Source organism: Parus major, chromosome 1A (genome assembly GCF_001522545.3).
Source record: "Parus major isolate Abel chromosome 1A, Parus_major1.1, whole genome shotgun sequence".
Lineage (NCBI taxonomy): Eukaryota > Metazoa > Chordata > Aves > Passeriformes > Paridae > Parus > Parus major.
In genome coordinates this window covers 18,416,687-18,560,865 of record NC_031773.1, presented here as the reverse complement: position 1 = coordinate 18,560,865, position 144,179 = coordinate 18,416,687, and the positions used below count along the sequence as shown (strand labels likewise).

The following is a 144,179-nucleotide window of genomic DNA, read 5'->3' as shown; positions in this document are numbered from 1 at the left end:
TGAAAGAAAGAGAGAAAAACTTATGAAAGCAAAAGCAGCATTAGTTTCCCAAAGAGCAAATGACCATTATGAAGACACCCTATTTAAAGAGAAAGACCATGTTTTCCTATTTTGACAGGTAGAACAAAGAGAATGTATTTTACAGTGTTTTGGTACACCTTTAAAAAACTTCCCAGAATGAGACCCATAGGAGGAGGCATGCTCTCTTGACTTGAGAATCACTCAAGAACATCAAGAACATCAAGAACACTCTGGCTCTGAATGTAGTCTACAATTCAGATCAATACCAGCTCCCTGGAAGAGTGTGGTTGCACTGTTCTCTTTATAATAAAAATGAAAAAAAATAAAATCATATTGATAACAATAAATAGAATATTAAAAATTAACAGACAAGCAACTCCCACTAATCTATCTGGCTTAACAAATGACTCCTTACTTGACCAGTTACTTTTCACATGTGAGCAAATCAAAAGTCAGTTTTTTGGTGTGGAGGTATAAATCTCTTCTGTGACCTAGAGAGAATTAATACTACCAACTTAAACAGAGTTTACAGAATAAATGCTGCTACTCAAAGCAGCATGTAAAGTGAGTATGCCCTGCAAATTCTTTAATATCGCTTTTGAAGACTATTTTATAATTATCTAACTTCAGTCTCAGAGGATAGCTTAAAGCACTTCCATTTAGACTATTTTTGTGTACTTACAGACATATGTAACAAGGAAAATGCTGCTTGACTCCCTTGGTTTCGTAATTACATGGCCTCCCAACCCTACCCATGAAGGGATGCATACAAAAAATTTAATCTCCTCCAATCAAAGACTTATTGTAGAATTCCCCAGGAGACCAAACAGATTCCTGTGTAAAAATGTTCCCATGGAGTAAAAAAAAGGCAAAGCAGAATGCTATGTTTCTCATAAGCAGAATTCAATACTAATCCTGTCATTAAAGTTGGCAATGACATATAGCTGGATCTTAACATGCAGATGTGATGAGGACAGCAGAGGAACAAGTTCTCACACATATAACTCACTCAGCTGTGAGACCCCTGCTTAATGCAGTTTCAAGAAGACAGCAGATTTTTTTTTCCTGTTTTTTAATGCTCTCCTGAGAGGTAAGTAGCACGAAAAAAAGGTTGCAATGATGTTAAAAATCAAAGCTCCGATGTTGGATTGTGCCATATAAAAAAATGTATTTGCTTTTAACTTTATATTCATAAATATACAAAGTTTCTACTGACACTCTTCTTTCACCCTGGAAATTCTTAAGCATAATTCTTCTGTATGAAGGTCCTTTTTCATTCCAGCCACCATGAAATACAGCTTTTTCCTGAGATGTCACAGTTTAATTGCGTATGGCAATGAAGTAAAGTGCTATAAAGAAAATTTTTTAACAGGTTTGGGAGCATTGTTATGGCTGAATGGATTTGTCATCCTCTCATGCTGTCTAGTCTAGAGTCCATAAAAATAATCTGTCTCTGCTCCTTGAAAGATATATTCCTAATAATTACTACATTGAAAAAAACCAACCTCTTTGATGGTAATATATGATGGTTTTCTATACCAACTTAAGCCTAAACATGCATGCTAAGAAGCTTTGTTTCCCTTTTTTTCAGTATGTCAGATGTTTTCAATAAATACATTTTATTTTATTTATACATTTTATCCTGCTCACTATGCACCTAAGTAGCTTTTAGAAATCTGCAGAACTATCCTCTAGGATAAGGTATGAGAGAGATCTCACTGCATTTTTCAGACGTGCAATCAAGATGAAATAAACAACACAGAATTACTTTGTTGTGTAATATAACTGACTGTGTTATGCCACCTGAAAAATAAAAATCCCTTGGCAGCTAAGTTTTTTCACATGCTCCACTGTGCAACATCTCACCCCATCCCATCATTTTAAGTATTACTTAAGTGGAGAGAAGTGACTTGTAGGAGATACTCTGGTGCAGAAGTCATACCCCAGGGGAATAAAAGGGCATGGCTGCAGAAGACACTCAAGGTAGGGAGAAGAATAAAGGGAAGGGGCTGTGCTCAAAAAAATTATTTAGAAAAGATTCAAACAGACAGTATGGAAAGAAGTGAAGTCAAAATATTGAAGCTAGGAGCTGCCAAGTCTGCTGCTTTTAGAAAAGGCTTGGAGAAATGCTTGTGGGCTTCCTGCAGGCACACGCTCCCACTCCTACTGTTCCCAATCCAAGGTCAGCCACCTCCTCCCAGTGGTTCCCCAACCTCAGTATACTTCAGTACACATTCAACTGTCCTCTTTGAGAGGCCCTGAATTAAACACCATTTTCCAGGCTGCAAGTACTAGGCATGAAAATATGTTAGTAAAATAAATCTCCTGCTAAATTTGAAACTGGAGTTATAATACAATATAAAGGTTCTGGATTCCTCAGGAAAGGGGTGGGAATACCGAGGTTTGGGGCTGGAACCCTTAAAAAACTTCCCCCTACAGAAATGAATCTCAGATGTGGAAATGGAGTTACCAGTGGAAAAATCTGATGATTCCTGTTCCTAGACCATTTCCTGAAATTATACTCCAATGCAGAATTGCAGAAATGCTGAGTCCCACATCCCACTCAAAGCAGCTGATTTCAGACCAGCTTGATTAGGGTTTTGTCAGTCTCAAAACCTCCAAAACTAGAGGCTATTCAACCTGCCTGTGCATCCTGCTCAGGCAGGGACAATCTCCTCAATTGATTGTCCTCAAAATGCATTTTCATCTTCTTTAGGTCAGTCATGTCCAGCAAGAATGGCTGATTCATGCAGCAGCAATTTTTTTAATTTTTGAGAAATGGCCATTTAAAAAAATGAATGCAATGGCCAGTAGCATTAAGAACACATCCAGTAAAATACAGCCAGAAGGCTATCCCAGACATACAGGTGGCTAGAGCTCAGGCCTCAGTATTTCATCTCAGTCAAAGGAAGAGATGCCAGCAGCACAGCTCAGGGAAGTCGTGTTGAGGGGGTGAGTGTGTGTGCATACATGTGTGCATTTGCCCATCTAGAACAAGAAACACTTTGCAAGAAACGTGGTTTATGGCACACTAAAATGACACTGTCAAGAAGATATGGTGAAATTGTACATACACATCACTCCCCACTGTCTATTAAGAGTTAAGACTTTACAAGTCTTCTTGGGAAAGCGAGTGAATTGCATCTAACACACTCACCACTTAAAAATAGAGGTAACAGTGACAATCTCTTAACATTCAGTGCTGTAAAAAGTCAGGCTTGCTCCTGAAAAGACTTAAGCAACTGCATGCTTAAGCAATAGGACATTTCCCTTAAGGTGATGTTATTACTCACAGTGTATAAAATCTGGCCCGTGCATTTCTCTTTGAAGAACTGATGCTGTAGTTTTAAAACTTCTAAAATACTATTACAAGCAGAAGTTATTTAACTGAATGTGGACAACACATTTAGAGTGCTTTGGTAGGCATTACAAAAAAAGAAAATATTAATAATAAACAGTATATGCTCCTACGTAACAGGCCAAATGAATTTTCATACCTACTGCATTCCCAGCAGAATAAAGTATTTTTGCCAAAATATAAACCATGATATCAAATGGTATATGCCTCCTGTGACCTCCAGCTTTTAGAATTTATTCTAGAAAAAGAAATCACACCTCATTAATCTTCCCACTGAAATGCATTATTCAGCATTCCAGTGCAGTAATTGAATAAAGCAGAAGAAACAGTAAAATTTTCCAACAGCAGACAGAAAAAACAAAACGGTTTTGAGAAAATAGAATACAAAAACCTAAAAAAAGATGGAAATTCTTGGGCTTGCTACACCAAGGCAAAGGTAAGTATGGCTCTTGTGTGAAGATTTCTTCAAGGATCTAGTAAACATTCAGTGTGACTGCACAGGGTATAGGCAGCAGAACTGGTGATTAGGTGCTGCTGAATAGCCTGGATCTCCCATCCTCTGGACAAGTGCCTAAACACTCTTGCTGGAGACCCAAGCTAAGTATCAGGTAAGTACACTGATAACTGTACTTACTGAGTTAAATACACTACAGACTCACCCTAGCCTAGTGCTTCCTAGCAAATGGCATCCTGCCCTCTTGAAGAGAGCTGCTAAATCATCCTCATACCTGTGCCCAATCTGCCTGTGAAGATAAATTGCCAATCCAGTCAAGATCTCTGAAGCACTCCTTGTGCAGTCCTCTCCATTTGTCTCCAAGGAGAAATATAAGATTTAGGTAGAATCTCTGTGCCCATCACTTCCTGGTACACACATTTCTAACAGACAAAATACATTAGAAACTGCCTCACTCATCTTGGGTACTAAAAGGATTGCACAAGAAAGCAGGTAGCAAACTATTTATTTTTAGAAACAGAAATTATTTATTTAGTACTTTTTCAGCAATTTTGAAATGCAAAAGAAGAAATGTCCTGGATCCTCTTCTCTCTGGAAAAAATGAATAAAGAACACTTATGTTACCAAGGTTGAAAATGTACTCTAAGAAAGTCAAATATTATCTAAACAGTATATGTATCTTCCATCCCAGTCACACAGTCCACAAGGAATATGTAACTCTGCTCTGAACCACTGTACCAAATGCTAGCTAATACCCAAATTAACTGTCAGCAAAAGGATAAATTCACTTAATTTAACTAATTTATTTCAACTTTATTTAAAAGATATTTAAAGGTTAGAAATTAGTACAGTGTAAGGACAGATCCCTGAAATTAATTTTGTGTGTCATGCAGTCCTATATCACTCACTGAGTACTCATATGAAAGAGAAAACATCCATCAAAATAAGCCTTAACTTGGCAAGTCAATTATTAAGAGTTACTAGTTTTACTGAAATAAAAAGCCAATACCTTTACCTTTCTTAGGGGATATTCTTTCCAATCTGAATACAGATTCCATACCCATGAAGTCTTCCTAAGTTACAAATTTCTCCATGATCAGCAAGGTAAGGTAAGCCTTTTTTGCCCAATCTCTGAAACCACTTGTCCTGTTTAAGAAAAAAATCTTGAAAAGAAAGTCCCTAAAAAAATGAGATAGGAAACCACTGCTGCTATTAGGTTTTACTGGCACATACTCTGTAAGGATTAGCCATAATGAGTGAGATGTAGATAAGCAATTTCAAAGATTGACAGGTCACCCACAAGGGTAACTACAGTTGCAAGGGAAGCAGCAGGTCTCCCTGTATTTCCAATTTGGGTCTTTTTGCCTTGCAGTACTTCTGCTTGAACTACATATATTTTGGATCCATAGAAGTAATGAATTAACAATGCACTTCTCTAGAGCATATATAAATTTACAGAACCATATTCCCTGTATGTAATAGACACTGGCTCTTCTAAAAGTAGCTGGTGTCCTCACCCTTACTGGTAATCTCAGGCTTTGTATGCATGCCCAGGTTAGTCAGGAGGAAAAGACACCTACTCCTGCTCACCTGGTATGTTGGAAACAGCAACTGTGATGAGGAGGGTGCAGAAACACTTAAATGAATCCCTTAGGCTGCTCCTATAGAGGAATATGTCCTCAATAATAAGCTGCCATCTACCATGTGATGGCCATGCAGCAAGGTGGTAAAGTCACTGAAAAGAGAGCTTATTTATAGTGACTGGACTATTGATGCCAAGATTTAAGGGAGGGTTAGATCTGAATTTAAAGGAATGTATTAATCTAAATTTAATTAATGAAATTCAGCCATGCAGTCAGTCCTACAAAAGAAATCTGAATAACATTTATTTCTAAATTTAGTGCTTACATGAGGAGGTGAGTGGAAGTTCAGTGATGTACAGATCTGCACAGAAGTAGTGAGGTGTGAAAAGAATATTTTAACGTTTTGCAGAGGTCAGAAACTGCCCACTAGAGATGGAACCCCAAAGCAACTACATGGACTCAGACAGTATGATAGTGTGGACTGCAATAATACCTGAAGGAAACTGCAAGAATAAATGCTGAAATGAAATGAATCATGAAAATCCAGTGAAACCCATGATAAATGAACAATGGTGGCTTCTTAAATCAAGGGTCAAGTACAAAATACAACCACAGGAAGCAACAGGAAACAGCAGGTTCATTCTATTGCATTATTATTTCTTAATGAATAGAAATTAAAAAGATGGCTTGTATTAAGTACCTCTTGGCATAAACACAGCACCCGGCAAAGTTCATATTGAAGAAGAAGAAAATAACCAACAGTTAGCTCATTAGGTAATAATATTATTTTAATAACATAGTATTTAGAGAGCAGAGATGAGTGGTCTACTGCTTTTGGAAACCTGGTTCCTCCATGTATAGAAAAATTGGGTTTTGTGAAGCATCATAATTATTTTGAATCATCACAGAAGAGACAGAAGAATCCGCCACCTGAGGCTCCCAAGGGCTCTGTCAGTTCCAGTGTAGAGGTCTCCTGACCTCCTGAAGAAAACAAGGATCTCACAGAAGAGAAGGTACCCAACCTCAAAATGTGAAATAATTATTTCATCATAAAAATAAAATGCTTCAGAAATAGTCACTGAGCTCTGAGCTGCAAAAACCACACCACACATCTCAGCACCTGGCTGCAGCACTGCTCCATGAACTTTGAGTCTGCATGACAGGATTGGTGCCACTAAAGAAAAGCAAACAAATCCCCAAAGCTTGCTATCATAGTGAACAGCTGCACTTCCCCATTCAAATGCAAGCATTTAATACATGCCTGGGACAAAATCCCCAAAGATGTAAATATGTGCCCTGATTTCAATGATTTTCTCAGAAGAAATCCTGTATCATGTGAAAAGGAATCTACAAGAATAATGCCAGTCTACTGTGAAATTATTCAGCTTTTGTAATTAGACATATACACGTACTGAGGGTGTCCACTGCAGCTATTTTTAATTCTGAGAGAACCCAAGGAACTCAGTGATGATGCAGATTCTTCCTGAAGACTTTTATAGCTGTAAGAAAACACACAAGCTGAAATTTCCTCTACATCATGAATGCATGATTTCTATCTAGTTTAGAGACAACAAAGAGCCTCAAATATTTCAGGGTAGCTTTAAAAAACAGTCTCTATTACTCTTTATTTATCCACAAGGTTTCCTTTTGACAAAGGTAAATAAATTAAGTAGCTCTCAAACAAAAATATTTTTGACCATCTGTTCAAATCTGTTGGTTATCTGAAAGCATGCAGCAGGGCTAAAATTTATCCATACTTTGAACCTCTTCCCACATATAACACTTGAAAAACTGAAGGGGTTAATAATGCAAGCAGGTCATTAAAGACATAAAAAATGATGATGTATATGTGTTGATGAAGTCTGAAAAATGAAATTTGACAGGAAAAATATCTGCACTCACTAGGAACTGCAGTGGAGTAATGTATAGCTTCCATTTCCTCAAGAGTACCTTTCTATTCACAATTCAGCTGTGAAACTGCAAATCTTTAAATGCTCAAAACTCAGAGTCCTAGCTAGTGTATCTTGTGCACACTGCGAGTTTGTATGTGTGTAAAGGGCCCTTATCCTTTGGGAAAAATTCCATCAGCTATGTGAACAGCCAGCAGCCAAACTGCAGCCAGCCTGTGGGTGCTTGTATCATTTTAGCTCTTTTTGAAAATATGTGCTAAGAAAGCACTAAAGTGGTACTGTGACACTCCTCAAATTCTCTCTTCTCTGCTAATATCACCTCAGAAACAATTTCTGCGCTGGTGTCATCAGTTTGTCATACACTAAATAATCTGGCTCTGTACTCTTGGCACTAACAAAGTCAGTTAGGAAAATGCCATTTTCACTTTCTTTAAGTGCAGTGGGAGAGCAAAAATGGAAAGGAGGATCAAAAGCTATCTATTAGGTAAGTCACCTAAGTAAGCATATGTAATTATCCTGACACAATTCAAAACAGGAATACAAATTAGAAAAGTTGACAAGAAATACAAAATAGAACTCCATCTCATAATATAGAAATCTGACATATACTGTTTTGAACATACTGTAGGGAGAAAAGTGAAAAAGACATTGAACTCACACATACACTGTATTACACAGTATTGTAAGCATTGCTTATGCAAATGATTACAAATCAGAAAATAAAACATAAAACCTTGAACTGACACTTCAGTCATTAAACACTGTTTCCTTCCATTGCTTTCTTATGAAAATTTTCTAGCAGAAGGATAGTAGAAGGCTGAACTATACAACTGCTTAGAGACATAGAAATACAGCATTTTAGAGCAACCTCTTCTGTATTTTATAGGCACCGTTTTAAAAACCTACCATGAAAACCATTGTCAAAGCTTGGCTTTTGACTAAAGTATAAAAATCAACTGGATGAATGCTTTGCTTTATTTTAATAAAGTACCGGCAGTTAACAGCTTGGGTGGGAAAAGCAAAAATGACTGCAATAGGGAAAGAATAATTCACTGTGAATTGAAAGCATGAGCACTGCACAAGAGGGATATGAGTTAGCAATACCTTGACAACATCAGTTCGGAAACCAAAATATTTCAATATTTTGAAGATAACAATATATAACATCAACATATTCCTTTGGAACCCACCACTCTCTGGACCCTTACAGACAAAACTTCCCACAGACATTATTGATGGGGTTGATTCTCAACCCAGCACAGGTACCTTAAATCTTTTATCTTCTAAAGTTTAATCAAGTTCGATGTTTTACCATTTCTTTCATTAAAGGGTTGACTTAGGTTAACAAAGAAACACTTCCAATGATAAAGAATCCCAAAACCTTTATCATAGGAAAGGGAACAATCCAGAAGGCCTCAATGCAGCTAAAATGGGAAGACAAAAGTGACAACCTATACTAACAGGCATAAAATCTGCTTTACCACCAGGCAGTACCTGGTATAGTCACATCTTCATGCCCTGGGACAGCACAGTGCTATAAAATCTGAACTCTCTGTTCATATCGATTGTATTTTACTTCTGATTTGCACAGGAATAACTAACTGCTAGGAAATAAAAAGCTAGGTATGAGAAATCAAACCTCCAGAGAGTCAAACACAAGCATGAACCTCTGTAAAGCACTGCATACACATCAGCATGAGTGCTCCAGAAGATGCCTAAGACTGTATAGGGTGTGATGGGGGTTACGTCACTTTTCTTACTGTATTTCAAACACATTTGCTCTCATATTTAAATTTAAAAAATAGTTGTTACCTTTAAAGCAGATGTCTTTTAAGCTCTTTTGTTTTTCAAACGGAAACAGAGCAAACCAAAGTTCCCTTGGCACCACCCACTGTTACCTCGACAAGGACACTTCTGTTGGGGAGGTTTCCTTTAGCCTATGCTGCCTTCTGAGAGCCCTGTAACTCCAGGGAACTCATAGTTAAATACTGATTACATCCACTAAGTGAGAGAAAAGTGCCTCAAAAACTTTCTTTATTATTCTCAAGGTCATCATACATTGGCCTCTAAATAGAGTATATGCCAGTTTTATACAAAGTCCATTCATGGGTGAGTTTGGAAAGGGCAATAATTTTCATTCTTTTGTGAGTGCTCATGTGGGCTTTCTTTGTGTTGGGTAGCTGAATATTGCTCCTAAATGACTTTATGATAATCTTATGCTCAGTAGAAATAGGGCTCATGGATTTATTTTAATTAACTTTCTAGGGGTGTCCTTTCTGGAATCACACTGGTTTGCTTGAAAAACAAAGGAGAATTAGGAGACTCAGAAATGACACTGTAGGAGGTTAGCTATGTGACTTTCTTTCCTCCTGTGAAAAAAATTTCAGGAAGTGGGGGCCAGTGCAAGAATCGTATCTTACTTCAGCCATCAGAGTGAACTTTTGTGCCCATTGAAATCAATGCTCTTACTGCCTCCTTTGCAGCCTGACTTTAACTTTCAGGAGTGCATCCTAGTAGTGTGTCTGCCCTTTGCCATTCTCCTGCAGAGAGCTCAATTTCACCCCAAATACAAGGCCATCTATTAGTGAAGTATGGAAACAAAACCTTATCTCCCAATATATTTTAGCTACATTACAGATTCATTTTTAGAGCAAAAGAACACTGAGAATGACAGCCCCTCTTTTCACCTTGAGTCAGACTGAAAGGACACCAAGCACCCAGGGCTGCACAACGTGGAGCATGGCCAACAGGTCGAGAGCTCTCTACTCTGTTCTCATGGGACTCCACATGCAGTACTGCACCCAGCTCTGGAATCCTTTGCACAGGAAAGATCTGCCTGAGATCATGAAAATGATCAGACAGAAGGAGAACTTCTATGACTGGCTGAGAGAAGTGGGGTTGTTCAGCCTGGAAAAGAGAAGATTCCAAGAAGACCTTTCAGTACTTTAAGGAGGCTTTTGAGAATGATGGGGACACACTTTTAGCAGGGCCTGTATCTCAAGGGTAGCTTTAGATTGAACACAAGGAAGAAATTCTTTACTGTGAGGGTGGTGAGGCACTGGAACAGATTGTCCAGAGAAGTTGTGGATGTCCCATCTCTTCAATGAACTGTTCAAGGCCAGGCTGGACAGGGCTTTGAGCAGTTTGATCTAATGAAAGGCATCCATGTCCATAGCAGGGAGTTGGACTATATGATCTCTAAAGTACCTTCCAACCCAAACCATTTTACGACTTTATGATACATGGAATAGAAGAAAAGCACAATATCTAATTTAAAGTCTTTTGTAACGCATTAAGTTCAGAAGAATTCTGATTTTTTTCACAATATCAGCATAGTATCTGCTAAACAATTAGTTCTTGCCTCTTATGCTACTAAAACAGTAATTTGTAATTTAATATCTCAAAAGAGATGTAAAGCTCAGAACACTCTAATTCAAGGGCAAACAAATCACTGACATGAACAGCACATGCATTTACCTAAACAAAGAATTTGCCCATAGCATTAAAACAACATAATTGACTAACTTTATCTTCAGACACAGGAAAAATAGAGTATACAATATATTATACTACAGACATAATGATTTTTAAGGTTGTCAATTACAATCTTTTAAATAAACACCCTGCTCCTTCTTTGTCCTCTGTTGTAGGACTGAACTTTACTTTCATATGTGCTTCCTTGAAGCCTCTGGCCCCAGAAGACTTACAGCTGTCTGGAGACTCCCAGGCTTCCCATGATGATGGGGTGACTTCTGCACACCCCCAGGGCAGGACACCCACCCTGCCTGACCAATTCTTACTAGACTTGTCGGACAGACTGTACAGTTGGTCTTGACTTTAAACTACACTTTGCACACACATAAACTAGATTAGAGGCTCTGATCTCCTCTACCCACTGATCATGAGGGTTCTTCCAATCCTCAGCAAAAAAAGTTTTGTGAAAAACCACTGCTTTCAGACAATTGCATTTTTATGTCTTCAGTGCACACACCCTTGTTCCAAAAGCTTTACCAATACTGATTAAGTAAGATGATACATACCCCAGAAAAGGGGGTTGTTTTCAGTTTAGTGGCATGATCTTCACATGGCTTGCACTGGATATCATTAACAGAATGAGGAATAATGGCAAGTATCAGATAAGCACACAGATAAGGGCCCAAAGCAAAGTGTGGGAAGCTACTGTGATATTCACAACCAAAGTGCAGTAGGTACCTTACTCAATTTCATCAGCAAAGTTTGCACTTACATAGTTACTATTTAAATTGCACATAAGGAGCAGTATCCAAAGCAAAGTTAGATTTTTTCCAAGATCAGTGACAGTGTATGGGTGAAACAACAGAAACTGTAGAATCAGTAATAAGCCTGAATCCAGCTGAACTATTGTTATCAGAGTCAGTATCTCTGGAAAGAATAACTTAGTAAAGAATTCTGAGTAAATACTGTTTCATTAGAAGAGCAACATCTGATTAAGACCACAGTAAAATTAATGTAAGTTTTGCTCTTGAACTCTGTGGAAGCAGAATTGAATTCACTAACCTAGAACCCTTCAACTCAAGCCTAAAAAATTGTCTACTTAGTTTTATTAGATACTTAGAATTTTTCTATTACATTCTCTTGCATAATTTCTTCCTTTTCTCATATTATTTTTCTAATTGCAGACCATCTGAACAAAGATGACATCCTATGACAGAAGAACATTACCACACATTTTCCCAGAGACACAAGGATGTTTTCTGTGTTACTTTTTAAAGTTTTGTCCTGGCAGGACACAATAGGCTATTATTTCTGTCTTACAGGGTCAAATCAGCATACACAGCCCAGAAGTCATAAGTAGACATAAGCAACATTGTTTTTAGTCCTTCTAAAAAACAAATCTGGAACACAACTGTGGGCCTAGATAATAGTCTAATAATAATTATAATAATAACAATAATTAGATAGTAATTATCTAATTATCTAATTATAGATAACAGCACAAAATAAACTCAATAGCAGAAATACAGGCAGATGCAAGCAAATTCAATAGGCTCTCTGTCTTCCATATGTCTGTGGACTACAGTTTAGCCTTGCAGAGGGATGTCCACTGTATAAATCTGAGTCTCAGACTTGATACTTCCTCCATGATCTACAGCCTCAGATGACTTCTTCATGTGGAGCAAGCAACTGCTGTCTGACCAAGCAGTGAGCATCAAAGGGTTCTGCTAGCAATTTTGCACTATGTCAAGGAACACACATGAAGGGGGCATGACCTTGCCTGCATCCAAGGCTGTCTTTAGGCCTACTGAGGCTCAAATCTGTACATCTCAAACAGTATGAAGGCATATACATAAGCACGCACTTACGAGATGCCGCAGGATTGCCTTTTTATTAGTTTAGGTCTCTACAGAGGAAGCGATCATAAAACTTTTGCATTCCACAGATGATCCTCAAAGGTGACCTTGAAACCTATCTTTCAGTTGCTATGAAGAGCCAGTTTTCATGTACCCTGTAAACATGGTTTCTCTATGATACCTCCAGAAGACCATACAAAAGATGAGGCTCTTATTAACTGTGGCTAGAGATCTTGAGCTATATAACTATTTTTAAAAAATACTGAGGTAGACTGAAAAAGTTTTAACTATAATTAAGAAAAATATCAATATTCCATTTACAAGAGTTATACTTGTAGGTGATTTAAGTTTACCTCATAATGAAAACGAGTATTAAAGACTGGAAGTCAATCCCAAAGCAGCATACAAAGCAAGACCCTTATTCTGGTATGTTTAAACTGGTTAAACACAGCCAATTCTCACCAACCTCACAAGCTGCCAGGTTAGTCCTGTATATTTAAAGCACTAATAATATCCTACAGATTTTCAGTATGGAGCTTCAAGGGACATTAAAAGCAGTCATGCACTGGCAGCTACACTCATCAAGCCTACAATCCACACAGCAAAACAATGTTTACATATGCACTAGCAGCCCAAAAGGTGTCGTAACAGTTTACTGGATCAGTAATTTTCAAGGCTCACCAAAACTTGACCTTCTGAGACTGGTGGTGATGGGTACTCAAATTAAGCTTTTTAAACTGTTACCAGTTTATGCAAGATGTTGGCCCTCAGAAGAAACAGATACCAGTGATTTCCACTGTCACAATACGGCAAAGCACACTGCTTGGTGCTCCATATATAGTATCAATCTCCATGAAAGCATCAGCCTCTCCCTGGTAGGCCAGTTAACACTCATGCTGTAGACACCAGAAGTAATATCACAATAATGCTTGACATCAGCCAGGGTCCAGCTCAGGACCTGTCCAGGATCCACCTCAAGCATTAACCTGCTCTGTCACCTACGCCAGCTCTCACCTGCTGGGCAACGGACACCTCCCCACGCTACTGCTGCCTGCAGGTGAGTGACCCGGGGCTGCTCGCCAAGGAGGGCGGCTGGGGACCATTCCCCACCACTCGCCTGACAGCCAAGGCAAGAGGCAACAGCTGTCCCCGTTAGGGACCGGCCAGGGCGGCGACACCACTGCCCTACCCGCCAAGCCAACACCTCTGTCCTGCCCGTCACGACGAGGGCCAGTGGCCGTCTCCTGAGCACAGGTGGCTCTTAGGCAGTGGCCGCCGCCGCCCTGCCGCTGTCCCCACCCGCCAAGGCGAGGGCTGGCTGACATGTCTCAGCACCAGTGGTCTCGTTTAGTAGCCACTGGGACACGACCCTGCCCGTGCTGCCGCCCTTACCGGCAAAGTTCTTGGTGAAGACGAGGGTGACGAGGAGGATGGGGATGAGGACGGTCCCGATGGTGACCACGCGGTCGAAGGGCAGCTCCAGCTTCAGCTGGAGGAGCAGAGCCGCCAGCGCGCCCGCCTTGTCATCCTGCTGCCCCGGCAGGATGAGCTCCTTCAGCTTCTCGCCCGCCAACAGCGCCGTGGCCATGTCGGGGTGGTTATCGATGATGTGTTGCATAAGCAGAGGCGGCGGGCGGCCTCACGCCGCCGGGCTTCCCCGGGGACGGGCGGCGCCCGCCCGGCCTGCGGGGACAACACCGACAGCGGTGACGGCGGGGCCGCGCTGCCGCAGCGGCACCGAGCGCTCCCCCGGCCCGGCGCGCAGCCCCCCGCCGCCCCGGGCAGCGCCGTGCGGGCGGGCCGGGCGGGCGCGACCCCGGCGGCAGCGGCTGTGCGGCGCACGGCTCCCCGCTCGCTCCCCTACCACGAGAGGCGGGCAGCGACACGAGATGCCCGGTGACAGCTGTGCCATTAGGCGCTGCCTCTGCTTCGCAACCCGTGCTGTACAACAGCGGCGCAGCAGCCATGCAACCAGGCAGACCGGAGCCGCCTCCCGAAGTGCTGCAGACACGGGAGGGGGCATTTACCTGGCAACTTCGGTTCCCTCGGCTCCGGGGGACGGTGAACAAAACCGATGGCCGGTACAGGAGAGCGGAAGCCGAAAATAAACTTACACTGGACCTTCCTGCCGAAAAAAAGGTCCCTGCACCAGCACAAGTAATGAAACCGCTCCGTATTCGGAGCGGAAGGTGGATGATGTGCTGATGCTCGTTACAGCAGCGGGCGGCTGGCGCTCGCATGGAAATGCCCGCCTGCACCGAGCAGCGATAGCGTGCGGAGCAGTTCAAGAAGGGGCTCGCAGCCGTGGGGAGGAGGAGGAGGAGGAGGAGGAGGAAGAGGCGGGAGCAGCCCGGAATGAACTGCGGGAACGCAGAGGTCCTTTAAGGCATCCCAGCGAACCGCTGGAGCCTGCGGAGCCGGGCGCGGCCGCAGCAGGGCGGCCGGGAGCGGCGCGGCCGCAGCAGCCGGTGCGGCACAGCCCATGCGGGGCTCCGAGCGCAACACGTCGCGGCCCCGGCGCCCGCGTCCCCGCAGGAGCCACCGCGCGGCGGCCGCACCGCGCATGCGCCCGGCGGCCCGGGGAGCGCGGCGGCCGTGCCGGCCCTGGGAAGGTGTCGGGGGCGGCCGGAGGGAGCCTGGAGACACCGGGACGGGTGGTCCTGGAGACACCGGGACGGGTGGTTCTGGAGCCAGGACGGGACCGGGGCTCCCTCCTGTCTCCTTCGCGCAGCCCGCACAGGGGAGCTCTGGCCGGGGTAGGCGGGAGCTCCCGCGGCTCAGGGATAGAGCAGGGTAGTGATGAGGGAAAGGGAAACCCTCACCCCAGCGGGCCCTGAAGGTCTTGGATCTGTAGGATTTAAATGCTGGCAATAGAAAGCCCTTCCAGATGCTGTCTTTTTAAAGCACATGTGGGGTGGCCCACACCTGGTAAAACAGCCTAAGAGCAGAGTGGTTGCCAAACTGACCTGTGTCTTCACAGAGATGGCCGGACCTTGCTGTCCTCCTCCGGAACAGGCTGGGAACGGAGCACCCATCGACACTCTGGGAAAAAGCTGGAGCACACAGCATCAAAGGAGGCCGTATGTGCTGCATCATAGCCTGCAGCAATAGTGTTCAGACAAAAGCTCCAGGTCACAGATCCTGCTTCTTATTTATGGATTTTATATTTAGCAGTACTTAGATAAAAAAAAAACAGAGATAAACAAATATTGCTGATATTTCTCTCAAAGATTTGCAGTTGTCATCTGCAACTCACATGAGTAAGGCAGAGATTTTTATCTTTGCCTTGAAATTTTAGTTTTCCTGGTTACTATGAACAATATGATGGTTGTGTTTATTATCCAATTTTAAATATTGGGTGCAAACTTTAATTAATACTTCTTGGCAGGGGTCCTTCCATCCAGGCAGGGAGATAATGAGCAAAGCAAGAGGGGTGTCCTGATGGTGACTGAGCAAGGATCCCAGGCAGCCAACACAAAGCTGTTGGTGCCAAATGCTCCTGAAGAGTAGTGAAGATCAGAAGGCAATAGAGCCTAAACCTGAACCTATAACCATCTGTCCAACCCCCAACACCATCACTTTTTTTCATTTTCCCTGCTCCTAATCCTCCATGGGCTCTGCCTCTGATGGTCTTCTGTAAGAACTGACACTGCCTCATAGGCAGAAGGCAGGGAGGAGAGGTACCCTTTTCTTAGCCCCTTGTTTAGTGGGTATTTGTGATGCAGTGCAGCACAGAGTTCTTGGTCACCAGCTGTACCCCAGGCTGGGCAAGGTAGGAGCAGTGAGGATCCTGGTATGGTGAACTTGGGAACAGAGTACAGCCTGTGTTGTTTCTATAGCTGAGGGGACAGTTTCTGGGTTGGGCTTCAAGCCTCAATAATCCTAGCTATCTATGAGGAGGGATAGATGCATCAATTTCTCTTGCCCTAGCTGTATTTGGACTGCATGTGTATTTAATCAGCCCCTAATATACAAGCTTTCTATTCCAACAACAAAGAACAAAATACCTTATGCACTTACTGCTGCTGTCAGAGGGATGATACTGAGCATCACTACAGCTGATGTGCAAAACTTTTGCTCACTTTCAACATTGTAATTGTTTCACCATGATTTGCCTGCTGTTGACAATCTTGTCCTGCTCCTCGAGACTGTAGTTGAAAGACCACTTTTCTTCTCACTATGTCATCTCCTTTTTGAATCCTCTTTCGCCCATCCAGTTACTTAATTCAAAACAATCAGCTTGCTTTTTGTTTTCAGAAACCGCCTGTGGTATTTCTTCTATCTTCCCCTACCTAAGCCCTTAGCACTAGTCTGCTATCAAGATGCTGACTCTAGATGCTTCCTCATGTTTTTCCATGAAGAAGTAATGCCAGCTCTAGTAACCATTGTTGAGGGACCTTGGTGTAAGCATCTACAAATTTTAAGAACTTAGAAGCAGCCATCTAGTCCCTTACATCTCCAAATGTGTCTGCAACTGGTCAATTAAGGAAGTGTTAAAATGAGGTAGCCCGTGCTGATGCCTTTCCCTAACTGAACCAGCTTCCAACAATGCTGAGGGAATTTCCTGAGCTTGTGGTGGTTTGATAATCCTCAAAAGATCTCAGGATATTTTTTTCTGGTCTCCTATTGGGACTGTGTACATTTCTGGCATCCACAGCCTCTTTATTAAGGAATTCCAAAGGCCTCCAAGCTGTTGTATCAAACCTGCCTTGTTCTGTTTGCTTCAAATGTAATCAAATAATCAAATTAGACAGGCCCTTATGGGAACATACCTGGATCAATCCCTACCCATCTTTTCCAAGATGCATATACTTATGTAGACATCTATTATATTATATGTAATACATATGATATATTATTCTACATTTAATATCCAGGGCATAGAAGAATAACCATAAATCAGACACTCTGCTTTTAAAATAAATATGACATCTATAAAATTTCTCTTATGAAGCTTGCTTCATTATAATACCATTATTTGATTTAATCATATTGATTTTGTAATCCTGCTTTGCAAGATTATGTCTGTACAGCAAGCCAAGAGAAAGGCAAGACGGAATGGTACTGTTAGAGCAGAATATGGGTAAACAGAAAACCTGTAGTAAGGCAAAGAGTGGGACGTGGAAAATTACTGTCACAATTTACAGACAAACACCATAGCCAAGTTTCTCAGCAGTAACACCCTGGCATGTATGCCACTGGGTGATCTAGACAATAATCAGGCTGTGATAATATTCCTGTGCTAATAAATATTTCACTAATTGCTAGTAGGGTCAGAAATTGATTTACAGATCAAAGTGGAAAGTCATGTGAAGGAATTTTAATTAATTCCAACAAAAGATCAAAAAAGGAGTATTATTTTTTAGTTTGAATAAATCACTTGTTTTCACATAGAAAATACTGATTATTGAAGGTCAAGTGTGGGCCTTTTAAAAGTCTTGTTTTCTCCAGTTCTGAAGGTTCAGAAATTCATAAGCAAATGAGAAAAAGTGAGATTGATTTAAAGTTCTGACAGGGACACCTGTAGCACCTAGAATTTACTTTCTAAGCAGAGGTATATTGCCTCTAGATGTGGTGTGGGATTTATCTATTCAAACATGAAGGCGCCTGAGCGAGATATTGCAGAGCTCTATTCCTGAATCATGTAGGAGGAGAAATAGCTAAATGTAACTGTGCAGTTCATGTGACCAAATGTAGATGTTCTCTCCCAAATGAGATGAATCATTTACACATTGTAGGTGTCCAGAGTTTACACATGAATCCCACTCACAGTCTCTTATATTTCAGCTTGTCTTAGCTTAGCCATTTCCCCAAGGGTGACTGTGTGTTGTCCTTGTCCTTATCAGTTCCCAGTCACTTGAAAGTTGCTGCCTTTTAATCTGAAGGTTTTAAAATTGAATTCCTCATGCTGAATTTATGGAAAGGATGCAGTTTCCCTGTTACCATTGTCAAGCAATTGGGAAGCACTTGTGGAGCATTTCTTACCTTCAGCCAGGGCTGTGACTCAAACTCAGGTGGTCTTTACCCCATCAGCCCACCTTGGGAATCACATCACTCAGCCTGGGGATGGTGTGGCCCTGCACAGACCAGCTACTCCCGTGGTGGCAGAGATGCTCTCACCAGTGTGGGTTTGCAGTCAGTGCTGCCGTGGCCATGCAGGTGCTGTTGCAGGTGCTGTCTGTGTGAGCAGCAGTCACACCTTTGGTGACTGCAGCCATGTCTCTGCAGAATGCTCCCAGCGAGACAAGACTGTAGGGTTGGAAATGGCAACAGGCAGATGGCAGGGAGCTGTGACAGTGGGTCTTAGCTCAGAGGTGACGGTTTTGGTGGTAAAGTGAAGTGAGATGCCAGATGACAGTGAAAAGGAGCAACTGGCAACACAGCCAGGCATTTTGGCAGTAACAGGAGGCTCTGTGCTCCCTGGTAAGAAAAAGTGACTCTTAACAGCAAGATGTGAGATGGTTGCTGACATCGATGAAGTATTTTTTGCCACAATGCACATCTCCTTGCTAGTGGGTCTCTTCTGAGCTTGTTTAGGGTAGAATAGACCATTTCAGATTCAGTGAATATCTACTGCAACTGCCTGACCATTCAGGGCTGACCAAGAGTTAAAGCACATTGTCAAAACACTCCTAAAACACTGACAGGCTGGTGGCATCCACCAGCTCTCTGGGAAGCCTGTGCCAGTGTTTTACCACCCCTTCAGTAAATAAATGCTTCCAATCAAAGTCAAAGCCTCCCCTGGTGCAGCTCTGAACTATTCCCATGGGACCTTATCACTAGATACCAAGGAGAAGGGTCTCCTACTCTTTCTACCCTCCTCAGTAGCAATGAGGTCACCTTTCAGCCTTTTCCCCAAGCTTGATAGGCTTGAAATACTCAGCTGCTCCTCAAAAGACATTCCTTACACCCTTACTGTGAGCCAGAGACTCAAACACTGGGCTTCAAAACCAGCTAATGCCACCATGGGAACCTGGGTAATTGAAGTTGTTCAAGGGCAAAGAGATACAAGAGATTGTATAAGCACAAAATGGGTTATTCTGCTGCTCTGGTATGCAAGCTGTCACTGCATAAATCAAGAAACTGCTTGGCTTAAATAGCTAGTAGGGAAGTCAAGGCTGAAGTAAGATGACATATTTCTGTTCAAAAAGCATATGGTATAGAGGAAATGTAACCAGCTTGAGTGAAAGGGTCTGAAGGGAGTCTTGGGACTATCTAGGTAATAGTATGAGCAATACCATAATGTATCAAAAGTGCCTGGATAACAGTGTTAGAAATACCAAACTTGAGTGTGGATATAGCAGAATTGGGACCAGTGAGGAAAAAATAATTAGAAGCATGTCATTAAATAGGTCCCATTTGTCTGGAAGGACCCTAGGCAGAGAAAAAGAGGTGCAAGGATGATGAAAAGGTAGGTTCAGGAAAATAATCACTAGGAATTAAATAGGAAAATAAGCACAGGAAATAATTTTAAAAACAGACATTAAGTATATTCCTGTGGAGAAAAAGGAGGGGTGAGATATTCTGGTTGTAGAAGTGTGAACACCTCCAGTGGTAAAGCTAATCTGACCCCAGGTCCCCCGGGATGGTGGACAGTACCCTTGAGGCAACCTGCTGCACTCTCATCAAGTCTATGTCCAAAAGTCTTGGCATGCAAGGGTGGGATGAGAAGGGATAGGCTTCTGTCCTAATAGTAAGTGGAAAAGGGAAGGGAATTGTGGCATGATGGAGTTTGCATAGGAATTATAGTTTCTTCATAGCAATTGTGCATCGGTAGTACTAGTAACAGGCAACATGATTGTAACTCAAAATTGTTGTGCTTGTAGTGATACAGTTGTGAGAGAGTCCTGCTCCTACCAGATATTTGTTTATTAGCTAGTTAAGGTGGTATCAGTCTCTTACAGCATGTAGATTAATCAACAGACATTGTAGGTGTTAGTTATTTTATTGGGTCTCCAGTCTAAAGGAGCAGAGTCAGACACAAAAGATACCATGATCATTGTTTTAAAAGCTATTTTATATGCAAAAACCTAAACCAATTTCATTTTCCCAAGACTTTCTGATTATCCACAACAACAAAGAAAATTAAATGGGCAATACTTTTTGTCCTGCAATGTGGGGCTTCTTCAGCATTGGCTCAATGCTTTTTTCCTACTGTTATTATAACATTGATCATTGTGGAACCAAGACAGCCTGCAGTGGTGCAAGCCCCAAAGTTCTGAGTGGGCTCGATACTGTGGCTGAAGACAGTCAGACAAAGGGCTGAAACACTTCAGTAGCAGAGACCACAGCTGCATATGGATTGCCCGTGGTCAGAAATCTGCACAGTGTTAGAAAGGTTGGCATGGTAGTGCATGGGACCTGGAGATGGAATCACCAATGGGACACTGAAGAGACATTCAGACAAAGCCCATTGAAAGTACAGAAAATAATACCAAGGGAAAAAAAAACCTGAACAAACAGCATCTTAAAAATTTATTTGAATTTAATTTTGGCAATTTGTATTACTTCATAGGAGACTAAAGACATAAATATATTGTGTATTTGTGCTAATTTGGGCTGGGATAGAGTGATCTTCACAGTAGCTTGTATGGTGCTCTGGTTTGGATCTGTGCTGAAAACAATGTTGATAACACTGGGATGTTTTAGCTGTTGCTGAGCAGAGCTTACACAGTTAAGGCCTTTCCCCCTTCTCACACTGCCCCACCAGCAAGGATACTGGGGGTGCACAAGGAGTTGGGATGGGACATGGCTGGGGCAGCTGACCCCAAGTGACCCAAGGGATATAGCAGACCATATGGCATCATGGTCAATATATAAAGCTGGGAGGGAGAAAAAAGGGGAGGTAATTTGAAATGATAGTGTTTGTCTTCCCAAGTCACTGTTATACATACATGATGGTGCCCTGCCCTCATGGGGAAGCCTGAACACCTGCTTGCCCATGAAGTGGTGAATTAATTCCTTGCCTTGCTTTCCTTGTGTTCATAGCTTTTGCTTTACCTTTTAAACTGTCTTTATCTCAACCTGAGAGTTTTCTCACTGTGACTCCTCCAACTGTCTCCATCATCCCACTGGGGGAGTGAGTGGCTGCGGGGGTTATTAGCTGCCAGCTGGGGTTAAACCATGGCAATATTGATTTAAGGGTGTCTTTATACTTCTATCTTTCTGTTGAGCGAGGACAACTTGTTTCTTGTTTTAGTCTCTTGCTTCAAAATTTAAAGTTCTGACAAAGGAAAGCAAAGCACACACTGAATGCTTTGCTCTCAGTACAGACTGCAATCAGCAACATTCTTTCAAATTCCACTCTGAAGCTTGCAAAGGAAAGGCTTCATTCTGCCAGGCGGTGGTATTAAGTATCACATGGAAGGCAGTCATAATTCCAGTTCACTGTAGCAAGGAACATTTAAAGTTGAAGTAAACTCATAATGCAAGTGAACAAGGAAGCACAGATGAGATGTTGATGGTTCTTTTTGTTAAGCCTTAAGTGAAGGGATAAGAGCCCTGATATCTGTTCAAGTCCTGCTTGTTTGAGCATCACAAGCTAAAACACATTAATGTAATTTGGAGCCAAGGAACAAAACTCTCCAGAACTCATAAACTGCTGGGAGTCCTCATCTTGCTATACTACACATGTCCCCTGTAGCTTGTCCCCTCTCCCTGGTCCCATTGATCTTGCACTGTGCTGCACTCTGGCTCTGCTTCAACAAGGCAGATGGAGAACACTGCTGTAGCCTATTTCATAGCATGATTAGGCATTTTATTGAGAACTACATATTCAAATTCTTAAGGCTGAAGAGGGCTCAGATTTTTCACTTCCAGGGATAAGTGAAAAATCTCTAGGATATCACACTGTCTCCTCTGCTACTGGATTTCAGAATTTTCAATGAAAAATAAAGAAAAATGCTAATGTAATTTTGTAATTGCTCAGAGCAACTGTTATGTTCAATTACTGCTATTTCTGTTATTTGACATTCAAATAAATGGTTTATTAACAGGAAGGAAGGTTTTAACCGTGGATCTTGGCATACAGAAGAATTACTGGAAGGATTCCTTCTCTTGCATGTATATTAAGGAATTCCAGCGTGGTGGGTTCTGGAAGGAGCTCTCAGATCTGCATGATAAGCTGTGCTGCCAGAAGGCTGAGCATCCTGCTGCTACCCGGGTGTAGGTTTAGGAAGAGAGCTGTGGAACATTCTGCCACAGAGGTAAAAGAGAGTCTGTGTTCCAGGAAGAAAAGCAGGACAAACAGAGCAGAGAACTTTACACAGGTTTGTGGAGTAAGGGGAGTTTTCTTGCATGTCTGTGATCCTGTACCAGATTATGAGTACACAGCCCCCCTCTCCCTGCGGTGGGGGTCTGACATCTGTCTTATTCTGGAGAGAGGGAGATACTTTTCACTGCGAACATTCCTTTGCAGATGCTTAACAGAGAGTTAATCTGGCCTTTACATTTTTGCTACCCCAGTATTAAGGCAATTACGGGGAGGACAGCTCAAGCAAATGAAGGGGAGAAGCAAGTCTCATCCGGATAGCCTCTAGCCATCCTGCATCACAAGTTCAGGTAAAGATGTAAAAGGGAATGGAAATGAGAAGGGATGAGAAAGTAAGTGAAATTCCTGCATTTTTCATCACTTTTTCTTCATGCAGGCTGCAGTCTTTTTGGTAGGACTGCTGAATGTTATTATCAATCAGCTGATCTAACTACACAACTATTTTAATCCCCTTGCATACACTGACAAAATACATACAAATCATTACATGTTTTTAACACTTGGTATTGTCCATTTAATTGTAAAGAATTATTAAAGACATTATTATTACTGTACTTGAAAACAGTGAGTAATCTACACAGTTCAACTATAGGGATCCCCATGTCCCAAGGAAAGCAATTGTAAAGATTTACATTTTAATTGATATCTTACTCTGTAAAGAAAAATAAAAGCCCTCAGCTACCTAAGTCCTTACAATTAATTAGGCACAAAATACTCCATAAAGATTAACAGTGCCCTCATCCCAAGAGTGCTCAAACAAAAAAACCCCAAAAGGCATAATGTTAAAATCTCCAAGTTATCAGTATAAGAAGTCTAGTTTTGCAGTTACAGACTGTGAAAAAACCAAGTCATGGCTGTATGTACAGTCTTGACATCCAGGTGACTTTCACGTCAGTGCCATTTTGCTTTTGTGTTCCACACGCAGAGGCTAGTCCTACTCTGAATCTCTTAAATGTAGCGGATTACAAAGTAAAATAGCTGAGAACTCATTTCAATACTTGAATGGATGTTGTCAGTCATGTTCCATGGCCCTGAAAGGCTGGAGTACCTCCCTTGCAGCCACACCATCCTCCAGACACTGTGGAGCCAGTACTGGTCATCCCATGTCAGCAAGGCAGTACTGTCCCACCTACCATACTGTGTCTTGTTCTGCTGGTCCTGAAGTGTTGATGGATGAGAATGCAGCATTTGCCTTGTTTGCCAGATTTATCGTATGCTCTGTGTTCAGTCTCTATACTCAATGAATTCACATAATGATGAACAGTCCCTCTGATCCACTGTCCCAAACCACAGCTGCCAGTAAACACAACCAGCGTGCAGGCCCTGCAAAGCCACATGCCTTGGCAGCTCAGTAAACTTCTGCCCTGGAGACTGCTATTAAAAACAAGTCTCACAACGCACCACAGGGACATATCCTCCTGGGAGCAGCTCTGCATTCCCATGGAGGAGGGTGGATTTGCTCCTAGCAGCAGCCACAACACTGTCAGGCACAGCATGACCACTGAGAGCTGCTGCCTGGAGCCTGTTTGGCATGACAGCATTCTTGGTGCTGAGGCAATTTACTTGTCTCAAACTTGGCATTCACATGTGCAGATATGTGGATACTTGCTAAAATCTACCTACCTTGTAAGGTCAATTATTTTTTGTATATTGAATTGTGGGGGTTAGGCAGCCTTTGTCACATTTTCTGGCAGATGCTGCCTGCATACGATTTAGGCATTGACCTACCCAAAGGACATGTTCCAGTGTAAACTGACCATGGTATTGGAAGGACTTAGTGTCCAGGAACTTCAGCTGGTGACATTCTTCATTTTATATCCCAGAAAAGGTAATGCAGAACTAAAACAGAATCTTCAGTGGCTTCTGCTGTCTAATGTTTGCAAATGGGCATGTACCAATGGAGATTTCCTGGCATTAATTTCCAGATGTAGGCCTATTTTCTCATGGATGCCAAAATACATGTCCAACAAGATTGGACAAAAACTCCTAATAAAACCAGTGCTTTGCCAAGTTTATATTACATCCATTTTTAATAATAATATAGCAACAAAGAGAAAGAGTTAAAATATCTGGTTTTACTATTCAAGAACTCATAATCATCCTTTTGCCTTTGACTATAGCTTACACAAGAATATTCTGGCTTAGTTTAAGCTTAGATTTAGAAGTGACTGAAGAACTGAGAAAGAAAAAATTCTTGCAGCATTTCTCAAAAAAAATCAGAACTCAAATATATGTGAGAAAGAGTAAATTCTTAAAACCAGTGATCAATATCGGAGCCACGGATGCCCTGATGGAGCACAGTGGAAATACGTTTTTGCCCATTAGAACTGGCAGCAGCAGCAGGCAGCATCTACACTGTGTTCTGTGGTAGGACTGCTATTTCTGACAGAAATGCACAAAATCTGCCACAGAGGAGACTCCTCACAACTTTTACATGCATACCGCACCTGTTACCTGCCCAGCCCAGTATGGCCTGACCGAGTCAGGTTTGCTGTGGACTAGCAGGCTCTCTGCTACAGCAGTGTTTGCATCTGCAAACTCAGCATCCCCAGCACCAGGTCTTTGTCCCCAGATGAGCTGCACCTTTTTCTTCAGATCCCTGCATCTGGCACTGGTGAGGTTGCACCTCGACTCCTGTGTTCAGCTCTGGGTCCCTCATTGTAAGAAAGACATTGAGCTGCTGGAGCAAGTCCAGAGAAGGGAAACAGAGCTGTGGGGAAGGAGTATAAGTCTGAAGAGGAGCAGCTGAGGGAGCTGGAGTTTAGCCTGGAGGAGTCTGGGGTAGTCCTTATCACTCCCTACAAGTACCTGAAAGTGAAGCTGTAGCCAGGTGAGAGTCAGTTTCTTCTCTCAGGTAACAAATGACACAACAAGAAGAACTGGCCTCATGCTGAGTCACAGGAGGTTCAGACTGGGCATCAGGAAAAGTTTTTTCACAGAAAGAGTTGTCAAGCATTGGAACTGCCTTCCCAGGGAAGTGGCTGAGTCACCACCCCTGGAGGTATTTAAAAAAGCTGAAGATGTATCACTTAGGGACATGCTTTAGTGGTGGACTTTAACAGAGCTGAGTTAATGGCTGTGCTCTTTAATTAATTAATGGCAATGATCTTTAGTTTTGTTATTATTATACATTTAAAATATATATTTTATATAAATATTATTATACATTTTTATTTATTATTTATTTTTTTTAGTTAATGGCAATGATCTTTACCTTTCTAATGTAAATGGTTCCATGATTCCATGTCCAGCAGCTGGGTCTGAACCACTGCTGCAACCAAAGTCCCCAATGCTCAGAAGTAAGTGACAAATTGTGAATTCCTTCTCATCCATCCAGTAGCCTTAAGCTCTTGATAAGGCTTAGTAGCTCAGGTGTAATATGGGACAAAGACAAGAAACCTGCCTGGTCGGAGAAGGAAGGAACAGGAACCAGTTCCCAGGAAGGTGGAGTGCTGGACAGTGTCACACAAGGTCATTAAGTATGACTGTCACTTCTGCTGCCAGCATCTGTATTATCTAGGATTATTTTAGGACTACCTCTCAGAGCATCCTAGCCTCCTGTGACTTTGAACTAAGTAAAATTACAGCTCAAAACCTGAATACTAAACTTATTTTTTGTAATTTACATCCTCTTGAATAGTCTACTGATTTTATGCTAAAATGGTAAGTAAATTTGATGCTTAAAGTTACAAGGCAAACTAAACTAAAAATAACATTGAAATAATATGATTTCTATCCTGATTCAGAGATAGTAATTATCAGCCCTTCTATAGGCCAAAATTGAAAACATATTCTCTCAGATTTGTTGCAAGGAATTTCTGCCTGCTTAAGGCTGTTTCGACAAGATTAACTTCTTTTGACTTTGTCTCATTTCAGCTTATTTAAGAAACATTTTTCTCTTCACCTTCTTTTGAGGACACATTTGTGCAGTAGAAATTCAAATTAGGAATAAGAAAAAAAATACTGTAATTGTGGTCAAACTCTGGAAGAGACTGCCCAGATAAACTATGGACTCCAGATCCTTGGAAATACTACAAATCCAACTGTGCATGGCCCTGAGCAACCAGACCCCACTGGACAGGCTCAGAACAGGGGGGATGGACTAGACGATTTCCAGAGGTCTCTTCCACACTAAACCTCTTCTATGGCCTTATGTTACACAGGTAGCATTTAATGTCTGTCCAACATCTGGAAAGATGCCTACACCCAGAAAGAAAATATGCTCTGGGGATGCAGTGTGGTTAAATGCTTTACAGTAGCTGCAAATCACATCCCTCCATTCCTGGCTGCAAACATTGAGCTTTGTAAGGAATGTTCCCCCTATGTTCCCCCTATTAGGGTGAGATTACGTGCAAAACATCTAATCAAGATCTGGATTCTCATCTATCAACATAACAGTTTTTTCTCATAATCATATGAATGAAACCTTGGGCAAAACTTTTTAAATTTGTGTGCTATTTTGTTAGTTTTGGCAAACCTGCAGGTTTTGGTGGTTACCTCCTCACTCCTATAACCCAACACACTTTCCTAATTTTATTACTCCACACAGCCAGCTCACTTAAAAAAGTGGAAATACTCTCATTAATAAAATGAAACCACTGCACATGTGTGTGTAAATGGCCTACATTTGTGCATGGCTTAGCAAGTGGGCTCACTGGGTGCTCTGTAATCTAGGTGTAAGAATGTGGAGGTCTACAGGATTATCCTGGTTACATTGAACTACTCACCTAGTAGATATCAGTGGTTGCATCATTTCTCATCATTCTGAATTTATATTATGAAATACTAATTTTGACACAAGCCCCTATTGCTAGAGCATGCCTAAGGCAATAAGCTTATGAAATAATGGATCAAACCCATTTTGTTTGTCCAGACAGAGACAAGCGGCAAAGTTCCTTATACAAACTTGGAACAGATGAAACCCTGAGAGCTGAACAGAGCAGACAGTGAGGAGGGATGGTAAAATTGTCCATCATGATGCAGAAAATAAAATTACACTAAATTAGCATTTTCTTTGGAAAGTAGCAAGAAGATCAAATCAATGTATTGAATTAAGAGAGATGCTTTATATCCCATCATTATCTACTGAAGCTTATTCAAAAATATTCATGTGAAAACCCCCACCAAAATAAAGGGAACAGCTGGTCTGCAAACTGTTTATTAAGGAGTTAATGAAAAGGTAATCTGAACAATTTTCAACTTAAATGCTTGAACCTTGAAGTTCTATCAAAAATGGAGCACACCCCTCTGCCCCTCTTTTACATGGGGAACTATGGGCCATGCAGTCTGCCCTGAAGAGAAACTGTAGAGATCATGCTGTGTGTCACCACTAATGCCAACCAGTAAGATAAGGGCAGACCCCTTCCTGGGATGAAGGCTGTGGAATGGATGTGCCTTCTTCCTAACCCTGAGAGTGTCAGAGCATGTCATGTTTTCTGCTGGCAAGAACTGAAAGCTTTCCAGCTCTTCACCATGCTTTAATGTCACGATAGCTTCTTGTAACTGATGTATTTTGCTGAGAAACCAGAGAGAAGAGCAGGAGTTACACCAGGAACAGAAAGCCATATTTGAAGCCAACTGTATCAAATACAGTTGGACAAAATGACAAATTTGGTTGACATATTCAGAAATAATTACTTGATGTACTAGATTCTTTTGAAGGCTTTTCCAAGATATTAAATATGTATTTGTTAGCTTTTTGATATAGAAAATTACAACATATAACTTTCATGCTTATTTGCAAGCTGCTAGATATATGACAATAACAGCAAAGATATTTGATGGAGAAAGGTTAGAGCATATGTTATTATATAAAGCTTCTTCTGGAGAAGAATTAAATTAGGATATAATGACATTTTCACATAATAAGTAAAAGTAAAGTAAAAAAAATAACAGTCAAGTCAAGCAACACAGGTAATATCTGCAGAAAATATAATGCTGCCCCTGGGCATTCAGCTGTTTGTGGGCTGTAGCTGCTCATCATGATTCTAAAGCCACAAAAGGAAAATTAGTCTTTATCATATTAGATCAATGTATTTTCTTATGTGAATGTAAGACAAATACACATTTTTGATTAGTAAAATAAATGGAACTAAAAAATAGCATTAAAGGAATGTCAGTAAAACCTGCAAAAGCCTGTCTTCTGAAGAAAGAGACAAGGTGCTGTATAAACCATGCTCTGCATTACACAATGGAAAGCAGGAGTGACTACCAAAATCTGAAATACATAGCATGGAATGCTGGCAGCAGGAGCTGGATCAGGCTACATGGTTTCTTTAAACACAATGCTTTTGTGGTTCTGCAGAGGGTGTGCAGTAGTTCCTTGCTCTCCCAGGGACAGGGAGGTGTGTGCCTCCCCCAGGCACTGCTGATGCACAAGATGTCAGTGAGATGGAATAATTGCTGAGGTACCTGTCTCATTCTATCTGTGCTAATGGAACCACTCAGGTGTTAATGGATCAAGACACTGCATACATGTACCAAAAAACAGGCAGCAGCTGCTCAAAAATTCACACTGAAACTGTAATATCGTGGTAAAAGGGGAGAAAGAGACTCAATGTGTACCTGACTGAAAGTCATCATTTAAAGGTTTTCAGCCTCATGCATGCAAATACACACTGATGTAGAGACAGTGCATTTCCTGAACATGGAGAAAAAAAGAAAATCATATTACCTCCTGGGCTTTTAATGGGATTTTTAGCTTTGCAGTCAGTGGAGAGTGGAGAATGTCCTTACACAGAGCATGTATCTGCACTGCATAAAGCAGATGCATTTCAAAGTATCAGAAATACTCAGTAAGAAAGAAGTTAATTTTCCAGATGCAAGCAGTACACAGATATTTTTTAGAAGCTGATATTTGGGATAACCTTTAAATAGAAATTGGGATGGTTTAATTCCTCATGTTCTTCAACATTTCTGCATTTCCCAGTCTTTAAAATGAGGTAAGTAAATCCACAGCTCCACAGGCCTGGCTGCATGGAAACTGTGGTTGTCTACATTTACATACAGGCACGCAGGGTACTGCATTAACCTCCTCCTCACACACTGTGAGACTTTCTGCATACATACATACATACCTATTGCACAAAAAGGAGGTGGGGGGAAAAAAAGAGTTGAAACTCTTAAACAGCTCTACAGTTTCAAAAACCCTGTGAAGTCCACAAGATGGATATAAATTTAAATTATATTCCACTCTGGGCATGGAGTACCCAGCCTGGTCTAGGAAAATGTCTGAATTTCAGTGGCATTGCTGAGAAGAGTGAATTTACTTTGCATCTAGGCTCTATCCTCACACTACATGAGGTGAGTCCCTGAAGAGTTGTTTTATCATTCAGCAGAAGGCTTGCTGATACAAATTTTATCTGGAATTTTGTTTCAACACAAATTTCTGCAACCTTAGGCTTGTGAATTGCACAGTCTGATGTGCTATGGGTTTCCAGCCACAAGTGCAGTGCAAAAACTCCCAGCATAAAAAAATATAAATGGCAAATTTGTTTTACAGTAAGAGCACAAGGAATTACTAAAATAGACATTTTTTTAGAACACAGATTGCTCCTGGACCACAAATGTAATTTTATTTTGTAGAAATAATGAGGAGTTTGATGCACTGGGGACAAACAGAAGTAAAGAGAGAGAATGCAATTTTAAAGCACTCCCCTGTATTGAAGAAATTAAAAAAACATGTACCTACAGTGTTGCGAGGTAAGAGTTGATTTTCACATCATTCACGGGAAAATTTACTCCTAAAGCTCTCTGAAACATCATTTATAGAAGGAACATATTTGAGACCACATTAAGATGCAGCTCAAACCACTGTCACCAGACTTGTGCTACCATTTCTTCAGGTACGGTACATTCAAGGGTGATTCTTACTAAGTGTTACTCCTCAGCATGCTATGACTAAAAGCAGCACTCTGCTCTTGCCTGGGTGTATAAAGAGTGACACAAACACGAGGACATGAGAAACAGAGGGAAAACTATGTTGACCTGTTCACAGATTAACTTGAATCCCAACTTCAAGTTCAAAAGTCAGCTTCAAATGAAGTTTAATCTGGACAAAGATTACACAGCAATATAAAGCATAGCATTAATCTGCTTGTAATAAATTTATTTCTACTATTAATAAATTCAGTAAAAATTAATTCTGCCCTTTTTTTTTTGCTAAATATTTCTTTCCATGAGTATCTGCTGTAAATTTTTTTTTTTAAAATTTGTTTTTGAAGATTTCTCTTGCTAGTTTTTCCTGTGGTGGTAGCAATGACTCTATACACAAATGAGGTTCATGTACAGGGCACTACCATAGAAGCCGTACTTGCTTGCAGCACACAATAATTTTTAAGACTTAAATTATGGATATAATAAAGTAAAAAGGGATAATATTACCGTTACCATTTTCAGTGCAAACAGGACAGAATATATCTGCGATGACTTACTGCCTGGCTAGTAGTGCCTAGTATAACACACTTAAAAAACCCTTGATTGTATTATTCAGAAGAAATCTCACATTAGACTAGCAAACAAGTTGTTTTTAAAAACGGGTGATGACTTAAATAAAATTAATGACCAGCCAGAGAAAGTTAATTGCAGCTACTTTATAACCTATTACCAGCAAGTCCTTGGGTGTTGAACTTGACTGGCTCTGCCCATGCCAGCACCAGCCCTTTCTGCACAGGCTGTTGGACTGGTGGCAGACATAGGGAGCCTATGAAAACCAGCATGCTATTTCAAGGATGGAAATACACATCTGGAGGGCTACAGGCACAGTTCTTTTCCACGGCAAGACCTGAATAATCTGCAGAGTTCTTCCCAAAACAGAAAGAAAGCAAGGTGAAAATGCCTTTGGGTCACTATTCTGGTCCACATAAAGGATGTCTTCATTTTAGGCAGTCTAAATGGAATGTTGATGCTGGATTTCCTCTCCTGCCTCACTCATCCCATCTGGGCAGTTTGCTCATTAATTTAAGGGAAGCCAAAAGGGAGACTTTCACCACCCTTCTACTCTCACTACCTCACCATCTTCATTGCCCCAGAGCACAGCTCTTAGAAACAGAATGGAAACCACCAAAGGCCCTTGACCTCCCAAAAGCTGTTTTCAGCAAATTGCCAAGAGCTGACAATATGCATATTTTCATGCTTCTGCCCTCCCTGATCCTTGCTGCCAGGGCTGTGTATGGGCTTGGCTCAGCTCTCTGTCCCAGCTGGCCTGGCCACCTGCTTTGTGCCAAGAGGAAGCCTTCCAGTGTAGCAGGAACCGCACCTTGCTCCGGGCTGGGCTGCTCTGTCAGGTTGTGCTGCAGGCCCTGCCACTCTCCCTTGATCCAGGGCCACTCTGCTGTCAAGGACCAATTGAAGTAACAAATTTGCAGCATTAGCACTTGTCCTTTGGAGCATGATTTTGTCTTGACGCTGTCAACATGGTACATGTTACTGCTTAAAAAATCTCACAATGAGGCACAACACTGTCCCCTTTCCTGTTACAGTAGCTTCACTGTTCTTTTGGATACTATGTGCCCTCTAAAAACACAAATATTGTGATAGCCATCACCTTCCAAGTTGTCTGTGACTGGGATCATCTCTCTGGTTCTCATACAGGGACGTGTTTTGTTGTTTGACACAGCATCACAGAATTACTGAATATCTAGGGTTGGAAGAGGTGTTAAAGATCATCTAGTTCTACATCCTCTTCTGTGGACAGGAACACTTTTCACTAGACCAGCTTGCTCAGAGCTCCATTCAGCCTGGCCCTGAACACTTCCAGAGATGGGGAAGTAATATATTGTTAGGAATACATGGATCTCTTATGAAAACACGCACTTCTGCTAAGCATCATTGTACTAAAAGGCACATTAACAGAGCGCTCTCTTGGTTCACAAAAAAGCACCAAATACCCCAGAGGCTTTTATTGAAGAAAAATTTTTTGTGGGGCCCTAGCTTTACTGTGTGCTAATAAAGACATGCCCAAGCATGTTAGGACCTGACACACAGGGTATGTTTCATGGACCTCCCTGCTGCATTATCACCTGTGTGGTTTTATTAAAGATCTGGGAAGCCACAAAGCACCATCCAGCTCTTTCAGCCACCAGCCAAACAGCACCTTCAGGCACCCATGTGCAGATTCAATACTACTACCTTTCCTTAAGAAGAGTGCATATAAATTGCAGTATCTGCATATTGTGTACTGCAAGGGAGAGAAGCACAGTGCATACCAGGAATGGAAATGATACAACAGGACTGTAAGCAAGGCAAACAGAAGCTTCCTATCTTTCCCCTCTCCTTCATCTGTTTCTCTGTAGCCTATATCCCTATCTAACACACTTCTGTTTGTTACAGAAAGCCACCTTGTTGTACTGGCCATTTTTAAACACAATGTCTAATTGTCGAGCTACTCCTGAAGTGCTGTGTAGCAAGACTTAATCACCAAGGAGAGGACAAGGAAAAGAGAAAAATACTGTTTAATGGGAAAGCACAGTGCCAAATTAAGCCAAGAGCAGAAATACTGCTAACCTATAATTTTGCCAAAATAAAACACAATACTTTATTCCATAGCACATTTACAGAAAGGCAAAACACAGTTTTCATTTCCTCTTTTTCTTTAACCTGCCACTTAAGGCATTGCTCTGACACACACCACAGCAGATGGCTAAACTACACTGGAAACCAAGAACACGCTGTGTGATCTCAGCTGCATATACAAAGGCCTCAAAAATTGGAACTAGGGTTTTGGCTTAAGGTACTGACTGTCAGTTGAACAGAGATATTTAATGTATCATTCCAGTTCACATGGTAGATATATTACTGTAATGCCCCCACAACAATGACACACATATCTGTGTTCTTGGGACAGTCCAGTTTTAGGCAGTACTACATGAGTCTGAGAAAACTGAAAAGCTGAAACAATTATAGAATAAAGTAAAGTTGATGTAGGAGTCTTTCAATACTTTTCTCCTGAAGCCTGGAGGATTCAGGCATACTGCTCTTTGCAGAAGCACAGTAATACACATTTTAAACAGAAAATCTAGTAAGGTGCCACTACTATTTTATACTATTAATTTCAGCTTTTTCACTTCTTTAAAAAAAAAAAAATCTTGTTTACAGAAACTTCTATCCATTTCAGAACATGTGCCTGTCCCTGAGGACAGGAAGTGCTTTATCTTCTCAGGACTGAGTAAGTGTTAGTTTCATAACAGACGAATACCAAACTCTTCAATGCATCTTGAATACCAAGGAAACTAGTCACACCTGTCAATAAGAGGGAGTAACATAAAGATCTTGCTTACCTTTCCATAAACAACAGTTTTGTTTAAAAAAAATAGTATAATCTAGTATATAATATGCATTGAACACTGTATTTATTACATCTTATCAGGAGGGACATATTTAAATTCAGTTTCAAGCACTTTGATTTTTAGTTACAATGAAATCACCTTAAGTACTTCTGCTGTACCCTTGACCTTATTATCATCAAATATGCCATTATCATTTGAGGATACATAAGATACCAAAGTCAACAACAGCTCTTATTTAATAATTAATGCTCAGACTCTCTTATGGGGTGGGAGAAAACAGGGCTACATTATATGTCATTATGTTTACATAATGTTTACTTAGGAATGCGAAATCCAATCCCACTATGATAACATGGGTTGTTGTGCTGATCAATCTTTCATATTACGCTAGCTCTAAAAACCCTGTAAACTGATGGATAACTAGCAAGGTTCAAGTGAAGACCAGACACTTACTTCTGCAGGCGCTCCAGCTCAGCGGGCAGGTCACAACCTATGTAAACTCTGTTCATTAAACTGTATTCTAACAGTGCACAAAAACAGGGATCCTATAAGAGAAAATTAATATGTAACTGTAATCATGGTGAAGTGAATTTTCAAACAAATTAACATAGCACATGAATGTAAGAGATTTAATAAGACCTTTTCCAGAAACAGAACTCTACAAATGGTGCAAGTATTGCAAAACATGCGAGGAAGGTACCTATAGCTGCTCTAAATTACATATAAGGTGCGGAGGAACTAAATTTTCATTCAGACCATTTTTGAAACACTGTTTTCCTTGTTGTTTGTGAAGTCAAGACATAAAATGAGACATTAAGACTAGCTCAACTTATTCCTGGGAAAGGACCACGCCTGAGTTCAAAAGAAGTGCTCCTTTCTGGCACTCACTGCATTAATAGGGAAAAATCTTTTCTGCCACCCTCCATTTAAAAAGTGATGCAACTACATTTTATGAAGAACCTGATTGTGTGAGGTTGTGCAGAACATGCTTACTGGACTTGCAGGCTGCTGGAGAACTTTAGAGGAGGTTTGAGCCTCCATGCTAGAGATGAAAGAGGAGCTAGTCTTGTATGCACAGAGCACCATTTCCCTTGCACTTGGAAATCTACTATGTGTGTGTGCCTGAACTGTCTGTTTGTATGGGAACCCATGGAGATCAGGCATTCCCAAATGCAGACTGAGGACAATGTACAAGTTCCTAACATTCGGACGCTTCCTCACATCAGATTAACCACAAAGTCATTCAACTGCTGTGGCAAGTAACACATGCAATTCAAAGAAACAAACCCCAAACTTACTTTCACAAGAACATGAGGATTTCCCACAACAATCAGCAAAGCTTTTGCTCTAGTAATTGCTACATTGAATCTCTTTGGGTTACAGAGAAAGCCCAAACAGTGTTTTTCATCATCAATTATGACTTTCTGAGATCGCACCTAAAATTAATTATGGATAATTTTAAAATAAAGTGATGAGAACACAACATACCACAGTGTAACTTTAACATAATATTTCCTTACTGCAACAATTCAATCAGTTGAAAGACAATTCAGTATATCTTCTTCAGTAACCTCACCAGGGTGCTTTGACTTAATATAGGAAAAACAGCTGAAGCAAGTAGTGTGCTAAACTATGGCTCATTAGTTTTTCACCTGTATTTCATCTATATTTGAACCTATCTTTTAAAAGAAGAAAATTTTCATGACCAAAATAATGAGTTCTTATAAGTAAGAGTGTAGTACATACCTAGAACTACTTTAAGAGAGATCCAATAGTGGATTGTAAAGCTATGGTATGATGGAGAACAGTGGAAGTAAGCACAGTACCACTGCCCCCAGGAAAGAAAAAAGTGAGAAAATCCCAGACTCTTCATCCAAGCTACAAAAGTGAAGTACTACCACCATAATTTAAACAGAAAGCAACAGATTTTCAATAATCCAGATTTTAAAGAGATGAATAATTCTACAGTCATGCACTTAATAAGCTCTGCTTTCAAATACTGTGAGAGACTGACAAAAATATGGCTTCTAAATTTTTTTCAAGGCCTATATCAAAAATAAACACAGAGAATTAGACACATGTCAAAATTCTCAGTAAGACCGCAGTAAATCTACGTACTGTTGATAAGATGATAACCATGTATTCCCGCCCTTGAAATTCTTCTACTGTGCCAACCTTTATATCTTCCAAATCAATACTTTTGAGAAGAACTCTAATTTTTTCCACCTATTAAAAAAAACAAAAAAAAAAAGTGTTTGAGGGAATTTAGTGTTACTTTTGAGAGTGGACTGCTTTAAATTCAGAACCATACCACATATACATGTATGTACCTTAACATGGTAATGTTGAAAGGAATGACTACACCGAGCCATCACTCACTAGTAAGATTTTAAAATATAGTAGTAACTTTTCTTACAAGAACGTATCACAGCTAATACACAACTCAGAAGGTGAAGGAGTGAGTACTCTACCATAGATTCAACAGAAGGTCAGAGATTTTTAGTACTACAGATGTTAAAGAGAAGAATAACTCACATCCTTAAACCTCTTTTTCCAATGTGCATCATACCCAAAAACATGCATACCACAGATGCAGCAGGGCAAGCAGCTTCCCTCAGCCCTTCAAGAAGACTACAAAGATTCCACCTTTGCTTGCCATGTGCATCATGCAGACTGAAAGGCAGAGGTGAAATATGATCTTAAGTATCCACCAAAAAAGAGAACAAGGAATCTCAGGCACTGGGATCCTGGTACATGTGGGACTGCTGTACTGCCACCTGCTAGAAGTTGCTCAGAGATTATAACTGAAGTGCTCCAAAAGATTTCAGAAGAAATCCTGCCTGACTAATCTGAAGATCATGGTCAAAGACTACTTTCTAATCAGTGTTCCTGCAATACAAAGTGACTTTCTTAATGTGGACATTACTATCATATGCCTTGTATTATAGGCAGATGAAGGATAAAAATCACAATGAATCACGTGAAATCACTGGTTATGGAGTGTAAGAAATCCAGTCACACCAATAATATGAACACATACTTGAAAAAAACAAATAGTAACTGTAAACACAGGCAGGTGCATGCACCTGACCAGCTGGATCAATAAAAGCAAAGCTTTAATTTGCAAGCGAGATTTCTTCACAAGGGCTTGGTCTTTTTCATTCGCCTCAGTGCTTCTCCCAAGCCACAGGTACAAGGTTATGAACATTGAGATGTGAACATCATGAAGAATTATGTGCACTGTCCAAAATCTCCTCTGCAACTGAGAGGGGATTAAGTTTATTTTTAAAATGAAAGTAAACATCAGGTACTTAACACACCTTGATATAAATACACTTAAAAATAAAGCACAGCATTTGAAGTTAATGTTGAACATTTTCTAGAGGTTTAAATAACATTACAAACTTCAAAGTTTGATTACAGGACAGCTAAGAAGTCACAGTAATTGTTTCCTCTAGTCTCCTCAAGATCACAACAAGGTGTCATGCTATCTACTTCACAATAATTCACTTTTGTTCCAGTCTTCAGTGCAGAACATGACAGAACCAGACTGCTGTTTCAGCTGTTGGATAATGAATTCTTGACTTGCACTCATTACTTCCAACAACTCAAAAATATGCCTGTTTACAAACTGGATTCCTCAATAGCTTGATTTTTAAAACTCAAAAACCAGTAGGATGCCATTATTCCTGCCTTTTAGATTTCAACTGCAGCATCATAATGATTGATAATACACTGTGTATCATGATACACAACAGTGAAATTTTAGCATATGCCCCTGTGCTTTAACAAACCACAGCCACCATATAAATACATGAGATGAAGTACAGCAACTTTTTTTCTTAAGACATCAGACCTGTTAAACATGATACCTGTTTACGATACGGTGCAATCACTCCGATATCTGTCACTGAGACTGCAGAGTATTCACTTCTAGCCAGCTGGCAACAGTACATCATTACTTGAACTGCTTCAGCTGGATTAAACCATGAAGGACTGCAACCTTCACGAGTTTCACTGCCCTGTAATGGGGGAAAAGGAAATGAGATGATGGAGATCAGGTATGGAAATGACTATGTATTTATTAATACATTATTCTTATACCTCCTGAATGTAAAAAAAGTGATGGAATGTTATATATAATTTCTCTTCCTCTCTATACACCTTTTCTAGAGAACAAGTATCACCTCACATTTTATTTTTTTTATACATTTGTAAATATAATTGACATAATAACAGTATTTTAAGTATGCAGCAAAGGAGTAAAATCTCAACTCAGAATAACATATGTTAATAAGCAGGTGTCTTGCTGTTTTCAAGGTGGAAGAGTTCTAAAGCAAGCCTCTCCAAACAGCAGATATTACCACTTCTTACTAACTTCTTGGAAGACTAAAGAAAAATTTTTTTCCAAAATACTACTTTTTCCCCTGCCAAATTAAACTCTAATGGTCCTTTAGTTTTAGAGGCTTGTATGCACCTTAATGTAGGAAACTCTCATCAAAAGCAATCTAGAGCAGCTGATGGTAACTCCAGTCTAGTCATCCGCTATGAATTTAAACTTGTATGAAAATGTCTTCACAATGCACTTCAAGAGGCAGCTGTTCAAGTTCTTAACAAACATTTGACTTCAGTAGCTGTTTTTAAAACCAGATGGTCAGGAAGTCATATTACTTGTGAAAGGCAGTTTAACCTTTTTTCACATCCTTTGTAGATTTTATTCTAAAGAAATCATCAAAGTGCTCGCAAGCCTATACTGTACGAACATTTTACTTACCCTTATTCCATGAAAAATTAATGGAAATCCCTTCCTGGGCAATTTCCCCCAGTTCAACAAAGAAGATACTATTGAAGTATCTGCACAAACTTCCAGCTCTTTATGATAAAACAATTTAGATGGCAAGGCAAGCAATGCAGAATGAGACCTGTAGTTCTTCGTGAGTTTAGTGATCTGCAAAGACAAAACCCAAAATCTTTAACTGAAACAGGTTCTTCATCAGACTTCTCAGAATACAGCTATTGCCTTACCATCCGCTAGCATTTAGCATTTCTAAGGCTGCCAAAGAACTGTATTCAAGGCAAAATCTGCAGTTGTGGTATTCTGTAAGTAAAAAGTACATCAAAGCAATTTTTTTAAGGACAATCTCCTTGCCCTCCAAAGAGGAAACAAAGAGAATTGAATGTAGATGACAGACAAATAGGTCATTCTCCAGCTTCTTGAAACATTTGATGTATAGACATATCCTCTTTTCTTAAGCGTCAGATTATTTCAATGGAGTTTCAACGGATGTAATATCTTCTTTTGAAGAAGTCTTAACAGGCAAAAAGGGAGCATCAGAACAGGTGATGAAAGCTGGCCTTAGAACATCTAAAATGTATTTGTCTTTAAATGAAAGAATAGTCTTAAGGAAGCATTCCAGAAACTAATAACCAGCTCAAAAAAAGGCCTGTCCTGTAAAAAGGGTAACATAGGATATTCCAGTCAAAACATATCCTTAAAGCCCTCAAATTTTCTGATCTCTCACTATGCCAGTTGTCCTCAAGCACTATGTAAGGAACACAAAAACCAAAGTTTGTGCTAACAGATTTTAGGAGGAATTGTGACAGGCTTTTCAGAAGGCTGAACTTGACCTAAAGCCTAGGTCCAAACACCCTCACTTTCACCCTTAACTCTGCCATCAAATTTCCTCCCTTCTCTACTTCCATGGTCATCTAGTCTTCTTTTGCTCTTGGTTTAATTCTTTGAAGTATGTTATCATAAGTATAAGAAGGCATCTTAGGAAGCTTAACATCAGACCTATTTTGAATTCAGACAGTAATTAAAAGCAGCTCAAATATCTGTACTTGTTTAAATACCATGCTACCTCTGCCACTTAACAGACTTTAGGTACTTGCCCATACAAGAATCTGGGGAAGCTGTCTTTCAAAGGAAGGCTTGATAAAGAAATAAGAACAGTTTATCTTCTTCCCTTTGTGAAACATGTTAGCAAAATTAAACTTCAAAGAAGAGACTCTGTCTTTTTATGTTAAAAGCAGAAATTGTACTTCTTCATCAGTAGAAAATGAAGCTATGGAAATCTGGACAATGAACATGAAAGGGAATTTTAAGCTATAATTTATAACTGTGCTTTGTGCACCATATTTGACTTCTGCTACTTAAGAATAGAGGATCCCTTCAGAGAAAAGTTTTAACATGCTGGAGGCCTCAGCATCTTTACTATTCAGACTACATATGCAAATCAATCAAGCTATTCTAGAGAACTAGAAGCTCTAGCTTGTTCAAGCTAGACTTATCAGTAAGTATCAGGGAGAAAAACAGTGGTAAGAAACCACAACTTTTTTTTTGACTGAGCTGAAAGAGTTTAACTCACCAACAAGGGATTGTATGCTCCACAGGCACCAAAAGCATCCTCATCTCTCAGATATAGCTCTCTTGATGACAGTCTTTCTAGCAAGGACATACTTAATCCAAAAGTCTGTGCAAGTTTAGATTTTACTGGGGGCCCTAACTGCTTTGGATCTCCAACGAGAATTATCTGTATACAAAATTTAAAAACATCCATCTTAGATTAAAACAATTGTTATTGTAGCTTCATTTTATAATGACATACACATTTCAGAATTCAGTGATCAATTCATATCAAGTATTCTGCTTTCCTTCAAACACTTGTTTGCAAAGAACAGAAGTACGTTGTGGCCTCAAACAGAACACATCTTTTGATATCTCCCACACACTGACCCTGTCTTATCAACACAGATGTGTTCTAGATATAAAGAAACTTGTTTAAGTGTTGAAAATTAATATGAATGAAAAATATCTATTACAAAACTCATTACCAAAAAAATGGCTTCTTGCATTCTACATAATCCACAAGATATGAAAATAACAAACAAACTTTCTCCTTTCCAATAAATGATGTTAAGAGAACTACCTGTCCATCAGCTTCTGAAATCAACCCAATAGGAATCAGACTCTCTGGTTCACTTGCTTGACCTGCCTCATCCAGAATCACATGAGTGAAATGTCCAAGCCTGTAATTAAATAACATTAACCTGAAACAGGGCTGTTTTCAGGTTAGTTCATTCTGCCACCCTGTGGTTGACCTCAGCTATTCTGTAAATATCCTTGTCAAGTGTGCCAGGCAATCCCATAGACACAGAGCAAAGATTATAGACACAGAGAGCAAAGATGGGTATTTCCAGAAGGAAATATAGAAAAAACAACCCCTAACTTTCATTTTTAATCTTTGATTTCACTTACATAGTCTGATATACACAACCTTTAATTAAAGTATTGTTTGTACCAACATGAAGACACTTAGAAAAGCTTCCCTTATTCTCAGTTTCCTTAAGATACTGTAGCAAGATATTGTAGATAGTGTAGCAAAGACAATCCCCAAGCTTTGTTTCTGCCAAACAACTCAAGATAGTAAGGCTTTAGAATGTCTCTTTCCAAAGGTAAAATCCAAGTCAGAGACAACTTTGGTTAATAGCACTTGATATGACAGTTGTTTACAGTTAGTAAAAGTGACTTGATAAAAGCCAAATACATTATAGTTTTTAGTGTGGCAATAATTTTAAGCCAAAGTAATTGTCAAGAACAATGTAATTACCACTGGTGGCAGAGGAGTAGTTACTGTTTCAAAAATCCTAAACACTATTCAAGAGAATTCTTAAATTTACCATGGAGAAAGTTTCTGCTTAAGCATTACCTAGAACCAAGTGCTTTGCTCTCTTACACAATACAGGTGGATGAAGTAAACCATTAAAACAGCCCAAGTTACAGTTAAGACAGTCTTTAAAAGCTCTGGGGTTTGTGTCATCCAGCCACTTCAGTGATACTACTATCTATGGTACCATACCTGGTATCTGCTTGATAAAACAATCCTGCACTGCTGCATGTTGTGACTACAATTCTGGACCACAATGCCTTCTGAATATCGTCACCATCTTTGCAGTAAGGTTTCACCATGTCATCAATTAGCTGCAGAAACAAAAAGGTAAAATGGAATTCCAACCTAAACCAGAACTTTTAAAATTGAATAGAAAAGCTCTCTGGAAACTATTTTAAAAGCTGAGCAAAACACATAGATTTAGATCCATTCATACACAAAAATGAATTAATTAATTAAACAAAGTAGTATATATGCAAGACATTTGTGTTTTATTCTAAGGACCAAAATGGAGTGTTTGGGTATTTTATATACTCATCTATATATACACACACATATGTGTATGTGTGCACATACCTATATACACACATACACATATATAAATGTATGTCTCTATATAGACATACATATAAATATATATACGTATGTATAAATATATATGTATATATGCAATGAACACACAAGTTGTGTGTCCTGCACAGAGATGACAATCCTACTTGCTTACTTTCTGTGTAAGTAATCTTAACCTGGACTGATAACAAAAAACACAAATGAAAGCAAAAATCCCCACCAATGCCTACTTGCTGTTTTTAGAGTTAAGCACAGCAAGAAAAAGGTGAAGATCCTATAGTCGTATAATCAAATTAAGGCCTACGATCAACATTTTGCAGTTAATCATCTGGAAAAGCTGAAGCAATGTAATACTCTGGATCCTAAGCAAACCTAGGCAGGCTCGTAGCCACTCAGAGTTAAAACTGTAACTGAATCAGTATTTTAAGGTAAAAATATTTAAATGGAAATCTTAAGTGGCGGGTAATTGTAATATTTACCTCTGTTGACCTGAAGGCAGCATTAACTCGGACCATAGTTCCTGGTTTTAAGAGATTGCTTTGATGCAGCCTCAAGCAAATCAGATCTGTTGCAGCGTTTGATGGTGCGCATACCAAAATCCGACTGTCTGGGAGACTAAAATGTATCTACATTAAAGAAGACAGATATTAAATAAAGATGTTATTTAAGCAGCAATAGCGCAAACATTCCCATTTTATTTCACTGAAAACAGAACCTGGGAGAGTTCTGCACATGTGTGATACCCATCCGTGCTTTTGCAGTTCAGTAACCCTCCTGCTGACAGTCATGACTAAATACTCTCAAACTGAGTGTACCCACAACAGAATTAATTAATGGTTATCATATTAATGTATACCTGTGCTTCATGAATACATTATGCACTACTGGAATCACAAGGCAGACACTGTTCACTGAAGTTTTAAAGACAAAAAGGCTTGAAAATAAGCCATTCAGAATTTAAATCTGGGTTAATCATAGGTTAAATCCCTATGAAGATGGATTTTCTTCCTTTTACTGAGCTATAGAAAATGATTTAAAAAGGAGTATTTTGAAAACTCCTTTGGAAAAAAATATGATGGTACTTACAGAAATACTATAAATATTCCAACATGGAAAAGGCTAGAGATGACTGATTTGTCATTTACCACTACCTGTAAAATAGCTTCAATTACTGCTACTGTTTTTCCAGTTCCTGGTGGTCCAAAGAGAAGATAAGGTGTTGGGCGACATTCACCACTCAGTATCCTTTTCACTGCCAGTTTCTGTTGCACATTCAGCACAGGATTGAAAAATTCACCATCTCTCTGTTTATGTGCCACAGTTTCACCAGCTATAATCAAGACAAGTGTATTTCAGAACTTCACATACATACTTTTAACATATGTAGATTAAAACAATTCCAACTTACAATATTCTTCTGTTTATTACCTTTTGTGGTAACAACCAATAAATTTCTCAAAAATTCAGTTTTCATCGTATACCAAGTGGAAAATAAGCCATTAATGTTTCCAAAGTGTACCAGCTCTTTATTGGAAGGCAGAAAACAACCATAATTACATAACCAAACAATCCATAAAAATTCTATTCAGTAATTTTAGAATCAAATTCATTTTCTTGTCTTTGAACAGCAAAGACATGAACAAACAAAACTTGAGAAACTTCCAGTAACTGGCACTTCAGGAATGGTACCAATACTACATGATCAGTACTCTACAGCTACAACTGCTGGATTTTTTTTCTTAATCCTGTCTGAATTAGTCTAGCTTTAATTTTCCAAAGTATAACCTTATTAACCCTTGGACAGAAGCACATTCTAGGTAATTAATCAGTAATTCTTTAACATACTTCTAATAAAAAAATGACATGATCACTCTCCTCTTAGACATTTCACTACAACAATATTTCAAGTCACACTTTCAAAAAAAAAAAACCCCATAGGAATAATCTGGGATACTTGGATTTTTAGCATCTTTAGCAAAGCTTTCCCAAAGATGAGAGACAGGATCCCAGTAACAAATTGAACACTCTCAATATGATCAAAAAGTTTTGAGTAAGTGACTGGGAAAAAGCTATTCATTACAAAATATACCATCAGATGCTTGCTCCCCCTTCCCCCAAAGCATTCAAAGCCAGCCTGGATGGAACTCTGAGCAACCTGGTCTAGTGGAAGGTGTTCCTAACTGTGGCAGAGTGGTTGGAACAAGATGATCTGTAAGGTCCTTTCCAACCCAAACCATTCTAAACTGTGAATTAGATATGTTTAAGTAATGCACCAAAAGCCTCCATAGAAATTTCCTGCCAGAAGTTCTAGGATTTCTCTTTAGAGAACAGAGCACAAGGACATCTTAAAGATATCTTACTCAGCCCTGATTTACTTATGTGACACTTATTATTTAAGCACAGTTGGCTTATTTGCAGTTACACTCACCACATCTGTTACATACATATATACATATGATGTCATACCTTTTGTATGTTTGTTCTGCTTTTTTTTGACCTGAAAAGAGCAAGTGAAGATAAATGAATTTATAACCTTATGAAGACAGGCAACTATCTTCCCTAAAACTTTTGAAGTTGCTAAGTTTTATTTTTTCCCATTAAATAGAATATCTACCATTAAGAAAGAAAGGTAAGATTAGTAGAAGGTGGTGCCAGGAATTTCCATGTTAGGTTTAAGATTTCTAATAATTTGGATCTGTTAACATTAAACATTTATTTCACAAATACTCTGTAGGCTCAGATGAGGACTTTTAAGCCGTAACTACACCATTTGTTTGCTTCCACAAAAGCAAATAGTCACAACATTCCAGACCACTACAAAAGATACATGTACTTGGTGGACATGTCCCTTCAGATTGTAGCATGGGAGAAAACTGCTTGTAGGGAAAGTGGTGTTGGCAAGGCTCTGGACATCATGCCTCAATCATCTTAAATACATTGATTTCAAACCAGATTGATTGATTACTCCTTGTTGTAAAGCACAAATTGCAGGTGAAATAATTAGGGAATTAGGAAAAAATCTTGAGTGTAAAGGAGATGAATCACAGGTTATACAGATGCTGTGAAAACTCTAAACAAAAATAAGGAAATGCTGCCATATGCCCCCAAGCTGACTTGACTTAGTGTTGGTGAGAGTCCTGCTTCAAAAAGGAAAGAATTAGGCAGCCTCCAAAAGCCCTTTCTAAGGAAGATTTCTACAATTTATTAATAAAATGTAAGTGGCAGTTAAGCCTGGGTAAATCTAGTCAGAACAGGATGATTATCTTCTATTACAAAATTATTTCCTGGCACATTGACTGGACTTAAATATCTACTCAACAGTAGCTATGAAAACTAGTCTAAGGCAAATTTGACAATTCCCATCACAATCACACACTTTTTTAATAAGCACTTTCCATTTTGTTAGCTTTATGGTATCAGTTATCATAAAATGCCTCATCTCCAGGCAGCAAATGAAAACTGTCATCAGAATGCAGCAGAATACAACTTTGATTCTTTGATACTCCATTACGCAGTTTCTTTCCAGCAACAGCTGTACAGTAAGTATCTGGTGGCAATCTGAATAAAGGAACATTTTAAGGAACATTTACAGATTAGATACCTTACTTTCCTGCTGTGAAGACTGTTTAAGGCCATCATCAACAGCAAAATGCTCTGTAGCATTCGGTGTCTTGACAACTTGTGGTGATTGTAACACAAGCCTTTCCGGAAATAACACTTAAAATTTAGCAGAGAAAAAGAAAGTGGAGAAATTTCAAAGTCACACAAACATGTTGCATGTTTCACCGATTAATGTTACTGTTGAAACATCAGCTTAGTCTGAGCTGCCAAAACTGGTTAATCAGAATTAAGGTGGTAAAGATGTGAAGTTCATATGCATCACTCAATTCAACCACAGAACAGGGAATCAGTATTTTAAAATAAATTCTGAGGTAACACAAAATATGGCCATTTCACTGGCTATTATTATAGCAGTATGTATGATTTCTATATTTCTTGTTGGCTCTAACAGTTCACAAAGTTTGCTTCCAGTCCTCCTGCCTGTGATGGCCAACAGATGAAATAATTTTGACAAAACCTTCTCTACATTCAGCTCTGCTTTTTCTTCTTAAAGACCAAACCAAAAAGCCCCTAAAAACACACGAAAAACTCCTGTAAGAACAAATTAAAATGCATTCTTCTCAGTATTCCCCAATGTAAAAGCAATAAAACCCATAAGACCCTGCACAAAGAAACTCCTCTAGACAGCTTAATAGTCAAATAAAATGTACCTTTCTCACCCAGGTAGAGAGCTTGCTGAATGGCCAACTGGCATCGCCTGCTAGGAATCCTGGAACAAATACAGATTTGTAGATTAAAGTAAAAGCTTAAGTTGCCATATACTATGACAGCACACACCTATGAAGTATCTGGTACTTTTTACTGTGCATAAAAAATAAGAGTCTTATATAAAAAAAAAGTATTTTTTAAAAAAAACATCTACTGAGAAATATGCTGCAGAAGTATAAACAGTTTTGCTTTGAATAATATTGACAAAGATGGCTTGCTGTTGACCACTTTCAAGGAACTTCTTTGCAAGGCTGAATTTACAGAGACCATGTAACTCCAAACAGGTAAGAACATCCCATGAATAAAACAAAAATATAAAAGAATGGGAGATTATCAATAGCTATTTTTACTTCCTGCATAGTCTTGCAGTATTAATACATTTTTTTCTTAAAAAAAAACCCTCAAAAAACCTAAAAAAATGCCCCCAAACACCCCACCTCATTCCCCCTCATTTTACTGTCTGACATCGGTGTGGCTACCTAGAAATGATTAAGGTAATAACTCTTTGAACACTTGTACAGTTACAGTCCTTTAACCATGAATATAGTGGCAAAGGTGTGCTGAGGAAGTGAAAAAATTGGAAAGATCTTAATTATCTCCTTGTCTGTGTCCACCAAAATAAACAGTTGATGGTCATATTTTAGAAGTCACTTTACTAGAGGAATCATTAAATGCAGCTTTCTGGAAGCTTATAAAAACACCTGCAATGAACAAATTCCACATCCATGGGTTCCAAGTTGTAAGCCCGTTCAAAGTCTGCATTAACCTTAAGAGTAACATCTTCTTCACATATCTGTTACAAAGATAAAAAAAGTCACGATACTGATAAAGATTTAGTACCTTAAACATAATATACATAAATAAATAAATAAAATATAAATATAATAAAGAAACATCTCTGAAAGCACTGAATCCCCCACAAACTCAAAAAAGTATATATATGTATTTATCTACTATCAACATACTGCCTATCTACAGTATGTTAAAAGTGCTTTCAGAGCAGGTAAAGATTATAATCTTAAAAGAATAGGAAAAGCAGTCTCTTTAAAAATACAATAAAAATACAAAATAATTAAAAATATATATTTATATATAATATTTATTTATTTTATATTTATTTTATAAAATAAACCTATCTTCTCAGAAGACAGGTTAAACTAGTCTGTAATTCCATAAATTGCAAGCTTCCCGTAAAAAAACCTGTGGACCATGGTATTTTCAAGAGAAGAGACACCGCTTACCTCAGCAACATAGGCAATGTACTCTATTATATGCTCTGAGTAGATCTGACTTTTCAGTATCACCTTATCACCTAATTGTAAGCAAAATTAAAAGGCAAAACGCTGTTACAAGGAATAGCAACATTTTCACTACAGCATGTAATTTCTTCTCTTTTGCATGTTTAAACTAGGAATTTGCAAGAGGCTACCTTCAGCAAGGTTGCTGTATCCATCAGTACTGTTTTGAAATGCCCTATGTAGTTGTATGTTACATTTTAAAAGGCATCTAGTATTGATGCCATCAGACAACACCTCTTGAAAACACTATATTGTACATTATATTACTTGAAATTCTGAATTTAATTTTAGCTACTTTCCCAGCTTTGCTACACCTATTGCTTTTTAAGCTATTACTACATTGCACAGTTCACTTTTGCTGAAAGCCCCACTGATTATTGTAAAAGAAAAGTCCTTAAGTATTGAAACATCTGTAAGAACAGACATATGCAATGCTGCTTCAGACAGCAGCCACTGTAAGACTGAAACACTAACATAGTGTCCTTGTGTCCCCTGTCTCTAGTCCCTGTCCAGTAGCCTAAATTAGTAACTTTGTGCTCAAATATCTGAAAGACTTCTTTAAACAAAAGAATAAAAAACAGTTTGCATTGTAGTGAAAATATAGATCAACATGCCATTTGACCTTATCTCATATTCATTTCTACCTGGAACCAGGCGAGGTCTGCCCTCTTCTACTCCTGGCACTTCCAGCACTAACAGGTTCCCATTCCTTTTTAAAGTAACCCCACTCATGTAGTAATCTTTTATGTCCATTTCTGCTTGGATCTCTTCAAGCCATAAAAGAGTAGAAAAGTTTGCCTTATAATTATCTAGATTAAGACGCTGAAAGAGAAAACAGTACACATTATTGTCATACTAAGATATGGAACCAGCTATTGCTAACATTAAACAAAACACTTCTTAAGATAGTACAGCAACTAGATTACGAAATAAGGTACTTAAATACATGCATCCATATGCTAGGTAATATTTTAAACCTCCTTAATAGCCAAAGCAGGATTAGTATAGTCCTTGGAGCTCAAATACAATAGCCCCTCAGCTAAAGAATTAACCAAGTCTTCCCTTATTGCAGTGGCAGTTTCACCGTCTGAATTCAGGGACCGTGAGTCCCTGAAACTACAAACTGAGTTCTATGCTCAGTTTATGCCTGGAAAGCATAAAATCTAAATACATGGACAGAGACAGCTGGAAGGAGAATCATGTCAGTCTCAGTCCCAGCTGATGATTATATATGATGGCATACAGCTTATGGCAGGCTGAAAGAACCCAAATTTTCTCCCTCAGAGCTTAATGAATCCTACTGCAAAGGTATTCTCCAACAGCACCAAGTTCTATCTAAGGTTAGGATTGAAGTGTGGTTAAAAAAAAAGTAACCATTAATGGCAGGCTTTCAATGTAAAATTATTATATACACTACAGTGCTTTATCTTCTTTTTGAGAGAGGATCTCTAACCTACTAGCTTAATGGTGTGATTTCAAGTTGAATGTGAGCTGTTTAGTAAGGAGACTATATAGCCTTTTACATTTTAAAAAAGTGTCAGCCCCAGTTAAATACAATTTACCAAAATAAAGTGAGTTGTAGCAATGTTCTACCAGAAATCAGAGCAAAGTTTTGAAGAAGGACTCATTTTAATTGTCTTAAGACATTAAAACTTTTTTGAAGTTGTTTTATATGTACTCTGAACCCACTATACGTATGGGAAGAATTTGAACAAGCTATAGTGAATTAAATCAGAAGATGCTTAAGAAAACTATTTTGAAAAACCAGAAAAGATTCCTCTGTTATTGCAATAATTTATGAGATTGTGATTTTCTATGAAATAACAACTTTTCTGACACCTCAAAAAACCCTTTCCAGTGATGCCTAAAAAGTGAGAATACAGAGAAATCTTTGTTCAGCTTCTGTCATGCCTCCCCACTATACTTCTACTCTCTTTTCAGATTTTCCCATTTATGTTTTTGTGGTTTTGTAAGTTTGGATTCTGTAACATACTGAAACTCGTGGAAGTTATGGGATCCAGACTGAAGTTTAAGTCTACCTGACAAGTGTTATGTCATCTTTTCTTACACTAAGGACTACACATTCTTCCTAAGTTAAGGGTGCTTGAACAAAAACATGGTTATCAGAAAATATTTTTCATATAAAACCTACACTTACATACCTCTGCTAGGAGGGGCTGAAAGGTCAGTATGTCTAACTGCTGTTCAACACATTTTCTTAATTCATCCGGAATGGTATAATGCGGAAGAAAGTTTGAACACCACCGTCTCTTATTTCTAAAATGAAAATGTGTGACATATCATTTTGCTTGCTTTAGTAATGTATACGAAAAAAAGCTAATTAACATGTCACATCACCAAGACTATAAATCCAAAACACATACACACACAGAGAGGAACAGACTAATGACTCCCTCAAAGGGACAACTGAGGATTTTGTTATACTGGGAAGAAAGGTAAGAGACCCTCTAACAAAGATGCTCCTTGACTCTGTAGAGAAAAAATTCACGTGGCCAAAGCTCTATTGAAGCTGTCCAATACTGTGGGGGGCCACAAAAAGGTTTTAAAAATATGCTAATAGCAAAAAGCACTGCAGAAACAACATTGGCCCATTACAGGATGAAGATGATCACCTCACACACAGGGACACAGACAAGGCAGAGATGTTTAATGCTTTCTTTGCTTCTGTCTTCAACACTGATGAAGAGCTAAGGGAGTGCCAGTGCCCTTAGCTAGAGAGTCATGACTGAGAACGATGAACTCCAAGGTGAACCTGAACTTCTGCAGGACTTTTTGCTCCTCCTAGATCGCTGTAAGTCTATGGAACCTAATGGTATTCATCTGAGTACTCAAAGAGCTGGCTGATGTCATCACAAGACAGTAAAGTTTTTTGATACTGTAGCTCTGACAGTATCATTTGTCCCTCAGGACAAAATATTCAGCCCACAGCTGGATAAATACATCATGCAATAGGTGAGCAACTGGGTTAGAGTGGAGGGGGTGACATCTGACTGGTGGCCTGTCCCTAGCAGGGTTTCGCAGGGCTCCATCTTAGGGCTAGTTTTCTTCGACGTTTCAAATGACTGGATGCAGGATTTGAAGGTGTCTGCCGATGGTACTAAATTGGAAGGAGCTGATGACTCCCTCAAATGCAGAGAGGTACTGACGAGAGACCTATGCAAATCAGAAAGATAGACAACCACCAACTGTATGACACTGGACAAAGACAAGTGCCAGACTGTGTACCTGGTCCACCTGGACATATAGTGAGACTGGAAGACAAGACTGAAAAGCAGCACTGCAGAAAAGGAGCTGGGGGTCCTGGTGGATGGCAAGTTGAAAATGAGTCAGCAGTAACCTGGCAGCCAGGAGGGCCAACTGTATCCTAGGGCACATCAGGCATGGCATTGCCAGCTGGGCAAAGGAGGGAGAGGATAGTCCTGCCGTAAGGATGGTGAATGGCATGGAGGGGAAGTCATATGAGGAGCTGCTGAGGTCACTTGTTCTTTTCAGCTTGGAGGAGACTGAGGGGACCTCACTGCAGTCACAGGACCTTGGGGAATGGCATGAAGCTGTGTCAGGAGAGACTTAAGTTGGGTATTAGGAATGATTCTTCACCCAGAGTGTGGCAGAGCACTGGAGCAGGGAAGTGGTCACAGCCTCAAGCCTGACAGAGTTCTAGAAGTGTTTGGACAAAGCTCTCAGGCATATGGTACATTTCTTGGGGTGATTCCTGGTGCAGGGCTAGGAGCTGGACTTGATGATCCTTATGGGTTCCTTCCAACTCCAGCTATTCTGTAGTAAGTGGTCTACAGATTATTTGAAAACACTGTTTCTGCTTTTGCAGCTTAGGTATATTTTTATAACTAAGCAAATACTGTAAGTAAAATGGAAGCTTATTTGAAAAACAAAATGAATGAAAGATGGGAGACGTTAGTCAGATAGTTGTATAAAGAGTTAAGCTTATTATCTCAGAAATTATTTTCAGTTTCCCATCTTTTTTTCTTAATACCACAATTGTTACTAAGTAGATAACTAAGGAACAGTGTTTTATCTTATTACCACACTACACATTAGTCTGTTTGAAGAATCAAACAGAAAAAGAAATCAAGCACTTAATTACTGAAACAACCTCTTCTATCAGCAATATCCTCAATCATCTTGTTTACAACATATATATATTCTCCTAGTTTCACATTTTCCTTCTCAGCATTACACAACAGATACAGCAATACCAAATAGAGCAATGTTAAGTATTATTTCATGCTCTAAGTCAAAGTACCTTTTGTATGTAGGACCAGCCACTGTTGTCTTCCTTGGCTGAGAATCTGGAACAATTTTAGGCTTTCTTGAAGAATAAGGTTTTACAGGTGCTATAAGTAATTCTTCTTCATTTGTTACAGTGGCTTCAATATAGCGGCCAACAGTAAAATCAGGAAAGCCAAGCAACAAGAGCTCTTTACTGTGTCCATGAATCCTTCAAGCAAACAGAAGTTATCTTAAAACCAACACGTTTCACACTTCATTTTCCCCAGCCAAGAGATAGATTCTCTTTTTCAGTTTTCAGATTTGTTACATATGAGAACTGCTAATTTAGGGTAATTCATCACAGTCCCTACCTCCAGTTCAATACAGGTTTCTTAAATTTAAAAAACCCACTCACTAACCCAACCAACCAAAAAACCCCAACCCAAAACCACAGCAAAAATCTCAACCCCACAATTTCATCAAAACCTTGGGTAAAATGCAAAATCTCTCCACTCAATACATCAGGGTACAGAAAGAATGCTTCAGTTACAAGGAACATCTGGGAATTACTGCTAGTGCAAAAAAAGAGCCAAACAGCTCCAGAGGAACCTGAAGGAAATCTCTTCACTGTTTGCAGTAATAGCTTTGCAGCACCTTGCAAAAGGCTACTCAGAACTGAACCCTAACTGTAAACTCATGAATTGGATAAAGCAGGAAAAATCCTTTAATTCTGGAAAATGTATTTTTTATATGCAAGTGTTGCTTGGGGAGTGACAGATGGGGAAAAAAACAGGAGTTACTTCAGACTGGTTTCTAAGAAACTTTAGCACTACTAGAGTGTAGCTCTCTAACTACATGGTCCAACACTGCTTACCATGTGTCTGAAACAAATGCATACAAGAAAAATTCCAGCTTACCTTCTCTTTGGCAAGAGAGCCACTTTTTAAACTTTTGTCAACTAACTCTACCTGCTCAAGTTAAAACTATAGCCTGGTTATCTCAGATATTAAAAACTCAAAACAGACACCAAACTGTTGAAATTTATCGTCTAAATCTGCAATCTCTATGGTTTCTTAACTGGCCAGCAAACACTTGTTAAATTCATGCTGCAGCCTCCCACAAAGCTTTCTACTGATCATTCTGTATTATTAGAAGATTCTAAGTCTGTGGCTTTTATGGATTTACTGTGAAATATAAATCATTCTTTCTATATGTCTATCTCCATTGAAGACAAGCCATGCCTGCAGCTTTGTCTTTTAAACTAGAGCTAAATCATCCGCCTAAGAAATTTTCTGCCTCCTGCTTCACTATTTAAAATGATAAGAGAAGTAGTGTGAATATTATTGCTGCATTACTTCAGTGAATGAAACCTTGTTTTCCTCTGCCCAACTTTACCATCCTAGGAATCAATGTCTGTGGAACACAAAGTCTGCAGAACTACAGCTGGAATCAAGTGGAAGGTACACAAATAGAATCTTTGGTGTGTAAGGTTCCTACTCCTACTTGAATGCAAGTGCTCCCACAAAGCCACGTTCCATTCTTAACTAAATTAATAAAATATTTTGTATAGCTGAGTGCTTTTTGAGGGTTTTCTAAGTGGTCTTGCAAAGCACTTCCTCTGAATTACACCTTCAGTGAAGAACCTATTTAGGTTTTCTTACCTATTCCCACTCATATTGCTTGATTAATGACTACCACTTTCTTTCAATAAAAATTCAGAATCAAGCACTGAAATGGTAACTACTTTCAAAGGCTAACATAGGTTTCCAGATGATTTGCTAATACATATTGGCTTACTTTACACAACACCACGTGCCTGTTTTTTCTGGGGTAGAGTTAATTTTCTTCATAATAGCTAACACGCGGCTCTGGTTTGGATCTGCACTGAAAAAAGTGGTGATAGCATAGGGATGTTTTTACAGTGTTGAAAAGGCTTTTTCCCCTTCTCATATTACTCCACCAGTGAGGAGTGGGGTAATATGCACCACCCTTCTGGGGGTGCAGAAGGAGTTGGAAGGGGACACACCCAGGACAGCTGACACCTACTGCCCCAAGGAATATTCCACATCATAGGGCATCATGCTCAGTACATAAAACTGGGGGGAAGGAAGAAGGGAGGACATTCTGAGTGATGGCATTTCCTTAGTCACCATCATGTGTGACAGAGCCCTGCTGTCCCGGGGATGGGCTGAATACCTGTCTGCCCACAGGAAGTGGTGAACAAATTCCTTATTTTACTTTGCTTGTCTTAGTGCTTTTTGCTTTACCTTTTAAACTGTCTTTAGTTCAACCTGTGAGTTTCCTCACTTTTACTCTTCCTATTGTCCCCACCATCCTGCTAGAAGGAGTGAGCAAGCAGCTGAATGGGGATTAATTGACAGCTGGGGTTAAAGCACAACATGCCAAGAAGAGAACTGTGCCCAGAATAAGGGAACTATTAAGTCTATTTTCATTACTTCTTACCATTGTATTTGTTAGAAATAATGGAAAGGAATACTTACACAGCTGTGCATACAATCACTATGAATATTTTTTCACCTGGTGGTATCACAATTTCTGGACTAATATTGGTGTGCTTAACTGGTTGCTCCACATGGTCTTTTTGCTCACTTTCTCCATTTTGCATATTTTCATCTTTCACCAAGGAATTGTTTTCCTTTGTCCTTGATAAATTTGTATCTTGAAAATCAATTCCTTCTGTAGTAAATGTATAACAATAAATTTTATTATCACAATTTCTATTGCTAACATAGGGAAGTCTTCTCAAACAAACCTACTGGTCTTCTGAGGAACTAACATTCAGCATTCAAATGTTATCATTTCATTGTACCTGGAATGGCTCCATTCTTCATAATGGACTTGTGGTTCAATGACTCACATGTTGTTCCTCCACTGTTGTTAAATGAATTAACTGCAGCTTTTGAGAGGTGTTCTTGATTTATTGGAAAATATGGATTGTTCTCACATTTTTGAGGAATTTCAACACTGAATTGCTTGTCTTTCACCCATCCAGCTAATTTGCAGCTGATTAAGGACTGTGGTATGCTCCCTTTATTCCTAGAAGTAGTTATGTGATTAGTTACATAATTAAGTGCATGGCTAATGTTCTTGAGAAGTTTATTTCTACTTGAAGTCAAATACAATTGTCTGCAGCAGGTTAGCTCCCCTTATTTCATAACCGCTATCAGCAAGAAATTGCACTGCTGCTTCTAACTTATGAGGACCAAAACCTCTGCTTTGTATGTTGGTACTTTTAGGTCACATCAACTACCATATAAAGCATACAAAAATACCATGAATAATATAATGGAGCTTATATGATACTATAATGGGAGCTTAAAATTCAGCACTGGGTAACCAACCCTTAGAAAAGAGCATAGAACAACATGTAATGGGTATGCAAGTGTGTCTTCATTTAAGCATTTATGCTCACATATGAGCAATAAAACACACACAAGAAACCCCAACCAACCAACCCCAAAAAAACAAACAAAAAACTCCCACTACCAAAACAAAACCCTCTTAAGGACATGCCAACATAGCTCTTCAGCATCCAAGTTTACAAAAAAAACCAAACAAACAAAAAAAAAAACCTCACAAAAACAAACAAGCAAACAAACAACAACAACAAAAAACAAACCAGAAAAAAAATTCTGGTCTGCTTCTAATACACGGGTGTGCAACAATCCTCTTGTTCTAAGATTTTGAAGATGGCAGAGTATCTGCAGTTTAAGTTAAACACACAAGTAAAAGCTTTTACTTCAACCCCTGTTCTAGGAAGGATTTTACTAGGATGGAAAAGAGATACAGGACTGGGGAGTCTCAAAGCACTATGTGCAAGATAAACACTCAATATCAAAAAGGCTATCCTACATTACATAGACATTACATCATGTAAAATTCTCTTTAATTCCATAGTATCTGGAGGTTACTTGAAGATCACAAACCACAAGGCTCCCCTAGAAGAGGCTTCTGAATGTAAAACAGGTTAAAAGATTGCAGAGTGATGGACATAAAGAAATATTCAAACAATCAGAAAGGCTTACTCTATCCAAATGATCATTCTTTTAGATTCCCCCTGCTTCAGAGTTCCAAAGTCAGTCATTCTTGATACTTTCAGCTCTCCTTTGTCTCTCATGATGTCTTCATAAGGCTCATCCACATTATCTTCATCAGAGTGAGACTGTCTGTCAAAATCATTTTAGGTAGCAGTTTTTAAACACTAATAGGCTCAGCAAATATCTTTGATATTTTGATTCAGCACAAGTTTAAGAAACACTAAACTAAGACACAGTCACAATATTTAGAAAGAAGTAGGCATATTGTTTGTTTCTCAGCCATTTATACTTCCAAGACAATTATATTAACTAATTTAAGCAGCAACAAGCCTTTTGTCAGCAGCACAATAAACCAGCATAAAACTTTGGATGCAAGACTAAAATGATTGAGAAGTTAACTAATCCTGCTGAAGAGCTGAATCAAATGGTGAGTGAAGTCATTATGGCTCTCTTTGGGAGCTGAACAAAGACACAACAAAGAGCAGCTCCTTAGCAAGAATCAGGTCTAGCACTGCAGCTAAGAGATAAAATTTGGATTAGAAGATTGGAAGTGTTTCAACCTATGCACCTGTGTCTGTTTACTGTTCCAATCTGAAATCAGCAAGCTGAGGACAAAACAGCTGAAAACCAAAAACTACCCTTGAAAACTTTTACCACACAGGACTGATGAAAAATGTCTATGAAACCAGGCACATACTCTTTCCTGTCTGAAACACTGAACACAGGTCTAAACCCTTGGTGTCTTCTACCTGTAGAAACAATTTTTTAAATGGTTTTTATTCTGTAATTAAGAAACTATTAATTTTGATAAAGTGGCATGGAAATAATTTAGAAATATTTCAATATCATCACTAATATGTACACAACCTCCTGAGTTATCTGACATACTGAACTAGAAAATGAGTGCAGCGGCTTTTCATTAGCTACATCAATTGTCTAGCCAAGCCCACTAGATGTCTCTCACTGCAGCCTAAGGCACAGTTTTTGATATGGCAGGATGTACACTAAACCTGAGAAATCAACCTTAAGGTCTACTTTTATAATTTCACTTTAGTAATGATTTTCTGTGTAAAATCCATCATTAAATATAAGTGCAACTGAAAAAAAGATGTGAACAATTTGTATTGGTTTGCAAAATGATGAAAACACTTCAAGTTTCATCTAGGTACAATTTATTATATCTGTTATCTCTAGCAAAAAACACCTTATATCCTTCTTTTTAGATCTTTTAAACATGTATATACTGGTCTTGGCTAAATTTTGTAAAGATCTCCCAAATATGATGTTTGAAAGATATCAGAATGCTCTCCCTTGGGACTTTCCAATTGACAATTTATTTCTGGCCTGAAGAGTTAGACTATGTTATCCTGTCAAGACCTCAGCATGGAAAGTGATAGATTTCACAGTTAACAGATCTGTTTATTCAGGTGGTATTTGTGTGTTTCACAGGACAGACACAAACTCACAAGTCAAATTCCATATTTCACTGAGGTTCGTTATTGACTATTTGCCCATTTTACTTTTGTGTAGTTGATTATTTTCTTAAGTTTTGCCTCTTCTCTATGCTGAACATCATCTACCTTTTCCAATCTCTTCTGCAGTGTGTCCAGCTCCTCCTCATACTGCATATAACATCTCAAGTCCCTGAAGAACCTCCCAGTTCAATATTTGCAAGCCTATGGAATCTCTATTATTTAGAACATGAAACTTTTCCTTTTAGGACAGAAATCTGAACAATCACTGTAACTTAAGCAAAATGGATTAAAGAAACATGAATTTTATATGAGTTTTGATGTGATTTGGTTTTAAACAGTGAAGTCCCTGAGGACTTCACTGTTTAAAACCAAACACAACGAGGAGGAGCACAATGAACTTGGTATTTTTCTAATATGCATGCAAAACTCCTTCCCGGCCTAGCAATATCCCTGAGCCCAGCTGCTACTAGTTATGCTTCTCTAGTAGCACTCATGTTCCCACCTTCTGAAAAGAGAAAAAAACCCAAACAAGGGCCAAATCACTACATGCTCTGGTTTTTCCAATGGTCTATCATGCCTTCTAGTCAACGAGGGAAATATTCACAGTATTTCTTGCTTAATAGATACAATGAAATATAAGCTGCATAACTACACCATGTCTCTAACTGCTATAAAGAGAACAAAAGAATATTACCCATCCTGTCTGACTGGCACCAAGCAGAGAGCTCTCCAAATGTAACAGGACTGACTGCTCTCCACCACGATTGTGTTCACTAGATCATGCCTACGAGGTAAGTAACCATCAGGAAGTCTCAGTGAATCCAAAGTGAAAAATATACTGTCATCTACTGTCCCAGTTCTTCCACAGATGCTGGAAATGCGAACCTGTAATAGTTTGTATTCACTGTTACTTGATATTATCTTTTTAATACTATTTAATTTTAATACTGTTTAATACTAACATTGCCTATTTTTCCCCACAAAACAGCACATCCAGCATTAATAAAAATGCATTCTGAAATTTCAGTTATTCACAGGAGGTAAACACAGAGCTCTAACTCAGAATCACTGTGTTTGTCTTCAGATTTAGAAGAACAAAGAAACACAAGTACTTCAAATAAGCATTAAGTTCCACAGAAGTGCATACTACAATATGTACACTAGACTTAACCATGATACCTTTCTTGTGACACATCAACTTATCTAATTTATATTTCTATACTAGCAGTAATGAGCACTTTTTTCTTACTATTGATATATAGGGTTAAGACAAAGACAATAAACCATAAACCTAGTATAGGATATGCATTACTAGAGTGCACAAACACTTTCATTAAAACACAAAATAAAGACCATGCTTTTTTTAAACTGAAACGCTTGAATAAATTAACCATAATAAATTCCCCTGTCATGACACATTCTCATTATAACTAATAGTAAGAATTGAAATCAGCAATTCATGATAGACAAGCTAGTTACTCTTCCTGTTCAACCCAAAATGTGTATGCATTTTCAAGACGCCGTATTATTTTAGAAGCACGCTTTAAATGGATGAACTGGTACATTTTATCTTTTAATTAAAGATGTATTATAGAAAATCTACCAACATTTGTAACCAAAACCAATTAGAAACCTAATCCTTCAGCCAGGATTCCTCTTGCCAAAAACACTGTGCAGAACATTTACCTTGTTTACTTGTTTATACCTCAAAGGCCTTACAGCAACTGCTTCACTCTTCCATGTTGTAGAGTTAATATAATATTTTGCTTGCACCCAGTCACCTTCATAAGGTTTGAAATCTATACAAAACAGATCATTTCTTGAGGTTAATTACCATTGATAACATTTACACTACTCCCCTACAGAATTAGTGTAAGTTAAATAAAAGCCAGAACAATGCATTATTCAGACCCACTGAGTCCAAAGTTCTCTTTGCAGTCCTTTGCTTTGCAGGTTATGGCTAACTACACAAGAGGTGCTAGTGGAAAAATACACCTCCTTACATGTAACTTATGCTTCAATGCAGGTCATGCTCAGTGAGAATGAACAGCCAGCTTTCTTCATCCGTGTCTGGTTGTTTCAATATGTTTGACCACATATTCTACTAGAACTTATATGGGACAACAACTCCAAGTTTATCAGAAGATATTTTTCTATTGTATACACAAAAATATTAAGAAAGAGGAAACAAGAATCCCTACACACCTTCCCAGACGTCTTGCATTGCAAAATAAGTATTCTGATTAATATAGCCACCATCCACAGAGAGAGAGGTAATACTGCCAATTAATGTTTTCTTATTTAGTTCAGATGCATCAAAAGTAGGACCAGAGTCTTCTTTTGTATTCCAGATGGTTTCTACCTATTAATACAAAGATAACCCCATTTAAACAGCTGACACTTAGAACGAAATACATATTCCTACAATAAATATACAAAATTTCAATTGCTTGTGGAGGCAAAGCTTCTTACTAGACAATTACTGTAGCTGTTACTTTTTGGACACAAAAAGAATAAGTAATAAACAGTAACTTCTCTTTTAAAGAGTACTGTATGCTACAGTGCTGACAACTGCTATAATTACATGCTGATTTTTCAAATCTTCCTCACATATCCCTTGCTCTAGGTCTACTTAAGATTTTTCTTCATTTGGCAGGAACACCATATCCAGCAATATGTCTGTACACAACTGGAAGCAGAAAAGGACTATTTCAGAAAGCAAAAAACATGTTTTCAAGATGGTATATATATAAACTAAATGTATTTCAGACTGACCCTGTAACTTTTTAGTAATTTGAGTAAGAAAACCCCTAGAGCTGCTTGTTACAGACTCTTCATATTGCCACTTCACATGTAAGTTTACTGAATTCTGATCCAATCTAAAGTATAGTCTCATACTAAATTTTATATGATTTATTTTGTGGAACATAATGCTTACCATTTACGATAGTAATAAATACCCTATGTCTATCTATACTTCAGAGCTTTGCAAACACTACAGTTGACTATATATAGCTATTTATTTTTTAGCCAATACTGTTTTATTGTATTAAAATAATTATTATTACATATTTCTTTGACAACATGAAAACTCACTGTAAAAATATTAAAGAAAAATCTATACTATGTTCCAGTCTGATGGATGTATCTTCCCATTCACCAGGAAGATCTGAGAATATCAAACTTTCTCTGAAGTGATTTTTATGGCTTCATATGGATAGAACACGAATAAGCAAACTGTTCCTCAGAAGACTAGTAAATTTACATTTCATGTAAACTACACATGCAGTCAGATTTGAAAGAAATTTGTAGACTGAAAGAACTATTTTTAAGACAAGAAAACACCTTAAAACTCTCAATGTACATTTTCCTTTGATACTTCTCAATTTTTCTCTATCAATAAAACTGAAGATCTTTCTCATACAGGAAGGTCAAAATAGTCTTCCTACTACTACAGAACCTATAATCATTCCATGCAGAGTTTAATTAGGACTTGACCTCAAATAAACTGAAATCCAGACTTTTGAGCCAGGATCTTTCCAAACCACATGGCCAGCACCTCCAAACAGTAGCTGAAACAGTAAACTAAGCAGAGAGCCACTCAAGGCTGACCACATTCTTTCTTACAGCGATTAATATAAACACACTGACACCACTGAAGCCTGAACTGTGCCATCCAGACTCTGCCCCAAACGGCATGGTGGCAGTGTCCAGGCTGCAGAACTTGTACTCCTGTCTGCAATTTGAGGAGTACCTTTTAGAACACTTAAAAACCAAAGTGGTAAGATCTCAGTTATTTGGAAGGAGATAGTACTGGTATTCAAACAGCATTTTGTACAGTAGTTAATAATTATGGTTGTCAGGAAGCTAAATTTTCTCCTCTAACTAGGGTTTGAAAAGGGACTTAGTTCTTCACCATGGAAAACAAGTACAAGTCAAAGAGTATTGTCCATTCTTATAAAATGTTCAGAATATTTCAAGTTTGTGCCACAATATGGAAAGTAAGGCAATACATCACAAAGTACAGAATAGTTTAGGTTTTTATTTATGTTCTTAGAACGGACTTTGAAGAAATTAGCTTTTTCTTCTTGCTTACTGAATCAGGACTGCTCTTGGAATTTGACTTTCTATGGAGTATAGTCAGCTTTTGACACGACCTTGTCTCAAAGCTTTTCACCCACCCACAAACTACACTGCCAACAGTCCAAGAAGCCTGCAGGATTATGGCTCACAAACAGAAACAGGGAAAATCATCATGCTTTTGAAAAAAGTACTTTTGAAAATTCCATTATCTAGAATATACAGCTAAACATGCCACAAGTGCTAAAATATTCTAGTTGCTTTGTAGATCCATATGTAGTTCTTCAGCTACCAGGTTTATGTATTTTGGAGCAATGACAATATTTCCACAGTATGATGAAAGCTGTCAGTCAGAAGAAAAACAAGGAAGAAAAAAGTAAGATTTAAACTCAATTTTCTGACTGTGAGTAATATGTTATGAAACAGCGCTGATATTGCTTGTTGGACAAGCAATATTTAATTTTTACACAATAAAGTTATTTAAATTTTAAAAGGAGAAACAAAAGGAAATAAGAGATATAAGGTTACCTTATAAGACACTAGGTTTTTGATAGCACTAGAGCTGGTAATACTGGAGAAACAAGACTTCCTAATTATTATCCTTCTGTGTTTAATTTTGGGTCACATAATAAAACTGTCTTCCCATTAACTGTTTCTTTGGTTTTATTTAATCAACGAAACTACATTTGGTTCCAACATGATCTGCTAATGTTATAAACGAGGCTCGAGACTTTTGTTGTAATTAAAGCCTGGCCTGTTTATTAATATCGAGCTGCAGCCGAAGGGAGACACAGGCTAGTCCCGTGTACTCCACGCTACAGACCGGGACAGTAACAACGTATCGAACAAAACCCCACACGAAAAGAAAGTAAAGAAAAAGCCCCCGCAAACATGTAACACCCTGTTTTATGCCCTCCCTTAGTCTTGGATTGGTCCGTTTTGGATCCGTCTCCGGATTGGCTGTTTTCTTGGGTTGTGATTGGTCCATAGCCATATTCATCCTGGTCCAATCATTTTCCCAGGGCGTCGAACGATTGGTGGATATTTCTTCCAATCCTCACTCACTCTGATGGTGACATCATGTTCCTGAATGTTCCACTCCATGTCCCCATAAGCCCTTTTATATCTCTTGCCAATCCCCCATTTGATCCGCCCCAACCCCCAATCCAATACCAACCCCGAACATTCTAAAATACATTCAACAATTATCTTAACAATCTTACAACATAATTAAACATATCAATTAACTCCCTAACAGTAACAACTTTAATTAACCTCCCAAGTTCAAGAAAAAAGATCCTTTATAACACTAATAAAAACTCCTCTCAAATTTCATGACAAGGTATAATAAAGCTTGAAATAGGTTTGCAAATAAAGTGTTAGGCAAAAAAGGTAGCAAGATCTCCATTTTTTAACTGTCCTTAACATTAAGTTACTAAATTTTACAACAAGAAGTTTTGAAATTCTTGTTCTTATTGACAAGAACATAAATTACTTCTGTGAAAAAGAACAAACTTTGCACAAGATCAAACTGCTTTGATCTTCTTATCCATTCTGCTAACAATAACAAAGTTGACTGAAACTCAGAACTAAGTTATACAGATCTGGAGTTAGCTGTGACTAAAATTCTGATGCAATTATCTCAACGAATAGTTTCTTATTCACTACATCTACACCTATATTCAGAGAATCAGTATTAAACATAATTTGAAAGGAGATGGAATGAAACAATCACATGATCAACAAAACCCAACTTATCCCCTCTACGTGAAGGGCTTGCAATTTCTCCTATTCTGTAGAATTTGTCAGGCTAAAACTATAGCAATTTTCAAAATAAAGCCTCAAGTTACTTATGGAGAAAGTCAGACTAACATTTATCTTCACCTCTTACCCTGACAGCCTTCAGGCCACCTGATGTTTTATCCTCTTCCACAGTGGCAATAACTTCTTGTCCAACAGCCAGCAGCATGTTTTTTGTGACAACATCCTTCGTAAAGACTATCATGTCATCTATCATCCCATAATCATGGCAAAGTCTTGTCACTACTCCTTGTACCCTTTTCAATTCTTTATCATCTGCATCAAAAGGAGTAATGTTGACATAGACCCAAATCACTTGTTTATAGAACCATGCAAAAACATGAATACTACCAAAAAGGACATCTATTTTATGAAAATATAACTGGAAATAGCAACAGCTGCCAACTAATTATTTTCACAATTAAACATGCTTTACGCTCCATTTAAAAAAAATTAAAAATCCTAGAATATCTATCTCAGACTGAAAGAGACCCGTAAGGATGACGGGGGCCTAACTTCCTGCTCTTCACAGGACTACCTAAAACGAAACATTATGATTCAGCGTCTCATCCAGATGCCCCTTAAACTCTGAGAGACTTGGAAGCCTGTTCCAGAGACTGACCACCCTCCCATTGAGGAGCCTTTCTCCACAGTCCAGTTTGAACTTCCCCTGATGCAGCTCCCTTCCACGTCCTTGTGTCCCTGTGACTGGGCCTCAGGGAGGTAAGACCAGAACCCCGCCCCCCAAGGTGTCGTCTGCGATGAGGTCTCACTTCAGCTTTCTTTTCTCCGAACTAAAAGAGCTGAGTGATCTTAGCTGCTCCTCCTAAGTCACACCCTGAGACCTTTCACCGTTTTCTCAGCCTTCACTAGACTCACTATCATGGTTTGATGTAGTTCATATATTGAGGCATCTGAAACTGCCCTCAGGACTTGAGGTGAGGCTACCCAGAGCAGAGCAGGACAATCCCCTCCCTCACCCAGCCAACGATGCTGGGCCTGATGCACCCCAGGACACGGCTGGCCCTCCTGGCTGCCAGGGAACTACTCCTACACCTCACTCCATACTCTCAGCAGCAAATGTAACCTGTCCAACCCAGGAAACAGCAAAAAGGTACTTAGGAGAAAACTTCCACATGCCGTGCAGTCAAAATGATGTTTTATAATCTCAACCTTCTCTTTACAACCTTTCTTAAGTAAACAGGTCTGCACTCAGCTCCAGTCACGTGGGGCACGAGCACACCTCACGGCTCAGAAGCCACACCACAAACCCAGAACCGGCCCGGAATTCCTACCAGAGGTCGCCCATCTCTCATCTTCGTCATCTGCGCGTCTCCAGAAGTAGGAGAGCGCCTTAGAAAGGAGAGAGAGCATCCCGGAGCGCCTTAGCGAAGAAGCAGATCCCCCAGGGCGGCCTTAGAGATGCGGCACAACCCACAGAGCGCGCGAGGCCGAGGCGCAAAATCTACTCCGGGGGCGCCTCGAGCCCGCGCTGCCGCGGCCAATGGCGCTGCTCGCTCCGGGTCACGGGGGCGCTCCAGGGTCCGCGCAGGGGCTGACCCGGCGCCAGGGAGAGGCCTCAGCTCGTCCCTCAGGGCAGCGCTCAGTACAAGGTCTCAGTACAGCCCCCACTGCGGCCCTCAGTACAGCCCCCACTGCGGCCCTCAGTACAGCCCCCACTGCGGCCCTCAGTACAGCCCCCACTGCGGCCCTCAGTACAGCCATCAGCGCGGCCCCCAGCGAGCGCCGCGGGGCGAGGGGCCTCCCTCTGCAGAGGCTCAGTTGGCGACGCTTGAGGCCACGGTAAAGGCGATGTCGCGCGAGGCTAGTGCGTGCAGCCTGTTGCTCACTCTTGGTGCTGGCCGAATGTATTGTGGTCGTAGCGTATGCAGCGTTTCTGTGATGAAATCCCCGGACCAGAGAGAAGCCACGGACAGGCTGTCACGTCCCCTTGGCTGAGAGATCTCCGTGGCCCTGGGAATAAACCAGACACAGAGTCCCTCCAGTGTTGTAGAACGGAATGAGTTGGAAGAGTATGCACGTGCAAATGGCATATTAATGGATTGTGATGCTCTCAGTAGCAGCCAGTTTCAAAGTGATAGAATAAACTCTAGAACATGATAAACTTGCCTAACAGGAAAAATGGTGGTTTTGACTTAATATTCTGAATGAAGGAGCTGCTGTAGTGCCTGAGGAAATACAATTTTACTGACTTGCTTACTATCTCTTTACTTCATATTTTTACCAGTTCTCTTCACACAGTGCAGTTCAGGTATCTTGTATAAGGTCTCTTTGTGTTTTGTTTAACAAAATCTGTTTCACAAAGCAAAGTTTTTTGAGTTGATGAGCTCAGCATCCCAGTAGTTTGGATAGGAGCTGCCATATAAAGCTGTTATAGGAGGTATTTTCAGGAGGTTGAGCAGTGTGTAGTTTTTTTGTTGATATCACAAAATATACTGCTTAAGTAATGCAACTAAAGCAGCAGTTGTCTTCAGAAACTTCAGTTTTAGTGTCTAGTTGTATGGTTCACACAGTGTTATTTAGGAAAAGAAGGGCTAGGAATGTGTTTCAGATGATTTAACACAGAGTTCTGTGCATGTCCTAGAGCAGAATAAATTCAGGTTGCCGGTAACTGTACACATGTTCCAGTGTCTCATTCTGAACGATATAATGCCACTGGAAGGAGAAACACCTGAGTGTCTGTAAGTCAGTGCTGTTTATAGAAAAGTAGTGAGATAGTGTTAGCCTCTTTTGGATACATTGATTTAAAGAATTTTAACTACTGTTTTCTGCCACTGAGTTCCCGGTGGGAGAGTGTAGCTGGTAAAAATATGGTGGATGAAGAGATTGTGTTTCTGGAGATGATGGTTTACATGAAGGACTTTGGATTCAAAGAAGTTTGTGTTACACTGTGGGAGCAAATATTACACTAGGAGAGCAAGAAATAAATTTGAAGCTGTTTGATCTGCATTTTGATCTTGGTTCAGTACATACCCCAAGACATGAGCTAGGAAACATGGACTGAGGAATGCTTCAGAGAAAAAACTACATCAAGAAGCTGTTTTTTTAAAGAGGTGAAAATACTGAACAAGGAGTACAGGTAATGAGCTAAAGTAGTGTAGTTAAATACTGTGTGAAAGAACACAAGTGTATTGCCGCTATTAACTCATCAGAAAATGAAAGAATTGGTCAGGATGCTAAATGTAAACTTCACCAGAGCTTCAGGTGTGGTTTTCATTTAGATTTTGGAATGTGTATGAACCTTTGTTCGGAACTAGGGAACCTGGCCCAGGACAATGCTTTCCCCTTGGTCTTTGATAGGAAAAGTAGGACAAGTTTATGTACCTTTTTGTCACACTGTCCCTTGACACTTGAGTTATAATTGATGATTTTTTTATCTTTTGTGGTTACTGTGGGGGATGCTTGCATTGCATGCAGCCTGTGGCAAATGACCAAGTATCTACTATAGCTGCTTCAGGCAGCTGAATTTGTTCAGTGGTTAATCTTGTGGTGGAAGTATGTGGTTATTCATAGCTGCTCATGATTTGATTTAATTGTCATCTGTTGAATTTTTTTGGCCTAACTTAGAATTTAAACACTTAATCTCTAAATCCTGTTCTGAAGTTTTTCATGTTCTGTTGGAATTTTTATGCTTGCTGGAGTCCTTGTGTAAAATTCCTATGCATTCTTTAGAATTAGGAGACATCTCTTTGTACAGCATATTTGTCTCTTATATAGCATTAGAAGGTCTTAGTCAATGACTTGGGTTCTGGTTACCAGGTCTTGCACAGAAAAGGAGACTGTTTCTGGAATCAGGTACATGAGATGAAGGGAACCTAGAATAAGGGCCCCAGAAGATTTTGAGAGTAGAAACTTAACATTGAAGTTTAGGTGCTTTTTGTTGATGCTGATGCCAGGTGCTGAGGATACAGTAATTATGCAATGAACCTGTGTGCAAAATGGAAATGGGAAATACTGAGAAGTGCACAGGAAAGAAAGGGGTAGGAGGAATTTCACTATAAGCTGAGGAAACACTGTAATACCATGCTAGAGAGAGAGGTAACTTTCAGGTGCAATACTGGCTGAAACACTTGGAATTGTGAACAAATTTTTCCAGGCTTTGAACCTTGCTCTGGTCAGTGGTACAGGACTTTATAAATTCTCTTAGTTCAAAGAGCTTAGATTAAGTAAAAACCTGAGTATCTCACCAATTTTGTGTAAAAACACCCCAAACGAAACAAAAAAACCCCACAAACCTTTTCCCTAAACTGATCAAAAGGGTTAAAATATGATTGTGTTTTGTGTCTATGGTAATTTGTGTCAATTAGTACCTCGTATTCACTGGAAAAGCTGTCAGGTAAGCAATACCCATTTTCCATTTAACCTCATTCTTTGGAAAGTTACAGATAATGGAAATAGTTGTGCAGTGTTTCTACCATGAGCAGAGGAACATTAGGGCTTAATTACTTTAGACAGTTTTGCTTGACTACAATCTTTTTTGCCCCTCTTTTCTAGCACAGTTTACAGATGTGTCTATTGCTGTGTATAGTGTATTAATTCCCCTGTTTAAATCTATTAAAACAACTAACATTTTAATATTATTTCAGTATTGTCTGACATTACCAAAAAAAGGAAAATCTACAGTCTCTACAAACTGAGAAGTTGTGCTGTTCAAAAGTTTTTCTAGCATACTTTGGAGGTGATGCCCTTCAGAATACTGAAGATTTAATTGTGTCTTGGTTACAAGAGTGTTTAAAGTTTAGACAAAAGACCCTGTCATTGCTGTAGTTGTCAAGGTGCCAACATCTTCAAGATAAAAATGTCCTTTTTTTTCTCCCTTTTCATTGCTTAATAAGCAGGAGGACTGGATCCAATGTACGCTGGCCATTGCATGTCACTGCTGCCTGATAGATTTAAAATATGTTGTTTAGTCATCTGGGTCTTCTGTAAGTACGAATGACGGCGTGATTGAAATGTGTGGGGTTTATCTGGGCACTCCAGAAGACCGGGGTCAGTGGAAAAAAATGAAGATGTGTTCTACAGTGAAAATAACGATCTTGATAGATTTCTAACCTCTAACTTTTGAGCTTCCCATCTTATACTGTAATACTTGAACTTTTATCTGTAGTTTTTTCTAGGAGAACATTGCATTGTAAGTACATTTTGCTCTTTTGAAACAAGAACTCATTTGTTAGATATTGCGGTCACTGGCTATTATGATAGCTAAAAGTGGTAAACTGTGAGGAAGCTTTTATTTAAGATGCTAAGAAAGGGGTAGTGCTCAAATAAAAAAGAGACATGAAACTTTTAATTTGTTGGTCTGATTTGGAAGCAGCCCTATGAGATGTAGTACAGTCATTTTCTAGTGTGTTCTGTTAATTAAAATTCAGGAGGCATTTTCCTGTTCCCTGGCTTAACTGAAGTTCTTGCTGTGCTTTTGTTCCATATCTGAATAGATGTTGTTGAAAGCCAAAGTGTAAGGGAGAACTTTTCAAAGCCGGCATGACTCACTGAACGGTGAGAATATCACAAAGTGTACAGGCAGCTGTGTTCACAGGGCTGTTTTAAACTGACAGTTAACTTTTCAGTGGAAGGTAAGCACGAAGGTTTTTAACTGTTGAAAAATCTGCAGTAACTTAATTCTAATATAAGATACTCCTCATGGTATTTTAACAGATTGGCAAGCAGTGAGGTGAACAAAAAAGGATGAAATGAACAAGAGAAATGGTTGATACTGGGTAAATTAGAAACAGTTTGCTGTAGCTGAGTTATTGTGAGTATGTATGTTCATGGGAATCATAGGGAAGTCTGTCATTTTAGATAGCTGATAAAAAGTGTTGAAATAAAATGGAATTTATATTGAAACCTGTTTGATTATCTTTACTGTCCTAGAGTTAAAAAAGAAAAAAAGCTTTGATTATTGAGGTATGCACTAACACCTCTAAAATTGGTTCTTAGGTCTTGAAATAAAAATTGACTGAGGTATCAAAGATACACAAACTTTCAATTTATTGGTACTTATACTGTACTATTATGAGCTGTGGCTGTAGGATGTAATTTAGATAAGGTGTGCAAGTAAGTTGTTAGAAAGCTTATGTATTTTGAAATGTCTAGTCCCTGATATTGCTTTTATTTTTCTTGTCTTGAATACACAAAAAAACCTAGCTGAGTATTGATCTGAGTATATGAAGGATCTAAATTATATTTTTTCTCTTTCTTTGTAATTTGCATTATTATTATTTAATTGCTCTCGTGAAGTGTTATGACCAGGGAAGAAGGTTACAGAGAAGAATTTAGCTATGACAGGATGCCAACTTTGGAGCGGGGAAAACAAGAGAATGGAAATTATATACCAGATATCAAATCCAGTGACCTTCAGCTGTCAAAGAGGCTGCATCCTTGCTTTAGTTACAAAACATGGATATTTTCTTTGCTGATGGGAGTAAGTACTTTAAATGATAGCAAATTTAAAACTACAGGTGAGGAGGTGAGGCCTTAGTGCCCACAAATCAGTAGTTCTGTTTGACATCATTTGAAGACTAAGAATTTCATCACTGATGGTATTGAAAATAAATCTTTGTATAAACAGAAACATATTTAGCAAATTTGGAATGTAACAATTCATTGACTACTTGTATTCTTTGACTATATTTTTACTAATCAGAGATGGTATATGAAGGCTTATTCTTATCATTGATATTAATCATATAAGAAGAGAATAAGTGTGGTAGTGATAAATATCAGCCCATGTGTATGTATAATAAGTGCCTTTTGGTAGAGTATATAAAGTATGTGGGCCATATGCATTCTTTTAAAAAGATTTCTAACTATTAAATGCACTGTGGCTGCCATGATGACATTTTGGCATTAAAAATATATGTGGTACTTGATTGCCACATTCATTTACCAGGGTTCAATAGGCACATAATAATTATATACTTGTGTTTCTTCTATGAACAACACAGTGTTTTGAATTTTTGTGTCACTGCTAGAATCACAGGATACTCATCTTGCATGTACATCATATGCTTCTCCATGTTCTGAGCCAAGTTAATTAAACTTCATTATAGCAATTAGAATTTGATGTTTTCTTTCTCTGTCAGCTTGTGTGTTTTGAAGCGTAATTTCTACTAAGAACTATGATTGTCTCACTTAATATGGTAATTGGTTGTTTTTGCACAGTGAGTAGAAGTATTGCCTTATTTTTGTGGAAACAGCTGAGCATTTTTTCCTTTCTGACAAACTACAAGGCTTGGATTTCCTTTCAGATGTACTGTCACATGAAAAGAGAACAAAAGAAGTGCTGGCTTTCTTTGCATTAAATTTTCACAAACTTAATTGTCCAAAGGGACAACTGTCTGTAATTTCCTGAATTGTTGTAGATTCTTGGACATAATAGTGTTTAATGATCATTTGCTGAAATCATAATATCAAGAAGAATGAATTTAATGGAAAAATAAAATGCAGATTTATTAATAAACTCTTAGATTAAATTCCAATTAGATTTTTATTCCAAGTGTTTAGTCTCTATCAACCCTTCTGAAAGACTGTCCAGAAAAGAGAGTCTGTATGCTGAGCAATGTAAGTCATAGTGAACAGAACAGTCTACTTCAGGCAGCAGTTGCGAACTGTAGAATGACATCAGAGTGGCTGATGGGCTGGTTTTGTGCAGAAACTATTTGATGAGCTTGAAGCACAATTTCAACTTGTGGTCCCATAGACTGTTCTTCCAGCCTGCCAAAATTCTGTGTGTGTGTGTTTATACATGCACATAGGCTAGTCTTATTTTCTTTCTTTTTTTGACAAGGACTTTTTAAAGACCCCCAGTAATTTTCTAACATGAAAAGAATGCCCAATAAAACAAAAGAGCCATTCTGTCTCTTACCTTCCCCTGCCCCTTCAAAGAAATGCCTACTCAGAGTAATGAGAAGGAAAAACAAAATAATGTTAGTAGAAGACACTCATCGCTTATTGCAGAGTGCATAACCGTGATAGTTATGAAATAAACAGAAGACTTATTAAGTGAAGAGGAGCAGTTGAACATTTTTGGATGTGCTGCTGTATGAAAAAAGGAAGAGAGTTTGGAAGGATGCAGGAATGTACTGGAAGAAACTTCATTGATGTATCCCAATACTATTTTTGCTGCTGTGTTCCAGTTGGCAATTTCCCAGCTGCCCATATGCATAATGAATGTTGTTGGAGTCAAACAGAGAATGCAAAGTAGAGACATAGCTGAGGTTTCTGAAGCATTTCTACCACGAAACACTGCAGTTACTTTTTGAGTATTTTATTGAGTTATTTGCCAGGTCAGGACAAAATGCTTAATTTAAACATGAACATTATTCATTATTAGGTCTTGGTAACCAGCAAAACATCTTCATGAGTCAGCCTATTTTGATATTTTTCTTCAAATTTATTCACACAAAACCAGTATTTTTAAAAGTAACTCAGTTTGTAAGTGGCTGATTACTGATTTATGTCTGATTAGTTGTTTTTTGAAAGAACAGTTTAATTCATATAAATTTATTTTATTTGTTGCTTTTCAGACTTGCCTCCTTATTACTTCTGGATTTTCGCTATATCTGGGAAATATTTTTCCATCTGAAATGGATTATTTACGTTGTGCAGCAGGTTCAGTAAGCATTCTTAATTATTTGCTGTGGCTGTTTGACAGCAAATGCAATAGTAAATAATTTTTGTGGGTTTATGTCTTCTAGTCTGTCTGTCTTTCTGCTGCTAATTTTTTTCATGGAGGATTTAATTCTATTTAACAGTTCATTAAATGGATTTTCATTGCATGGTTAAAGGAATAACAGTTGTCATAAAGACAGCTGGGTTTGTGTTACCATTTTTGTTAATCAGCTCACCACTGGTGTGCAGTATTAATCTGCTGAAAATTTTTTCTGTGCTTGATTTTAAGAAAATTTTCATTTCTATGTATTTGGGAAGTGTTCTGGCTATATATTATCAAACTGTATTTTGGATTGTATCTCAAAGTACTAATTTTTCAGTTTATTTTGCCATAATATCCAAGTACTGAAGCAGACTAAAGCTCTCTTAAATATTATTATTTTACTAGTAAAGTATGCATTAAAGATGGCTGACATTTTCCAGAGCTCAATGTGGTTTTACTATATTTTTAGGGGTGCATATATATGCTTACTGTATTATATGTGCTTAATTTGTGCTTTTCATAAGTAAGATTCATAAGATAAGTCTCTTGTACTTGTGTACTTTATGGCAGCATTATATCATTGTTATTTTCTCAACTTGACTTATGCATCTGTTTTTAAGTCAGGTCCAAGACTAATGCTTTACTTGAAACAAACAAATCCTAGGACTTGCTCTGTGAATGAGTTATCACTTGTGCTTCCTCTAAAGGTGTTAAAGTTGGAGGAGTTTTTGAAATCAGTATCCTCACAGATACCCTATTCTCTGCAACATTAGTGTTAGTTACTGAGATGTCTCTTTCTCTGCCCTTGATCTTGACTCTTTGAACTTCATGTTTAAAAGTTTCAAAAGACCTGGTAGATCTTTTGATGCAGAAGGTCGTGACACTGGGTTTGAAGGTGTGTATGTTTGGTGCCTGTATGTGATGAAGGTATTAGAGTTCCTACTGCAAATGATGGTGTCAGTGCAGTTAGAAGAGCCTAGAGAGATTTGTAGCCAGCTGGCCACTGAGTGTCTCATGTAGCCTGAATTGCTCTCTAGACTTTCACCATCTGGACTAGTAGCTGGATTCAGTTGTCTGAACATAGTCCTGAGTGTTCTAGAGATTCCTGTGGCATAAAAGGATGTTTTAATTATGTTCAGTAAAGGTCATTTAGGTGTTAAGGAAGCGCTGCCAGGAATTTTACATATCAGTATTAATCTCTTTATAGTATTAATCTCTTTATAGTGTTCTATTGTTAAGCCATCAGTGTTCAGATGTGTGGGAAGAGAATTAGAAAAGTGGCATTTATTGCATGATTCATTATTTAACTTAAGAACATTTTTATTATAATTTTAATAGGCATTTGTGTAAAATAGAGTTGGATCTGTAATGGAGCCATGTCTGTTGTGGTGGGGAACAGCTAAGGGATAGAGAAATTACTTTATGAGACTTTTCATTTGTGCATGACTGTTCCATTTATCTTTGCCCTCAAGTATGAAAACAGTTCCCAATGAACAGATTGGACATCCCAGGCACAATTCTCTAAGTGTATCTTGACTCAGCTGATTTTCACAAGGTTCTTCACAACTGTTTTGGGATTGGGAAAATTTTAGCATACACAACCAGGATGATGTCTGTTTAAAGAATGCAGATCCAGTTTGGGAGTAGCACTGTTTTCTCCTGCTTAAGGATCTTAGGCTTTCTAGAGTTAATTTAAACTAACAAAGGCATGAAATACCTCATGAAAGACTTTCTTTTAGTCATCATGTTATGCTGGGTAGTTAGTAAAAACTGAGGGATGTGGAAAATATATTTAAACTTCTTGTAATCCTTAGACACTGACTGATTAATGACCATAGTCAAGCGACACATTTTCTTCAGAGTTTCTGACCTTTTGTTTGTCTGAGTGTACTGAAATATGAATTCAGACACATAAAATACATCTATAGAAGTATATATAAAATTCATTGTGCAGAAGATCCCACTAGTCTTCTCTTTTAATTTTCCCAGTGTATTCCTTCAGCAGTTGTGAGCTTTGCTATAGCAAGGAGTAAAATTAATGTGGTAAGTATGAAACTTCAGTATCAATTTTATCTCTCTCCCCTGTCCCCCTCTCTCCTTCTCTCCCTCTATATCCATCCATCCATCCATCCATCCATCCATCCAATCTATGTATATATGTCTGTGTGTATGTGTGTTCATATTTCCCCGTGTTTAAAATGAGAGAGAAACACATTTTGAAACTGTTTTTCAGATACCAAATTTTCAGATTCTATTTGTCTCTACATTTGCCGTTACAACAACATGTTTAATTTGGTTTGGATGCAAACTTGTCCTCAATCCATCAGCTATAAATGTAAGTTACTAAAACAATTACTAATCGTGATTCATTTATCTTTGTTAAAAAACAAGGTGGGGAGGACATTAGGTGGCTGGAGATCACAGGTCATTACTTTGCTGCCAATATCCCAGTGGTCCTGCTTGGTCTGTGAGGAGAGCTCATACAGCAGTAACTTTACATTTCTCTTTGCCCAATGTTAGTTCCCTGAAATAATATTCACAAGAATCTAATTTATTTCCTGTTAATATTTCAATTTTTGTTATTTACTTCTTATACCTAGGACTAAGTGAGATAGTCCATCAGTTTAGTTACAGTGCTTCTCAACTCAAACTTGTGCATCTACTTGGCACTGCACTGCCAAGTATGACATGTGGCCTTGCCAGCTCACATCAGTATTAGCTCTGTGTCAAAACATGCCTAAATCATGAGAATTTATAATCTGGATTAAATTGTTCTGCAGACCACACATTTGAAACCTCTTGTTTTGCCTAACAATTCCTGTATTCTTCATTGTAGCACATTTTCTAGAAGTTTACCACAATGACATTTACTGCTGTTTGTGGAGCTAGTACAACTGTACAGTCTGTTTGGTACAGCAAAGCACATAGTTACTATTATCATTTCCTAAGCAAAAGTGAATTTCAGTGTCCAAAAAAGCCTCCTAAATCTGCCACTTACTACTTTTTTCAAAAAACACACGCTGCAAGATACGTGTCAGAGAAAGACTGAGATTTCATCATCAACAAAGTAGGTCTGACATGAGAAAACAATATAAGTTGTTGAACAATGGTTTGCTGTAATTGTATAGGTTTGGAATAGTGTCAGGTCTTCCTAGACTTTTGGTACTTTGCCCCAATGGCCTGACTGACTACCAGATGTTTTCTTGGGCTGTCAATGGAACAACATGGTGCTTTTGAAGACAAGAAAGGGAGATCCACTTTGCCTCACCTGTGTGCCTCTGGAAATGATTCAGTCCATGTAGTGTAGGTATCTTCCTCTTTTCATGAGAATAATAAGCAGCAAAAGAGCATCGTTAAGTATTGCATTCATTTACTTGTCTCTTGAATATGAGCAATGGCAGCATCCATGTTTTTGCACAACAACGTAGTCCGTGAGAGTCATGAAATCACGAAGAGTGTCTGTGAATGCTTTACCAGCTTTACCACTGGGATCCTTAGTGCAGTTCTTTGATTTGTGTTTTCATTCAGCATCCTGTATGGTAGTGCATCATTTGGAATTACAACCTAGGAGTTGCGACCTGTGGCCCTCCTTCCCCTGAGAATCTTCCATTAGTTGCTACAGTGTTCTGGTTTCACACGGAAGGGCCTGCAAAAAGCAAATGTACCCAGAAAACACTCCCTTATCAAAAGCTTCTCTTCCAGAAGATAGTGATAAAATCTTCAGGCAGAATATTTCCATAAAATAAGTAAATATTTCTTTCTTAGGGTAGGCATTTTGAGTATTATGTTCTTGAAGTTTGAAAGAAAATAGTTAACAAAGTATGTAATCAGTAGATGTGTCTAAATCTAACAGAAACTAGACAACCTGCCTAATCAGGCTAGACTCAGCCCCTTCCTTTTTTTAATATGGAAGACATAACTCATTTATATCTGGGATTTTACTGACAGATAAATTTCAACTTGATTCTACTTATTCTGCTGGAAATCTTCATGGCAACTACTGTGATCATTTCAGCTAGGTCTACTGAAGACTGCTGTACAAGAAAGAAAGTAGGTACCCTTAAGGGTTGTGCATGTTAAAAAATATTCCATTTTCCTGTATTGCATATGCTGACAATTTATTGTCAACTCCAGTATACAACTTTGTCAACTCCAATATATAACTTTGCATGCTAAAACTATATTTTAACTGTAAATAAGATGTTACTAAACTAAACATCTTTCTTCTTCTGTCTTTTAGAAGTGCAATGACCCCTCTGCAAAATTACCTGTGTTGAAAATTATACAGTGCAGAGTTCTCTGAATATCTTATGAATGGGCATGGCAAATGTTTTATTTCTGTTTTGTAGAATGAAACTTCATAACTTTTATGTATGCAAGCAATATCTTTTTGAAGCCTGATGTAGAGAAAGTATTTGTCTTGTATGCCAGTTTGGTGGTATCTGGACAACAAATCTTGGCTTCAGGATTTGGGGCTATTGATAAAATTTCCTTTATTCACAAGTGCTTTCCCAAACCCTACCCTTATTTTTCTGCAAGAATACTTTTAGGTAAGAATGAAGTAAACATGTTATGCCATTGGAAATACTGATTGATAAAGTTGTGTAAAGCCCTGTCCTACTTTGGCTCTTGCTGATCCAGATCTGTAAAATCTGAAGGCTTGGGAAGAAAGTATATTCTTTGAAGGTGAAAAAGGGAGAAAAGATGACAGTATTTCATTATTGAATGGTGGCTGTGGAACAGCTAATCTGGGACTAATGAATTTGGTTTTAATGGAATTTATGTGGTCTGACACTGGAAAACACCAGGATGTGTCACTGTCATCTCTTCTGGGCCAACCAGATGTTGCATATCACTGTTAGGATCTGTAACAGGTTGTACAAGATACTAGAAAGAAATGTATCACTTTGTATATTTTTTATCATGATTTTTTTATTCCCCTCTAGAATACTGCATATGACAGTGCCATTGTTTTGAGCAATGTCAGCTTTCCTGCTCGAATTCTGAAGTCATACTCAGTAAGAAAACCATTGCTTCATTGAATCAATTTATTACTTCTTCTTTCTAAGTGTGAAGGTTCTCTAAAGCCAGGAAGAGATCAGTGTAGTTAAGAACTGAAAGAATGAGTGTAGTTAAGAACAGACAAAAATGAGAGATATATAGTAAAATATTTCCTTTTAGAAGACTGCAAGATAAATCATAACTGCTCTTTATTACGGGAAGGAGACTACTTAATTATTTAAGGATAAATGTTATAAACTGAACTATTATTCAGGGGAGATAATAAATGAGAGCATAAATATTTATAATGAAGCCGATCTTGTTTTCACTTAAGCTAACTAGCATTTTGCCATATTTTAGATTTTGAAAACATAGACTTCATGACTAGATACTAGCATAAATGCATTTTATTCTTTCCATTGAGGTCCTTTCTATATGCAAATAAGAAATTTTGCATTAAAATACATTTTAAATAATTTATGTGTTCTTATTTGTTTTAGGTAATTGAGGTGATTATTGGAATTTCATCAGTGTTTGGTGGAATAATTGCTTTGAATATGGATGTTCTAGTCTCAGGTCCATACCTCTCAGTGACATTCTTTTGGATCTTAGTTGCTGTAAGTAATGCAAATGGAAGCTACCCTTTAAAAACAATGGCTTTTATTCTGTGGCTTTTTTTTTTTTTTCACTTTTCCCCTCCTTACTGGAGTATTTATTTGCCTCTATTACTGTTTGGGAATTGCTGCTTAGCAAATGAATTAGCACTTCAATATTCTGAATATATTTATGCAATATTTCATATCTGTTTTGGTATGCAATACTTCAGTAAAGCGTTGTGATACATTCTCAGTCCTCAATTCAGTAAAATGGAAATGAGTATTAAAACAGCAGTATTAGAAGTGAGGTGTTTTGTCAAAAAAAAGTTGCAGGTTTTGGAATATTTCAGGCTGTAAAAGAAAAAACTGAGTTAGTTTTAGTGTGGTAGAACCCTTAGAACATCTTATTTAACCTCTCAGTTTTAACTGTTTTAAAAGTCTGAGAGCATGCTTGGTAACCCTTATCCCTAATAACAGTCTGTACCAAGGAACAGTAGATTCAGACAAGATGTGCCACCCTGCTTGCCATGAAGGAACTGATTGAGAAAGAAAACAGTGACCATTAGGTTTATGTATGTCTATAAAATCCCTTTGCATTAAGTGGAAAAAGTTCATGAACAAGCTTTGCAGCATTCAGAATTCACAAAAAAAGGCTGTGAACAGTGGGAATTAGTGTAATTCAATTGTAATTTTTGTAATTTTCAACTCAATAAATACTTTGTTACACTCTTTTGTTTAGTGCTTTCCAAGTGCTATTGCAAGTCATGTAGCTGCTGAATATCCAAGTAAATGTCTGGTAAGTGTGTAAAATTCTTGGATTTTATCATTAGGGTGGATTAATGCTAAAAAAGTCTGCCTGGTAGTGGGCACTAATCAAGTCTGCTCACTTGTTTTCAGCTGCTTCTACAATATGTATCAGAAATATGTAGCAGGAGTGTTAGCTAGTATCCCTTAAAAGAACTGTGGTAGCTTCTTTGGAGGCTTAATTTCATCAGTTCCAGAAAAGAATTTGAAGAGTTTGTTTGGTTTGGTTTGGTTTTTGGGTTTGGGTTTTTTTCTGTTTTATTTTTTTGGATTTTTTTGAAGGGATTCCTTGGGAAAATATATTATTATAGAAAAATTACATGCCTCATGTGGTATGCCAAGAACTGTTCTCAGGCTCCTGCAATGAGGTTCCCTTTTTCTCTCATTATCACTTGTGGTTTCTGAAAGAAGAAAATTAGGTGTGCAGGCTGTGCTGGACCCATATCCTATTTTAAACAAATTCTTCATCTTCATGATTAGCAACAAGAACTAATGATATTCAGTAGAGTGCATTTAATCCTTGAATGTCCTAGAAGTGTAGTTAAGGCTCCTTAAAGTATCTGTTCTAAATAATAATCATGTGACTATATTTATGTGAGTAATGAGCCATATTGAAGTCAGAATATAATCCTATAGGGGTGGTATTTGAATGAAACTCAACTTCGGTTGTATGGCAATGAATTTTCCTCAGGGAACTTAAATTTATTTGCGTAAGATTTTTTTAGGCTGCAAGTCTGCAATATCTGTTGTTGATTCTTACTTCATATAAATTGAAGAATAAATGGTGGCTTCTACACTAGTTCTCCAGGGTGGCTATTGCTTCCTCTATGTGGATATGGAAGGCACTTGTAAAATAAAAAGTCATCATCTGTATTGAATGAAAAATTAATTACAAGCCAACAGTGTTTTGGATAGGAAACTTAGGTTATTCGAAGCTTGCTTCTGTATCTCCATGAAATGTGGATGGTTTAGTGTTTATCTTTGATTTGTAATCCTACATTGTTTTACACACTTCTGTTATGCTTGCTTTAAGGAGATATAGCTCACAAACTGGATTTAATATTTTAGATTATTATTTAACATTTATTATCTTATTTTTTAGGTTGAGGTCCTGATTGCCATTAGCAGTGTTACCTCTCCTTTGTTGTTCACTGCTTCTGCATACTTATCCTTCAGTATCATGCAAGTTGTTGACATCTTTAAAAGTTACCCACCTGCCGTTAAAGTATGTGTTTTTATGCAATTGAAAAATGAACCTCTATATGTTACAGTACCAAGGTACTAGTAAACTAGGGAATATATAAAGACAAGGTATTTGATTAAAAAGATTGAATGAAACATTATAGAAATTATTTAAAAACTGCTGTTTAACTTATGATATAATTGGAAGTATGTTACATCTATTGGCACCCTGGAATTGTAGTTTTAAAAAGACAGGATGTTATTCTAAAGACACAGTAAAAATAATTAATATATGGAGTGCTAGGCTCCTTGAAGCTTTTATAATTTCTAGTATTTAAGTACAAGATTCTAGGTTTCCTTGAAGAGTACATTTTTCTGCTTCTTAGGATGTTTACCAATGGAGCACGAGGTAACAGCAAGGCAGAAAAAGAATGGTAACTTCATTGGCAAGCAGGGCAGTCCTACAGCACCCCCAAAAATAGTAAAGCAATGGCTACTACCAGCCATAGTAGCCACTGCTACAGGTTCAATCAATGGTTCAGTGATTGCCAGGTAAGTCCACAGTATTGAGACAGATCTAAGGTCATCCAGGAACTCAGGTCAGCAGGGCAAGGTCAGAGCCAGCAAGGTACAAGGCCAGGCCCAAGCATAGCTGTGACATTGCTTAGTTCAGAACTAGGAGTAAGACACTATTTTAGTTGATAGTTTCCTCAATTCTGTCCTGTTTCCAGAGGAAAAGATAATTTGGAAAATTAGCATTTTCTTAAAAGTTACCAGTCTCTTTTACTTTCAGCAAACTCAGGCACTAAATTTTTATTTTAAACTTTATGCTGAAATAAACCGTAAATTATAATTTGATTTAAGAAGTCTAGATAGGAATCTTAAAAGTATAGAGATGGAAACGTCATAAAATATTCTATTCAAGTAGTTAACAACATCTGTCTATTTTCAGCAATCTTATGATGTACTCCTGTTGCTTCTGATGTTGATGCTCCTAATTCAGGCATGCCTTACTATTGGAACTGTAATACAGTGTGTGAATTACAAGACAAAAATGAAACTACAAGATTCAGCATGGACACCATCACAGGTTAAAAAACAGGAATACAGAACAACAGAGGTTTGTATTTATATCCAGTAGAAAATTTGAAAATATCTGTTTTAAAATACTTTTTTTTAGTAATGTTTTGTGGTCTTAATTCAGAACACAATTAAAAGCTGTTCCATGAAACTTAATTTTGTAATCAAGAAATAATAGATTCCTGGTTAGATGATAACTGGGCATGATGTAGGGCACAGAGCTGTACCTCTTTGGCTTTCCTCTGCTGTACAGAGCTAGACCCTGTGTCCTTAAAGATTCTGAGAGAGTAACTCATGCTTACTGCACTAGAAGGAGAGTGCTGGGTTCAGTCCAGCCACCACTGGATAGAAAGCACTGGGAACAGAAACTTAGTTAAGTCAGTAAAGAGCTGTTAATGGAAAGTGTAAGTTTTAGAATTAGGCCCCTGAGACTGCTGAGAATATTTGGTGTAGATTGCTTATTTTCTGGATCTGTGTCCTGTATAAAAGATGAAGCATAAGCTGCAAATCACATTTTGGAGCATGGGTCATGGTGTGGCTAAACAGATCTCTGCTGGGGATTATTTACAAAAGTATTCCTGGTTTTTGAGACACTGAGAAATTAGGCATGAATTGAATGCTAAAAGGAACACTGTCTCTGCAAAAGCAACACTTTTTTCTTACCTTACAGTATTTAAACACATGAATAATGTTATAGGTGAAGTTGCAAATCCCTTTGGCTTCTCAGAAGTCTGTGTTCTTAAGCAAGGCCTTACTTTGCTTGCATGTATATAGGTAAATCTTGCTTCAGTTGCAGCACAGGGGCTGCTTCTGGCTTTGGGGTTAAAGGGTTAGGTGCAAAAGCTTTCAGTCATATTTTAGAAAAAAATCTGGAAAAAATGTCTTAAGTAACACGTTTAAAATAGGAATTTGGCCATTTCCTAGACCCAAATGTTTCAAGTATTATACAATTTACAGTTATTTTTTATATCCTAAAGATAAACTCTGTAATATACAAAACTATACAAATTACAAGTGTATAGAATGTTTTAATAGCTCTGGCTATAACTATTGATGTTTGCATTCTCCTAGCTTCTCTCAGATACTTTTATTTGCTTGAAATTCAGTTTTTGATCAAAACATTTTTTAATGTTTGCATTTTTCTGAATTTTTTTTACTTCTAGGTTTCCAATAATACCTTAAAGGATTTTGACAAAGATAAAGCTTGGAAGGCAGTTGTGGTGCAGATGGCTCAGTAGTTTGGATTCTACAAATGCAACCAACACAGCACAATCCAATAAGATAAATCAAATGTTTGAATTAAGGTTTAAAAACTTTTCCATTTTTAAACAGCAATATAGTTGCAGCAGTAGGAGCCATGGAATAACACAGTAAATGATGTATCTTTCTAATAATTTTAAAATTCGTTAATAATATTTTTAACACATCTGTCTTTTCTGTTGGTGTCTGTAGGCTAGTGTTTAGAAGATACCTTTAGAAAAAGGTAATGAGTCACATGGATTTATGCTGATGGCAAGGTAAAATATTGCAATATGTAGTAGGCTTCATATATTTGCAAGAGATTGTTATAACTGCAGTTATGCAGTCAGTGTGACTGATAAATGCTTTTGTAAAGTTATGAGTACAAGTCATAATTGATGTTTTTGCTTATACTTCACTTTTGTAGGAGTTGTAAAGTTGTTCTGCATCTTATTGCTTTTATATAAATAAAAGTCTTTATTATGTGGAAACTCAAGAATGTGGATTGACATTCTAATCCAAGAGGTCACAACAAAATATTCTTTCCCATTAATCTTCAATTTCTGGACTGCTAAAAGGGGAAGAGGCTTTTTCTGAGTGCTGGGACACATAAGCTGCTAGTCAAAGCAAATCATCCAACAAACAGAAGCAATCGGCCAAGTAACAGGAGATACTAATGATAATGAAAGAAGGTTTTAAAATTTTTATTCTTAGATATATTACATTTCATTTATTTATATTCCTAATTATCTTTAAAACCTATGAAATGTAGCTGCCCTGAAACAAGGGACACCCCCCATATAGATTACCTTTTCATATAGCTGAACTATGTGTATGATTGGGTAGATTTCAAACACTATTAGAATTTCCATCTTAATAGGAATTCTGGTGTAACCAGCGTGATAACTTCTGACAAAGTGGTGAGGTTATTTTTTTCTTGTTTTTCTTGTTTTATTGTGTTTTGAGAGGTAGACTTTGAAGTTCATTCTATTTTTAATCTGAAATAACTCAGATGATTTGTTCAGAGCATGCTGCAAAGCTTAACTCTTTGCTTTTGAGAAGGAGAAAGAAAGAGAGAAAGTTGTGTAGTGTGTGGAGTCTTTCAGGTACACGAGAATGTTTCTTTTAATTTTGGAAAAGCTGCCAGTTATGGGATTTCAGTACATAGAGGGTACTCTTTGAAGTTTAGAGCAGTGCTATTTAAGAGCATGTATCCAGCAACCTCCCTATCCACCTAAACACAATAGGGTGTGCTTTTGGTCCAGACTACTACATCAGCAACCACAGGCTGCAGCTGCTATTTCTTAAATATTGCAAAATTTCATGGTGGTACTTGTGTGAACATTCTCTCAACATAACACAATTAATTGTATATCTGCTAATTTACTGTATATCTGCTAGAATCCTACCAATTTTACAAGTAGGAAAAGTTAGTGTTTGATGATACACTCTTTTTTTGAAAATTGCGAAGAGATAGTGACAGTTCTATCTAAAAATAATCATCTAAATTTCTAAATCTCATGCATGAAACTGCATAAAGACTGTAAACACTGTAGAAGTTCTACATCATTTTAATCATTTAAAGTGAAAGGATTTTAATATATAGAATAGTGTGAACGTAACTTAACTGTTTCCTTAATAGTTTGTTTTGCTTTGTGTGGTAAAACACTTTGCCTTTGTTTAACTGAATCTGTGGCTTTGAGAGATTATCTCTATGTTTTTAGTCAAGTGAAGATTTGCTTTGGTTATCCAGGTTAGATATAGGTAGATACTACTTTTGTAAATTATTTGGATGGGAAAAGAAATTAAGGGAAGTTGCACAGCTGATAGAATTTCCTTTCCACAAAATGCTTATACCAACAAAACAGGCAAAAACACTTCAACCTCCTTTTGAGTCAAAATGGCTTGAGGTGCTCTCTTCTAAAGAGTGAGAGCCTTTTAAACAGCTCCTGGTTGTATGTTTGTTTTGGTTTTTTTATGTTTTTTGGGTTCTTTGGGGGTTTTTTGTTATTTTTTGCTGTCATGAGTGACTATGAAGAAGCAAAGGATATAAAATAGGAGATATTTGCATTTCTATTGGGGAACTGAAGTGTTGTAATAAGAAGTTAAGAAAATATAATTCATCAAAAAGAAAGAGAAAAACTAAATAGGCTAAAAAGGATGATTGAATTAAAATTTGGATTTACACTGGATAATGGTTGAGATGTGTGACTGTATCTGGGGTTTTTTCAGTCATCTCAGATTAACAAGGGTAAGGAATGGATGGGAAAAAAAAAAAGAGATTGTAATAGAGCTGCCAGCCATAGATTCTGCTTTCCAGTGAAGATGAACATCCCAGGGCTCCCTGTCTGGCTAGGGCTCCCTTCCTGCTGTGTTCAGCACAGCAGAGACTGGACGATCTGCCAGGTGCAAGACTTCTCTCTGCATGCCTGGTAAACAAGGAGCCCCACCATGGAGACCTCTCTGGAGGCTGAATTTTCTCATACCCTGCAAGAAGAAAAATCATGGAGGTAAGAGGCACGCTTTTAAAATCATAATTAATGTAGGGCTAGCTATTGATATGAAAAGCATTTCTCAGGCAAAGAAAGTTTCACTGTAAATCTCATCAATGTTTTTGTAACTCAGAACAACACCCCCTGCATATGCCTTTCTTTACCAAATGAATTTTTGTATTGATGTTTGGCACAGAGTAAATCTTGATAGCGTAAAGCTTTGATTAGAGTCTGCTTGTAGATGATCTGTTTCCACAGCCCAGCTAGAAAAACTGTTAAAAGAACAAAAATCATATCCCTCTCTGAGGTCAGCTTGGTGAGGTAAATGTGTGTGCCATGTTGGAAGGGTTTCTGCTTGGAAGTGTGCCATTTCCTGCCTTGCTGGGTATCACTAGAATTAATGCCATGGGCTACTGCTTACCAGGAGTTAAAAAAAATAATCCAGGGTAAAATAAAGAAAAAAATGAGAATGAAGCATCTCCTGAAGAAAAAATAATTGTGTGCACATAGTGCATGAATGATTTATTTTTAGTTGCGACTCTTCCACATGTGCTAATAATTCCAGTTTCTCTGAGCTTTAAGTTCATTAAAGTATAAATTATATGTAAAATTTTTTGAGAATTGTGAGTACACTTCATTTTTATTACTGTTTTACTTTTTTCTATTTAAATTTTTTTGAACACTCAAGTTTTAGTTTTCTTCTTAAATAATTTTATTAATTTCATACAGGTCAAAAATTATTTTCTTTATTCATTTAAAAATACATTTTCTTCATTTTATTCTTTAATAATGCACGGGAGTTTTAGCAACCTAAGTAGGAACTAGATTATCTTTAAAATCCCTTCTAGCCCAAACCACTTTGATTGTATGATTCTAATCTTAGGAAAGGAAAGTCTTCAGCATCTGTGGGATGTAGCTAGGTTGTAATGGTGCACCTAAGGTGCTGCCTACTGCAATGATTGCCTTCATTGCTGACTATTTGTGACTTTTGAAGAAAAGGGATGGGGTGGGAGAGGAGAGTGAGTGTCCCCTTAAATCCCATAGATGAAATGAGTAGTGGTTGTCTTTGGACAGTGAATCAGTAACTTGTTGAATATAGAAGCACTGGGCAGCTTCTGTTTCACCAGCCTGTCTTGTGTCTCTCTGGGGTATAGGTGCTCTACTAGTACCTCTGCTGTATACCTGTCCTGGCTGCACAGGCTCACTCTGGACAGGAGATAGAGGCACACTCCCAGAAAAGTGCAGTTCCCAAGCAGCTCTGAATCCCTTGTGAGTGTTTTGTTGTGATGACAGTAGCACCTCACACCATTCCACTCCAGAACATGCCCAGCATGGCAAGAAGCTGAAGTTACAAACAGCTGTCCTATGGTTGATTGAGTGTTCCTGAGGCAAGATGTCTGTTGTCTGGAGCAGGCAATACAACTTCACACAGAGCTAAAGTAATAGCCAGGGGACTGTTGTAATATGGTATGTGTGTCTGTGTTGGTGAAATCGGGAAGTATGTAGTGATATGTCACAGGATCCTCTTGCAAAACATAGTGTGAATGTGGCTATTGTGCTCCAAAGGAGGCTGGGACTTCTCCAATATGGATGTGACAGGGACTTGCCTTCCAGCATAGAAATTGACGTTAATTTAACAAAGTCAAAAAATAATGTAGCCAAAGCAGAAATCTCTATGGAGTTCTATGCTTAAACTCCAACACATGGGGTCACAAAATCCATTTCTGGCTGCTTAGGTATGTCTGGTGATGCATCTGTCCTAACTTTCATTTTCAAATCTTTTGTGTACACACTTGACCAGTGGTGGAATTATGTTTTCTTTTGAAGTGGGCCAAGTAGGTATCCAAGCATGCAAAATTTGTGAAGACAGAGACTAGTTTAGAAAAAGGTACCTGAGCTGATGTTCCAGAGATCAAACTTGACCAAAGAGAAAATGGGGAATGCAAAATACTGGATTTCACTCTGTACTCTAAGGTCTACATTTGCATTTTATTAAAAACCCCCTGAGCAACCAAGCCACCATGCTGAAAGGTGCAAGATTTGGACACAAACCTTCTTGGACTGTGAAATGTTTAGATTCTGACTTTTCTGTGTTCTTAACCAGTGCTCTAATAAAGATTTAGGGTGCAAAATATCTGTATTACCAAAGTGTAAAGGGAGGCTCTTCCTATTAAGGGTTTTTTAAGAGTCTTTTTACTGAAGATGGAGGAAACATTGGTAGAAGCAGAATAGTATTTTTTGCTATTGTCTATTCTTCAGGGATAAAGTAGTGAAAGTATCAAACTAAAAGAAAATGTGGATTAAAATATAGGTAAGGTGTAGTAAGTAACAAGGACTAAAAGGCATCTGTTAGAAAGAAATTATTTTCAAAACTATGATCAAGAATTAGAGTTCCATTTGAGCTGGGAGCCTAAGAGATATTGTTTCTGTAAACTTTAAATCCATCAATGCTTCTACATAACTGATAGTTTTCAAAACGTGACATGGGTCAATTATACTGCCCAGCTTTTAGTGAGTATCTTAATGGGGGTTCTGAAATATGATGTAATATAAACAGTGGATGAACACAGTAATTCGAGAATACAAATTATGCAGGAACAGTAAAGTAGCTACTTTAGACATGATTTTTAAAAAAGGTTCAAATGAAGCAAACAACAATAAGGCTGTTGCCTGTTGAACTTAGTAACAGCTTCAATCCACACAGAAACTGTCTTGACTGAAACACTGTTCTGCATAGAAAGAGCACATTGTTAGAACTGTGCTATGATTGACTTTATTCAGAATGTGACAGAGGTGCCCTAAGGAATATCAGAGAGAATAAAATTTCATCAGGTGAATCACACCATTAATTTATGTGGAAACTAGAGGTAACCCACTAAGGAGAGTCAAAATGGCATTTGCTAGAGAGTAAAACATCCTTGAACTGGCCACTCCTGAATAGTGTCTGCAGGACCCCCATCTTACAAAAGGGTATAGTAAAAATATACCCCTTTTGAGTATAAAGAGGTATATTACTTATCATAAAAAATATAGGGGAGGTATGCTAGAAAAAAAATACTGCTGTGACTGTTTTTGGCAAAGGTGAGATGAAAATGGATTTTCTGTATTTTTTAAAGCAACAAGTGGGAGCCCATCTGAACTATTTGGAAGCAGTTTCAAAGTCCAAACAAAGCAAATAAACATAGTTTAATTGTACAACTCATTGCTCCAAGAATTTTTGAAAATCAAAAGGATGAATTGATGCAAAGGGTTGTTTTACAAATACATTTAAGAAAGTTCCAGAAGCAGCTCTTAAAACCAGTGTTGTGTATGTGGCTTTTGGTTCAGTAAATCTGTAAGATCTAGGACATTGGAATTTGTCAGTATACATATTAAAATAATCCATGGAAGCAGAATATTTAACTTCTTTCTTGTTTCTTCTAAATATTTTTTACTGATCCTCTTAGGCACAAGAAAATAGACTCAGCAGATTTTTGACCTCGAGTATTTTTTTGCACAAATGTGTCACATCCCACTCCTGTGAGTACTCAGGATTCGTTGATGCCTGTGGTTAAAGATTTCCTGGACCTATTTGGTAATGGGCCAAGGGGCTTTGAGCGTATTTTGGTGGTTTCAATCAACTCTGCTGTATTGACTCTTCCTTGATAGCTCCTGACCCCTCCTTGTCATCAATTCTGTGCTTTGTGTGGTCACCATGGACCAGAACAGGGAAGTGGGCCCAGAAAGGTGCTGCCCTACCTCCATAGGGCCCCCCTTTTCAGGGGTTTCACTGTTCTATCAGTGGCCCATCAGTGTTTGAGGTATAGCAACACATTAACTCCTTAATGTGCAAGCTTCTAGAAGATGACAAAACTTAATTGTTGTTTTTTAACCAAAACATTTAAATTTCATTTTGTTCAGTATGGTGATGCTGCTTATCTAAAAAATAGTGTTCTTGGAAAATTAGCAAATGAAGTATCTGGAATACAAGTACAGTAGATACATTGGCAGAGTAGACCTATTGTACATGTAAAGCCAGATCCTAGTGGATGCTGTTAGTTGTGTATTCCCAACTGTAACTGATGTAAAGGGTTTTGTAACAGCACTGAGTACTTGGGTCCTGGCACTGTCCTACTGAAAGATATCTCTCTGTGGAGGAAAACTCCTTATTCCCCTTAAGCATATTATATGTAGTCTCCATATGAACCAGAGAGTGTGTTTTTGAAATACTTGTTCCTTACAAAGGGTAATAGGACTATGTGAAATGTAGCATCCAGAGAGGCATTCCTGGGCATTCAGTTTTGCTAATAGGTGTTGAGGTATTGTGACTCACTCCTACCCTGCTTTCAGAGTTGAGCTTTAAAAAAACATGCATATTTCTCAAAGCTAGAGATAGGCTATAGAACAAGATGCTTCTATTGATATAATTAGATAATAAGGGAAATCAGTTCAAGGCACAGATTTCTAGGTTAACAGAATCTGGAATTCCTGCTGATGAAAAAAAAACCTAGTCTTCCAGACCACCCACCTTGGCAAAGCTGGTTTTCTTTTTATTAAAAGCACTAGAAAACCAGAAAAATAAATTTGAATACCCATGAACCTGTCTGGTACATTACTCTAGAAGCAAAATTTCCATTTATATATGGAATTTACAAAAAAGAAATCTGTTCAAACTGATCTAATGCTGTTATGATTAAATCCAGAAGGAAGAGGCTTTTAGTGTGATTGTCAGAAATCACTGTTTCCTATTTTTCAGTTTGGAACATATGAAATGACTTGAGCATGCTTTATATTTCCCAGAACTAGCAATTTTCTGTCTTTGGAAAGTTTTAGAGGGAGGAGCTCAGAGGTGCTGTGGGAGGGACTAAAATTCATAATAAAGTTTTGGCACGAGGGGGAGAATTGTCAGAATAGGAGGTTTCTTCTGAGGTTTTGCTTTTTCTATTTTATTTTTTTTTCAATTTAGGATGATAAGTATTTATGTTCAGATTCTTCTAATAATTCTCTTTTGGAATGCTGATTGTCAGATTATTCCCAGGATTGAAGAATGTGGACTTTCATGTTCTCAGGTAATCTCTTGTTCCAATTTGCTGTCTATTAATATAGTAGTTATATGCTGTCAAAATAATTGTAGGAAAAGCAAGAGAGAAAAAAGGGGAAAAATATTTCAGCTGTCCTGGACATTAACTTTATATTCCTATCCTTCTGAATTAAGTATCTAAAGTGGCAAAAATTACTCTGAAAGGGTGTAGGAAAGTGCATCTTTACACCATTTGCAACTGATGCTGTTAGTTTAAAATCTGTCTTTTGTATTTGAAAAAAAAAATTGGTTCATATGAATTAATTTTCCAGAGTGAGTTTTTACAACAGCAGTGGTGCCAAAGAGATGTGAGAGGGAGGAATGAGAAGTTTAAAAATTGCTAATTATGTTAGGAATATATTAGCACTGACTTTGCTGTGAATAAATGGATTAAGCGTGAGAAAGAGTAGAATATGTTTTTCATTTTGTGGGTTGAATGTAACTTCAGTATTAAATTTAATGACTTCTGTATGTGCATGAAAGGAGTGTGAACCATACCATCTCTTTAATAGCTTTGGATTTTGTATGATTCCAAATATGCCCGCCAAGGGGCAGTGTGGAGATATTCTGCTCTTGGCATTCTGAAACTGTAAGCATAGAAAGAGTACACAGAAAGATAAATTAAAAAAAAGGATATTAAATAATAGGCAATCTGACTTTCAGTCTTAGTGGAGAATGATAACTGTGTACTGGCTACAGAGAAGTGAAATTGATAATATGAAAGAATTTCTCTGTATAAACTTCTGCTTGAAGATGTCAGTATTTAGGACAAGCAGTGAGACATTCTAAAGATTGTTTAAATGTGGTGGCACTACCCAGATATTAAGTTAGTTCATTTTAAAGCAATTTATTCTATATTTAATATATGTATCCTAGAAAAACGGTAGGAATAAAGATACTTATACTAGATTGAACAAAAAAAGCCCTCTCTATATTTAAATATTTATGTAATGTAATTAATGTTCCTGTATTCAAGTTCTGTAGTCTCTATCTACTTAGATGTTTTTGGAATAATAAAATATAGCCATAAGAGATTAATCTCTAGATGTACCCAAATACTTTTCAAGAATTTTTATGTACTTATGTTCATGAACGCAAATTCCCATGTATTTTAAATAATTTATGCTCCTTGGTCTGCTGAAATGAGAGTTTAAAGTAGAAATGATTTACCATTCTAATTTATCCCTCCAATATGTGTAGTACTATCAGGCTCAGCATGTAAAAATCATTAGCAACCTTTTTTGATGGGTTTCAGTCTAGGGGATAGGATTTACCTCTGGGGACCTTAAGGGGTATCTTTCTCTGTCAAGTCTTCGATATGTATGTTACGAAGTCTGATTCATAATTGCCTTTAGACACACCTCTGAGGTTTGTCAGACTGAATCCCTTTACCTTTAAAAGTGTGTCTTACCTTTTCCAGTACCAAAGATTGATTAACTGAGAAAGGCATGTTTTATTTTTCTTATTTACAAGGGAAATACATTGTTTCCAATATAGCAGAATTAATCCATCAATCATTTGTCATATTAGGGACAGGATTCAGTTCATGTTCTTTGTGTGATGTTTCTGCTAGTTGTAGAGTCTTGAATGCATTAATGACTTTTTAAGACAAAAATGTTTTCTCAGAGGGAACAATAATGATCTCAACAGCATAAATTACTGCCAGCATAGCATTTTCAATCTAGTGCAAAGCACTTTAGCTACATGAATTTTAGAATCGCATGAAGAGCTTGTTAGAGGAAACTTCTTCCTTTTCCTTTGAAAGTAACTTCAGTTTCTCTGCATAACTGACCATGATTTGTGGGCTCAGTCCAGCTCATGAGTTATTCTAAAAGTGAGCAGTCTTCCCCATGATGTGTAACTCAGTGTTCTTCATAGGGGCACCAGTCAGGGGTTACAGTTTGCCTTTGTGTGTGTGAAATATGTGTGTGCTCCCTTCTGCTATAGCACATCAGATCACAAAGTAGAGAGTCAATGACTTGTTTCTATCCATTTCCTTAATGTGATAATAAGATATTGTAGTTTTAAAACTGTCAGAGATTTCTTCAGCTGCTGTTGTTACAGTGAATATTATAGAATAGAATATATATAGAATGTTAAGTGAATATTATAGGAAATAGGATTTTTTTCTTAGGAAGTTTTCCCAGAAGTTTGCATCGTAAATTTCTCTTTTGCATTCAAACTTGAGGCTATGTGGTTCTTCATAAGGCAATAGGGATATAAAAAACAATTAATTTGCATTTTTCTGCAATTTTCAAACTATGGGTATTGTCAGAAGTTTTTTTAGCAGGTTTAATAACTGAAACTGTTGAATTTGACCAGTAGACTAGATTTTAGTGTGGCTGTGTCCACGAGATATTTGTGAGCAGTTTTGACCTCCATGGTTACTCTTTATCAGAGTAAAGCACTGGTTGTACTTAAGAGGGAAATAGCAACATTACTATTTTGAGGCATATGACTTGCAAAACATCTTCACTGAACTGCTATCACAGCTTTATGAATCATTCTTAGTTTACCATGGGTCTTCAGCATTGCCTGGTGTAAGGCAATATTCGGGTTTCATTACTGTAACACAAACTGTGCATTTGTTCAGTACAGGAAAGGAAAAAAAAGAACATTGGATGTTTATGCCAGTATTAGGTGAAATTTTAAGCAGCATGAAAAATATACAGTTGTGGGTTGAATGATGGGAAATGAACTAAGCTTTTATTATGTGCTATGATTTATTTCTCCTTTATTTGAATAGCTTGGCTGTAGAGGTCATGTGATATTCTAGAATTCAAAGATTAAATGCTATAGGTATGGTCTCCATGCCCCACCCAATGGGAAACATGGTTATCAACCAAGTTTCCCTGTAAAACCATAGGGAAATCCCAGCCTGCAATTGCAACTGGGTTTGTGCCCTACTCATTTTACAATCCACATTGTTTTCAGGCTGTACACAAAGAAATAGGCTTATGCCAAATTTGATTCAACAGCTGGTAAAGATCAGGAGCACTATATTTAAAAAACACTCCCCAGAACACTATGAAGTATTATTTGTATTGTCTGCCATTTAATGCACTAATGTTTCCAAAGTCTATGGATAAAGAAGAAAACACTGAACTGAATCTGGGATTTCCCTCTAATTATAAAGGTTATTGGCAGCAAATCCTTAATATAGCTGCTGCTTGTTTCTGCTATTCATAGTCAAAATACGTGGTGTTTCTTTACTTGATATTTATACCATGGATCAGTCCATTTTTGCTGAATACAACACACTGCAAAACCAGTGCTACAATATGGCCTTTAGTCCACAAAGTCAGCTGACATAAATTGGTATTCTTTGTTCATTATTAAGCAATTAATATTTTAAAAGTGATCCCAAGCCTTTAGAAAATGGACATGATAATGTAAGTGACATAATTCAGTCGTCCTCTAAAATCCGATTGAAAACATAATTTAGGCATGGGGAATGTCTAAAGAGACTGATCAGAGACCTGGCTTCCTCAGGGTGAATGACAGGAATACAGCATGAAATCCCATTTTAGGAATACAATTCAACACAGAGTTTTTTGAGTAGGCATGGATATATCTGATGACTGAAGGAGATGCATAAATATATGAAACATATCCTTTGGTAATATTTGCTCAGGTGCAGTACAATCCATGAGAGCATGCCCTAGAGAGAAAGCCTGGGGTCTACCTCTCTGCCTGTCATCAAATCACTTTTGTGGCCCTCTTCAAGTAATTTCATTCCTCTGGTTTTCACAAGTACAAAAGAGTTCTTATCTTCCTGTGTGGTGTGTCTTAATCATATGTTTCCACTAACTGCTTTGAATATTATGAGTTTAGTTCTCATTATTTAAAACAGTCATACTTAAGAGGCTCAATAATATTGATTTGTTGTATTAGAGTGATATTAACCCATTTGCTTAGATATCCAAGCTCGCTTGGCTTCTCTACTGGTACTTAGAAGAGCTGAAATTAGCACATTTGGGTGGCTTATCTATTGGGCTGTGTTTCACATATGCTCTTTGGGTCAAAGGCATCTTCCTGTTGTGTCCTATGCCACTGGTTGGGTGCTGTCACATTTCCTCTTCCCCTGAGAAGGAAACAGCCAGTGACAGGTACAAACAGGGACTTACTGCAGTGTTCCTCAGTGTTACAGCATGTACCACCAGTTCCTGTAAGAGAAGTAGAGACGGAGAAAGCTCTGCAATTCAGAACTTGCAAAAACTGCAATGGTAGCTTTTGGGCTTTTTCCCTTTTCTCTTCCTCATGAGCTCCAGAGAAAGGTTTCAAGGTCTGGAAAGAGACTAGCCACTGAATAGCAATCACAGAATACAAGCAGTCATGAAAGTTAGGGGCACAGACTTAAAAGGTGTTGGAACTGGACCTGACAAAGTGTCTTGGAACTGAAATACAAGGCAGTGCTAGAAGCTTCACTGTGAGACATCAGCATCAGTTATGTGCAGCCACTACCCATAGCAGGAGATACATATTTAAAAAAAACCAAAAAGGGATATATAAGAAAGCTCAGCAGATGGGAGCAGCTGGCCTTTATTACTGGCAGTAAATTTTAGCTTACAAATCTCTCTCAGCCCTAATCTTAGGATCTAATCTACCCTTCAGCTCCATTTGGACCCAAAACTAAGTAGTGGCTATTGACACTTGGAAGTAGGTGCTTTCCACAGCCATCTGACTGCTTTGTAGCTGGAAAACTACTTGTAATTTGATCAAATGTGGCCAGGACAGGTTTTCTAGGAGTGGTAATAACTTTAATGAGGCCACGTGGTGTGACCTAGCTTGTAATTCTTGCAATAAGGTCTAGGAATAGTTTAGTTTGTACTTTTGTGGAGCTGGCAGTGCTACATTGTCATGTCTATTTTTACTGTTCCATTCTTCCTCTCCTGACAGAATGCCTGTGCATAGGAGAGAACCAGGGATGACAAAAAATGAGAAGGACCAAAAGAGGTTTAAAAAACTTCTTTCTAAGGATAGGTTTGGATACTCTCCTTGCTTTTTGGCTCAGCATTGAAATGGTAGGCTTCGCGGATGGATGGATGGATGGATGGATGGATGGATGGATGGATGGATGGATGGATGGATGGATGGATGGATGAATGGATAAATTTGGACCTAACAAAGGAGTTTCCTCCTATCTCTGTCTAAAAATAATTTGGTTTCTGGGGGCCTTAAATTTCTGTGTGCCGTGTTGTGGCTTGGTGGTTGTTCAAACCAGGATCCCATATTTGAAGTTATATGAGTTTTGTTACCATTATCCCCACAAGAGATCCCTAGGTTTTATATACCAACCTGTTACAGATGTTTTTATAGTAGTTTTCATACTGTCAGAAAAATATATTTCCTTATAGTTTTTTTCCTGATTTTGTTAACATTTACTAGCTATTTTTTGAAAACTAGGAAATTACATGCTGTCTTAAATAAATAAGAATACAAACCAAAAGTACTCCCCAAACTGCAGTGTTTTGCTGAGGAAATTCCAGACCAGCTCTGAACTACTTGTCTGGGAATGATTATAGAACCAGTAAATTCATGTATACTCAGTTGTGATAAAGACACATCATAGCATTTCTCTTGCATTCACAACCACAGGAATTCACTGGGCCAGAATTTTCTAATGTCATGAATAAACTGGAAAATTAAAAGTAACTAATGATGCTGAGCACTAGGATAGATTGCCTGTGGAGCTTATAGAGATCTCCACACACACTAAGAAAATATAGCTGAGATATGTCTAATGTAGGTCACATATATCTCAGAAAAATATCATTCTTCCTGAGGCAGAAAAATAGAGTAGATGACATCTTGAGTTTTTTCGTAAGACAAGTGTCTCTGCTTTCATTAATTCATCCTCTTCTCTTTTGTGGGATCTGCAGATGGTCCTTCAAATAGTATTTGACTTAATCCTTTGGAACAGTCAGCAGAGCCAAAGACCTGTTTTGCTCTATGGCAGGTCCTGTCCTTCCAGCATGCAAAATCTAGGACTCACCATGAAAACTGTATGGGAAATGCAATCTCATTCAGGAAGTGTCTATGCAAAAATGAAGAGAGTTTTAGTTCTAATTTGCAAATTACTTGTGGGTCTTTCTCTTGAAAGGAAATGTTTCAACATAGTTGCATTGAATAAGTGAGGTGAATTTCGATAATTTCTGGAAAACTGTTTGTCTTGCTATTGCCTCTACTTGTCTGCATATTTTCAGAGAGCATGAATCACATAAACAACACTGTACAGTACTAGATGTGCAGTCATTGTCTTTTCTTGGAAAAACTGAGGAAATTGAATTTATTGCAGCTATTATTCACCGTATTCAGTTTTATTTTTCCCTTTCATCGCTACATATGCAAACTTCCTTCATCTTTTTCCCACTTTCTCATCTCCCTGACCTGCTTTTCTTTTTCTATGTCTGCAATGATTTTTCTCCATTGCATTTTGAATTTTGATATCTTTGTTATGATTTTTCATAATTTCAGTTATTATTATAATGTAATGCTTCATGCTTAGTTTTGATAAGTAATATCTCTTCTTTGGAGTTCCCACCCTCATTTTCAACATATTATATTTATATATGATACAATAGAATAATCTCTAGAGCATGGTCAGATTTGTATTACTGTTCAGTCTGCCTTTGTAGCTTATTTTCTCTTCCATGTGGAGGTCAAAAGTCACGTACAGTTTTTAAGCAAATGTATGGCATAGGTGGTTTTCAGTAAGTGCTATCATTAAAAATGAGGCATAGTGTGAAACAACATATGAAAGCAGTGAACACTGATGGGTTTATTTAGCTGTTGTAAAATTAGTAGTTTCCTGCTTTTTTGGAAGCCCTTCTATTGGACCTCTGCCTCCTTTAATTGTCCTGTGTGAAGTTTAGCAGCTATAGTACATGGAGGATTTATTAAGGTAAACTGATTATTGCACATTTTGTTTCCCCTTCCCCATACCCCCACAAAACTATGATTAACAGTAAAAATTTCGAGAAATAGACACATATAATGACATTTTAAATTATTAATTTGTATTGGATATAATTAATTTCTCTTTAAATTTTCCAAATTTATATATAACTAGCTTTTCTATCAATTATCTCAAACTGCAAATGTTCACACTACAATATACACTAGATATTTTCAGTAGGGTTTCTCTACATGGCAAATTTTGAATTTTTAACATTTCTCATGTACTATACAGCTATTTCTGTCAGGGAAAGGTATTTTTGGCTTTTGTTGTTCTTGATAGGAGAGCAAAGGCATGTATGTAGGGATTCTGGTGTAGGGATTCTGATGTAGGATTCAGACTTTCAGACACCACAATAATACAAATATGAATAGCCAGGAAATAGTCCTCTCAAAAATTTTCAAGGATACAGCTGAAAAACTTTTCACATACTAATATTTCCCTTATTTTGTTGTGGCTAGAATGTTTCTGTAACTCAAACAAGCACTATTAGAGCCAATCAGGCATGTTTAGCATTGTCTTTAATAGAAGCAGTTCCTTAAGTGATACTGTGGCACCAGGCAGGAATGCAGAAACCTCCCTGGACAGTCAACTGAGACTACCATGGCTTCTACCATGTCCTGTGGGATCATTTGTATGGCCTTACATCCTTACACAACATAAGAAGCTAAGGCTAGAGTAAAACCAAAGTCAGCATTAAAAATTATTTCTCATCTGGAAGAGCTATAATCAGGGGTAGTTCCAGGATTATTTAGATTTGAAATTTGCTTCTATTTAAGGAAAAGAGAGTGAAATACAATTTTAATCAGAGCCACAAAACCCGGAAACATGTGCTCCTGCTTTGAAGGGAGTCTCAACCCTGAAATGTGGCCTCCAAAGTCTTGGAACTCTTATAAGAAATTTTTGCCAAGCGTGCTATGTTATTCTAAATTTTAGTATCAGTTTGTGATCCATGATGGCAGCATTAGCAAGTTCTTTTTTGTTTTTAAGTTTCTGCACCTCCAACATTTCAGGGTAGTGTCTAAAACATTCACCCATTTTGTGATGCTGCTCTGTTCCTGTGGTTCCAGGCTATTAAATACAGATTCAGTGGAAATCATGAGAAAGCACTAGAGACTTGTCAGGGCAGTATGAGAAGCCTGCATGCTCACCATGGTGCTGCATCAGGAAAAGCAAGGGAAAAAGTTAAGCACCTGTGTTGGGTTTGAAGCAAGATAAGCACCACGATCAGCTACAGCACAGACGGCTATCACAGCCGTGCGGTCCATCTCCCACTGCATCAATGTGATGGATGGCGAAAATGGCGTTTATTGCAGGGGAATTTGACATTTTATAACCTAGGGTCATTGTGCTACTCCCATCTGCTCACGTCACACTTAGGTGCTATTGGCTAATTACAAAAGGCCTAGCTGTCCTAACAGAGGGGGGTCTAATAGCTTCCCGTTACATCCCGGTATCTTCCGCTCCGCTATGCCCTAAACTACAACACACCTGGTTAGTCTGATCTCCACTCTTGAGAGTCCGCAAACCTGAGTTATGAGTGAGAGTTTGATGCTCTCTTTGTGGAGCAGCTGCTGAGAGCTACTCTTCCAAAGTTTCAGTTTCTGGTTTGTTTTCTGATCAGTGCTTAGAATAAAATATAAGTAGGGAACAGTTCTCCCATGTGAATGTTGAAAGCATTCAACAAACTCAAAAATTTCACTGTGTCTTCCCTGTCCTCCTCTCAGACCAGCATTCTTCCATTTCCCCTCTGTACACTCTGACTGCTTTGACAGGAGGCCTGGGAAACCCTCCCATTTACCACACAGTGTGGCAAACAGGCAGCTCAGAACTGCTTCAGTTTAAGGAGGATGTTGAACTTGGTGGTCCCTTGAGATAAGAACTTGAAAGATGGAGTACAAAATCTGGAAAATTCCCATATTCTGCTTTCCTTCTCTAATATTTACAGTTTGAAGGAGGCTTGAGCTTTGTTAGTTTTACTCTGTTACTATTAAATCTCCAGCCACCTGCTATGCTGGGGGATGTGGACATAGATGTGTGTCACTGAGTGTCTGCTATCCCTGACATGAGCTAGACATCATTCCAGTTTCATTCTGGTCACAAACTAAACACCAAATTGCATGCAGGGATATTTCAGATCAGAAAAGGAGATGTCTAATAAGCTTAGGTACCTCTAGTGTTGTGCGGCAGTTCATGGGGTATTATGGATCATGGTGCTGAGCTGAGATTACCAGTTTGCGTAAATTATATTTCAAGTTCCTCAGCCCTCTTGGCTGACTTATTCCTTTTGAAAATGGCTGAAAACTTTGGCTTTATTTCACTAGCTACTAATGCAAAATCCTCACGGAGAAATTGCCTTACTTGGGAATGATGTGACCCTTTTCTCACGGGCAAAGCTGATGTTTGAATAGGTGTGTTGGGTTTGTGAAGTGTTGGTAGCTGGGCAGGGGTGGCTTCTGTAAGAAACTGCCAGTCAGCTCCAGGACAGCTCCACTGCTGGCCAAGGTCGAGACCATCAGTGACGATGGTAGCACCTCAGGATATCAGCTTTCTGTCGTCCTCTGATGGAGCAGGTGGATGCCTTAAGGAGGTTGGGGTCCTGTGGGAAGCCTATGGTGGAGCAGGCTCCTGGCAGGACCTGTGGCCTTTGGAGAGAGAGGAGCTACATTGGAGCAGGTTTGCTATCAGGACTTGTAACCCTGTGGGGGACCTGCACTGGAGCAGTCTGTTCCTGAAGAACTGCACCTTGTGGAAAGGATCCACTCTGGAAAAGTTCATGAAGAACCTCAGCCCATGGGAACGACTCGTCTTGGAGAAGTTCACAGAGTTCTGTCTCCTCCTGTGGGAGGGATAGCTTACTGGAGCAGGAGAAGGAGGAAGAGTATAAGGAGTCCTCTCCCTGAGAAGGAAAGCATGGCAGAGACAATGATGATGTGATGTGTGATGAACTGACAGCAGCCTCCTTTCCTTGATCCCCTGCACTGCTGAGGGGGAGGAGGTGGACAAATCAGGAGTGTAGTTGGGTCTGTAATGAAGGGAGGGGTGGAAGGAAGGTGATTTAAAGTTTGTTTTTTATTTTCTTGTTAACTAACTCTGATTTTAATTGGGAATAAATTAAACTAATTTCCCCAAGCTGAGTCTATTTTGCCTGTGATGGCAACTGCTGGGTGATCTCTCCTGGTCTTTATCTCCAACCAGGAGCCTTTTGTTACATTTTTTTGTTCCTGGTCCAGTGGTGGAGGGAAGTGACAGAGTGTCTATGGTGAGCACCTGGCATCCAGCCAGGGGCAACCCACCACAACAGACAAAAAAATTTATCCCCACTTGCATCAAAGTTCATTCAAATCAGTGGAATGTGTCTCACATAGCCATAGTCTTCCACAATTTCTAAATGTGAGCTGTGTGACATTTTTAATTTATAAATTTCACAGTGTACAGCTGAGCACTGTGTGCTGCTCCTGGGACTGACTCTAGACATATATTAAAAGAATAGTTGCCTAGAGCAAAACAGTGTGGGCTTTGCTTTGTATGCCAGAACACTGGAAAACCAGGCCTGCAGTATATCTCCTCTTTTTGCTGAGCAATAGTGTTAGGATATATGAGAAGACAGTAACTGGTATAGAAATGTATCTTCAGACAAAAATAAAAATACATATTCCCAAAAGAAATAATAACTGTCTCCAGCAGCAGGAGGAGCAGTTCTGTCCTGGAGACTATCTTATAATCTTCACTTGAATTCTTTCTTTTTTTTTTCTTTCTTTCTTCTCTGTTCTTTCTTTTCCATGGCAATCTTACCTGCCCACTGATTCCAGTCACCTCTGAGACTGCTAGTCTCAGTTGTCAGTGTTGCTGATGGATCTTTTTTCTTTTAGCCTATTTTGTGCTACAAAGATCATTATAACATCATAATCTCAAACCACAGGATATCACCATGATATCCATGGCTGCCTGGAGGGCTTGTGGAATCTGTCCCCCAGTTTTTCAAGAAATGACCAAAATAATTGCTGTCTTGATCTGGTGCTGGTCACAGTACTGCTTCTAGCAGGAGGCTGGACTTGGTGACCTTCAGAGATCCCTTCCACCCTACATTTCTTTGATTCCATTTTATCATCCCCTGTATGAGAACTCTAGTAAGTAATTGAAATAATTAATGCTGTGTCAGAGTGTCCCGGTCTCATTGTTATACTAGAAGTGCTGATTTGGTAGATTAGTTCTCCTTTCATGTAGCTGAGTAGTCTGAAATTTTTGACACTCTGTGTATGAGATGGTGCTGATTTATACCAGCTGAGGGTATGGCAGTCAAAGTAGATTTTAAATTTACTGTGTCTATTGTATACTATTCTGTTTTGTTAACAACTTGTATTAATATTGTAGGAAATATGACATCAAAATGATTGACAAATTTGGGTTGTTTTTTTCTGTTTGGTTCTTTTCATTTCTAAAAGAAAGAAGTTAATGCATACTGTTGCTTCAAGCAAGTTCTTCTAGCCCTAGAGCTGAAGCATACAATGGATCAGGCAACTTTTATTTCAGGCAGTCATAGCTCCCTTTGGTCCAATAAATTTAAAAGCAACTGGTTTATATGTAGGTCCTTTTTTTGTATCTCAACATCACTATTAAATAAAATTAATTAAAAAAAAATTAGGAGTGGGGAATATTCTTCCCAGTTGAGAGACCTCAAAGCAATATTGTTTTTCTGGCTATTCACTTATAGGATAAATACTGCCAAGAGTTTTGAGAAATTACTGTGCTTCTAATTCTTCCAGTTGTTCTGCTCTGTGAAAGGGATTCAGCCATGTAGCCACTGCAAGGGCCAGAAGATATTATATGCCATGTGCAGTACTGATAACATATGGAACAGTGCAGTCATAATATAGGAACAGGATTCCTCTGTATTAGTGCAGTGCAGGAGGCAATGCATACTGCCTGGAAAACAGAAATCTCTGTTGTACCTGACTAGTAGCAGGTAAACAAAAGGATGAAAATCTAAGGGCGCTGAGGGTCTTAGTCATGTGCACTCCCTGAAGTACTGCTAAGCTGTGACAGAGGTGTTGGCCAAGAAGCAGGTTGTGGGAGACAGGGTCTGTACCTTTGCATTTACATGTGAAATGGAAGGTGGTGCAATGACAATTGGTAACAGTCCCTGCTTGAGATCCCTGTGAAGTCTTACTGGAGAGTGTTGAATAATCTTTGGTAAGCACAATCATGTCTTCCCTGTTTGCTCACGGCTGTTTCACTGATGAGCTCAGAGCACATCAACAGAGCATTAACACAGCCAGATGTTACCTTGCTCTGCTGGACTCAAGCCAACTCTCATCCAAAAAGTGCATGACCTCATTAGCACTGTACTGAGCCACAGCTTGATATCCCACTTCTCTGTAGCAGTTATTCTTTCAGATTCAGCACTGCAATAATGTGATGGGATGTTTTTTATTCCACGTGGAACACACAGGGAAAAGACCTGGAGCTGGATAATGTGTAGACATAATTCAGATATTTTGTTTTTAGCATTCTGTAAAACAATCCAGCAGCATCCAGGTGTTTTTGTAGTTTGAAGTAGTCTAAAATAATGCTTTGACATAAGTTTGGGTGCCTGTTTCTTTTCTGCATGGATAACAGTCCAAATGTTTCCATCTATGACTGCTTAGCTAATCCCACTGCACACTGCTCACGTGTATCAGATCACCACATTGTCAGTAAAAGCTGAAGAACAACCTCATGATTTGCCAAAAATTGAAAACTGTCATTAGTAAAATAGTTTTACCTTGGCAATGAGAATAATTACATATGATGTCAAAACAAATACAGATGCTTCTTTAGAGAAAAGGTCTTTTGAGGGCTCTGTATCAGCAGTAATAACTGAATTTTTAACGGTTTAAATTGTCATACTAAGTATATTAATCATTGCAATTTTTCTGGTTCTTGGTAAATATAACCACAGTTTTATTCACTTACCAAGTGTGTTTTGGAGATGTATTATTTTTCCTTTTCACCCACTTCCAATAACAAGATTTTTGTATAAATACTTGACCATGATATAATTGTCTTCTTTCAGTGGGAGAGGAATCATTATGTTATCACTGTGATTTCTTTTACTGTAAAGAATTCTGTTTCCTTACATTTGGTGAGATAAATACAACAGTGAGCTTTCTAAGAATATAATGAGAGAAGTTCTGTGAGGTTCCAGTCCCCACCAGCATCAGTGATGTGTAAATTGCAAAGGCATTATGGCCTTTACCTATGAAAATAGCTCTGGAAAATGCTAAAACATATTCAGTTGTTTGTCTCCATGAATGTCTCTGTGAAAGGAATTACAGTGATTTGTTGATGGTCTGTGGAGCTTTTGATACAGATAGAACTCTGAATCCTCTCAGTTTCCATCCAAAGTGCTTAAATGGTGGAGATGCATATAACTTTGTCTATGGCTGTCCACTGCTCAAAGAACTTTTCCTTATGGAGGTGGTTGAGATCACACTGGCATGCCAGGTTTTTTAGTAGAGGCTGATTTTAAAATGATGCTTCACCAGTTTTTGAAAGTGATTAGCTTATATAGTATCTGTGGTTATAGTCAGGGGACTATACCCAGTGATCTGGAACCTCCTCTCTATTTGAGTGCAGAATAAGATGGATTTTTGCAGAGCATCTCCTCTCAATTGGAAATTAAAAAAGAACATGTTCAGATTAATCATCTTTATTGGCCTTTTGGCTACAGTTTGAACATCAATTATTGCAAACCCACCCTTTCCCTGTTTGTAAAAGTACATAGAATCCCATGCTTGGTTTTAATGATGGTTAAAGAATAGAAATTGGTTGGAATAGAGAGAAACATAAGAATATGGTCATGTTCCCTTCTCTCTGCCTTCTCTGACAACTGAACCTAAAGTAGAAATGTAACTAATAGCTTTACCAGTGAGAATTGCTAAAGAGGGGGGAAAACTCTTCGTTCTACATTCACTGACTAATGTAGATAACTTAATGAATCAATGTTAAATGTCTGACAACCTGGTCCCCACTAAAGAATGCATTTTAAGGCATTTTCAGGCTTTTTACTATTCCTTATGGAGCTGTGGAAGAGTTGCCACCAACTCTTCTATGAACAAGGTCCAACAGAAATAACAGGTAGACTGTGAACCCAAATTTTCCTCAGACTCTTTCCAGCATGACAGAACATCCAGGGAAGAATTTCCACAATTCTTCACTTGATTTAGTGCCTGAAGACATGCGAGGAAATGGGAAGCAGATTTGATCTTTGTTTCTTTTTCGTGGCAATTTTAATTCATGAAAACACTCCCTGTGCCCCCTAATCCAAGTCTTCCTCTGCTGATCTCACTCTCTTCTCTACAGTTATTAGAACAATGGGATATTACAATTGTCTTCGATTGAGGAGAAGTTGCTGTGCTAGCTAAAAAGTTGGCACCACATCTTCTATTCAGAGTGCTGCATGCTGGTGCTGTCTGTTCAGATAACCTCTAGCTACAGTTGAGTAATACCACAAATGGGGAAAACCCCAGAGAAATAGGAAAATCCCTAACTGCTTGTGCATTGTGTAAGTATATTTTGCTTAGGCTCTTTGCCAAAGAAGATATGAATCAAAGATTCTACCTGTATAAGAGTAAAATGTGCTATCATGTTCAGGATCTTATTTTTGCATAAAAGATGCCCTTGGCATTTGTGAAAAGGGAAGAAAATTTCCATTCTGGTTTTAGTGTGTCATGTTTTTCTATTGCACTTATCACTGATAATTCCTGAAAAAAAAAAAAAAGATACAGAAAGTGGGAGAGGAACTTGGTTAATTCATTTGAATTATTTTTTCAGACAAATGGTCTCTTTGGACTGTTTTGCAAAATGATTGTAAGAGAAAATACCACCCCCACCCACTTGGTATTGTACAATAAAAAGAAACACTTAAAAAAATAAGAAATTTGGCTGTGACCAAATGTTGCTGTAACTGGCAAGTGTTTGTGCAAATATTTGATTATTTATGTAAATGTTCCAAACAACTCCTCACCCAGAACTCAACCAAGTGCCCAAGAATGACGAAACATCTCCCTACCAGAACAAAAGTCACAAAGGATGTTTCTTTCTTTCCTGTGGAAAATACAAGAAAATAAATGTAAGAGTTCATATGATAGGATCCCTCCATGCAATAGTGAAAACCAATAATTAATTAGGATAGACTAAAAGGTGTTAGAGGATTTCTTTATCATGCCACAGCCCACAGAAGGGGGTGTTTCAGTTTTCCCCCTGCAATATATGTAATTTAATTATTTTACATTCAGTTTTCAGTTTTTATATTTCAGGTGTCATAATAGGGAGATGACCTTCTCTAAGAAAAAGGCTGAATTCTCTGATTTTTATGAAATTTTTTTGTTGTTTAATTCAGTGTGGTCTTGATTTTTTTAAAATGTGTTTTTTGCACTAAGGTTGTAACCAGAAAGAATGGTTAGAGAAGTTAAAGATGTTGTTCTACGAAATTTTGACTGGCAATTGGGAACTCTGTCAAGCCACCTAACCAAAATATTTTCAACAGTCTGGCTGCAAAATGGGAAGTTAAAAATATGGAGGTAATTTGCTGAATGATCAGCCTCATGAGAGATTAATTTCTTCCAGTAAGTAATGACTGAGAAATTAGTTGATCTAGCAGTTAGGTTTTCTCAACTAAAAAAAATTGAGCTCTCTAACTCACTCGATATTTTGCAGTGATTTTGTATATTTGGCTATTCCACTTCCTAGGGCCATAGAGAAGCTCAAAAGTGACTCAATTCAAGTTTTCTTGCAGCACACTTCTGCAGGATTTAATAAGAAAAAAATCAAAATTAGGACTTTGAAACAGCAGTTAAAAATCTGGTAATTTTATATGAGCTGGCATGTTCCACTTCTGTTGGCTTGGACTGAATAATTCAGAAAATTATAGTCTTCTTTTTATTGATGAATGTGCAGTGGGAGCATCACCAAATTACCAATGAAGCTTATTTTATGGGGAAGGGGACAGAAATAGTTAATAAATAACAAGTATTTATATGATACAGCAGAAATTAGGGCTTATCAGTTACTGTTTTCAGTTTTTCATGGGGATTTGAGGAAATAATAAATCATTGAAATAGAATATCCCAGTTTTAGAACTGTTATGTAAAGAAGTTTGGTGTACTTTAGAGAATCATAAAATTTTTTGGGCTGGAAGGGAGCTTCAAAGGTCATTTAGTCCCCTGCAGTGAGTAGGGATATCTCCAGCTGGATCAGTGTGCTCACAGCCTCATCCAACCTGGCCTTGAATGTTTCCACCACCCTCACTGTAAAACATTTTCTTATGACTGATCTAAATCTACACTCATTTAATTTAAAACCATTACCCCTTGTCTGGTTGCAACAGGCTGTAATTGGAGTGTCAATGTATTATGCCGTAGAAGCAGCCAAAAAAATATCTTTAACAATGTCACAAATAATTTTTCAAATTTTCAGTCAATGACAGTATATGACCATGTCTATTTTATTATAAAACATGGTTTAAAATACCACATTTTATGCATTTGCACTTTTTTGAGTCATAGTAACAAATTGCCAATAGTAAAAGATGAGAACTTATCCAAAAGTGATTGTTAAAAAATAGAAGTGCCAAAAGGACAGAAGAACAGGAACTGATTCAGGTTAGACAGTGGTCACTGGCTTTCTTAATGCCTCCTTTAAGAAGGACCTTATTTAGCTCAAATGAAAAGCTGTCATGAAGAACAGGACACACTTAGGTACCCCAGGCAGATGCCACAGGAGAATGAACATGCTGCCATTTCTCACCTGTAGCAATATGGTTTTGCTCTACAGCTTTGTTTCTGAGCAGCACAGGATTTCCTGTGGATGAAAGCCTCCTGGAAAACCAAGAAAGAGTTATTTTATGATGTGCTAATGCTTTCCCAGGCTGTAGCCTCTGAGTTTCAATTCAAGAATTTCTATATGTCCATCAGAAGACTTTTGCTGGCTCTAAAACTCACAGATTCTTGGCTTCTGGACAAGATCCTAAAATGTTTTAAAAGGACTGAGAGCTGCCATCCTGTTTGAGAGGAGAGGATACAAGGTGGTGCCTGCTACTTCTGTGGGTGTGATAAAAATTTCTCTGTCAACAGGACACTGCTTTTAAAGGAAAGAAAATGGGAACATATATTCTCTATGCAAAAGAATACTGCTATAAGGGCTATGCCAGAGACCTGAATGCCAGAACAGCAGCAAACAGTATTTGCTGGCTAAGGAATAGTCCTTCTTTAGAATGTCATGCATAGCAGTCAAAGTAAGATTTGTTATTTCTGTACTCTACAAAATTTTAGTGTGTGGTTAAATGTTTATTCTAATGGGAAAATGGATGCAGTCTGTCTGAAAGATAGCTAGAAGCTTGTTAAAATCTCAGTCCCAGGTTCACTTTGCCTCTTACAAAAACAATTTCCCTTGAACACAGTAAATACTGTGGTAATAGAGTAATTTAATTTTCAGTCTTCTAAGCCAGATGTCAGAAATAAAAAGTCTTACTTCTAGACTGCTTTTTCAATTGCTATAATGCTTCCTTTCTAGTGGAATCTTCTAAAAATCATATAATATTCAATAATGTTCTATAATGGATATCTTCCATTATAAAATTGTTGGGTTTTTTTGCTCTGGTGTGAACAAATCCATTGTAGAGTTTAATGACGTAATGCATAAACTCCTGGTCAGTAGGAATGCAGTATCTATAAAATTATGTCTGTGTTTGATGGAACTTTTATGTTTGTTAGAACAATTACACACCTCAATAGAAATACATGAAAATGAGGGTAATGCTGATCTTGTGTCCCCATATGTATCAGGCTGTCATATGCAGCACTGATGTGCTTTTTCATGGTATTGGAAAAGTTTTTTTTTTAATCTTGAATATTATTTCTGTTGTGGACAATGAATAAGTTTACCTGTTTAAGGTATGTTTACTTGTGTACAATGATTGAGCAATATTTATTTTTATTATTACCTCAGCTCTTAAAATATTTTGTTTCTGTTTGCAGGGGATTCACTGTAAAAGCAAGCCTTCTGGTGAGTATACATTATTCACGTTTTTACTATGTTTGTTTTTAAGGATAATTTGTTAAAGATATTAAATCCACTATGCTAGTGACATCAGATCACTGTCATAACAAGGCACTTACCACCAATTCTTTCATAAAAAACATTGGATATTGGTAAGTTTTGATAAAAAATAGGTTAATAATGACAATTGCTTTATAATTTTCCTTACCATAGTGAAGGAGAGTATGCTAAGTCACTTTACATGTTTTTATTGCTTCTACTCATTATTGATATTGCCTATAGTAATAACACAGGGACTTGAATTACCTGAACCCTAAAGCCTCCATCAGTCACTCCTCCAGTGCATGCAGTCATTTGCAGGGAAGTATGAGGCAGCTGCCTTGCAAACAGTCCCCCCTGAGAGGACAGTCACAGTCCCCCCCAAGAGGACAGTCCCAGCCCCCCTGAGAGGACTGTCCTAGCTGGAGGCTCAGCTCTGAGTACTGCTGGTCTCCACAAAGCCTTTCCTGAATCCATGCGGCAGTGAGTCCATAGACAGGGAGAAGATGCGATGCTGAGCTCGAGCATGTGAGATGCTGATGTTACGACATGGGGCATGAACTGAATGTCAGCTGGCACAACTCCTTACTTGGAATGCATGGTATTTATGGGACTGTGTTGAGATGGAGAGAAATAATGTGTATATGGAATGGATGCAGTTAAAAGTCTCACCAGAAAAAATCTCAAGGCTTCTGCCAGTCAGCAGAATGAACTTTCGGTGGCTGGTTCAGAGGCTGTGAATGAATCTTGTTAGGATTAGGCAGCTAAGTTGGTAGTTGCAGAAACTATGTGGAAGGTAGAAGAAGAAACAGGGGTGTTGACCCTTGCTCTGCTAGCTGAAGCATGCCTTTACATCCTTGAGCAGTTCAGGCTGAGAAAATCAAGCCCTTCAACCTGTTCTCAAAAGGAAGAACACCCGTAATTCTGTTGGTTATGAGTTAAAATCTGTTCTGTGCAGTTAAAAACAAATGCAGATCTAGACAGCGGAGACTCATAGGTACCACGAGGTGGTGATTCATTCCATCCATCTTAGGACAATGGGATTTATATGCTGGGAGAGAGGCAAGAGGGGTTGTCACTCTCTGTTGACTGCCAGAGTTGTGCAGCTCACAGACACAGCCTGGCTGAGGTCAGAAGGGACCTCTGGGAATCTTCTGGTCCAATCCCCGATGCAGGGACATGCAGATGATGCATATCAGATAAGCTAGATGTTTCCCTCTTAACGGGAAGGGCAGTGAAGGGTTCGTTAAACTAAAGATCCATATCTTTGAAGATGATATACATGAAGCTGGTTGTAGGTTTTTCAGTGCTGTCTGAAAAAAACTTATCAGCTGTCCTTAAGACAATTAACATGTAGGATGACTCAGCCTTACAGGGGTGATGAAAAAGCATTTTTTGTCTTCATCCTAATTCACTTGTGCAACAGTGGGTGTATATTCCTTTGCATACTTCCTTCTCTATATTATTTTTTAAAATTATTTGTTACTTGAGGTAAAATTACCTTGAGAGACATTAACTCTGTGGTAGAGAACCTTTGCAGTAGTTATTTCTTTAAGCTGCAACAAAAGGATATTTCCTAAAATTTGCAACCACTACCTCAGTAGTATTTGGCATTGTGGCTTTGACTCTGCCATCTTCCTCCTGCTCTTCTAGACTGTTAGGTAGCACATAAGAACTACTGTAGTATTTGACATTCACTGTAATATATCCATATATTGATATCAAAGTATTAAATTTAAAAAAAATTACATTTTCAGAAGATATGGTTGGCACAGTATATCACCCTGTTGTTCAGTATCCTTGAAAGTTTGAAATGTTTTCTGAACACACAACCATGAAACCCTTTTAATTTACTGTACATTGCAATCTATTGTGAAAGAGAGGCTGCCAGTCTAAAATTTAATCAATTTCATAATTGCTGTGAGTACTTTCAAGTAGTGAATTTTGGTACTTATTAACTGAAGTGCACCATGTGGTTATGGTAGGAGAGCATGTCTACTTTGTTGAAGAATTTTGGTGAATCATCCTAATGAACAGATGCAGCAGACACTGTGGTAAATCATATGCAAATAGATTTGAAATACTACTGTAATTTATACTCATGGAATGATATGCCAGTGAAGCAATTCAGATTTAGGCTTTAGAGATGCTCACAGATTTAGCCCTGTCAGTATCCTTAAGTAGCTCAGATTCTTACAATACTTGTAGGGAAGACATATCAGATAAAAAAAAAACAGTTAGGATTTTCTATTGGGTGTTGTCCCAGTTCTGTTATTAATAGGTTTTCTCTGCCTTTTTTTTTTTTTTTTTTTCATGCTCTTCTCCAATTTCATCTCCTTACCTGAGGCTTCAGATTATTCATCTATTCATTTCTATTGCATATTCATTGCTCATCTCTGGCTTCTAACATCCAACTGTACATAAGGTGTCCTTTAATGTCGTGACAATTCTAGGTTGATTGCTGTATCATCAGATTAAAAAAATTATCTGCTGTGGTTGACCTGATGGCAAAAGTACAAGGAAATGTCTACATGCTGAATAATAAGCCTCTTTATGCCTGGGCTTATATGTGCCCATAATTAAGTAACCTTTTATTAAAGCAACAATCCCTTTCTCATGTAGGGCTAATTACAGCTATTATTCAGAAACACAAAATTTAGGTAAGATTTACTCAGCAGATGGTTTGTGTAGCAAGATGTATCTTTATGTCTTCTGAGGTATAGATAAAACTACTTGTGTGAAAAGGAAAATGGGGTGTGTTCCAGAAGAAAATATCTTAAGGGGGGATTAAAAGATGATAAAGTGGGAGTTTACTGAAGAGTTAGTCAGAAATGAGTCTCATGCTGTGATGATTTATACAATGAAAATTATTTTCTGTCTGGTCGTATCATGTATTTACTGTAATCCAATGGTAGTATCCTCATGCATATGATCCATTTACTTTATTATTAATGAGTTTTGCAGCATATTTTGCAATTCTCAAAATCTATTATAAAATTAATGGAAAAAAAATCCAAAGTGGAAGTGTAATTTCATTTCATTCAGTGCATTTGTTCTCAGTTTGATAGTAGAAACCCTGATTAAGAACAGTGTGTCTGCTGACAGGACAGCAGAGTGTTTGTGCATCTGTCTGACGCTGATCCAATATCAGTTATGCATCCAGATTGACTCTGAGCTCTCGTAAGATTGTTCCAACTCTGTGACACCCAATGATATCACACCTCAGGCTGTAATAGCTAAGAAGAAAATTCAACTAAATCATGACAATATCCACCCCCCCCCCCCCAAATATGGCCAAATAATATGATCAAATACACCCAAACAGAATGACAGAATGTTTTGTAACTAAGCGTCCACTTTGAATATCTGTCTGTCTATCTATCTGTCTGTCTGTCTATCTATCTATCCATCCATCCATCATCTATCTATCTATCTATCTATCTATCTATCTATCTATCTATCTATCTATCTATATCTACATATGTATACATACATTGCCCTCCCCTTAAATAATTTCTGTGCAGACATGGGACTAGGCAAGTTTATAAGCCTGGATCAAGAAATTTACACCAATAACCAAAACTTAAGCAGAAACAGTTACTCCCAGATACCACTGGGTATCCACAACTGCATCTCATATGATGCAGTCAGGAAAACATCTTTTTGAGCAAAGAGACATAACTCAAACTATCATCACTTATCACATTATTAGTAATAGTTATCACGTAGTTAAGCAATTCTCAGTTAGTTGTGGGTGGATTAATTGAGTGTTGTACAATAACTTTCCATCCTGAGATACCTTCAGGATTATTATACCACCCATTTTTGGAACGTGGAATACAGTGTTCATATCCAGCTGCTGTGCACTGTACTTCTGAGGGCAGTCTCATTTCTGTGGAAATATTTATAAATTCTTCAAAAGCCAACATACTCTTAAAGCTTTATAAGTATATTTAGAGTGATCTGTGTTTTTTCATTGGTTTGCATAAATTGTCCTCTAGTTGCCAATATTTTTTTGATAATTCAGAGTTGACCCACTACCAGTTGAAGTAAAGTGTCCTTGTTTTCCCATGCTTTTCCACTTGGTTCATATCAGCATATCCTGTTGCCTCCAAAATATGCTCAATGACACAAAACCAGACAAACAGAGCGGAGATTCAGGTGTGAAGGGTTTGTCTCTTCTGACCGTATGTATGTGATATGTATCATGCAGGACTTAATTCTCCTGATACCAGGTGTGAGGGCACTTAAGGCCTAACAGATTTAAGCAAAGGTGCCACATTTATTTCAGCCTGTCTTGACATTCTGCTGTATCAATATCTGATCTTTGACAATGGACACTGGGAAAATGACAATCTCATAAGTTAGGAAGAAGTCCTGTTCAGGTTAATACACTTTCAGTCTTTGAATTTAGAGCATTTTCCTTCACTTGAGGGGCTGGAAGGATAAGTAAGGATACGTTTTGTCTTTCCTTCTCCACACCCTACCTTTCCTCTATGGGAGCTGTAGATCTGTCTTCCATGTGAGTCAATGAACATCCACAGCTGACAACAGCTCTTGGCTTGACATTAATGGATGCACCCTTTCCTGATGATTCCATTAAAAGTGCTATCCTGAATTTTATGGCAAGCACAGTATTGTGGCACTGCTGTTTCATACTTTCATACTCTTTGCCATTCTTTCTGAAATCCTTCTAGGCGCATTTTGAACTCCTGAATTATATATATATATATATTGTTCTTCTAGCCTCTCACCAGGGGAAAGGATAATAATGGTCAATAAAATACATTTTTTACTTGGGTGGTTTTTGACTTTCATGCTATGTATGGAAGGAAGAAGGCTATGAAATATTTCAAAAAAATAATAGTTATATAGTTAGAGCTAAAAAAAGCTGTGCTGCATTGCATACCACAAAGCCAAGGGACAAAACCCAATTCCCTGGCTATTTGTTCTGATAGTTTCTTGAATTACTAGTTTTCAGGACTGCAAACAATGAATGTGGAGAAGCCCAAGGAATGCATTGGGGATTAAATCCACTGTACCAATATAAATTCATAAATAAACAACTGATTTCTATGTAGGGCAGACTGAGAAGTAGAAAGAGATGAAATATGCTAACTGATGAGGTTTGGGGCCTTATGTCTATTTTTTCCATTTATACTAGCCTACAGTTTTAGCTCTGCAAACCTATTTCCTAAGGCTTTGGAATGACTAAAATGACACAGCGAAATAGAAGAAGGCATAGTAGCTGTGTTCTTTACCTACTGATTACTGTGTTTTGTGCCTTGAAGAAGGCCTGGATAATATTTATTCTGCTCTTGTTGTTCTGGTCTAAATCAGAAGGAAATCCAGTAGGTGTAGGGTACTCTTCCATGACTAGGAATGCAATGGTGCCCTCTTGTGTGAAAGTGAAATTTTAACAGTGGAGACCATCAGAAAGTCCTAAAATCAAAATACTATTATGAGAGTGCTCACAATATGCAGGTAATGGTTTTGAAAAAAGTTTATATAAATTATTAGTTTAGCCATGATCTAGCACATCTAATTAATTAAAAACAGTATTTGTCTAGGTGTGTTCTGCTAACCTTAGTTGATAGAAGTGTGATTGCTTCCTCTTGTGGGTGAACATTTCCCTAAACCTAGAAATTTATTCCAACCCCCTAAAATTGCTAGTGAAGCCAACAAGGTATGTTGGCTGTGTGAAAGTCTTAGGCAAAGTACTGGCTTTGCTGGTCAGTGGTGACATTCTTAGTGATTTCAGGAGAGCTGGAACTTCCCCTGTAGTGCTTGCTCTCCCCCAGACATCCTGTGTACGATGAGTTTTCTCTGTCTTTGTGTTTGCATTTGCAGGTGGCATTTTTAACAGCTTCTGCCATGATGCTCCTGCATCTTTATCTTCTATGGTACTGAAAAGCATGAAGATCTCAACAGTGATGAAATGTGTCCAAGGAAGCCCATGCTCTCTTCATTTAAACGTTAAAGGAACACTGAGTCTGGATGGTAGGAATCAGTTTTGTTACTGAACCATTTCTGTTCATTTTTTTCTTATTTCAGCCAAATTTATTCCATATTGTAATATTTTGGACCAAGCTGTTTTCATGTAACATCAGAAAAATATTTTTATGAAAGCATTTTACTACAAAACAGTTCTCAAAGTGACTGAGAACTGGGATAATGAATTCTGTCTTCCAATGTAACACACATAACTTGTCTTCTGCCAGTGCCCCAAGCACACAGCTGCCCTTTTCTTTCTAGCTCTGACATCCATGCAGGCACACACACTAATTCTGTCTGCTCTGATAATCTGGACATGAGTGACTGCCCTTACAGAAGGAGAAACAGTTTATTCATCTGCAGTTACAGTTCTGCACTAAAATAAAATGGAAGTGCATGACCTTCCTGTGCGTAGTCTATTTTTACTAACACCTTGTCATTCGTGTGCTTCATGTTACCATTTAGGTATTTCCTAGTTGCTTCACTCAGAGCTAATAGGTTTATTTTTAAAATTTGCATTTAAAGCTTCATTTATAGCAATCTGTATTAAATCCTTGTTCCTACTCCCATGTGTGAGTTATATATACTGTCCCTTTTTTAGCAGAGATAAAATACATGTGCCTTTCACTTAGAAGGAAAGCTTATGATATGGTGTATTTTAATTTAAGTTTTTGTTCTTAAAGATGCTTAAATTATATTTTTGCAATCTGTTCCTAACTCATTTCAGAAAATGTCCGTGGGCTGGAAATATGTTCTTTTTCACTGGACACGCAGCAATCTCAGTGCACAAACGTGAGATTCACTAGGAAGAAAAGCAAGATGCTTAATGGAAAGAAGGTAAACTTCTTTTTATGAATATTTGGATTTCTAAAAGTGAAGGTGATAGCAACATCCTGGATTAGAAATTATGATGCTCTTTGAAATCCTTTTATTAAGTTATATCTACTTCTACATTCCTAATGCTACTGTATTGACTGCTTAATGCTGCTTTTAAATGCAAATATATCTGAATGAAGAATATTTATTTCTTAAATATCTTAACCAGAGGTTTTTCTGTATCTGGAAGTCATGCATGAACTCAGTTTTGTAAATGTTTTAAATAGGTACAGGTCCAATTCAATTGCATTGAAGTCAATGTAGCACAACACATCTATGTCACCATGAAAACTGTACCACATTACTGTGAAGTCAAGCTGAGTCAGCAATACTATGTTGAAGGTAGGAAAACATCTTAAATCAGATGCTTTTCAAGAAATATCTTGCAAAATAAAAAAAGTCAAACGAACCAAACAACAAAAAAAGCCCTCAATGGCAAAAGTTCATCCAAAATGGGTTCTGATTTGTGGGAGACACTGATCTAACTGATGGTAAATCACCTGTGCCAGGACCAGGCTTAGTTTATGTTTCATAGTTTTGGTTTTTTTTGTTAGCAAGTAAAAGTCTTGACTTGCTATAAAACCCGGAGTTTATATCTAAAAGTATGTGCAAAACTGAATTTACACAAAGCATTTATCCCAGTTGCCCTTCTTGTGATTGGCACTTGCTCTTTATCTGCCTGAAGGTTCATCCCTGCCTGCTCTCTGTGTCTTAGATGGATGGAGCTTCTGCTTCTCTGCATGGGTGGCCCAGGGGTGGCTTCAGAAGCTAAGGAAAGATTAATAGGAAAATCTATGGAAATTTATTTTTACTTTCATTAACTAGGTGTTCTATAGCCTGTTTACATGTAACTAAAAGATTAGGTCACATTTTTCCATTTTCCAGTTTTTGGGGTGAAGTGCCTACCAATTTTTTACAAATGATTCCATGTAATTCCATTATTTGTACAAATAATTCCATGTCCATACAAAAATATATTCAGCACCATGGTCCAACCAAGATACAGTGTAGCCAGGGAAGGAAAAAGCAAAAAATGACATGAGACCCCTTGTTCTATCCCATGCCTGGTACTGTCCTGCCTTCCCACCTCCAGAGCCCATGGGAGGGTGATTCTTGCCCTTGCCCCTTGGTACAGTGTCATCCCTGGTATATGGTTTGACATTTTGGTACAAGTAAGGCCATTTTGTGCTTAAAAAGCCTTTAATTTTCTTATAAATCCTGATTCACTATTGAAGTATATAAATACTTTGTGAACAAAGAGTGGTGGAAACAAGGTTTTTTGAAGCCCAGTTTTAAGACACATTACCAGGGTGAGTGAGCAAATGAAAACAGGAAATACTTCTTGCTGGAAGAGAACTCTGTGGGGAAATTAGAGTAGAGTGCTGCTCCAATACTGTGTTATGCAAGGGGGAGTGAAAGCAAGACATGAAAATTTGTTTTAATGTTCTTAAGAGTTAAATGTTAAGAGAAAGTGTTGCCTGGCTTCTAATTCTGGTAAGCTCCCTAGAAGCTAGATAGGGTGTTTCTTTCTAAGGCTGGAGTCAGAACAGCAAAAATAGAGAATTACTGATAACAGAGAAATGAGCCTGGTAAACAACAGGAGTTGTTTTTCAAGGAAAAAATAACTGAAATGAATATTATTACTCAAATTGTTGTTAGGTTCTGGGTAAAAAAGTGTGCTGTTATGTCCTCAATTGCAGCCTTAACTGCTGATTAGGCTTCCCAGTAGAAACCCCAGACTGGGGAGATAGATCCTTAAGGCATATTGTGATATAATCTCTATGTGTGGGAAGAGTACTTCTCTCTTTTGCCATTTATCTAAAAATGTATGTAAATCTGCCTTTAAAAAGAGGGATGAGAGAGGTTTCCTGCTGGGAATCTATTGGATATTTTGGCAGTTTGTTTACACAGTTATATGAATAAAGCAGCACTGAGACAAACTCTGCCTTCCACTTTGCAGACTGCAGAAACAGTGATGTGGGAAAACATATTCCAGCTTGTTCGGGTGAGCTGATCTTCTATGCAACCTAGAACTGAGCTATTTCTGGTAACCTATAAAATTACATGTTTTCATTCTTAAATGAGCAAGGAGAAAAAAATACAATTTCCAACTATCACTACTTATAATTACCCTGTAGTTGATAGGTAATGTTCTGGAAATGTATTTCTGTTGAAATGGTACATGGTAATGTTCTGAAAATATATTTCTATTGAATATGCTACATGGGAGGTAAAGGTTTTGATAATCTATTTGATTTCTAAACTTTTGGAAATAGATTTGTGTTTTTTTAATGGATTGCTGTTTTTATGTTTTGCCTATAGACAGACCTCATAAATAGATCAAAATTAATTTGCCAAATTGCTATACTGCTTTTGGCATACCTGTGAATATATGTATAAAAAAATATTCCTTCCATATTGCATTTGTCAATCATAGTTGCACATATTCTCTATGTAAGAAAGTTGTAATCTTGGGATAATCAGCCCTTATAGTAGTATTAGTGTGTATATTTCAAATATTTGTACATAAACTACATAAGATTCCAAGTACTAAGGTTCAGGTAAAATTGGCACGTGTCTTGGCCTCTCAGTATTACAAGTTCTAAGATAAAAAATGTTGAATGAAAATTATATCTCATAAAAAAGAACATTAGGATTATCAGTATAAAAATAATAATTTCAAACATTCTAAGTAAGAATCTCTAGATGTTGAGTTTCATCTCCATCAAGTTATGAAATATATTCTGTACCTTTTATGAATAGATAACATAGAAATAAGAAAGTAATAAAGAAACAGTTGTAATAATTTAATGCTTGATTTTTTTTTCAGCTGGAAAGTTAGATTATAATTTAGACAGGGCAAGGAAAATCGTAACAGTGAATGTATCCAGCTTTCCCCGAGATCAAGATTATTATGTTCGCCTGTGCCACAAATGGTTTACCTGTGAAGATGTTGGGGCATTTGCTGTGGTGAGTTAAAATCACAGTGGTTTGGGGAACTGGTGGGGGGTGCCTTGGAGGTGGCAATTAAGGTTATAATAAATGCCATCTAGCTATATCTATATAATCTATATCTATATGTATATCATCTATATCTATATCATCTATATATCTATATCTATATCATCTATATATATATCTATATCATCTATATATATATATATCTATATCTAATCTAGATCTATGTATCTATATCTATATATATATCTATAGATCTATATCCATCTATATCTGTATCTATATCTCTATATATATCTGTATCTATATTTAATCTATATCTATTTATCATCTATATAATCTCTGTCTATATTCATCCATAGCTATATAATCTGTAGCTATCATTTAGCTTTATTAAAAGTCATTTACTGTCCTGGATTTATGACCATCTTTTTAATTTCAGATAAAAGGAAAGGAATCTTTTAAATCCGTTTCTCTGAAATATTCTCAGCTACTCCCTTGTCTTTGCATTGAGGTAATGCAGTCTGGAATTTGGTATATATTTGTGTTTCTTATTAAAGAAATTTTATCAGGCATTTGTGCTAAGAAAGGAGGAAAAACCTGAAGAAAAAGGCTTTAGATCCAAGTTTTTGACTAAGGCTTTTTTAACCTTAGGATTACATGAATGTAAGGAAGAGATTTTTTAGGAAATGCTAATTAAAATACGGCCATCAGAAGAAAATGGGATAAAATTTACAATAATTTATGGAATTTGTAATATTATTTTGACTGATCTTTTATAAAAAATGAAAGACAGAAGACTTAATCTGACTGAATTTCAGCAGCATTTGATATAGTATTGAATGAGAAACTAAAACAGGAATTGAGGAAACTGAGAGTGAGAACAAGATTTGAGTGGTAGATAATACCTGGCTGCAAGGCTAACTCAGCAACTCCTGTTGGATGGGCCTGTGCTGATAGGGAGGTTATTTAAGGATGACATGGAGAGCGATTCTCATATAAATGTTTTCATCAAGGACATGGGTAAAAAATGCATTTTCTGGAACACAACTGGGACGTGTAATCAAACATGGAAGAGGGTCAGGGTAATTGGAAGAGACTAGAGATCTTCATATGTGACATAACTGAATGATGATGAAGTGTAAAGTATGATGTGCAAGTTCATGCACTTGCTCTAATAAAAAGAATTCTTTGTAAGATGCAAGTCCTCATTTAGAAATAACAGTGGAAGAAAAAGATCTGGGTGAAATAGTTGATCACAGGGTGATCATCTTCCATGATGCAAACATGAACAAAAGTTAGATTATTCCAAGCTAACAGAAAAGTATGGGCAAGGCCTTTGAAATACTGTAAGGAATTCTTGTATCCATATTCCAGAAAGATTAATTCAAAAGGAAGATGTACATAAGAAATCTGTAGTGGTTGGGAAAAGAAGACACTGTTTTACAAAGGAGATTCAAATACCATGTTTCCATTACCCTGGTAAGACACATGCAAAGAGAAAATATGTTTGCTGTGTAAACAGAGACCAGAAGGGTCACTTATAAGGAAAAAATAAGTTATGTTTTAAACAAAAGCCATTCTTTCAATGAGAATGAAGGGGGATAAACTTCATTCCATGAATATATTCAGGTTAGTTACAGATTTTTCTGATAACCCGAGAAGTGAGATTTTGGAATGTCTTTTCTGCAAAGAATAAAAGGTCCCAAACAAATCTAAAATTATTTTGATAACATAGAAAGCTACTATGTGAACATAGTTTTCTCAGTGAAATTTGGGGTTGGATTTACCTTGCAGATTAAGATATCTAAATGTAGACATCCAAATACAGATATCTACATGTGAATTAGGTGTCCAAATTCCTTACAGTCAATGGAGATGTAATTAATGCAGTCAGTTGCTCAACTGACCAAAGGTAGATGGCCCTTTTGGGATGTGCTGGACCACCCTGTAGATTGCACAATAAGACTACTGTGACAGTAATTTGGGGACTGCAGTCACAATTAGATGTGTACATTGTGGGACCTAAAATCACATGCCTAAATACACAAGCTGAACCACCAAGTCTCTTCCAAGCCTAAGGATTTTTTTTTATCCCACTCTGAATATATGAGACCACTAGAAAAATATTATTCCTCTCAGTGTACACACAGAAAATTCTGCAATAGGATTGCTGAGCAAACAGATGAGAACTCTAAATAACAGAAACATTTGCACATGAGTTTACATAAATAGGGTATAGCAGCAGCCATGCACATACACTTGAAGACTGGGCTAAGTGTTAGCCTTCAGATTTTAAGGATGCATCCTTTACCATTGCCCAGGCCAGGAGATTTTATATTATAATTATTGAATGTTTTGATACTCCTAGAAAGTAATGTTGCTGTGAGAAACTTAATGAAAATTAATCTGGAAGACTTTCTAAATGAAATTGGACTAAATATATGACTAAAAAATAGTAGGAATACTAATAAAATGAAAATATAGTGCAAAACTTCTTTTAAGAAACAACTTCCAAAGCTTTCTAACAAACATAGCATCCTAATCCTTTGGTGGAAAATTTTTCTGACACATTCTACCTGAAATGTTAAAAATGTGTCTGACAACCTCTAATGTCCACTGTTTGGTTGTAGGGTTGGCTGGCATTTCCAGATGCAAGGAGGATACAACTTTGCCCCTTTGAAAATGGCAAGTACTTTATGATTACTCTTTATAGGAGTGACTTTCAGCAGCTCCATTGGTATGTCACAATTGAAATTAATCTACAGTGAAAAAAATGTATTGCAAAACTTCAAGGAAATCATCATATTGGTTTGTTTTACTGTGGGAAGATAAAACAATTTACTTTCAGACCAAATAGTTCACCAAGTTCATGCCAACATAAACACTAAGTAACTTTCTAGTTATTTCCCCCATTTTCTTAAGTGACACACCAACTGGCCAGAAGGAATAAAAGGTCAGTTTAGAAGTGAGCTGAGTGCTTGAAGAGTGAGTGCTTCAAGAAGACATTTGAAGAAGGTGTCAAATACCCTACTTAAAGGAGGGTGCAGGGAGTATCCTTGTGCCTTCCATGCTTAAGGGGAAATTACCCACAAAAATATTCCAGCAATGTCCGAATTTGTTCTGAGATGACAGCTGAAAATGAAATTGTCCTATTAGCATTTATGAAAGTAAATGTTTTACCAGACAAATAGAAATAAGAGTGACCTAAAAAGTGTTTTATTGTGTTAAGTCCAAGATTTTGGTTTAAAGCACATATACAATAAGTACCAGACTTGTTAACTGTGTTGATTCCTGTCTGGACATTTTTAATAATGTTTTCCCTCTTTCTTTGTGCACAGATACACAGGTGCTATGGGACAATATTGTTTATAACCCATCAACACAAACCCTTGCTTGGGAGCCAGCCTGTCCTGTCCTTGTCATGGTTAACCTATGCAGGTTCACCAAGTCGAATTACCATTGTGAAGATATAGAAAACTCTTTCAAAAATTCTCCTGAGAAAGTAAGAGCTGTGTGGATTAATTCAAGCTGTGAGATTGAAGGGCATCACCAAAGGCATAATGTGAAGAACTAGATTTTGGATTAACAGCAGTTGCAAATTCCTCTCTTCTTCTTTGATACTTAAAACTATTCATAATCACAGTCTGTTCTTGCACACTAATCACATGATTTATTCAAAATGGTCACTGACTCATTATAAAGAAATAAAAAGTGGAGATGACTGGGCAGCTAGTAATGTTTGCTAAATTCTGTGGGGTAAATAGAATCTGCTTTTTATTTATAATTCATGTCAGATTTCCTTTAAAGTAAGGGAGACAGACACATTGTGAGGACAGCTCTTATCTGTAGATAGGCATAATAGGTTGGAGGGATTTCTCTCTGATGGTACTGCCTTCTTTCTGCTGTCACAAGGGTCTATTGTGATTAGAACAGATTTAGATATTTAACATTTAGACAGCAAAAATGTAAATAAGATAAAGCTAAATATCTTTAAATATTTCTGGAGACATAACAGTACTTTGGTAGGGCACAATTGTTTTGTATATAAGATATTTCTGAAGTGCCTTCCTCAACCTGGTCCAATGTCTTGAAATTATGGATGCTGAAATTTTGTGTCCCTTAGTTTTTCCAGCACTTTTTTTTCCTCAGGCTGAGAAGGGTTTTCAAATGCATGTGTCTTGAATGGCTTAACACTTCAATCTGAAATCTGATGATACTGAATGCTCTGGGTTTCTGAGGTTCATTAGAATTAATTTCATAATGAAAAGTAAGTTTCAAACTTGCCTGATTGTGGAGAGAAGATAGTAAACTTAAAGTAACAATTGAAAAGGCAAATAAAATCAAATAATTTTGAAACTTTTGGACTAATATTGTTATTGTGATGACATGATAGAGGAGGGGGTGGGGCTGACTCAAGACTGTTGAATGCTTTTGTGATTAGGAACTCCTGGCCAAGCCTTTAGTGATTCTTCAGATTTATCATTTGTGAGTTCCAACAAAGCTTTGATCTCCAAAAAACAGATTAATTTAATTTTAGATGTGAGTGATCCCTGTGGGATTATTCATCTGCTGGCAACAACTTATTGCTTGCAGGAGAGAAAAAGAAAAAAAAAAAAAAAGACTTAAATGAGGTCTGGCTGGTAATGGTTGTATCAGTTACCAGAACAAAATCCAACTTTATTATGGAGTATGAGTGTTTATCTGTATTTACCGATTCCTTTAAATGGCTGAGCATTAATATTAATCGTAGAACCGTATCCTGAGCTGGAAGGGACCCAAAAGGATCATCAACATTTATGGATAGAATTAATTCCCTTTTTTTTCCCCTCATTAATTCTGAGAAGTTTGATATTGAATTTGGTCCATTTATTGTACTGTAATCCTGAAATCCATCTCTGCAGTATGCTGGAAACCACTGCAGATTTCTCAGATAGGGCCAGCTGCCCTGTAAATGCACACAAGGCCACCAATACTGTGCACATGTGCTGACTTAGGCACAAAAGCTGCATTACTCTTTACTGAGGCTGGGGCTTTCTCTGTCAATGACAATGCTGTCTTCAGGTCTGACAGTCAGACTATCTCCAGGGACACTGTTATGTTCTCAAAGGAGGTTACAGGAAGGAAGAGTTTGGCTGTATATTGTGCTCAGTCACTTGAGCAACAGGGTTAATTTAAGTAGGATCACTTATATGTGTAGCAATTGTTTATATAAGACAAAGCTTTTTGTGGTGAAGCCCTTGGTGGGTAAAGAGTTGTTAATCAAGTAAACAACATTTTGTGGATTGCTTAAGTGGATTTCTAAAATTCAGCCTACATTCTGAAATATGGGTATGGAAAATGCAAAGATTTCTCAACTGATGGTGGAATATTTTTGGATGTCTGTTTAATTGTTCTGCTGAGTTATTCATGAGTGGTGAATAACGGGTTGATACAAGACAACTGTGTAATGACAATTTTGCACAAGACACCATGGAATCAATTAATTAAGCTCTAATGGGTCAGGCTGACCATAAAAAATACTACATGTTGCAGATAAAAAGAAGCAAATTATTTAGTAACCCAAAGCAGCAGTTATTTCTAATCATTTTATGCTATTAACTTCCTAGGGTGTTTATGAAGTAAACAAACCAGTTGCCTTCTCAGTAATCAAAGCATGAACATTTTCAATAGTTGATTTTGTGAAATTAGTTAATAAAACTAGCTAATAAAACTAGCTAATGCTGAGTGCTCTGTCTTCCAGCAGATTAAATATTCTCGTGTGGACACTCACCCAAGACTTTGCATGAAGGTAAAGGGATTTCTTTATAAAACATATATTAACTGTCCTTCTTCTAAAAAAATTGAGATGCTGATGGTCTTTATGATCAATGGTTTTTTTTTTTTTTGTAGCTCTTGTGAATGGGTACTCAGAATGAAAGAAAAATGAAAGATTAGATTAGAAGATGATTGTTTGAAGTGCAATAGCAATGATAGATAGGACACAGGTCAGATTCTGCCCTTCATTTTTTCTGTTTAAGGAAACCAAGGAAAAAAATGGTTTTGGTCAATGCAAACTCTGAACAATGTGCTAAATTTAGCATATAAAGTTTTTTGTAGTGAATATTTAAGAATAAAATGATCAATACAGTAAATTTAATGGAGAATCTCTTACTATTCTAGTTGAGAAAAAAATGCCAAGTAAGGCTAATACAGGCATATTATTGTTTTATTTTAGAACACTTTTAAGTCAGTGGAACCAGGTATTTCTGTAAAATATGTGTGATTATAAATACCTGAAGAATTAGGGGATCTAATTTATGTCAAAGGTTGGAAGATACCACAAAGCAGGAAAGCTGTAAATTTATCTTCTGCAACTTTCTGGAATGCCCTGATCATCACTAGTTGAATATTTTGCCACAGATTGAAATAGAAAATTCATTTTTCCTAACAAGTTTCTCTGCTTTCAGTTTACAACCAAACGAGGATCTCAGATTAAATGTCCATTTGCTCATGGAGAATTTCCAGGTAAATATATATTTAAAATTGCATAATATTATATTGTGGAAAATATTTAAATCACTAGATATAACCTGTCTCTTTTAAGCAAGAAGTATTCACAATACTCTAAATTGTAAACTAAGTCAAAGAGATTTGACAACTTGTTACTTCTATGTATCCTCAGAAGATCTAGTGTTCATGGGTATAAAAAGTAACTTGCAGGAAACAAAATAATTACTTGCACATTGTCTGATAGCACTTACAAAAAGCTTTTATTTTAGGCATCAATTTAGGATATAATGTATGGTATTTGTACATCTAAAAGTAAGTCTTTTCCCCTAATATCAGCCTGGAAAATGAGGACTGCTGCAGTTGCAGAACAAATACAAGTTTTCTTCACATCCCACATCAAGGCACAGTTCTCAGTGCTTGTGTGTAACAAGACGCAGATGGCTTCATGTGAATCTCTTGGGATGCACCATTCAGTCTCTGTGGTTTGTATATATTATTTCTTAAACATTGTAAGACTTTTAAACATACCTAACTTTATTAATTTATGATTTCATTTATTGTTCTGCAGCTTGAATCCATTACTAAACCATGTACATATTGGAACAATTACTGGAACATTTTAAAAGCATGTAGTTCTAAATCTGATCTCTCACTGAAACAAGAAATAAAGATCCTGAAGTGAAATGAGTCACATCAGAGGATGTGACTATTGAGTGGTTAATATTCTTTTAATGTCATTTCTGTAGTGTAGTATTTGTATTATGTATATAGCAAATGTTACTGTTAATATTTCATACATGGGTCACTGATATAGCTGACCTGGCAAATCACACATCATGAAATGTAAGACTTGAGCCATCAATCCATGATGAACTCTAAATGTCACAGCTGCCAATACAAATTCAGCATGCAAGAAGGGTTAGTTTTCAGCCAAATTATCTTTCTGAGCTGATTGTATGGCTACACAACTGCTTCTTCCAATAAAGTGGGGACAGAGTGGGAAAATATTATGGGAGGGTGAGACTTCAGTTTCAGGCAGCAGCTAATCATGAGAGCCTCATTCCTCCCTTGCAACTTAGTCCACACCCCACACATTTTCAGTGCAGCACTGTGGTTTTCCCTTTAACTCTGCCAAGTTACCTTGTTGGCCCAAACTGTGATCTGCTGAGAGACACATTGGAAAGTGAGGTCAAAGAGCAAAAGAGTGACCATAGCATTATTTTTCAAACAAGAATATTAGCAGGATATATCCTAGTAGCTATTTGGACCACCATGCTGAAAGACATCCCTCTGGTCCAGCAGCCAGCTCCTCAGTAGTCCCATGTCCACTGCTAAATATGTGCTCCTGCTGTCTCCTTCACTGACCAGGTATATGAGATGGCATATGATGAATTTTGAGAAATCTAGATATTGTGATTTGAATTGTTACTCCTGTTAATCCTGCTGACTTCACTTCCTTGTGGAGGGATGTGCTTTAGAGCACACAAACACAGCTCCTACATCTGTCCTCTCTTTAAGGTATATTCCAGCTGTACTTATTTGCCACTATGCAGGGACACAATGCAACGGTGCCTTTTTCAGGTACTTGTGATTTTACTGTACTGTTGTAGAAGAGTGCACATACCAGGGCTTAGCTGATGACCAAGCAGTTATGAACAAGGATTTCTTAAACATAATGGACTGGACACTGAACACTGAATTTTTTTTCTGAATAATGAATCAGTTTAGATCTAGATTTAGATTTAGGTGCTGAATGTAACTGTTAAAAACAGGGTTTTCCAACTCAGCTCAATCTGAGGACATGAATAAAGCAGAAGATGAAAAATTGCTCCTCTAGGAGATCCCAAAGCTGAATAATCATGGGGAAAGACCTGGGAAAAAACAGCTATCGTAGTTAATGGACCTGTGTAATGGACCACAGAGGGCATTAATGGTAACATCAAGAGTCTGTCCTTATGGGAAAAGCTGTCTGGAAAGTGCTGTATTACTGGCAGAGATGGAGATCTGCATGGTAGAAAAGCTGTCAACATTCAGGGAACATTCAGTAGCACTTCCCTTCAACTGGTCTATTTCACATGAAATTTGTGGTGTTTCTGGTTTAAAAGGTTCCCTGTGTGAATTGCTAAGTGAAAGGGATAATAGTGGAGCACATCTAGATATCGAAGTGTGTGTTTCATGAAGGCAATGATGCATTTAAAAATGATGTTTTCTTCCTGTGGTACAAAGCTGTTATGTCCTCTGCTACTGTGACAGAATGAGACCCCACATAAATTACATACAGTTCCTGTCTCAACACCATGATCAGTATAGACAAAGTTTTCATCAAGACCTAACTCTGTGTTCCCATAAACCAATGTTGGTCCTTTAACTATTAATTCCTCTTCAGTTGTGCTTGAAAAAGAAAATATATATATTCACTTAATTTCCCCCAAATTACTTTAGGAGTTTACCACGCTGAAGAAAATGGTGTGGGATTCATAGCTATTGGTGGAGTAACAAACATTATTTTGGGGACAAACCATAATCAATCAAATATTAAATGTCAAGCCAGTCATTTAGGACAATTTTACCCTAAGGCTCAGCTTGTTCTCTGCATACAATGGGATGGGAAGTCCAGAAGAACTGTAAAGACAGGGTCATTCCTTCAGCTTATACACCAGGGAAAAGAAGTGAAGATGATGGGAGGAAGCAAACTGTGGGGGGAGAGTGTCCTCCTTATGATGCTCCATAAAATACAGTAACAGTAGCCCTCTTCCTGTGTTGCCACACTGTGCTTGGTTAAACTCTGCCATCTGCTTATGGTCATTGAGATCTGGGACTATCTCTGAAAATAACTAATCTCCCATTAATTTTCCATTATTGCAAACCAAAGCAATGAGCTGGAGAGACACAGTATGTTTTCATTGTTCCAGGGTATGCAAAATAGTGATTTTCAAATTTTATTTATTCTTTTTTCATTAGGGAGATTCTGTTTCAATCCCTATGTCACAGGAAATGTGTGGGTCAACAATTTGCATTCAGGTATGTGTCTTACTTTTTCCAGGTACCCTGTACAAAATAAACTAATAAAAAAATCATTAAAAACGCAAGCAAACCAGCAGGTACTCTCATTGCTTTCTCCTCCCAGCTAAATCTGATTACTGTGCAAATTGAGTTGGCAAAGAGCATTATTTATAGCTTGGTATGCTGCCACCACCTCTCTTTGAGATGACATTAATTAACTGAGAAGTTGCTCTCCATGATCTTGCTCCTTTGTCCGTGGCAGATAAAAGGATATCATCAGGATATTGCTAATTCTGTCTTTATATGTACCTTCATTAAAAAAAAATAAAATTCCAAGCTATCAAAAGACCCAAGTAAATAATAGATGAATTTTCAAAAATTGACATTGACTAGAAAAGGTGAGGCATATAGTAAACAGTGCAGCATCTGCATGGTGTCTAGAATTAGCACTCAAGAAAGTAGAACTGAGCAAATTATTTTTGATATTTCTGCACGCTAATTCCATAACTGACTTTTATTAAGAAATTTTATTCATAGAAATTGAGCATGAAGCTGATAAGTTTATGCCTCTCTGGAGTTAGTGTTCTCAGCAGATGCTGAGAGAAATGAGAGTGGAGCTCTGAGGCTCCAGTAGCTGCCCTGGAAGGCCTCTCATCTTCACTTTCTGATGCTGGGAAGAAAGAAGCAAGATGAAAATAAGATTGGCAAGATCCTTCTGAGTAATGAAAGTAGTAGTTTCCCTAGTGAAAAAAGAAATTTGGTGGGGAGACTCCTGCATAAATTATTTATTTTGTAAATAAGATATTTTCTGTCAGACAACAACAACAAAAATTATGATTAAGTCTATCAGAGACCTAAAAGTGATTACACTAGACCAGTAATCTCCATATGTTTATGTTTAAAAACATTTAAAATGCAGTCACTTGAGTAAACTAATAAAGCAATCTCATTTTGTTAACACAAGTGATTAGCAACAGTTCTACTGAAAGGGGAATAAGCCTCAATTCTTTCTTTTAAAAGGGCTGGAGAACAGATGTAGATTATTCAGTTCCAGTGCAGATCTGTGATACCTACTGTGGTAAGTATGCGTGCTAAGAAAAGGAGCTTTGTGTCTTGGTTCTGTAGAAGGGAGCGTTTCAGGTGAAGTGTGTTTTCACTGGGAAACTGAGGGATTAATCTGACTGAATGTGGATGTGTGTGTGAGAGCTAGATATGCTCAGATTCCTTTATAGACAATGGACAGTACCTCATCAGCTACTTTAATAAGCTCTGCAAGGCCAACTTGTGTGGCTGGCTTCTGCCTCTGCTTTTCCTGGGTGAATTTTCCACCCTGTGCCAGGTTCTGTGTGTCACACCTGTATTTACCTTGCTGTCAGTACATGAGGTAAATAGTTAAAAGCACACCTTGGCAAGAGGCACACGCTACTGCCATTGCAGTGACTGCAGCACAGCCCTGCTGTCAGTTCCCCACCTCTGCAAATGGGAGAGCAGCATTTCCCTCCACTTCCCAGCAAGCAGAAGTTGGCTTCTGGATATAACAACAACAAAACCAATAATAATAATTGTTATAATTATTTTTATTGATACACTACTCAGATACACTATGGAACCAAAATATTTTAAAATCTCCAAGCCCTAAAACTAAGGCATTGTAGAAGTTAGTGAGTTCAGAGCAAACTAAGGGGCTTTATGGTGAGCATTACAGCAGTGGATTGACTAATTTAGAACTAAAAAATCTTAAAGGAATCATGCTGAGAGAAGCCTCAGTCCGAGCAGTGCAAAAAACACTTCCCCAAACTCACAACCAATCAACCAATCAACATCCCCTTCTAGCTCACTGCAAATATACTGAGTCCTGTGACAGATTTTCCCTATTGTCTAAAACCACCTGTCAGTTAACTACAGCTTTAGATTTGGAAGGCTGATAATAGAAAGAAGGGAGCTTGAAACTGTTGTCTGAATGTACTTCCCTGTGTAATCATTCGTATAATGCCAGTTCAGGTTTCTTCTCCACTGAAAAAATTGTAACAAGCCCACTCAAGATGAAAAAATTAAATAATCAGAGTATTGTGGTTCATACAGTGTGGATGCATTTTCATTTTTCATATTTTCCAATTAACAAATGCAGAGTATGATGAAAGCATGTAAAATAATTAAAAGCTCTAGAGATGTCAGTCTTGGAATTTCCCTGCACCTCATAGTGGAGAGAATATGTCTGTGTATTAAATGAAAATAACATAACTTTAAAAGCTAACTAAAGAACTTTTTGGGCACAATATTTGATTTAAATATTGAACTTTTTGTCACAAGTTTGTTTGTTTGTTTTGTTTGTATATGTGTGGTTTTTTTTTTTGTTGTTGTTTTGGTTTTTTTTTTCTTCTGATTAGGAATTTGTGAAGATTAAGAAAAAAAAGGAGAAAATGTGCACTTATCAAGAATATCAGAAGTTTAATATGTGATCACTGTTTGTTGCACATTAACCTTATGCTTCATGGATTCTGACATAGGTTTCAGGATAATGTGATTTACATTAGTTTGTAGATAAATCCATCTCTATCTGTGGACCAGTGTTCCCAAAACCTCCCTGTAATCAAGATTGTACAAGTCAGTGTCAAAAGTGGGATACTGAACTGGGTTGGTCTGTCTCATTGCAATAATTCCAATGTTCTTAATGACTAATTGGAACTCACCAGCGACTTTCTTAAGTACCAGTAACAGCAAAACTAATAAGGACTTTTGTATACTTATAGGCATATTTTCTATTACAAAGGTATTTCTTACACATTAGCTTTTTAAAATCAGAACATGATGAAAGTTTTTGAAAGAGTCACCGAGGGTGATAACTGTTGCACTGGGATGCTGTAACGTTGTGTTTGGGCATAAGATGTTAAGAAAACCCATCCACATAAAGGTGAAGGCAATATTAACCTTGAGATTTGTCCTTAATTTGTGACAATATGATTTATACAAATGTCAAAGCAAATGACAAATAATCTTGTAATGGCATAGTGAAACAGTGAAAATATATACTGTGTACATCTTTGTAAAATAGAAATGTGCATGTTAAGTGTTACTGTTAAAAATACCAAGCACTGTCAGTGTGCACAGAAGACTCACAATGTTATTAAAAAACAAGATTCCAGTCATAACAACATCTATTATAAAAAAGTCAGTGTGTCTAACCATCAGGAAAGCTGCTCTTTCCCAGGCTTCAAGAAGAGCTTTCTGGCATGTAGAATTTATTATTCTACAATAGATTGCATTTTTCTATAAGTATTTATGCTTTGGGAATTACAGTGGCTTGCTCTTGTTTACCCTACAAAGGATGGATATGGGAAAATAATGTGGTGGTTTTTTTAAAATTTGCATTTAATATCATTGACCTGGAGGCAAAACTTTGTGTTCCTTTTCAATTTTCTATTTTCTTTGACCACTTTTCTGGATTCTATTTAATAAATCCAAACATTTTGAGACATTATTTTACCTATAAAATAAGAAATTTATGTATTTTGTGTGAAACAATAACCCATATCAGTTACTCTGGGAATAAATATGTGAATTGCAATGAAAACGAAACGGCAAACTATATTTGAACTTGTTCCCTCAGGTTTTCATGGTCAGTCACACAGTGATGGAAACCCAGCAAAGGCCATGGCACACAGGTATCCATGTAATGTACAGTTTAAAACGTCTGTGGGAATGGATGGAGTTTTTAATCTTAAAACTATATCACTGGCCTTGCTACAGGCACAGAAGGAATAGCTGAATAAATTTTGAATATAGTTAGAAGGAATATCAGGTTCTTAACTCTCCCTTTCCCACTGAAGACATTCCTTGCTTCTGTGTTCTCTCTTCTCTTGCTTTCTCTCTTTGCAGTACAGTCTGGAATCAGAGGTAGCTGCCTTGCTACCAATGTGAGGAGAAAGGGAGACAAATAACCAGTGGAAGTGGGAAGTGTAAAGTAACAACACAACCTTCAAGAGTCCTGAAACAAGCTCAGATGTGCTGTGCATGATATTCACATTATTAGAACCTGTCCCCTGCTTTCTCACTGATGTTTGCATGCAGATCAGATCCCTCTGTGCTCTCACTGATTAGACATGTCTGCTCAGCTGGTTCAGTGCTGCTTCTTATTGCCACAGTCCTTTACGAAACAGCTGTCCTAGCCTATAGACAAATCAGTAAATAACACAGCCCATGGAGGTATGACTTGGTAGACCCTGAGCCCTTAAAAATTCTCTTCCTTTAAGGATACCTTTCAGAGCCAAACTAGAAGAGTGGGAGCTACCTAGAACTCCAGAGAAAATAAAGATTGTCTGAAAAAGCCTTGTTCAAAGATGGGGAAAAGATGCAGCCTTGCAAAAGCTGTGCAAATCATGTGGTTGAGAAGGGGCTACCATCATTGCTTTGAGGCAGTCTTTGGCTTTTCCCTTGTCAGAAGATACCATTCAGAATAAAGTATCCTGGTTTTGTTTATTTGTTCATATAAGCACTGTTTGAACTGTGACAGTCAAATACACAAGCTGTAGACAAATGGTGAGATTTGTTACTTTACACCAACTATATATGAATGCAATGAATTTTTTCACACTTTGGAGGAAATAATCTCACAACAATCTTCTTTCCTCTTCTGTTTTTCTCCTAGGATGAAGAGTGTGCAGTCCTTGCATTGAATTCAACATGTTTCCAAGGTCCTCAGTATCTTCTCAACACTGTATTTTGGTGCAACTTGCAAATCTTGTCTAACTGGTCCTCTCTCATGATAGTAGTTTCTAATGACTATTACATTATACTCATGAGTGAAGAATTTAGCAAGCTGAGCCTACTCTAGTATCACAAATTCAGATTATGATTCCTTATTTCCCAGTCTTTTTAAAAAAAGTCTTAGATCACTTAGAAAATCAGGTACATATTTCCCATTTATACAAAACATGCTCTGAGTACTTTCATAGTACTTTGTATACCTATAGAATAAGGATTTCAGATTTTCTTGTTTATAACCTTCATTTTTAAACCATAAGCAATAGTTTTTGAGAAATGAAGAACCGAGGAAGTTTTCTCAGCTTTGATATGTTATTTTTCTTTGCATTTCCTGTTTTGATTTTGTCATGCCATTCTGATAATCTCACCATAGCAGACCATGTTCTTTAAGTACATCTAACAACTGCTTTCTGTGTTTGCATTTGTGTTTGCCTTGGAGATAATCTTCCTGTTTTTCTGAGGTGGTACATGTCTTTGGTTTGATTGCTATTTAAAACTGTCTTGTGGAAATCTGGTCTAGAAGGAAACAGTTTAATGGAAATAATGGAAATATTTTCCCCCATTGTATCAGTATTTATACTCAATTGTTCAGGATAATATTACACACTGTACTGATTATTAAACATTTGGCCTTTATTTCACTGAATAGTCCTGACAAACATCCTTCCTGTTGTGTAACATTGGAATAAAATCAACTAAAAGATGATTAATAGCATATCCTGAATCCATGTGGAATTGATCATGTGAGATCAGGAATATGGGTGAGGAACAAGAAGTTGATCAATAAAAAATACTTTCCATCTGAATGTGTGGGGTTTTAAAATTGTTTTGTTTTGTTTCAAGTCATTCATTGACACATTTACAGAGTATAGTATTAGAGACATATCCACTGCATTGAAACACAAGCATTTTTGGTGTGCCCTGGAGAGGTCAAGTTCTGCTCGACTCCTTTTATAAAAAAGCTTTACTGTTTAGACTGCACATCTATTAGCTCTAGTCTCATTCCTAGCAGTGCTGCAGCTCCAAAAGCAGAGGTGTCAGGGCAGCATTCCTAAAGCATTTAATTACTTTGTCTGTGAAGCTGCAGCTCTGAGCTATCCTGACACACCTGCTTTTCCTCTAATGCCTTTCAGGCTGCAGTCAGGAACAAGGCACTCGACCATCCAGTTGAGAGGGCATGAGAACACTACTCTCTTCACTTTCTTCCAGTGGAGAAGTCTTTTCTATGGGAAAGGTTGATTTGTACAGAGTGATTTTTGTTGTCATGATACCTTAAGATCACCTTTATGAATATGTCCTCAGACTGAAAATGAATTAAAATGATGCAGTTATATCTAAGACTAAGGCATCTGAGATCCTGAAGCAACAACAGCTGTACTAACCTGTATGCTTTCAATGAGAAAGTTCTGTTGCAGCTGCATAGATGCTGACCCTTGCAGTATATCATCTCTTGTTGGCTGCAGTGCTGACAATACCAAAGAAAATATGACCAAGCACGGTCCTGTTTTACAGGAAAATTTAGACGATGGACATAGCAGATGTCACTTAACCTGAAAGTAAAGTGTTCATCCAAAGACAGTGGTCTTTGGATGATGGATGATGGATGGCCACTGCAGAGAGACAGGTAGTTTCCAGGCATATTTCATTCTGCTTGGGGATTTTTTTTAAAGGGAGCCTAGGAAACTTGACCTAAATGCTTACCATTACAGCATTCCTGGTTACGGCAAACGTTTGCAAATAATCCTTAATAATATTTCTATACTTTGGCTCAGGTCTGCCTGTTTGCATTTGTGTAGTGAGAAAATTGCTGGTAGCTTTTCTGACTGATTCCCAAGCAGATCTGTATGATTCCTTTCCTAATACTCTGCTTCAGGCAAACATTTTCTAATTACAAAATTCCTGCTCCCCCTGGGACCAACTTTCATGCTCTTCCAGATGGTAACTGGACCACCCCATACATGTAATACATTTGGAAGAAAGTCTACTCTATCTCCACACGGTGAATGGAGATATTTTCTAGAGAAGTTACAGCCTCTTCTGTTCTTGTGACTTCAAAGCTGCAAAAGTAAAAGTGTTTAAATTTTTTCACAAGACATTTTAAACACTGGTAGGTTAGTGCTGAAAGAAGATAGTAATAAAATCTTTCCTAACCCTAAAAGTATTCATTACACTCTGCTGACCACTTAAATATTTTCTTTCTCTCACCCAAAATATGCAACAATTTTGCAATATTGACCAATGCACAATTAGTCAATGGTGTTGTAACGATAGTCAAATGCAAAAATCCACCTATGTGTTGCTTATAGACTTGGCTAATTGTCTAGAGCCTCCATTCCTTTGTTGAAGGAAATTCCCTTCGTGCTTATTGTGGGCCCAGTCCAAACACCTAATTTTGGGATAACCTGCATGTATTTGTTTTTCATTTAATATCTACATTCTTAGTATTATCACAGAGCATGAATGTCCCAGTTCTAAAATCTTAGCATGTATCAGAATATCAAAATATAGCAAAAACACTGATAAGATGCTTTTTAGTAATCTTTTAAAGACTTTATGTCTAGTGCATTGCACAAACCTGAAACTAACTTTTAAAGTTAACACATAAATTAAACCAATTTTGTTCCACTTATTAATGGGCTTATTTTCTTTCTATGCTGACATGTGGTCTGGTGTGGGAAACCAGCCTGGTGTTGCTGCAGTATTCTTTATTTGCAGTAATGCAACTCAACCTAAATACATTTCCTTGATATCAGCAAGTTACAGTTGAGTGCCATGCTTGAATTGGCACAGCTCTCATTAGAGTAGCTGTGTATTCATCAAGCTGTAACAACAGCCACAGCAGAACTAGTCCTGCTCTGCAGGCTGAGTTCCTGAGCTGTCTCTTTTTCAGACTTCTGATAAGCTACTTCGAAGAAATAAATGGGAAGAGAAATTATGACTTCTTTTGTAGAGTTATTTTACTGCTTATTTCACTTCTGGGACTACAAAATCAGGCCTATGTGAGCCAGCAGAAGGGAAGCAGCCCAGCTCTATGGGAGTGCAAACAGTTTGCTGGTTAGGTCCTTAGCTGTCCTTAGACTTCAACCTGAAGTCTAACACGCCTGTGCTTAACAAACAGAAGGAAATGTACTTGCTTCAACTGAGTGTGAAAAGTTCCCTTTACTCATATCCTGTAATAGCTTGCTTTAAAAAATGGTGAATTTATCTTATATCCCCTGTAAGTTTCTTTATTGTACACAGAAATGTCTTTCCTGGACTAAGAATACAATTTCTCTGTCTTATCCAGAAAAGTCTGTAGTGCAAACATGTAAAGCTGCTGTGAACAAGAGAACAAGTGAACAAGTCCAGTAGCAATGATGGGAGCTATTCCTCCCATCCTCCTGCTGGGTTTCCACCACTTCAAGCCATTGCCAGTATCACTGACTCATATTTTGCAGGAATAAGCCCTTTCAATTGGCACTAAGTGCCATTTTTGAAAAACTTTATGAACAAGGGTCAATTCTGGTATTGGGTTCACAAGCACTCTAGAAATTATTATTTTTTAGGAACCATCAGACAGATTAATTCTCCATCTCATATAGATCTAAATGGCTTAGTATATAGCTGATACAGTAAAACCAGGACATCTTGTCTACTGAGAAACAGATGATAATTTCTATAGACTACTTTTTTTAATAGGTGAAATTTGTCAGATATTATATTTTCTGTCATTGACTACATTCTAAAGAATGAAACCTAAACTATCCTCTTTTAAAGCTATATAAGTTCCTATCTAACTTCTAAAAGTCAGTTCTCAAAATCAGCTGTGGATGAGATTGTGTTCTCCATTTCTGTCTCCACATGAGTGCTCTAAGGTTTTTTGCCTTTTCATGTCATAGAAAATAGACTAAAAAAACTCTTGCCTTTGGGTTGATAGCCACTATTCTCATATGTTTCAGAGGTTCTAGGGTCTGATCACACACTGCAGAGATTTCCAAGCTTTGTTTACATTGCTTATATGCATTCAGAAGCTGGATTTGTGCTTGATGAACAGTTTTGTCATAACAGACTCCCTGACAGGATGTGTTTGGAAATAGAAAGGATGAAAAGCAAAAAGTATGCCCAGAGATAGGATGACTAGATAAAGGAAGGGGAGAATGTGCTTTGAGTCATCTATGGGCACAGGTGAGGAGATGCACTCAGAAGGAAAAGCTGTATATGGAGCCTGCAGAAGGAAGCCCATAAAGGATGAAGAATGACCTGGAGCTGCAGAAACTGAGGTAGGGGTGACAGGAGGTGGGACAGGGGAGCTCTTGACAGCTCAAGAGGGACTTGAGGGGACAAAGGCTGTGAGGCAGGGGAGGGAAGGGGGAAGTGAAGTTGGCCAGCCTGGGTGTGATTCACATTCCTGACTCACAGCTTCTCCTCACTCAGAAACTCCAGGTAAAATGGCAAAATGAGTGGAAAGTAATCACAGATGTGCTGCTCTGCACCCAATATATACATTTTGCCTACCTGGCTGCTTCTCACCTTCATCCCTGTTATACACTATCTTGTCTTCTTCTTCATGGGGCACAACGCCAGGATGAGTGGGAGGCAAACTGACCCAGAACCTCTCTGTATAACAGGGAGTCTGTCAGTGAGTCTCTGGGCTTCTTACCTGTGGGACTTCACAGTTTGTTGGATCTTCAACAAGTCATCTAACAACACCTTGTTGGAGCCTGTGGAAACAGCCTGTCATTTTTATTCCTTTCTTCAATAATAACCGTCCTACCCGTGGTGAAGTGGAAAGAAAAGGTGGTTCAAACAAGTGGAGAAACACCAAGATGCACAACACCCACACACTCTTGATAGTTCTTTCATGACCATTTACCCCCTTAAAACTAGTGAAACTTTACTGAGCTTTTTCTTTTCTTTCTTTTGCATTATTTTTTAGAAGTAAATTTTCACTTTCTTTTTAATGAATCTATGAATGCATGCTATAATGAATCTTATAGCATTGGACTTCTGTGGCAGTCAGCTTCCTTTCAGGTAGCTCTCTCTTCTGTTCTCTGTTCACATTCCTTGTTGAAATCCAGAATGTCTTTCTACGCCTGTAGTTTTCACTCACTGATATTTTTCTGCAAGACCCTGGGCAGCTGAGAGGCTTCACGTTGGACTGTTGCCAGTTCATTCTGGAAAGGCATGGTTTTCTGTATGCAGATACCAATATTATCATAATGCTTGAATGTTCTGCTTGTTCCACTGATGTTCTTTTGTCTACCCTGTTCCTTATCTATGCCCCACCCAGTTAACACTAATGAACCATGAGTATCTGAAAATTTTGGACCATTTCTAGACCATTATAAGCATTTTATGTCTTTGTTCTAAGATAACTGAATGTGTAGCTGAGTATGAAGTCACATTTCTATCATTCTGAATATGGCTAATCTGAAAAGATTTACTGGAAGTCAGGATAGATTGATTGATCAGCACTCATGTGGTTTCCAGATTGAGGATAACTTTCTCTAGCCAAATCAGAGCACAGACAGCAATCTGGTATCTATCCTCACTTTGATATATAAACAAAATGCCAGCATTTCTTTCTGGATATATGTCCCGTAGTGTTATTTGAGATGTATTTCCCAAATTCACACTTTTTGTCTTGGCTTACTTAAGATATGAGACTGAGCTGAGCCAAATGAGCTACCTAATTCGGTGTCCCCTCCTTCAGAAACTCAAGCTGAGGCTGTGAGTTAATGATGACCAGAAAACTGTCATAAATCTCAAACCTGACTCAAATACTTTGTCACATTTTCAGGCAGCTCACTTCTGTGGCGTTTCTGTTTTGTGACCATCAAGTTTCTTTCTAGAGGCCCATTTTTAGCTCTTCAAGGTTATTATACAGATGACATTTATTTGTAGCACCAAGGTATGAGACTTTTATCTGCTTCTAAGGCCAGGGGAATATTCACCAAATAACCAGCTGCTGCTGTTGCTGTGCTGCTGCACATATACAACCTAGGCTGCACAAGCAAAGTAAGATTTATTCCATGAAAAAGACCACAAAGATGATATAAATGTACTTGTGAAGGCTGTTAATTACTGCTTGGTGCAGAGACATTGGATATCATAGGAAATAGCTGTACAAAAAATGCTGCTGTTGTGTTACTGCCTCAGATAAAAGAGGATTCTGTGATTCCTGAATGGATGCTCTTCTGTGCTCCAGCTTACCAATGCTCTGTTTCGAATACAAGACAAAATTAGAGACTGTGTTTGAAGAATGTGCCATGTGTGCTTCTGGTATTTTAAAAGACCCAAACACTACAAGTTAATTTATTTTGGATTTTCACAAGGTTCCATTCTCTTTCTCCAGCAAATACCCCAATATATACTTTCCAGCCCACAGAAATGAAGAACCATTGCATCAAGTCTTTAATGGACATAATTCTTGTATGACTCAGCATATAGGGTAACAGGATTCCCTTATCTATTTCTTAAGGTCTGTAAAGAAATGTCCTTTAAATGTAATTGACAATTTTATGGAATTCTGAAAAACTACAGCAAAGGGAGTGTCACTAAAAGAATGTTCATTGTAATACAACTCATAACCACAATTCCCCATGTCTAATCTGAGAGTTGTGATTTTTTGTGAAGGGTGTCTGCTGCTCATGTGTGTGAAGCTTGAGACAAAGGGAGACAAAGAATGAACAATTGCAAGAAACTTTCTCTTGCGTATCATCTGCCCTGTGAGCCACTGCCTGACAGCAACAATATCTATGCCTGCCAGAAACAATACTGTTCCCTGACCACACAGTATTGTCACAAAGAAAACAGATATTGTCCTGCTTGAGGAAAGTATGCCTCAGGTCTGTAAGTCATCTGTAGTAATTAATAGTAGGTCCCAGTCAAATATGGATTCCATTTTTCTTTTGTATTACTATTTGCTTGGCAATATGTGCACACTACTGAGTTTCATTTCCCAGAAGCACAAAACTTTTAATTCTTCTATGAAGTCCAGTGATTCATTTCCAGGTAAATGGAAACCACGTTTTTAGACTATGAGGCATAAGAAGCAGCTTTTGAAGTGTGGGTAATTACAGGTTTATTTCAGAGAGAACAAATCATATGCATGAGGAATCAAACCTGTTTCTCACTAGGCAAATTTTAATCAGCTTTGGATCAGAAAGTTTCTGTGCTTTTGCTGTCATCCTTGCTAGTTCCTCTAAAGGCTAAAATTTATGTCCCCATGGGTACTAGTCAGGGCAGGATGCTGTTCTGATTTTTGTGGGGTTAGCTACCATTTCATCATGTCCTATGACAAAGATGTTTCTCCTTCAACCAGGTTGCATCTCATGATGGGATAAGCTTTGTGCCATCTCTAAATCAAGTCCATCCTGAGGAAGGATCGTGAGGCTGGAGCTACAGGCACACATTCACACTTTGCCATACAGCAATATATCTTCTCTCCTGTTTGTGGAGCCCAGATGGTTGACATCTGGGAAAACAGAGGGTAAGGAGATGGAAGAAGCAAAAAGTAAGGTCTGGGGAAAGTAGGAAATCCCAGACAGTTAAATCTTTTCCTCTGTGAATCTCATCCTGCCCTATCTGTTGCAGAGCGCTCCTAGCCAGGAGCAGAGCTTCTCTGAACCATTCGTTACCTTTTCCACATTCTATCCAGTCACCTCGGGCTTCCCTAGCTTTGTGTAAGGACATATGAGAGTTTGTACTGTGTCAAATCTAATATTCTTCTAGTTTGCACTCTGTCTTCAACAGGTTCATCTGCATTTCTTAAGAACTTAATGAATTATTTGTGTATGCTTAGTATCTCTGGAAGGGTTTTTCTTATACAAATTTACCTAAGTGTTTTTTTTGAACTCATGTAAATCTTGTATTTTCTATTCCTCATTTTGTTATACTCCACAGTTTAAGCAGATGATGTGTGAAGTATCTGTCCTTGCTCTGATGTCACCTAGTTTATGACAAAAAGAACAGTGAAATGTTTCTCTGTACTTATTTTCCCACATTCCTTATTCTTTATTGACTTCTATGTTATCTTCTCTTCATCTTTTTGTCAGTTTGAAGAATTTAGTTCTATTTAATCATTCTTTATATGGCAACCACTTGAACTATATACAGTATTCAAAATATGGAAACATGATTTTATACAGTGGCATAGAGATGTTCTGTTAATTTCTCTCTTCCCAATCTAATAATGCTGACAACTACCTGCTTGTTTTTAACAAGTACTTCTAAGTACTGTACTGTTGACAACATGGAACTCTTAGAAATTCAAGATCTCAATCCTTAGTGCTTATGTCTAAATCAGAATATAGCACTATATTACAAAAAATACAGCTTTATGTTTTCTTCAGACCTTACTTCTTGTAGACTGGACAGAAGAGACAGATGTTTCATTAAAATTCCTTCAACTAAGCAAATTCATAAGTAAAACCAGACAACATCTCACACTTCCCTTGCATTAGACAGTTTCTGGTAACACTTCCATGAATGTTAATATGCCCTATGCCAATCTGCAGGAAAGACCCAGTCACAGGAAATTCAACCTTCACTGGGATGTTTGTACAGTAAGTTGCTCTATATGGTATGTATGGTGTGGCCATGCAGTCTCTACATAGCTGGGTTTGAAGGGAAGAGTCCTGATCCCCTAGTCCAAATCACTTCTTTCTAGAGAAGCAAGCTCAGATACAGCAGGCTGGACCTGACAGTATCAGATATGGAGTGTAATATTTTTCTGCAAGACAGGCAGCTTTAGAAAAGTTTTGCAACTTACTCATAATGGTAGGGTTTTTTTTTTTTTCATGAGTCTACCAGGTCAGAATAGGACACATTCTGTATTAGTTAAGGTTCATGCTAGGACTGGTGATGGTTGTGGTGTTGTCAATGGTGTTTTCTGTAGATACAGTTAAGATTGTTTTTCTCCCCCTACACATCACTTGATTTATCAGTATTGAGAACCACCTACTATTTTATCATCAGCTGCACACTGTTGCAAAACCCATTTGTAATTTTTCATGTTCAGCTTGAATACCTTAGGCTCACTGGCAAATGTTTTATACTATCAGCTGAATATTTTACAAGCATGTTGAACAGTTGAGAAACCAACATGTGCTTCCTCTGTAGCAGTAAAAATGTAAATCAATATCTCTTCTCTAACTGATAACCTTTTCCACACCCTCTATCTTGTCCTCATATTTTTCTCACTAGAGACATCATTGTCTTCAGACAGATTGTTAATAGCACAGCTGGGGAAAAAAGGGAAAACTGTGGAATAGCATTGCACTTACTTGCAATTAGCCATGGAGTGCTCCAAGGGGAAGTGGTCCAAAGGGAAGTGCACTGCAGTGAATGATACATCTCCCTGTATTAATCTCTTAATTTATGCAAAGTAGTGTTTGCTTTGGACTAGTCTTTCTCCTTCCCCTTTTCAGCTGTGATTTTTATCAAGTGTTTCTTAACAGCTGCGTAGGTTTGATTAAATGTGAAAAACTGAACACAGCTTTTAAACCATAATGACTGGTAAGGAAAGAATAGACTACCCATCAAGCCTAGGCTCAAGTCTTGCTGAATTTGGGAGTCTGATGGGGAAATTTCAACCTGTGTTGAAAAGTAGTTCCACAATTGCATAGTTCCACTGAAACTGTGTCACAAAATTCTCCACACAAGAGCCAGGACACTCAGTTACCTGCTTGCTTGTTTTTCCTTTAATTTGTTTAATCATTCCTTGGTATTCTTGACAAATCTCTGATTTTTCAGTCAGACCATTTAGAAAACTGTCTGGATGTCATTGCTCTGTGTGTTTTCAAAGCCCAGCAAGACTCCCCAGCAGCAATTCAGCTTCTCTTTCTCTTAAAAGTGACAAAGTAAAGAGGAAATTAAGGCCTTCCCTCTCTTATTGCACTGGAAGGGATGTGGCAGGTGAAACCAACATGTGTCTGAGCTCTGGTAGTGACTTTTTACAGTGCCCTGTCTCCACAATTTGGGAATTATGCAAATTACCTATTGCGTCTGAGAGAAAAGAGGAGAGAGAAGAGAGACTTCCATCCAACTGTACAAAATAAATAAATGCAATAAATGCAAAAAATGCAAAGCAGGGTCTTGAGGTACAGTGAAGAGAACAAACAAGGTTGGAATCTCCCTCTGGGGACTGGTGACACTGAACTTTAGTGCAAACTTGTGATGGTCCCATCCCCACACTGATGTGTCTTTGAGCTGCCTTTGCCTGGTTTGAGTAACTCATGGGAAGGATGCCTTGGTCAGAGCTGGCCCCAGAGCACATGGCTGTGTGGGGATATTTGCAAAGGCAGCACTGCAGCTCAGTGGCAGAGACTCTGGGGCAAGTGGGGAATATAACATTGTGGCCGAGTGTGCTGGAAATAGACTTCAAAAGCTGGTGTCTGAGACAGACTGTAGATTGAGAGAACCAACTTTGTGCCAGGAAAACATCTCTGAAGCATTTATTTGGAAAAGTATATATAATAGGTAGACGAAATGCTCTGTCTTCCTGTTCTAACATGCTTTCCATAATACAAACACACGCACATACAATGTTGGTTAACAGATGAGGAACAAGAGGCAGGCCCAGGTGTGGCTCTGTTTTGGCTGCTGCTCATTCCAGAGGAGAGCTGCTCATCCTGAGGTGGAAGGATTATGCTGGGCGTGACTTGCCTGCTGCTTCACAGGAAAAGAAATGTGGGTTCATATAAGAAGAAGAAAGTCCATTACAGATTAATCTGTTATATTCTATTGTTTCATGGTATTTGTTCCTGAGAGTGATTATCCTCATGAAAAAGAAGTAGCGGCTTTGCCATGATGGCTGGGAGGCTTTGTGCCACCTTCCATAGATTTGGCTTCTTCTGGTTTCTTAGCGTTATTCCATGTATAGCTTTCAGAGGAAAAACAGGCACAAGGCTGTGAATTGTCATAGAAGTTTTTGCAAAGCTTGAAATCCACAGTTCCCTATTTTTTTTTTCTTGACAAGGCAGCTAAGAACTTTTTCACATCCCTTTTGTTTCTCATGTTTCTTCAGACACCCGTTTCCCATTCACCTCTATCTATCCTCAGCAGTTTCCTTTTCATGATGCTTCTGTTTCAGCTTCAGGGCTTCAACAACATTTTTTCAAACGGAACACTTAACCGCAGTCGAAACAAGTGCTGCCATTTTTTTACCTCACAGGTCTCTTACTCTTGATTTTAACTATCTTTATTTATTAATATAGTAACATCAGACTTTGCAGGAGATCCTTTCACTTTTTAAAGGCAAGCATGGAAAGCAAATGCCAGTTTGCAAATGTGTTTTCCCTATAAAAATCTCAATTCCACTTAGATGCAAAGGGGAAAAAGAAGGTTGAAAGGATATATATGAGAAGAATGCACATGAGAGGATTGTGTAATGTATGACTAATGGACTTTTAAAACAATACATAAAAGATATATCTGCTGTCAAATTATCCCTTCTTATGAGGTTATGACTGAGGTATGAATTGCAGAGCCAAGTCATCAGGGACCACACATTCACACAATAAGACATAGTTTCTAAGGAGAGGAAATTGCTTGAATGTGAAGCCTGGCTTCTTATATTATAGAGGTATTACTTATTAGTTTATATTAGTATGTCTCCCATTATTGCATAAAGAATTATCTCCATCTCCTTATAGCATCCTTGGATCCAGCCATGCATATCCAAGATTGGCTTCCAACTCTGCATTCTCACTAGCCCTTCTTAGTTTTCATTTAGTAAAAAACAACAAAAAAGCCCATGGAGATAATATTGTTTTATTGCATCGTGATGATACACTCGCCTTCCTACTCTATTTTCCCAGATATATTAAAATATTTATTTTGCCCTACATGTTCCTTGTGCTGAAAAAATGGCTTCAGATGTAGGTTTTGTGTTTTCTTCTTATCTCAGCCACTTCTCTTTAGTAATTTGTTATCTGCTTTACATTGTATAGTAATTTGCATCCTCCAACTGTTTATGTGGGAATACATAATCTGTCATTGGGTAGGAAAAGGTATATAGTACCAGTATTTGTCTTTCAGGTGAATTTAATTTATTGACTAGTTAGTCAGAATTTCTTCCCTTTTAGGTAAGAATCTAAAAGGTGTAATCAATCATCTCTTCTTATCTCTTTCATTATCTCTTTCCTCATTTATTTTTTTCAAGACCTCCCTGAAAATTGTTCCAGTTCTTGAACTTTTTTGTCTACAGAC

General features: G+C 37.9%; 4 protein-coding genes across 14 annotated transcripts in view; 2 read left to right on the top strand and 2 right to left on the bottom strand.

The window, feature by feature from the left end:
- Positions 1 to 15,106, bottom strand: part of PANX2 (pannexin 2) — a 21,240-nt gene extending 6,134 nt beyond the window's left edge. For 3 of the 7 annotated variants that reach the window (XR_001521807.1, XM_015628916.1, XM_015628920.1), the window contains exons 1-2: positions 14,684 to 14,776; positions 14,049 to 14,339 (exon numbers count right to left, since the gene is read on the bottom strand). Coding sequence is in view for 2 of the 7 variants with exons in the window: in XM_015628916.1 (XP_015484402.1) it covers positions 14,049 to 14,274 (226 nt within the window). In the remaining 5 variants the exon portion in view is untranslated. Of the gene's footprint in view, positions 4,425 to 4,848; positions 4,980 to 14,048; positions 14,340 to 14,683 lie in introns of those variants that run through there. The other 4 variants (XM_033514570.1, XM_033514571.1, XM_015628919.3 and 1 more) reach the window with 4 other exon arrangements.
- Positions 15,107 to 33,358: 18,252 nt separating this feature from the next.
- MOV10L1 (Mov10 like RISC complex RNA helicase 1) lies at positions 33,359 to 65,218 on the bottom strand. Its single transcript, XM_015628733.1, has 27 exons — positions 65,035 to 65,218; positions 63,831 to 64,015; positions 60,065 to 60,221; positions 59,546 to 59,658; positions 58,554 to 58,744; positions 56,373 to 56,513; positions 55,157 to 55,383; positions 54,828 to 55,023; positions 52,361 to 52,555; positions 50,241 to 50,355; positions 48,723 to 48,900; positions 48,022 to 48,092; positions 47,482 to 47,573; positions 46,723 to 46,781; positions 46,053 to 46,168; positions 44,918 to 44,948; positions 43,603 to 43,781; positions 42,931 to 43,077; positions 42,071 to 42,192; positions 41,141 to 41,240; positions 40,580 to 40,744; positions 38,986 to 39,159; positions 38,084 to 38,233; positions 36,330 to 36,437; positions 35,510 to 35,647; positions 34,665 to 34,756; positions 33,359 to 34,164 (listed from the first exon to the last, which is right to left on the bottom strand). Exons 1-27 carry the CDS (start codon positions 65,111 to 65,113, stop codon positions 34,155 to 34,157), a joined length of 3,531 nt encoding a protein of 1,176 aa, XP_015484219.1. The 5' UTR covers positions 65,114 to 65,218; the 3' UTR covers positions 33,359 to 34,154.
- A 682-nt stretch (positions 65,219 to 65,900) lies between these two features.
- MLC1 (modulator of VRAC current 1) lies at positions 65,901 to 82,811 on the top strand. 3 transcript variants are annotated; one of them, XM_015628738.3, is made up of 13 exons: positions 65,901 to 66,839; positions 68,596 to 69,333; positions 69,998 to 70,181; positions 72,286 to 72,375; positions 74,403 to 74,456; positions 74,647 to 74,748; positions 76,362 to 76,463; positions 77,360 to 77,431; positions 77,915 to 78,031; positions 78,750 to 78,806; positions 79,917 to 80,039; positions 80,949 to 81,116; positions 82,240 to 82,811. In XM_015628738.3, exons 3-13 carry the CDS (start codon positions 70,002 to 70,004, stop codon positions 82,312 to 82,314), a joined length of 1,140 nt encoding a protein of 379 aa, XP_015484224.1. In that variant the 5' UTR covers positions 65,901 to 66,839; positions 68,596 to 69,333; positions 69,998 to 70,001; the 3' UTR covers positions 82,315 to 82,811. The 3 variants fall into 3 exon arrangements, with proteins under 3 accessions (XP_015484224.1, XP_015484223.1, XP_033370466.1); XM_015628737.2 differs by having other exon boundaries at positions 65,901 to 68,685; positions 69,196 to 69,333; XM_033514575.1 differs by lacking the exon at positions 69,998 to 70,181 and having other exon boundaries at positions 65,901 to 69,333.
- Positions 82,812 to 89,688: 6,877 nt separating this feature from the next.
- IL17REL (interleukin 17 receptor E like) lies at positions 89,689 to 132,793 on the top strand. 3 transcript variants are annotated; one of them, XM_015626902.1, is made up of 17 exons: positions 89,689 to 89,855; positions 107,843 to 107,870; positions 113,754 to 113,903; positions 114,625 to 114,734; positions 115,001 to 115,115; positions 116,734 to 116,778; positions 117,604 to 117,743; positions 118,174 to 118,245; positions 120,365 to 120,419; positions 121,073 to 121,236; positions 123,478 to 123,522; positions 124,181 to 124,238; positions 124,560 to 124,705; positions 127,185 to 127,244; positions 128,247 to 128,304; positions 130,834 to 130,888; positions 131,872 to 132,793. In XM_015626902.1, the coding sequence occupies exons 1-17, from the start codon at positions 89,754 to 89,756 to the stop codon at positions 131,897 to 131,899; spliced, it is 1,431 nt and encodes a 476-aa protein (XP_015482388.1). In that variant the 5' UTR covers positions 89,689 to 89,753; the 3' UTR covers positions 131,900 to 132,793. The 3 variants fall into 3 exon arrangements, with proteins under 3 accessions (XP_015482388.1, XP_015482386.1, XP_033370614.1); XM_015626900.1 differs by having other exon boundaries at positions 123,475 to 123,522; XM_033514723.1 differs by lacking the exon at positions 131,872 to 132,793 and adding an exon at positions 131,103 to 131,865 and having other exon boundaries at positions 123,475 to 123,522.
- The last annotated feature ends 11,386 nt before the right edge of the window (positions 132,794 to 144,179 follow it).

What these genes read in the sequence shown, in the direction of transcription:
- MOV10L1 (XM_015628733.1), bottom strand. Translation starts at nt 65,113, where the DNA reads ATGCTCTCTCTCCTTTCTAAGGCGCTCTCCTACTTCTGGAGACGCGCA. An exon ending in GGTATAAACAAGTAAACAAG is followed by an intron (nt 58,745 to 59,545) that starts GTAAATGTTCTG and finishes AAACTATTACAG; the next exon opens with GTTCGCATTTCCAGCATCTG. An exon ending in GTGGAATTTGTTCATTGCAG is followed by an intron (nt 46,782 to 47,481) that starts GTGTTTTTATAA and finishes TATTTGTTCCAG; the next exon opens with GATTCCTAGCAGGCGATGCC.
- IL17REL (XM_015626900.1), top strand. Translation starts at nt 89,754, where the DNA reads ATGATAAGTATTTATGTTCAGATTCTTCTAATAATTCTCTTTTGGAAT. An exon ending in CTGTAAAAGCAAGCCTTCTG is followed by an intron (nt 107,871 to 113,753) that starts GTGAGTATACAT and finishes TTGCATTTGCAG; the next exon opens with GTGGCATTTTTAACAGCTTC. An exon ending in TCAGCAATACTATGTTGAAG is followed by an intron (nt 115,116 to 116,733) that starts GTAGGAAAACAT and finishes TCCACTTTGCAG; the next exon opens with ACTGCAGAAACAGTGATGTG.
- MLC1 (XM_015628738.3), top strand. Translation starts at nt 70,002, where the DNA reads ATGACCAGGGAAGAAGGTTACAGAGAAGAATTTAGCTATGACAGGATG. An exon ending in CAAGGAGTAAAATTAATGTG is followed by an intron (nt 74,457 to 74,646) that starts GTAAGTATGAAA and finishes ACTGTTTTTCAG; the next exon opens with ATACCAAATTTTCAGATTCT. An exon ending in GTTACCCACCTGCCGTTAAA is followed by an intron (nt 80,040 to 80,948) that starts GTATGTGTTTTT and finishes GTCTATTTTCAG; the next exon opens with CAATCTTATGATGTACTCCT.